At 50.8% G+C, this 142,975-nt stretch overlaps 5 long non-coding RNA genes across 18 annotated transcripts; 2 read left to right on the top strand and 3 right to left on the bottom strand.

Moving 5' to 3' along the window:
• Nucleotides 1-7,471: 7,471 nt before the first annotated feature.
• Nucleotides 7,472-13,461, bottom strand: LOC123380748. The gene is made up of 3 exons (XR_006586887.1): nucleotides 12,915-13,461; nucleotides 12,114-12,245; nucleotides 7,472-9,277 (listed from the first exon to the last, which is right to left on the bottom strand). It is a non-coding gene; the product is annotated as an uncharacterized LOC123380748 (long non-coding RNA).
• A 10,797-nt stretch (nucleotides 13,462-24,258) lies between these two features.
• On the top strand, nucleotides 24,259-25,333 carry LOC109492987. The gene is made up of 2 exons (XR_002147025.3): nucleotides 24,259-24,936; nucleotides 25,078-25,333. It is a non-coding gene; the product is annotated as an uncharacterized LOC109492987 (long non-coding RNA).
• A 7,776-nt stretch (nucleotides 25,334-33,109) lies between these two features.
• LOC102902371 lies at nucleotides 33,110-37,059 on the bottom strand. Of its 3 annotated transcripts, none has more exons than XR_002736738.2 (3): nucleotides 36,442-37,059; nucleotides 35,721-36,299; nucleotides 33,110-34,151 (listed from the first exon to the last, which is right to left on the bottom strand). It is a non-coding gene; the product is annotated as an uncharacterized LOC102902371 (long non-coding RNA). The 3 variants fall into 3 exon arrangements; XR_006586883.1 differs by having other exon boundaries at nucleotides 36,535-37,056; XR_002147022.3 differs by having other exon boundaries at nucleotides 35,721-35,868; nucleotides 36,326-37,045.
• Nucleotides 37,060-85,149: 48,090 nt separating this feature from the next.
• LOC102902342 lies at nucleotides 85,150-142,770 on the bottom strand. 12 transcript variants are annotated; one of them, XR_006586875.1, is made up of 9 exons: nucleotides 140,327-142,770; nucleotides 139,033-139,122; nucleotides 138,372-138,409; nucleotides 119,378-120,003; nucleotides 111,784-111,861; nucleotides 108,907-110,479; nucleotides 101,169-101,286; nucleotides 100,671-100,856; nucleotides 85,150-89,829 (listed from the first exon to the last, which is right to left on the bottom strand). It is a non-coding gene; the product is annotated as an uncharacterized LOC102902342 (long non-coding RNA). The 12 variants fall into 12 exon arrangements; XR_006586879.1 differs by lacking the exon at nucleotides 119,378-120,003 and having other exon boundaries at nucleotides 85,150-86,738; nucleotides 88,400-89,829; XR_006586877.1 differs by lacking the exon at nucleotides 108,907-110,479.
• On the top strand, nucleotides 89,758-92,121 carry LOC123380747. Its single transcript, XR_006586886.1, has 2 exons — nucleotides 89,758-90,493; nucleotides 90,819-92,121. It is a non-coding gene; the product is annotated as an uncharacterized LOC123380747 (long non-coding RNA).
• Nucleotides 142,771-142,975: the final 205 nt, after the last annotated feature.

Below are 142,975 nucleotides of genomic sequence, written 5' to 3'. Positions count from 1 at the left end.
TGGCCGGTCAGCTCTTTCTCTTTGGTTCCTGGTTATTCGAGATTCACCTGAGGCAAAAGGACAACATAGGGGAACCCCTCGGGGCCATCCCCTATGGAAGCTCTCTTTGTTCCCAGCACAATGCACAGCCTGCCCTGTCTGCCTGTCCAGAACCCGGCTCAGGCTGACAGCTTACCACCACAGGAGCAGGAAGAAGCTTCCAGCTATGGGGAGCGAGTAGGCAGAGGGGAGGCCGTGTGGAGGGACGGTCCACGGTCCCGTGGAGTCCCAGGGCTGCAGATCCTGCACCTTTGCAAAACGTCTTAGGGTCCCTTCCGGTTCTGACTGTGGCCCTGAGGATCAGAGGACATATGGCTACATGGGCAGAAGGCCTGGTGACCCCCATCTTCAACCCTCCATTGCTACAGATGAAACATTTGATTTACCCGTGTTCATAGGAAGACCTCTGCATCGGCCTTGTTCTGAACCCCTCTGAGATCGCCTGGGACCGGATGAGGAGGGCTTGAGGCCAACTGCTTTGGTTTGGCGACCGCAGCCTTCTAGGCATTTCTATCCAGTAGAATCCTTCCTCCTTATTCTCCAATAACTGGTTATAGAAGTGCATTCAAGGGATGCAGATGTGAGTCCTGGCTAGTCATCTGGAGTTCCTTTGGAAAGGTTCTTAACTCTCTGGAGTCTTGGAGTTTTTTTTCCCCCCCTGAAAATTCTGGAATAATAGTGGTAATAATACCACCAATAATAGGAAAACACCTGACTTGCTGAGCTGTCAGGATTATAGTGAGGGTCTGGTGACATAAGGAGTATGAAAAGGCTTGAAAAATAGAAAGTCCTCAAAGGGTCATGTAGTGTCATTGACAATATTAATGTCGCTGCATTGCAAACTCTTAGAAACAAACAACCAAACTCTGTTTCTATGACTTGCATGTAAAAAGGCTTCCTCTGACCTTTACACTCTGGGATGTTTGCACTCACATACCTTTATCACCTGCTGTGCATAAAGACCACAGTTATCAGAAATTCGGGCTGAGTCCTGACTCTGACATTCACCTTTGGTGTGACTTAGCTAAATAACTTACCCCTCTCAGCTTTAGTTCTTTTCCCGTATCGTTGATGTAATAATTCAGAGATGGTGGGGTTTTGCCCTTCAGAAGGTGTCATCACATAAGCGTGCGATAGGCTTGTCATGTGTATTTGACTTGCTCGTGGGTTTCTTGGCTTGGCATTCAAGGCCCTCTGTGGTCTGAGGCTGTCTTGTCCTCCCAGCCCCTGGTCACTGCCTCCATTTCTCACGCTGTGCTCACACCCACCAACCAGCTGCTTCTGCTCACGTCCAGTGCTATTCTGTGACTTCCCTTCCTTCTGCCGCTGGGAATGCCTTCCCCTCTGTCCCTGTCTTTCCAGCTCTGTCTCTGTGGAACCCGAGACTGCTGGTCCATAGTCTGCCTGCCTTCTGAGGCTTGTGCATTTGCCCCTCCTTGAAGATTTTCCTGAGCATCTCCACAAAAGGCACCACTTTGCTCTCAGGGTTTCTGTGGATCCTCTTCTGAATTTCTTTCACATCATCCTTTACTTTCTGCCCTATGTTTTAGATATTCATTGACATGTCTTCTCTCTTCCCTAAAATAAATACTTACTTGCTGAATGAATAGATAAATGTGTTGCCTTGGAATAATTGATTTATGTTTGTAGCTGCCTCCATAATTAGATTATAAGGTTTTAACAGGCAGGGACCACATCTTAGCAACAAATATAATTCAATTAACCAACCCATTTGAGAATCCAAACCAGCATGGCCTCTGGATAAGGTGCTTCAGGGTGGGGACAGAGTATGGGAGACACATCCCTGCCCTTAAGCTCACAATCTGGTTGGAAAGGCAAGACCAAAAATATGCATGGAGAAAACAATACGGACATCCCTTAGTAGGGGAAGAGTTGGAAAAAAAAAATACTGTATGCAATATACCCACTCCTCAGCAATAAAAATTTAAAAAAAAAATTTTTTTTAACGTTTATTTATTTTTTGAGAGACAGAGAGCAAGCACAAGCAGGGGAGGGCAGAGAGAGAGGGAGACATAAAATCTGAAGCAGGCTCCAGGCTCTGAGCTGTCAGCACAAAGCCAACGCTGGGCTGGAACTCACAAACGGCAAGATCACGACCTGAGCCAAACTCGGACGCTTAACCGACTGAGCCGCCCAAGGGCCCCTCCTCACAATAAAAATTAACAACCTACTGATACACTCAGCGTTGATAAATCTCCAAACAAAAAAACAACCAAAACTACGTGGAGCAAAAGACTCCAGGCACAAAAGACTATCTAACCATCTGATTTCGCTCGTATGACTTTCTGGAAGAGGAAAAACCGAGCTATGATGATACAAGTCGGAGCAGCGGTGGCCTGGGCTGTCTGGGTGGGTGGCAGAGTGGTCGGTGGTGAAGGAAAAGGGGACACAGGAGCTTTGTGGCGTGAAAGGGAGGTTTTGCTAGGTCGGGATGGTGATTCTGTTTCTGTGGCATCAGACTGCATATATTCCAATTCTGTGCATTTTATTGTATGTAAATTACACTCTGGTTGATTTAAAAATGGCTAGAGAACTAAACAGTACTTTAAAATGTAAATAACAGTTCCAGATGACAGTGGAAGGGATGTAGTGAGTCCCGAGCCCCCGAGCAATGCTGAAGTTTGATTACATAGACAATCACCGTGTTGAGGGTCAGTGAGGACAGCACTGTCCCTCAGGCCACAGTGGTCCGCCCAGCGGAGCTCGCTGGAGAAGAATGTTGAAAACATGGAGGGAAGGAGGTGTGGGTGCCAGTGCGGGCGTCTTAGTATTGACCACAGCACCCCTCACAGACCTAGAGCCCCAGAAAGCGCTGAGAAGATATTTTTTTTAAATAAATAGATGAGCTCCAAAGAATGACTTCTTTCACCCTCTGTTCAGGAAGTAGACATGAGCCACGCAAAGGCCGCGTGCGCACGGAGTTTGGTGGGCACTTCGCGTCTCTGCCCCTTTGCCCGGGCGGTTCCTCTGCCTGGGATTCCCTCCCTCCCACTCCCGTTTCTGGAGAAATTCTGTTCCTTTCTCGAGACTCCCCTCCTCTCCCTTGGAGGATTTAAGGAGCCCCCCCCCCCCCGCTGCCCCTCCGGGCGGGGTTCTCTCTCCCCAGGCTCTGCTGCCCCAGCAACTGCTTCATTGGCTTTCTCTGTCCTCTCCCTTCGCACCATGGTGGGTCTGAAGCGGTTCCCACCTCAGTGCCTGACAAGTAACCAGAGTCATGTTTTTCAAATGTGTGCGAGAGGCAACACCACGTATTCCAGGCTGGCTAAGGGCCAGTCTGGTTTCCTTTTTCATTCCAACCTCTGTTGCTTGGTGAGATCGTCAGCCCCTCCCCCATCCACCTTTGCAGGGTGGTGGCTGCGTCCTATGTATTCCTGACCCTCAGCTGGCCCAATGACCTGCCGGAGCAGTTCTCTGGAAGGGTCCTTGAGCGCCCAGCATCACGAATTCAGAGGGCCGTGAACCACCGGTTGGCATGCAAATTTGCAAGTGGTCCATTGCACGAGGTGAATTTCCACAGGGCACTTCCTCCTGCCTATCAGCCCCAGCAGCCTCAGGGCAGGAGACCAGAAAAGGGGTTACGGCTCACAGAATCATTGGATGTTTAAAATGGTAGAAGAATCTAAAAGGATCGTGTAGGCCCACAGATGGGGAGACTGAGTTAAAAAAAAAAAAAGTCTTACTACGGGGACCTTAAAGAACGAACAGAGAAACTAAAGAAAGCTTTTTGTCGTCCTCTAAACACAGAGGGTGGCGAGGAAAAAAAACGAAATCAATCATAGTCACCTGAAACAGGACCCATCAGTAAGGAAAGACATGCTATTTTCAGGTTTCTAAAAGGATATTAGTAACAGTCAGGGGGTGGGGGGAGCCCACAGGAGAACTGCACTTGATAGAGGCCCTTTGAAAGCAGATAAAGGTGCATTTTGCTGCCTTGTGGCCTTGAGCCTTTCTGCTCTGCTTTGTCCAACTGGGTTTGAAGATTGAGGTCTGCGAGTATGATTGTATATTTGTTCCAACTGATACTGGAAGTTGTTTGCTTTGAACAATGTGACTTTGCTCCTTTGTCGGATGTGAGCAGCGGCATAGCGGTTGCTTAGGGAAGAAACAAACACATTAGGAACTTGCTAAAAGTAAGACAATGTTTTATAGGCGGTAGATTGGCACCAGTGCTGGGGTGCTGGCCAAGGCAGCTTAGAGTGGCTATCATGACAGATTCACCACCCCCCCCCCAACCCCCCGCCCCCCCACCCGTGGCAGGGAGGGAGAGGCCTCCGATGATTCCCTTTCCCATAGCAGCCTGAGGCACACGCACTGGCCCAGGGTAGAGCCTCGTGTTATTCAAAAATCATTTGCAATTCGCTTCCCCCAGAAGGCGATCCATTAGCCGCATTCGGAAGGGCTTAGAGGGCAGGCAAGCTGAGAACCTTGGCTGGCGTGAGCCACAACCACAATAAATACACCTGCTGTGTGTTGGGCACTAGGCTGAACGTGGCTAAACACTGTCCGTGCGTTACCTAGTCAAAGCACCCCGTAACTTCCGGGGTGGACTGGAGCCGGCTCACAAAGTTCTCCTCTCCCCAACCGCACCTTCAGTGGCATCAGGGCGCTAGCTTGCCACTGGCCAGGAGGGAAGTTTGTACACCGTGGGCACTGGCAAATGCTGTACAGCCAGAAGTTTCTTTTTATTTGTTTGTTTGGAGAGCTAGGGGTCCCACATTTGCGAGCACACCCCGGGGAGATACAAGAATATCCCCGCTTTGCCGACGAGACACTGAGGTCTTAAGTGACTTACCAGAGGGATCACACCGGTTTCAAATCCAAGTCATCTGACGACCCTGCTGTCTGCGGGGGACTCCCGCAGCGTGTATTTGGTTCCTAGGAGCACAATTCGAAGGGGCTGAGAAGGCCGGAGAGGAGGGGTAGGAAGAGGAATGTTTGCAGCGAAGTTCTTAGGAAGAGTGAGGGGAAGTGATTCTGTTGGGTAGATCACCTGCCCCTGCCATGCAGGACTTAAACAATGGGATTTTGCTCAGAGACTTCCTGGAGGGCTCAGGAGCTGGGGGAACCAGACAAATGAGACCTTCCTGAGAGGAGGGAGAGAGGGGGGCAGGGCAGGAAGCTCAGGGGGTTCCTGGTGAGCAGACCCATGGAGCTTGTTCTGAAGCGCCCCCCTGGGAGGCTGTGCCCAGGGCTCCCCCACCCCCTTCCCCCGGAGAAGTGACAGTGGCCTGGCTTCCGCAGACAGCCCTCACTACACTGCCCCAGGACCCGCCTTCCTCACCTTCTGGCTTTTTTCGTTTCCTCTTTGGGACAAGAAATGGATACTCCATTCCAAGAACATTCGAGGTGCCCTGGCCATTCCTCAGGTCACCGACCGCTCAGAAGTGAGGAGGTTAACGCGTGGTATGTTAGGAACGCCCACCGCTCTGGTTCATAACCCTCAGACCTTTGTGATGGGCCCCGGGCAGGGCTGGGGACAGGCAGGTGGTCGGGAAAGTGTGCCGCAGATGGTCAAGAGTCTCCTGTGACTTCCGGGTCGCCCATGTGGGCTTGTCACATTTGTCTGGGGAATAGGGAGTGCCATTGGGGAAAACGAGCGACGTTAAAAGAGTCTTTTTGGGGGGGGACCCGGGTGGCTCAGTCGGTTAAGCGTCTGACTCTTGATTTCAGCTCAGGTCGCGATCCCATGGTTTGCGAGTTCAAGCCCTGTGCCAGGCTCTGTGCTGATGGTGCGGAGCCTGCTTGGGATTCTCTCTCCCTCGCTCCCTGCCTTTCCCTTGCCCACGCTCACACAATCTCTCTCTCTCTCTCTCAAAAATAAACAAACAAATAAATAAACGGTTTAAAAAAGAGAGAGAAGAGCCTGTGTGTTCTGGGGGGTGGGGCTGGAGGGGACAGGCAGGGATTCTGCAACATTGCTGACCAGGTAAAGACGAGGAGCTGCCTCACCCGCCTCTGTCTCCTTCATCTCCTTCCTCCTGCTGGAAACACGGTCCCTGATCTCCTCCTTTTCTGGCCTCGTCACAACCCGAGGATGGAGAGTGGCTGCCGAAGGGAACCGGCAAGTTTCTAGTACTTTTCCGCTGCTCCCCCCTCCCAGTCACCTCTGGGGGCCCCTTGGACCTCCACGGGCCACGGCTATGATATGTGCTTTGCATTCAGAAGTGGGCTGTAGGAAACCCAGATTTGGGTCACAAAGAGAAATGACTACATTTCCAATAAAGCCTGTGACAAATACAGAATGCTATAGAAACGCTGTTTAGCACCATTTTGCCCTTCCTTGTATAAATCAGAACAGTCACGAGTGCCGTTATAAATTGTCTCTTGTTGTGCATCAATAAACTTTACAAGATAATGGAGATAGAGTAGTGATGTGGTTGGAGTGTTTCCCCCTCCTTTCTTAACTTTCTAAATCTTCCTTGGCTTTGTGGGATTGCTGCCTCGCGCAGTAGTAAATGGTGTATGAAATAAAGTATTGCTTCCCCCCAGCTACGCAATGGTGGCCCCATCTTTGCTCCAATATTTATTATTTGGAGTCGTGTTTGGGTTGGCAATAGCCAAAAAAGCCCATCGACGTGTTGTTGTTATTGTTGTTGTTGTTTTAAGTAGACCAAGAAGGAAGGTGAGGAAGAAGGAGAAAAAGCCAAGAGAGATTTGTGGGATAAGAAACATCAATAAAAAAAAAAGATACCAAAAAAATTGGGTTGTAATATCAAAAAAATTGGGTTGAACTGACTTTGCCCTAATGTTTTGGGATTTGTCCAGGGATAGAGGGAGACGTCTTCTCCACCACCATTCTGCATTCCCACCTCCTGCTGGTCATATTGGTGAGATCCGATGGCTTGCCGCATTTGGGACAAAGATATGGAGACCCGGTTGTATTCGTGGTTGAGCAAAATATCACAAAGACGTGTAACTATTTGTCAAGATGCAGGAAGAAAATGCCATTTTTCTGTGGGGCTCCCCCAACAGTAGTTATTCCCAGGGAGAGTCCTGCCTCCTTTTAATCGTTCCATGCTTCCTGGATTTATTGTCCGGGATCACGTCATTAGCCTCTAATTTGTTCATTGTCTAATTATCTCTATACAGAATTTAGTCCGTTTTCATTTCAGCATATAACACCATCATCTCTTCTTCCCTAATTATTACTGAGAAGGGATCTACAATCTGAGTTCCCAGATCTACTGGGATCTACGATCTGAGTTCCGATCTCAGCTTGGCTTCTTACTAGACATGTAGCCTGAAAAAACTTGATTCAGTTCTCTGTGCCTGAGTTTCCTATGTGTGGAAGGAAATTGTAGCATATAGTATATTTGCAAATGACATTTATTTATTTTTTCAGGATTTATTTTTATTTTTGAGAGAGAGAGAGCACTGGAGAGAGAGAGAGAGAGAGAGAGAGAGAGAGAGAGAGAGCAAATAGGGGAAGGGCAGAGAGATGGAGACAGAGAATCAACCCAAAGCGAGCTCCACGCTGACAGCAGCAAGTTTGACGCGGGGCTCGAACCCATGAACCGTGAGATCATGCCTTCTCCCGCGCTATCCCTTGTAGGCTAGGAACTTCATGAAGTCGAGAATCATTCTGCCAATTTCCTGCATCAGCAGTAGAATCAAGCACAGTGTTGGATGTTTGTTGGTTGACAAGCTGCTTCTTCATGGAAATAGAGAAAACTGCTGCCAAAACTCTCTCTCTCTCTCTCTCTCTCTCTCTCTCTTTTTCCATCAGCTTGGGTTTTAGCCAGCACATTCTTATAAGCCAAACGATTACCAGAGTTACTAGAAGCAACACAAAATATGCTCCCAAGTTCAATAAGCAAAAGCAATAGATCTCGCCGACAAGCTCCATGGACCCAAAGAGGCTATGCATTCATCTTTCTGGGTGATCAATTTGGGGGCAGATGTGATATCACTTTTCTTGTAAAACAAGCAGTGATTTTGTGTTCCATATAATGGATGTATTCTATTTCTACGTTTTGAATCAACATAAGTTTTCCCTGAGTTTGCTAATAATAGCTACATTTATTGAGTGTCTACTATGCAGTAGTGTGCGGACAAATAAGGTCTTGGGGAGAGAAAACAAAACAAAACAAAAAAGCCCTACTTTGCAGCATTTGCTAATTCCTACGGAGGAAATACTCTTGCCGTGGCCAATTTCGAGCCTCCAACATGGCATCGCTGAACACACGGTCAGCTCTTGTCCGTCAGTAGGAGGCTCCTCTCCGGCCACCTGCTCTCCTGTGGCTGGTGCTACGTACACATTAACAATAATTTTCACAAACAACTTCACAGGGAAGATATTACTGGTCCCATCCTGCCAATGGGCTTGGAAAATACTTTGCCCCAAATCACATAGCTAGCAAGAAGTGAGTTAGGGTTTAATTTTTAAGTTTATTTTTATCTATTTTTGAGAGAGAGAGAGAGAGAGAGAGAGAGAGACAGCGCAAGTGAGGAAGGGCTAGAGAGAGGGAGACAGAGAATCCCAAGCAGGCTCCGCCCAGCGTGGGTCCCGAACCCACGAAACTGTGAGATCATGACCTGAGCCGAAACCAAGAGTCTGATGCTTAACTGACTGAGCCCCCCCGGGCGCCCCAGAAGTGAGTTCAGGGTTTGGAACCAAGGTTTACATGACTCCCAACCCAGAGCCTGGGCAGCACATCACGTTTCCTTATCATACCGCTACGTATGAATGGATGGATGTGGGGGTCTGCTCGTCACACATTCTGCCAGGACTGGGGAGGGGGAATGGTGTCCACACGAAGATGCAAGATTGCCCAAGAACTCCAAACCCAACCATGAGAGGCACGCGCTTTCTCACAACCTACAAGACGGGCATCTGTTGAGTTCATTGGGACCGTTGTTATCTTGTTTAGTTCTGGCATGTTTCCATGTGATATAATCAGCCTGGCCACATGGGACCATCTGAGCGACCAGGGACACCACGTGTTGCCACTGTGTGGAGGGGGGTGAAGAAGGAGGTCTTTCTCACGGAAGGGGTCGGAAGGGACACGGTCGTTCCTGCTGTTCCTACAGCTGCTGGTCGGCAAAGGGTGTCGGCTTTCAGGGGTCCTCTTGTGCCTCCAGAAAGGATATTTCCAGCACATCCCAAAGGTTTCAGATAGTCCTGCAGAGTAGGGATCTTGCTTCTGGTAACTCCAAGGTTGGCCAATGTCCCCCTGTCTTTGAAACCGGGAACAGCAGTGTTCATGTCTTTCTGACCCTGGGGAATTAATGAATTAATGCATGTGAAGGCTACAGATGGCAGGAGGCATACTAACACGGAGTATTCTTTACTCCGTGACTTGGTTTTTTAGACCTCACACCTTGCTGTCACAAGACCCAGATAGAGCCAAAGCAAACAAAATAATTGCTTTCCACACTTATTGCCGGTTTAGGAGCCCTGTGTTAATAAATAATGATAATGGCAAAAATAATAATACCTTGTGTTTCGATAACACCTTTCTTCTCAGGAGCTCACAGCGTTTTATAGACACACAAAGAGTTGTCAACCGACAATTTATAGGGAAAAAAAAAATGACTCGTGTCTTAAGAAGTTCCTCTGTGGGAGATAATGGTTCTGTGATTTTCACAAATCAACTGGCAAACACAATCTCTATTTCTGGTCTGAACCGGGAATAAAAATGCCAAGCAGAGGGAAGCAGAGGGACTTGGGGAGAGCGAGGAGATCAGGGGGTCTCCGGTCATTTACCTGAGCACAGTCTGGACACAGTCTGGGACGATTCTTACCCCAAGCGACCCTGTGACCAAAGGCTGCTCAGGGGTCCGGACATTAATATGAAAGAACAGCTGCCTGCTTTCTAGACCCTTCTCAGGGCTTCCCTCTGGGGTCCAGATCAAGCCCGTTGGGATGACACTGGCCAGGCTGGACGCCCACCCCAGACAGTGTCTCCTAAACGACCCCTAGGCCCCACCCTGCCTTTGAAATACTACCCCTCCTCCGCCCTTGTCACTTCCTATGCCTTCTGAGGACACAATCCTGACAGCGTTCACCCCAGATCCTCAAGCTTGCACCACCAGCTGCAGACCTCAGAGGTGACTTTGAGTTGTGAGAAATCGTCAGGCAAAGGCACTTCCGGAGAGGCCACTCTGCAAAGCGCAGCAGAGGGGGAAAGCCTCGATGCAGTAATCTAGTCAGCGCGGTCTGTGACATGTAATACCCCATCTGATCCGCATCAAACACAGGGTGCTAGAGACACGTTATCCCCATTTTTAGATGAGGCAATCGAGGCCCGGAGAGGTTCAGTAACCTGGCAAAGGTCACACAGCTGCGGAGAGGCAGAACCAGGATGAACATCCAGGGCAGTCCATTCAGAAGTTTGGCGGGGGGGGAGCGGATGGTAAGCTGGGGTTGCTGGCGAGGGCGGGTCCTGCCGCAAACATCACAGTCAGGGTCAGAGGCTGAGAAATTGCCACAACCCTGGGCGCCCGAGGACCAATGTTCTGGCAGCCTCACGAAGAACAGACTGTGGGTGAGAGAGAGAGAGAGAGGCTGGGAGCAGGGGAGTAGCACGATGCCTCCCGGTAAGAGATGGGGGGAGCCAGCATCGCTTAGACAAGCAGGGAGGGAGGCTGGGTCCGGGGGGGGGGGCCTGCAGAGAAAGAACTTTGGGGGTGAACCGTCCATGTGGCTAAAAGACAGGGATCACAGATGCCCCAGGGCAGTGGCGCTTATTCTCCGTCGCGTCAAGAACCCCTCTGACATTCACAAGAAAGCAGTGGACCCCTCCCTGGCAAATGCACGCGGCCAACTCACAGACACTGACGTCATTTCAAAGGGATGCTGGTTCCAGGTTAGGGATCCTGCTTCTGGGAAGGAGCCTGATGGCGTGGGAACATCAGCACTGTGTATTTTCGGCTTGGAGGGTTTTCAAGACAATTGTACATTTATTTTCAGAGAAGAGAGGGAAGCTCTCTTAAATAGAAGTTTAAAATCTTATTTATTTTTAATAGAAGGGAGGAGTCGTCCCCCTTTATCTGCTTAACTTCTGCAAATCTGATGGCAGGACAGTCACGGACACTGCTCAGAGTCACTTCACAAATCTACGCGTTCTTTTGGCTTTGAGATGCCTCTTGGCAAAAAGGATAGGCACCCCAGTTGCTGGAGGTAGGACATTTGAGGACGAGGGTCAGAAAAGGAAGGGTGGGTCTAAAGACGCTCCGGAAAAGCTGACGTCTCAAACCCTCCAGGAGTCACGGAGCCTTAATATAGCCCCGTGTGTGTCCAGGGTACCCAGAGCGTTTGCGGATCGGGGCACTTACGTAAGAAAACGCCACTGCAGCACGTGAGTGAGCTACAGAATGGGGCAGAGCTTGGTTAGGAAGAGGGTGAGCTTGGATGTCCCCGGCAAGTCCCCTCCTAATCTTCCCGCCAAGACCAAGGAAAATGACACAAGCGAAGGTGCCGGGAGAAGAAGGCAAGAAAGAGGTGCAGTAGCAGCTTCTATCTGAGCGGAGGAGAGACAAAAAGCCCTCAGGTCCACCTTGGAACCCACTTTGCTTCCCCCGCTGCCATGTTGTGAGAGCAGCCCAGACCCCGCTACCCACCCAGGGGACTAAACCCCAGGGATGGAGAAGGGCCACCACGCCCAGGAGGGGGGCTCCCTGGAGCCTCACCTCGCCATCCATGCCTCAGTTTCTGCTGGACGCCCTCCTTTCCCAGTGCTTCCCGTGACACTGGCTGCCTAAACTATGGCTGACCCATCAGCTTCCTTCTCAAGCATGTGATCCGGGTAGATGGGGCTTCATGAGGGACAGCTGGGTGGGGACCCGCAGGGGAGTCTGGGCATCGGTTCTCTACACCTGTCCCTGGTCGATGCTCCATGCAGTTGTGTGTGTGTGTGTGTAAGAGAGAGAGAGAGAGAACAGGGTGTGCGAGCACGCACGTGTGCGAGGGGCAGGGGCTTCCATCACCGAAACCAAGAGCTCCCATTTAGAAACCTGGGCTCGCTGTTTACAGCCTGGGCGGGGGGTTAGGTGTAAACATGGCGGGCCCTCCATTTCCCATCCTTCCGACCATGCACACTTTCTCCCTCTACCTGAAAGCCACCGGGTAGGGACTGATTTCTCGGCATCTGAACCAGAGCGAGGAGCCACCGAGGAGGCTGCTGTGCACGGACTGAGGGCCGCAGAGGCGCTGGAGACCCATCACTGACCAACTCCAGGGAAAGCTGCCAAAAGTGCAGTTGCTCCTATGAATCAGCTTGTCTCGCTCACCACACTCTCTCAACCTCTTCCCGCCCGCACCCCCTACCCCCGCCCCAGGACCGGTGAAATGTTCCAGAGGACCGGCACCCCCCGCCCCCTGCCCCGCAATATGTCAGCTATCTGATGCAAGGGACAATGGCTTAAGGGATTACTCCTCCCAGACCCTTTGGAAGCCCCCCAAAGACTTTGAGACTCCGAACAAATGTATCTCGATGGAATCTGAGGCACCATCTCGGGCCCGAAGGTAAAACCCTCTCTTGTATGAAAAGTAGAGTTCCGAGAGCGGTCGTCTAAAATCTAACCGCGCCCCGGTATTTTCACATGGTGCCACTTAAGTAACTGTTTCCTCTTGGATCCCGCCTTCCTGGTTCCCCCAAACGAGTCCTTCCCCTACCACCACCCCCATAAATTTTACATGGAGACTGGCCAAGGACAGGGCACACATCTGACAAAAAAAAAAAAAAAAAAAAAAAAGCCCACAAACCGGAGCTGCTTTTCTAGAAACTTCTATCGATGTGACGCATCTTAGATCATGGCTGTTTAACTGGGACATACTAAAAATAATAAAAGCCAATGGACACTGAGCATCTAATATATGCCAGATTTGGTGCTAAGTGTTTTACATACATTACCTCATTTTGTCCTTAAAACAGCCCTGTGAGGGTGATACTGTTATTATCCCCACGTCATGGTTGAGGAAACTGAAGCTAGGAGTTCAGTAACTTGCCCAAAGTCACACACAGTCAGCAGCAGAGCCAGGACCTCACTGAGTCTGTCTGATTGGAGAGCTTCTGCCGGTACCCTCTCCATTGCACACAACCTCATTTTCTGGAAGGTTCCGAATCTTTCTTGCATTCAGTCCCAGACGCCAGTAGCAGAAAAGCCTGGAGGACGTCAGTGAAGGCTCAAAAACCTCAAAACCCCTCACACTCGGCCGTTCACAGGTAGCCCGGCCGCGAGCAGGTGTCCCCACGCAACCTTCCTTTCTAGAAGGGCTGTGGATTTGAGGACTGCCCTCAGACTCGAGCACAACTGCCCCTCTGAAATGTTTCCAGCGGAAGCTTCCGGCCACCTTCTCTCCCTTCCGCTGTTCCTGTCGGCCTCTTCACGCCCCTCCCCTTCGCCACTACTGAAGGACGCGGCCAGCTCAGCTGTGTGACCTTGACAAACCCTACAGGCTGCATTTGTTTCTTCATTCAGTTCGTACGATGAGCAGAACGATTCCTACACTGCCGAGTGGTTGTATGAATTAAATATAGTACAGGGGCGCCTGGGTGGCTCAGTCGGTTAAGCGTCCGACTTCGGCTCAGGTCATGATCTCGCGGTTCATGGGTTCGGGTCCTGCGTCGGGCTCTTTGCTGACAGCTCGGAGCCTGAAGCCTGCTTCGGATTCTGTGTCCCCCTCTCTCTCCGCCCCTCCTCTGCTCGTGCTCTCCCACTATCTCAAAAACAGGTAAACAACATTTAAAAAAAAATTTTTTAAATAAAAATAAAAAATAAATAGAGTACAAAAAAATTAAGTGCTTCTCCCTCATCCCAGCCGCATCCCCAGGAGGCGAGCGGGCCCTCGGCGCCTCTCCCCCTGTCACCTCGCAGCCTCCTCACGGGGTGGCAGGCAGTTCTGCGTCCCAAAGACGGGCCACGCGGTGCTTGGCTGTCTTCTGGAAGACAAGTGGACCCCGGAGAAGGGGACTTGTCACATCAACCACCAGGAGCAGAAGGAGCTCAGCAGGGGACTTTTGGGTGCCCAAGTTGGGGGGATTCTGGCTGGCGGGAAGGTAGCCCGGGGAGAAGGGCTCTGAATGTGGGGTGCGGGTTTTGTTTGGTTTTTCAGAATTCTAGGAATTTCTGGAATTGTAGGTTGATTCTTGCTGGGGATAGACAGAGTTTGCAGGCCTATTCCCCCGGCGTGGGGGAGCTCCCAACAGCAGGCTCTGAGTGTTGTTTTGCAAACCATATTCCACGGAGCCCTGGGGTTCCACGGGGCTACTTGGGGAGCCCATGGAGGGTGTGGGGTCCCCCTCCACCTCTGAGAACCCTCCCCCGTCTTTCATCCGCTTTAGGTATTGGGGTTCCTCATGGGGTTTCATGGTAGGAAGAGCTCTGTAGCCAGGAAAAGCCTGAAAGCCTCTGGCCCCAGTCAGAAGGGGACCCGGGGCACCCTTGCTCGCCCTGGGAACACAGTCAGCCCCGGGGAAGCGCCCGGGGGTTACGTGGCCCAGAGAAGCCAACTTCCCAGCATGGAGAGGCGGGATGGCCGCTCCCCAGCCCATTAGAGCTGAAAGCTACGATTTTCATTTTTAAAAGCTTAGGGGAAAATGCGCAAGGGCCAAATGTACGGCAACCTCTGAGAAGGACCCCCTATGTCAACTGCCTACTGTCTTCTCTTGAGCCCTGAAAACGGATCCGGGGTGTGGGGGGGAGGTGAGAAAACCCTCGCACGTCTAACCATGAGTCTGGGTTCTAGAGTGTCCCCTGTGCCCCTTCCGATTTTGCCTGGATGGCAGATGGCTTAGGAGGCAGGCTGTGGGATGGGGGCGCTGGGTGACCCACCTTTGGTTCTGATTTACCGAGGGTGAGGTATAGAAGGTCACCTAGGACAAAGCCAGAGCTAAGAGAAGAAGGTGGTCGAGGCTCAGATTAGGGATCCCAGACCCAGGGAGGGACAGTCCAGGACGCTATGACCGGAGACGGTATTCCAGGGTCATGAGGTCTCTGGGTCCCCCCTTCCTGAGATTCCACCCTGAGTCCAGTGGAGACCTGGAGGCGTTAGTATAAACAGAAGCGCAGTCATGGCCCAGCTCTTTGCCCAGGGCTAGACAGAGCAGTGTAGACAGGCCGCTGCCCTTAAGAAGTTTATAAAAAGCACAACCACCCCCGCAAGCAAACTCCCTCTTCCTCCCTGGGGCTCAGCGGCTTCTGACACGTGGACCTCAGTCGCCCACTACCTCACCTGACAGTTACCGCCAACTTGGGGACATTTCTCATCTTCCCCCCTTACTTCTGGTGGCAAATGTGTGTGTATTTATTGTACACGTGTGTGCTCCCAGGTGCACGTCGGGGAGGGTCTGTGTCCCCTCACAGCCAAAACCTATCCTCTGGAGCAAAAGCAAATAAAATTAAAAACCAGCATTAATTATGTTTTGGATTGACTTCACAGAGACCTGGGAGCGTAATTTAAATAAAAACTATACTCATGACTCCAATGCCATGCTTCTTATTTGAATTTTAACCGAATTTTCCAACCTTTCAGCCAAGCCAACACTCAGGCAGATTTACGGTTTTCAAAAGCTCAAATCATTCTAGGTTTCTACCTGCTTGAAGAGGCTGGGGACTCTGGAACTCAGGCTCGATTGTGTCCCTGCCTGTGCGCCCCTCCCCATTTCCTGTGGCTTCCTGACTCACAGTTGGCCTGCCAGGTGGACGAGAGACGCGTCAATGGATCCGCCTTCGGGTCAATGCGCACTGGGGTGCTGCTTGCTCCCTTCGGCGTGTCCCCGGTCCTCTGACCCCATGCGACTAGAGCCCTAGTCTGTTCTGTTATTCCACTCTCCCTGCTCACCTGACCTCCCCAGAGCAGGCAGAGGGCTGTTGCCTGGGGCGGTCGGTGAGAACGAGTCCCTGTCACCCTCACTCGTCAGCCCCTTCCTGACACCAGGGACAGATCAGACTGTCCCTGGAAACCATACGGGGATAAGGACATGGGAAGCCCTGCTTGTCAATGGATTGAACGGAGAATCCCACGTTCATCGACTCCTGTCACCACCAAGCCATCGGGTTTCCCTTGACTTCTTCACGGTCGTGGGATAAAATCTGTAATACAGACATCATACAGATCTCCTAATCTAGACCCATGGAAAATATATGTGTATATGTTATGTAGCTCACACACATACATATATATACAATACATGTATACAAAACATAGAGCATATGTGTTATGTAAGTATTAAACTAACAGAGACCCCCACTCCCACACCCACACCCCACAACTAACATCCTGTGAAGGGCTCCATAGCCGCCCATGTGCCAATCAACCACAGGCTCTCTGGTGGCCCCTTTGTGTCCATAAGTCAGCTCTGTGCATTTTTTTTTTAATTTTTTTATTTCAACGTTTCTTTATTTTTGAGACAGAGAGAGACAGAGCATGAACACGGGAGGGTCAGAGAGAGAGGAAGACACAGAATCTGAAACAGGCTCCAGGCTCTGAGCCATCAGCACAGAGCCCGACGCGGGGCTCGAACTCACGGACCGCGAGATCGTGACCTGAGCCGAAGTCGGACGCTTGACCGACTGAGCCACCCAGGCGCCCCAACTCTGTGCATTTCTAATTGGTATTTGCGGCAATGCTAGGTGTATTCCTGACAGGAGAGAACTTTCCTTTTGACTAGGTGTCAGTGAAAACAGAATTTTCTCTGCATGATTGTATACATCTGTCAGCTGAAGGAACTCTCCACGGTCCAGATGCTGGCCCCACACGTTGCAAATTCTGCTTCTGCGTTCCTGTTGATCTGGTTCTGGTTGCTGGTGTCTCAGGATCTATGTATTCTGTGATACACACCCAGGCGGTGCCACACGAGCCAGCACGGGGGATGGAGGGGTATCCGTGGGAGCCACTTCTACACCAGAACAGTGAGTAATACCTTAACGTATGCTGAGGAGACAGCAAACGGCATAAATATCCTACTAAATCCAAATTGCATGTCTCCCCAACTCAATTTCCCCTTAGCCAGATCCCCAAAATGCTCAAAACCACTTCAACACCATAACAAACTGGTGAAACACATGCAGGCAAAGGTAGGGTGGAAAAATACAAACATCTTAACCTACCCACCTTGCTTTTGCAAATTGTATAAAACACACTGATTGCCATGGAGCCTCCAGGTCCACGGTAGGGGCTGATGCACGTTAGGGATCCTGACGCTTCAACTTTGTTAACCTTATGGTAAACCCATCTCTGCAAATAGGACTTGGTAACGGTTGATACAGGGGATGAGGGAAATCAAGTATTCCCGCTGCAAGGCGGAGCTCGGGCAAAGACTTGGAAAGCTCAGGACTGTGTGTCGAGCAGGGAAAAGCTCGTTTGGCAGAACAGCTGTGGGCAAGAAATGAGGCAGAGGAGGCAGATCTCAAAGGCAGGCCAAGTGCAAATCACAGAGGTGGCAAATGTGGGGGTAAGACATCTTCACGTCAACTGTTCAGCAAGAGGTTTCGCAGACTTGCACACCCAAGCCAGGGACTGTCCCTCTCAGAGCCTGGGTCTGGGATGGGTGGACGGGAGGCAGGGAGGCCGGCTTGGAAGCATCAGCTGCTATGTGCTGCATTTTAGAATTCTTTGGGACAAGAACAGCGGGACATTCAACAGAGACACACACTGACTGGCCAGCCCTGAGGTGATGCTGACTCCTCTTCCAGCCCTGACCTTGTTCGCCATTAGATGTGACATTAGCCCTTCTCGCCGCACGAATCTGTCCTCACCCCAGCTTTACCTGTGTGGAAAGAACCAAATCCCAAAAGATCTGTCTTGATCTCTGGAACTGCGTTCCATACCCCCTCCCGGTCCTCCCGGGGTGCTGACTCTCGGGAAGCTCGATCCTGCCCTGCCCTCACTTCCTCTGAGTGCCATTTCTGCCAGCCTTCTTAGTCTAGGAGGCGAGAGGAGGCTGTGACTTCTTTTGGGCAAGAAGTAAAAAGCCTCTGGAGGACAGAAGACTTGGGAACAGCATGGAGGAAACCCAGTGGAGAGAAACTGTGTGCAGCAGCTACGTGCGTTGGCAATTAAATGTGCAGAGCGCAAGGCGGAAGGATGGTTCAAAGAGGGCATGGATGGACGCAGGGGGAAGGAAGAATGTTCGTGCATTTAGCTGAAGGAGCAGCACACGGTGTGGAAATCAATGCACTTCGTCGTGGGTGCGTTCCTTTGGAGGAGAGTAGCAAGTCCAATTTGGCATCCAGAGCTTTAGAGCTTCCTGTTCTTGAGCGTTGGTCATGGAGAGGTTGGAAGGTCTCCCTTACCTTTTGCCCACCCCCCCCCCCCGGCCCCAGGTGGGATCTGACCAGGGCCCTGGTTTTAATACCACGTTGGCCCAGGGGCCTGGGCTTTCTCATTCAACAATATACGCCTGAACCAGGGCTCGTGTTGGCGGGACACCGCTACAGATGGGCCTCTTCTACACCCATTCTGACTGGCGGGGACGCCTGTCCACAGAGAATTCTTTTTTATTGTGTAAAATGTACAGAACATAAAATTTACCATTTTAGCCATGGTTAACTGTACATTGGGTGCCATTATGTATATTCACACTCGTGGGCACACCCCCACTACCGTGTTTCTCTGGAACTTTTCCACCTTCCCAAACTGAGACTCTATCCATGAAACACTAACTCCCCATTCCTCTCTTCCCCAGGCCCTGGTGGCCACCATTGTACTCTCTGTCTCTGTGTATTTGCCTCTTCTAGGTCCCTCATATAAGTGGACTCACACAATATTTGTCCTCTTGAGATTGGCTTATTTCACTTAGCATAATGTCTTCAAGATTCTGCCATGTTGTAGCCCGTATTGGAAGCTCCTTCCTTCTTAAGACTGAATAATATCCCATTACATATATTTACCACATTTTGTTGATCCGTTCATGTCGATGGGCACTTGGGTTTTTTCCGCCCCGTGGCATTTGTGAGTCGTGCTGCTATGAATATGGCTGTACAAACATCTGTTTGAGTCCCTGTTTTCAATTTTTTGAGGGTATAGGCCCAGAAGCAGAATGGTTGGATCATATGGTAATTCTATGTTTAACTTTTTGAGGAACCGTCAAATATTTTTAATATCACACAACCGATACTCAAAAATATATACAACTGCTACTCAACATCTCCACTTGGGTGTCTAGTTAGCATCTCAAAGTCAAGATACCCAAAACCAAAGTCTTGATTTTCCCCAATGTTCCCTACTTCCACAGATGGACTCACCACACAGCCAAAGCTAAAACCCTTGACATCACCAGTGGTTCCCTCTTTCTCTCACTCTCCACATCTAACCCATCAGCAAATCCTATAAGTTCTACCTTTGAAATACAGCCAAAACCAAATGCCTTCTCGCCACCCCCACTGCCATCACTGCACCCCACGCACCATTACCTTTTACTCTGACCGTTGCAAGAATCTTCTAAAATGTCTCCATTTTTGTCCTTCTATCACCTAGTTTTTTTTTAAGTTTATTTATTTATTTTGAGAGAGAGAGAGAGAGAGAGAGCATGCACCAGTGAGGGAGGGGCAGAAAGAGAGAGAGAGAATCCCAAGCAGGCTCCGCACTGTTAGCACGGAGCCCGACATAGGGCTTGTTCTTGTGAACCTGGAGATCATGACCTGAGCTGAAATCAAGAGTTGGACACTTAACTGGCTGAGCCACCCAGGAATCCCTACCACCTAGTTCTCATACGGCGGCTAAAGGCAATCATTCAAAACGTCAATCATAGGACTTCACTCCTCCAATCAAAACTTCCAATGGCTTCTGGTCATAATTAGAGACCACAAAAACCCTAAGTCATTACCATGATGAGACAACCCATCCCATGGCCTCCCATCCTAATCCTTTTGCACATCTGGCCCCACTGGCCTTGACTCTTCCTCAAACAGCCATTGGGTCCTGCCTTGGGGCCATTACCCTGCAAGGTGCTTCTCACAATTCATCACATTAAATGCCAGCAAATTCCAGATGCCACCCCATCTAGAAGGCTCATCCAATGACCCTAAGACAGAAGCTCATCCCCATTTGCTGATTCTTCTTCACTTCTGCTCACACACTCAGTTCTACCTGGCCTTACAGGATCTGACTGTTTACCTGCTGGTTGTCTATCCCTCCTTCTAGAGCACAAGCTCCATGAGGGCAGGGAGGGCTTGGCTGGCTGCTGTATCCCTAGGGCATGGAAGAGTGCAGGTCACTGAACTTACAACCCAGAGCGACAAAAGCCCTTCCCATCGGGACGTACATTGGCACATATTTGTCTCCAGGCCAGTTCAGGTCTGTGGACACAAGGAAAGGAGAAAGTACCAAAATCCACTGCTGAGACACAGGGGCGGGTTCAGTCAGTGCTTTGGGATTCCAGGGGTCTGTGCCTTGTAGCCCTTAACTTGTGGGGTCAGAGCCAGCCAGGCCTGTCAGCAGAGTGGTGAGGGCACCCTTAGGTGACTAAGTGCTTTAGGAAGGCCTCAGGACCACAGACAGCTTCACCACTAACTAACCTATTATATCTAACTAACCTAACATATCTTAAGTTTTACCCTTAGTAATTCTTTTCTTTGTTTTGTCCTCTCACTAACTTTATACCCATTTGACTCATGAGAAACCCATCCATGAGCAGGTGGAGCGGGGGCTGGAACTCTGGGGACCATGTCTTCTCCACCAGGTCCGACCACCTCTCAAGGGCCCCCCTGGCCTCTTGAGTGTGATTATCCTGGGACAGCTCTGTACAGAACTCTCTTAATAAAAGGCATTCTTCACATTTACAGCGTTAAGTTTTCAAGATACGGAATGGAGAGAATGAATGCTTAAGGAGGGGTGAGGGGTCTAGACCCCTGTGATAGAATCAAACACAGCCTCCAAAGTGCTACCTGGTTGTTTGGGGTGTAAAAAAATCTTTGTCCTGAGGGCCATAACTTTAATGTAAACCTGGCATTGGGAAGGGGTAAGACCCTGAGGACAAATAGTCCTTACTGAGAAACACCTGGATCATCTTGGAAAGAGATAGTTGCATTGAAAGGGGCCAGTGCTTGGTCATGAAGTGAAATTTGGGTGTCATTCTTCCAGAACCACATCTGCCCTATTTGAGTCACTTGAGCTTTCCAAATGATCATCTGGTTCAGCTCGCCAAGGGTGATCGTATAACGCATTGTTCAAACAAGTGTGCTCTTGAGAATGGAAGGGGGGGGGTGGTACGCCCAGTGACACCAGCACAAGAGTAGGGCTGGGACTCTCCAGGCTAATGGGAGGCCAAGTCCCCTAAGCATCTATCTCTTCTTCTAACCATGAGGAATTGAGTCATGATCTAGTATTTTAATGCACCAAATAAGGAAGCAAGAGTCCCCAGCCTCACCATCATCACTGGCCTCCCTGCCTCCCCTGCTCCTGTCTCCTGCCCCCGGGTCTAATCTGTGCCTTTTCCCTAAAGGGCTACGTCCTCCTCTGGCTCTCTTGCATCAGATACCGTCACTGGAAAGTGTATTTCACCTGCACTTTCCTGATCACCACCAGCTTTCCCGGGCAATCCCCTTTGTAAGGGGCTCTTCTGGGCACTACGTGCACTCTTTAGCCCTCAGCAGCACCCTGATGGTCTGGTGGGGGAGCCTGTCCTTCCGGGGTTGCCCCAAGTCGCTGGCCACAGGCTTTGGAAAAATCTCTTCAACAGGGTGCTGCTTACACTCATCTGTTTGAAAGCTGGTTCCCACTCCCTCAGGAGGAGCTAAGCACACCAGAACTACTGAATGCAACTTTGCTAAGATCAAAGTCAGAACTTGCTGAGGCTTCGTGTCTGCAACTACCTAGAAATCCCTCTGCGCTCCCCCGGGGAGCAGAAGAGATGGCGAACAAGTGTGCAGGGGGCAGCGAGAACTCAGCCCCAAAGAACACTTTCTGGAGCTTGTTTCCTACAGCCTCTGTCAATGGACTGAGCTCAGCACGTAGTAGCTGTTCGCTAAATATCAGCAGAGCGATTGCACGATCAGCTCCACTGTTGAGTCAAGGCAGGGGGCCTGGGGCTTCATAGCAAATTCTGGAACTCTTAGAGAGAGCTCTCAGGAAGAGATCGTAGAAGTGGTCACATCCAGTCCCCCTCATCGGTTTCAGATTAAGACACCCAGCGGAGGGCCCCGAGAGGTGAGGTGACCTGTCCAGTTTTGCGAATGTCAGAGGCAACGCCAGGCTCAGGCCTCCCGACCTCCCCTCGGTCCATACCACGTGGCCGTAGGTCAGCCGGCCCTCTGACCACAACCGCCGGCCTGATGTCTTAGAGCCATGACCCAGAGGCTCAACTTCAGCACCAGACACCCTCGCTCTGGCCTGTGACCATAGTGCTGTGACTGACCACACACCCCAGCGGCCCCCTGCCCAGCAAAGTCACTCTCTCCTCTTGGTGTTATTCCCCCCTGGCATGCTGCCACCCTGCCCCTCTCCCTGCTGTATTCCTGTTGGTTCAAGAGGTCCCTGCCTTCTGGCCCATTTTACCAGGAGTGATATTTTTCCGTTTTCCTCTCTCTAACATTGCAATGCTACCTACCACTCATATATGATATGAAAGGACGACTTGCTGTGTGACCAGGGGCCAATCGATCACCATCTCTGGGCCCCCTCTGGGATCTGTGAAATAAATAACGATGCTGCCAACCTGTCACACAGCACGGCTGTGTCCGAATACGTACGCCATCACGTAAATACCTTGGAAATACATAGTCCAACAACAGCGCTCAACGGTAAATGCCTTCTGCTGAGAGCATTTCTTGGAGAACTTGAAAGAGGACTTTTCTCTCTGAGATGAAAGACACAGGATGGCTCTGAGCAGCTCTAAGCTGTGTGTGCTCTGTCTGAGCACCCAGCCCGGAGCCCAGCATCGGCTTTGGGTAGGGGCGGGGGGAGGAAGGAACTAGAAGTCTAGGGGTGAGACTCTCTTCTTCGAGGAGCCCCAAGTGCTCCTTCTCAGGGTCTGTCCAGGCCACCTGCCCCCAGCAACGGCCGGTGAGGGGAGCGGCCATCCCTGCTCAGCTGGGTCCCCGGTGCTGAGATAGCGCTGGGAGCCGCTTTTAATTAGAGGCCCTCCTTCCCTGTGTTCCACGGGCGACTGGTTTCCGAGTTTCCCACACCCCTCCTGCCTCCCAAGAGCAATGTTTTAAAGACTCCAAACCGTCTGGAATAAGAAAGGGGAAAGCTGTCATTCTGCGAGCTGCGTGATGGCTTCTGCTGGCTTCCCAGTCATTTGGAGGTGGTCAGAAACACGACTTCTGCCATCCAGGCATGGCCTAGGGAGCCTGGTACGACCTTCTCCTTCCCAAGCCACCAGCTCTGCTTACCCATATCGAGCACCTGCCAGGCCCACAGATTATCAGACATGGTCTCAGCCAGAAGCAGCTCTTAGGGACGGAAGCTTGACTTGTGCTATGACGGAGATGTAGACAGTGTACCCCTAGACATAGAACAAGGCCAAGGAGGAAGTAACGATGGAAAATCTGGCCCGGTTGGTTTTATTCACTAGGGGTTCACGTGGAAAACGCAGCCCTCCCCCTACTCTGCCGTCAGGCTCTGATCCGGATTAGAATCTGCTCCCTCACATAGCTGACGGAGCCCACGTTCGTTTAGAACACACGGAGCTCTGGACCAGCTACCAGATTCGGCAAACAAAAATACGGGGTGCCCCGTTAAACGTGAACTTCGGACAAACAACACATAATTTTTGAGTGTAAGCGTGGCCTAAATATTTCATGGGACATACTTTTCTTAACCTGGTATTTAGGGCATATTTGCACTAAAAATGATTCACTGTTGATCTGAAATTCACATTGAACTGGGCGTCCTGTATTTTATCTGGCAACTCTCTTCTGAGGTCATCGGAGAGTCCCAGACCATAAACCAAAAAGTCCACTCTACCCAACAGTGGGTTACGTGGGGATGCTTCACAGTTGGGGGAGATCAGGAAAACCAGGAGGAAGAAAGTGGCTGTGTGTCACCAGGATGGAAGAAGACAGGGCTCTAATCACAGAAGCATCCACGTCATACATACCTAAGCTTGTGCTGTTGTTTTTTTAAAAAATTTTTAATGTTTATTTAGCTATTTTTGGGAGAGAGAGAGACAGAGACAGAGCACAAGCAGGGGAGGAGCCGAGAGAGAGGGAGACACAGAATCTGAAACAGGCTCCAGGCTCCGAGCTGTCAGCACAGAGCCCGACGCGGGGCTCAAACCCACAAACCGTGAGATCATGACGTGAGCTGAAGCCGGAAGCTCAACTGACTGAGCCATCCAGGAGCCCCTAGGCTTGTTTTAAACTATCAGCATCCAAAGGGAGAATGAAATGACAGAGACGGTCCCAGGCAGGGCCTGCTGGGTGAACCTGGTCTGCTCAGAGGCCAGAGGCCTGACCGTAAAAGGAGGAAGGACAGTGGCCACCTCTAAGAACTCGCACTTTAGCCCAGTAATTCCCAGCCCTTTTGCTATTGCTGTCCCAGTCATGGTCTGCTTTGATGCCTACTCTAGCCCCATGCCAAATATGTGTCATGTGGCAGACATCGTGAATTTTCCCTGAGCTCAAACCTGATTCTGCTCGAGAATGGTTTCTGAACATAGAGAACTCTCAGACGTCAAACGAACAGGGTCAAGAATCGTGGCCGTGGCAACCAGAAAGTTCTAGAAGATCACCAAAGGAGAGACGGGAATAGGAGCTCAGATGAGGAGGGCAAAGCCTCCACCACCCAGGGGTCCCTTTCTGGGGGAAGTGACCGAGTGGAGTCTGGAAGAAGAGGAGGAGCCTGAAAACCAGCCCCTGGCTGGGACCGGTGGCCTTCTCCGAGAGGCCCCAGGCTGGGCCCGAGCCCCAGGGGGACAGGGCAGGCACATCCCGTTTCTCAGGAGCAAGAAGGTGACGCCTGCTGCTTCCTAGAACATTGCGGCTCGGACGGTGAGCAGCTCTCCCGGGGTTCCTCTTATGTAAATGATCATCAACAATGCACTGGGCCCACGCGTTGCATAAACCAGGCCTGATATTTTAAACCCTCTCCGTTCACGGAGCATTTTGCGTTTCCTTTGTTCTCCTCTCCAGTTTCCCACTTTGCCGACCGAGCTCTGAAGAGCTGCACGTGGTCGATAGGGAAGTGCTGTTTGGGCGGCGGGGAGAGGCCATCCCCTCTCTCTGCACGGCTCTAGTTTCGGCTTGGATATCAATTATAGGCTTTTACATAAGAAGGCTAATGCGCTTTCAAAGCAGGCAGATCACCCCCTTCCCCCCCATGTTTTGACAGTTTGGCTTGAGTTGAAATATAATTAAACTTTTCGAAAACAAGGGCTTTGAAACTCAATCTCCACACTGTTTACACGTCTTTTTTTTTTTCTTTCTTTCTTTCTTTCTTTCTTCCTTAAGAGTCGGGTTTTTACTTGCTGCAGTGCAATTAATTCGCCCTTCACTTTCTGCGCCCAACACAAACGCTGGTTTGCAGCATTCGGCCTTTACAGGCTGCAGAGCCGAGAGTGGAAAAATGAAGATCTGGAACAGGATGAGCTTTTGATGACACCTCCTCATGACAGACACATTTGAAAACCACCACTGGTGACTCACTCACATTCTGCGCATACCCTCTCCGAAGCGCAGGAAGTGTGGGTATTTTAAACCCTCGGGCCATGAGAAGTTTTCGGAGGCGTCTTCAGGCTTGGCCGGCGCCCCTCCCGCCCAGGGAGCTTGCCGTGGCCTCGCGAAGTGGGGCCTCGCTTTCTGCCAGCCTCTCCCGCTTTGTTCTCCTTGCCCTGGTTTTGCTTTCATGCTGGCAAGCCCAGTCTAGAAAGTACAGAGCTAGCGAATTTCTAAAACCAACAAAAACTTACAAAAAAAAAAAAAAAAATCAGCAATGACAACAGAGCCCGGCGGTTGGTAAAGGGGGGGGGGGAGCAGATACGGTGCCACAAGGTGTCCTCGGGCGGCTCGCTGGGGACCCAGCCTTGTGGCTCTGCGGCCAAAAAAGAAAGAAAGAGGGTCCCAGCCAGCACTTTCACTTCTAAACCCGAGTCGTCAGCTGTGGGTAGTGAGTCCTCACGCCTCGGCTTCGCTATCTCCAAAGGCCAAACGAACAAGAAGGGGTGGGGGGTGGGGGGAGCGGGCGCGAGATGCAACTGAACTGAAATCAAATGACCTTAGACGAAGGATTAAAAAAAGAAAAAGAAAACAAGAACTTGATGGAAATGAGCCAGATGTTGCCCTGAAAGAAGTTATAAATCCTAACCTTGTTTGGGAAAGGAAGGAGGCCCGGGGAGGGGTGGCGAGCCCGCGAAGGGAGGCATCAGCGTCCCCTATATATGGAGGGAAGTCTTTCCAGAACATCACCAGTGGGTGACGCGGAGGACAGTGGATTCATGGGAGAATCCACTCTGTGCTGATGTTTTTACTGGATTTGACGGTTTCCTAAAAGAGAAGGACTCGTGTGAGGGGCTGAAGCCCAGGCTGGAACATCTATAGTCCCTTTCATGTAGGGAAGAACCCTCAACTGGTTGGTCAGTTAGTTGGTCGCCCTTATAAGCCACAGGAGCCTCCCAAATATTACAGGCTACAAATGCCAGCCGCCTCCCCATCTTAAGAGAATCTAAAGCCTTCGTGTTGGAAAAAAGTCCTGGAGTCTTTTTTTTTTTTTTTTTTTTTTTTTTTTTTTTTTTTTTTTTACATTTCATTTATTTTTGAGACAGAGTGCAAGTAGGGGAGGGGCAGGGAGAGAGGGAGATACAGAACCCAAAGCAGGCTCCGGGCTCTGAGCTGCCAGCACAGAGCCCGAAGCGGGCCTCGAACTCACGAGCCGTGAGATCATGACCTGAGCCGATGTCAGTTGCTCAACCGACCGAGCCACCCAGGCGCCCCCAGTCCTGGAGTCTTACTAAGCTGTGGTGGGGGGGTGTCCAAGCACAGGGATCAGTCACCGAGGCAACACGCGGGACACACAGGGATAGCCCTGGGTGATCCTCTCCCTACTGCGACTGAAACAAATCACCACAGATCCGGCTGCTTAAACGACATGCCTCCATGGTTCTGGATAGAAGTCGGCCTCGGGTCTCATTGGGCTAACGCTGGAGGACGACAGGCCTGGGCTCCTCCCGAAAGCTCTAGGGACACTCTCTGTCCTTGCCCCCCAGCTCTGAGAGGCCACCTGCACTCCTTGCCTGGTGGCCTCCTTACTCCACTCCACCAGGGTGCCTCCCTCTGTATCTTTCTTCTATGACCGTGTCTCCTCTGACCTTCGTCCTCTGCCCCCTCTTCCACCTGTAAGGACCCTTGTGATTACACTGGGTCCACTTGGAGAATCCTGGATCATCTCCCTAGCTTAAAGTCAGCTGGGGGTGCCTGGGTGGCTCCGTCAGTTAAGGGCCCCACTTTGGCTCAGGTCACGATCTCGCGGTTCGTGGGTTCGAGCCCCACGTCGGGCTCTGTGCCGACAGCTCGAAGCCTGGAGCCTGCTTCGAACTCTGTGTCTCCCTGTCTCTCTGCTCCTCCCCCTGCTCACAGTCTCTGTCTCTGTCTTTCCATCTCTCTCTCCAAAGTAAACCTAAAAATAATAATAAAAGAATAATAAAGTCCGTTGATCCACAGCCTTAATTCCTCCCGTGACCTTCATTCCCCTTTGCCATGTACCCTAACACATTCCCAGGTCCTGGGGAAGGACATTCACATTATTCTGTGAGGAGCCATGGTCTCCTTTATCGGGGATTCTCACTGAGCGCAAGATCATTTCTCGTTTGGAATCATGTAATACAAATAATATACATTTACTATCTGCCTGGCATCATTGTAAGCACTTCGCATGCATTTAATCTTCACGACAGTCTCGTGAGGCAGGTGCTGGTATTCTCCCCACCATATAAATGACAAGAAAGTGCAAGTCCATGGCTGGTAAAGGGTCCAGCACCCAGCCTTCTGGCCCAGACTCCAGGTTCGTTACTACGAGGAGATAAATAGAGGGGCTTTGCCTTCCAAATACCGAGGACAAGAAGGCTTCCTGGCTCCCTGTTCCCTGTAAGTCCTCCTGCACAGAAGAGGGCTCCCTCTGTTACGTCAAAGGCAAGGGAAGGTGAGTTATAAAGTTACGATCATCGTGCTGGCCTTGACCCTGTCCAAGTCCTGGCCACATGGATCTGAGTTCCTAGCTAAGTATGTGGAGGAACCAGAGACACGCTCAGCCTTGTGCACTCTGCTTACACCGTGACAATAGGGGCCCAGGAGCTGCTGAGGCATGGAAGTGCCTTCACTGCTACGTTCCATGGGTGGAGACGGCCTCCGCCTGGGAGAGGAAGCAGAGTGTCGTAAAATGAAGTGTGGGCCACCTTCAGGAGACCCCGGAGTCCGTTTGGTTGAAAGGGAGAGAGTGAAGTGTCACAAGGGGAAGTTGAATGCTCATCTGTGTGTCCCTGGGTGGTGGAACCCTGTGGGAACAACAGAGACGTCCTCTGTGGAGGGGACCACCCAGCCACCCACTGCCTGCATGACTTTCCCACAGTGACAGAGGGAAGGCGGGGCCAACAACCCGGACCGGAGGTCGTCTCCCGGAGCCCCTTGATTGTTTCAGAACCCACTGCCTTCTTGGTCCAAGACGCAATGGCTGGGCCCCAGTTGGCACGATCAGCTGTCAACCAGAGAGAACAGAGAGCCAGCTCGAAGCTCCTCGGGGCCCCGGGAAGCAAGACTCAGGGAGCCTCAACCGCCAAGTTCCGCAAATTTCACAAGTTTGTTACAAACCCCAGAAGCGTTGTTTGATTGCTTAAAAACGATTTAATTTTTGCAATCTCCCAGAGAGAGGGTGCCTCAAATTAAAACTGGTGTCAAAAAAGAGTGGCTATGGGGGATAAAAGATGGTTTTCTTCCAAGGAGGGGAGCAAGCAGGGGTGGAGAAGCACCCCAGTGCCAGAGCCGTGGGAAGCCCTGAGGTCTGACTTCTGGGGCGTTAAGATGCCTGTTCCCACGGTGGAGCCAACCCTCCCATTAGGTCACCTTCTCGAGGCTCACCTAGGGAGCTGTCTGACTCTCGTCCGAACTTTGTGCACCGTGAGAGAAGAGGAGGCCTCTTGTCCCAGTGGAGGAAGGGATGAGCTGGGACATCAGACAGGCCTGGGGCTGAATCACGGCCCGGCCGCTTCCTCCCTTTGTAGCCCCAACAGGTAATTTAGCGGAGCCTTGGGTACCTGAGCTGCCGAGTGAAGGGGAACGGTACCAACGGTGCCACCCTGTCGGGGTGCCGAGGCGGGCCAGCACAGGAGCTGGTTGTCTGTGGGGCCTGGACAGCGGTCACCGCTACCTGCTTTGCACATCACCATCAGGATGGCCTTCCTACCGTAGAGGCCATCGACGGGCCGTTTGTGACCGTGCATGCTGCCCGTACAATTGTGACGAGTCCAGGGGTCACAGAGACTGGCTGCGTGAGGCACTGTGCAGGAAGCTCTGCGCAGCCTAGGAGGGGAGCCCAAGGTGGCCCGGGCTCCGGGACTCCGTCCCCAGGCGCGCAGGGGTAGGCAGACCGCGTCTACAGCAGGTGTCCCCGGGTGCCCAGGGAAGAGGCGCCCACTCTGCGCTAGGAAGGTGGGTGTTTGCAAGTGTGACCCGGGGGACGTGTGCCAGGAACATTCCTTTCCGGCTACTTCACTTGAATGAAATGCTTCTGGCACAGAACCTGGCCCCACATTTTACGATTTCGCACCAGCTAGCTGGGTTGACCAAGTTGCTCTCGACATATTTCCATTGCTTTGGCTGCCTAACGTCATTGCAGTCACGGGCGCACCCCCGTGTTCTCCGGCACCAGCCAAACACACACGCAGCTCTGGCTGGTTTCAAAAGGACCGCCCTCCCGGGGCCCCCAGAGCCACGGGGTCCCGAGCCGCCGGCTGTGCGCACGGATTCAGCAGCGCTGGCCGGCACTCGGGGACTGCAGGTGGGGAAGCCAGTGAGCTCCGGGTCTCCCACGGGGAACCAAGTCACTTCCTACTTGGGGGCGCTTGGCCCCCTGACCTCTCACCCTGGCAGCGGGCGGGATGGCTAAAGGGCAGCGTGGTCTGGGCCTGCAATCACTCACAAGCGACAACACGACACCCACTCCCGTGAGCCAACTGCAAACCACACGTGACTGCGTGGTTTCTGTCGGCTACACGCCTCTCTACCGGGAGCAGTTTCGATACTATGTTCGCCCCGGAGGTGGGCAAACTTGGGGGATGTTGCCCGGCGCCAGAGCGGGGGGGGGGGGGGGGGAAAGGCACAGGGCACGGTATCGCAGGACAATCAGCCAGCCCGGCTCCCAGGACCTGGACGAGCTCAAAGGTCAGCCCGCGATTGTCAAAGTAGTCCCTACGGAAAGAAGCCAAGAGACGGCGGCAATAGCAAAATGGGGCCGGGCAGGGTTTCAGCGGCTTTCCGGGGATCAACTCATCCCATCCTCTCACAGCAAGCCTGTTTCACAATGGGGAAACCGAGGCAGGTCAAAGAACAAAGTTGCCAAGTGACAAAGCTCGTAAGTGCCGACGCTGGGATTTGAGCCCTCGGTCTGGCTTCTGACTCCAGCGTCCGCGTGCGTCACCTTGAGTTGGACAAATACGGGGCATCTCGCGAGGCAAACGCAGGGGAATCTGAAGATGCCCAAAGGCCCCCTTTGGCAGAGAGAAAGGGACGCGGGGTCAGCGGCACAGGGTGAGGGAGGACGGGCAGGTTGGTAAAGGAGCTTCCCTCCCAGGGGACACCTTCTTCTCTCCAAGCCCGGAAGGGCCTGGGGAGACCGTATCACTTCACCAAAATGCATCTCACAAATGATGGAGAAGCACAGCCACCCCCTCCTGTTACCCCAAACACTGTCCCCAACGCCATTATGCAAGGGCCGATTACAGCGGCCCGTGGAAGTCACTTTCGTGGTCATGGTTTTCAACTGAAACAAAAGAGGAAACCGCTTCAGGAAGAAGCACGTTTTACCAACCCCACGATCAGGGGTGCGGGAGACCCCGCTGCCGATGAGTCTCAGAAGGACTTACCGTGGGCAGGGGACAGCCGGGGATGGCCTGGTCAGGAACAAGGAGGGGGAGCCAGTGCTCGGCGACTGGATCTGGAAGTTGAACCTCACTCTGAAGAGCGGGGCGCTTCCTGGGAGCCGGCCTCTGACCCCTGACCCCTGACCCCCGGGGCAGTTCTGAGGAAACACCGAGGGGCGTATCCCAGGCCCTCTTGGCGGGTTTCCTTTAGCACGTACCAGGGCTTCAGCCTCAGCAAGTGACGTTCTGTCCCAGCCCTGACCATGTGGGCCGGTGTTTACCCACACGGGACATTCCGGGAGCACCCCCTGTGATTCCTGCCACCCCCAGGCCGGTTCACAGCCACTCCAATCTGCTCTGCATCCTGACCACGGCAAGGACACCTCAGGGGCGGGACTGGCAATGATGCACCTGGGTCCTTATGGCCCCACGACTCTCCAAGCTGACACCTACCTGGGCAGGCGGGGCAAGCCGAGGGGAGCTGACCCCAGGAGTCTGGCCGTGAGGTGGGGGTTCTCATGACTCATCCTCAGGGTATGAGGGTGCGAATACCTACCCTGCAGGGTGTAAGATGAGATACTTGCTCGTCGATTCGTCGAATATTCGAGCACCCACTGTATGTGGAGCCCTGGAAACGGCAGGATTTTGAAATCATTGGCTGGAAAGAGGAGGAGGGCTCGTTTCAAGGAGCAGAGCTCGTGGGGTGAAGGGTAGGCAGGGGGGAGGCCTGGAGGGGCTGCTGTCCTCAGGGGCATCTGCCCACACAGTACGCGGTGCAGGAATCGGGGGTGTCCCACATCTTTGGGGTGCCGGGTAGCTTCTGCCACTGCTTCCCTGGCCTTCAGGTACGTTCCTCTGGTCAGCCCCTGAGGTGGCGGGCCGCACCCTGTCCCTCACACCGGCCTCTGAACCAGGGCAGGGCCAGCGGGCCAGAAGGAGACAAATCCGGCCCCATCCAGCGCGAAGCCTAATTCAGCTCCTGTCCCGGGATCCACAGCCACATCCATGTGCCTTATGTTCCTCGGATGGCGCTCCAGGTAGCCCACGGCGGTAGTCCCAATACGGCCTCAGCAGAAAACAATCAGACCCGGGGAAGCCCCCTGTCACCCAAACACCACCTCAGAGACCGCCAGCTTCTCGGGCTGCCACTGGGAGGGGGGACGGAGCGCACTGGTCGTTCAGAAGCTGATGGAGACCGTCGCTTACCCCAGGCGCCGTGTCCCCCTTCCCCACCTCCGTCAGCTCCCATCGGGGGGAGGCCAACAGAGCCCCTTCAGGTGACCTGGCCTGTGGCTCACTAGAAGCCACCTCTTCTCTAGAGGTCGTGCCCGCGCCTGACGTAGACGCAGTGCCTGCCTAGGATGGCCACGCGGATGCAAAAGAGCATCAAACTCAACTCTGAAGCACCAGGTCTTAGGCCAAGGCCAACTAACCACGCTCCTCAAAGGTCGCATTAGCCCTTTGCCCTTTTAGGGAGAACATTCCAGATCTGATGCACAGAGTGCCGGGCATGAAATCAGCGGACGTGAGCCTCTCCTCTCCTGGACTTACTGAGCCCGTGACCTTGGGCAAAGCCATTCACCTCCTGGTGTCTCCAATGTCTCATCTTTAAAATGGGCACAGTAGTGCTTGCGGGTCAAAACTAAGTCCTGTCTGTAAAAGTGCTTTGCGACTGTACGGAGACCTGGGAGCATAAAATAGTAACAGCATCAGGCATAGCCCTCCCGGGGAAGGAGGGAGCAGGTGAAAGGTACTCATGCTTATTTATGTTTCTGAATTGCCAGGATCTTGGCTTGTTTTTGCATTCTCCAGCCAGCCCACGACAAGCCCTTCACTTGTGAACATATAATCTGAAAACTAATTCCTGTCTGAAATACAAGGCCATGGCTGACCTTGACCCTGGGTCCCTGACACACTTCCAGGGTGGAGGCTGCAAGACACGGAAGGAACAGCCATGTCAGGACGGCCACATTAAACACCCCTGGTCTCTATATCTAGAGACCAAATAGATTTTTTAAAATTTTTTTAATGTTTATTTATTTTTGAGAGAGAAACAGAGCATGAGCACAGGAGGGGCAGAGAGAGAGGGAGACACAGAATCTAAAGCAGGCTCCATGCTCCGAGCTGTCAGCAGAGCCCGATGCGGGGTTGGAACCCACGGACTGTGGAGATCACGACCAGAGCTGAAGTCAGACGCTCAACCGACTGAGCCACCCAGGCGCCTGAGGCCGAATAAATTTAGCTGGAACCCAAAATGAACTGGACCTTGGCCAGCAGATGCTTCAACATAAATTGAAACTCTAATCTACATCACTAATGCTGTGCTTCTTCACGCCCGTGCTCCCCGCCAGGATGCCGATGCATCACTGTTCCCTGAGAAGTGTGGGGCATTTAATGGGCTGGTGACCTTGGGTAGGCTGGTGAAATTCTGGAATCTGTGGTTCGGGTCTCCGTTAGGGGAATCCTACACTGACTGACTGGCTCTTCTACGTAAAGGGTTTAAGAAAGCAAAGGTCTTCTTGGTAGGAATCGAAGAGAACTGACATCTGGTTGTATTGGGAGGACCTGTCCTTCAGAGTCAGACAGATCTTGATTTAGTGGGGACTCCAGGGTGTCTGTGCAGAGGGGCTTGGGGCAGCCATCTCTGTGAAAGGGAGGAGGCAAGGGAACCCCGAAAGTGTCATCGTGTCCCTGCATATTCTTCTTACTCAGACTGTGTATTTATTTGGGGGAGGGGGATGTCATGGGGAAGGACGTTGCTGCCGGAGATGCGGCCGCAATGAAAACCTCCCAAACTGCCCCTTGACAATGTCATCATCTTGGTTCAAACTCAGGAACTGCTATTTCCCACCTGTGTGACCTTGGGTAGGTCACTCAGCCTCTCTGAGCCTGTTTCCTCACTCATAAAATGGAAATGATAATTCCACTCTGGCAGGTTTTCTTTTCTTTCTTTCTTTCTTTCTTTCTTTCTTTCTTTCTTTTCTTTTTTTTTTTTTTTTGGTGGGGGACTATCCGAGATACCATATTGGAAAGGGCTCAGCACAGTGCGGGCGTATGATGCCCGACACAAGCACGTTTCTTCCATCGCTGGTCCCCAGATGTCTTAGGACCCTAATGAAGTATCCAGATGGGTACTGAGATCTGGAAAGTCAAAAAGAAAAAGAAGTTAGCCAGGTTTCGTGGGGGTTCGCCTTTCGACTTTGCTGCCCACCAACAAGTGTGTTCCGAGAGGATGTCACATCTGCCCTCCACATGGTGAGCCCAGAACGCCAAGCAGCTGTCCTACTTGAAAGGGAACCTTCACAGACCCAACTACACAAGCAGTGCCGGGCCTACGGACGAAAAAGTCGCCATAGTGAATGAATTAGACCAGCGGTTTGCCCAATGTCTGGAAGCGTTGTTGCTCTTCCCCCTCTCTCCCAGAACCCCTAGGGTCTGGACAAGACGGCGTGATGGAGGGCTACACGGTACGTGTGTCCTCAGGACCAGGTTCCCTGTAAGGAGCCCCCAGAGGCTCCTTGGAGAAGTCCTTGGGTGGGCAGGGAGCTACAGAATTTGCCAACGGCAGACACCATAAGCCCATTCATTCATTCATTCATTCAAGGGAAGCCCCACACCTTTCTTAGAGAAGTGAAGATAATACATGACGTGTTCCTAGTCCCCACGCTCGAATGACTTGTCCCAAGTACAAACAATGCTGGCTGGGTTAGGAATTGAAAGTTGCAAAATTATCTGCCTGGAGACCTAAGCCAGGGGACTGAGGAGCCACACACCTGCCCTCTGTGTTCCCTTGCAGGCGCCCCCCTCCACCCCCTCCTAGGAATGCAGGCCCTTGACTCCTGTGCGGCCTCAGCCCCGGGTTCTGGCTCACGGCAGAATGGATCCTGGAGATCCTGGAGATCACGGCGAATGGATCCTGGAGAGTCCCTTTCCTGCCTGCGCGTGGCAGCTTCCCACAGATTGGGAGTAGGGGGGATAAGCCATTTAAACAAAATTGCTTTTGAAACACAGATGAGTTCGAAATCTAGAAGAAAGGGTGCTTGGCAAGAGCTGTTTGGGATTTGGCAGATTCTGCAGCTCACGTTGTCTGACGCTTCCATAAACCAGCTGCTTCCACGGTTCCCGAAACATCAGCTCCCGAGGGAGCGAGGCAGCCCTGGGCTCTCTGGGCAACAACAGTTGCCTGCATAACATGAAACCTCTTCTGGGCGGGCTGTCCAATCAGCACCCAGCAGGCGGACCCAGGGGAGTGCAGCACCCATCCAAAGCGTTTTGTTTCCTTCCTCTCCATGGTTTCCCTAACAACAGGACCCCCGCTCCCCCCCCTCCCCCCCACATGCCAGGGCAATAGAGAGTCTGTTCAACTAACCATGTTTCCCAGCAATTGACATAATAGACTCCTCCCCAGGGAGCAGAGCTGTCTCCTTACCTGGGACCTCCAGAAGCCCCAGCCTCTAGGCATCACTGGAGGATCTGATCCAAGCCGCCAGTCCTGTGGACCCCTCCCTCTTCTCTCACCAAGGGAAATTCTTCACCAATCTCATCCCCAGCCTGTTCTTTCCATGCACCTGATCCTTGGCCTAATCGGAGAAGCCCCCAGCCAGAAGGATACGTGCCCGTATCTTCCCTGATTCCAGGGTCCCTTCCGGCCCCTCCCCAGCACACCCCCAGTTCCTAAGCAGCTCGCAGGAAAACGCAGCCAAGACCTACCTTTGACTGGCTGTGCTATAGCAGCCAGATGAGCGAACCCACTGGGGTTTTGACTTCATTCATCAAAATGGGATCAGAGGGTTCCGGGTAAAAGTTTGTCAAGCTGAGTGAGCCCTGCCCAAGGCGTCATCAGGAAGGCTTCAGAGGTCTGGGTCAGGGTGAGAAAAGTAAGTCTTCCCTTTGTGGTTTGCTGACCCATGCTGTGTGGTCTTAAAGCCTGAGGATCAGGGAGGAGGCCTCAGGCCAAAATTCTGGGCTCAGATCTACGGGGCCCAAATGGATAGGCTTTCATTACGGTGAAAAATGTATAAAGATTAGCGGGTGTTTTTGTTTCCTTTTGTTCTCAGAACGTAGCTAGGGTTTAATACAGTTATCTTGAGGGTTTGGGATGGAAAAACATACCTAGCATAATTCTTGGCACGTAGTAGGAGGTCAATGTATGGTAGCCATTGACGTCTCCTCACCTCTGCACAGGCATAGCTCCCGCCCTGCCCAGCAAGGCCGGACTGCCCGGGAGTCTTCTGTGTCTTGCAGAGGAAGCTTCTGGGGATGCTGGTCTGGGGATACAGGTCCCTCCACCTGTAAATAGGTCGTGTCTTACTTACCCGTCTTCTACTCAGCAGAAGAAATCAAATGCGAGTGTTCATTGAGGACTGGGTTAGTCCAAATGACTGCTCTTTTCTGGTGTGCTTTATTGGAGTGTAAGGCAATCCCCGCTTACCGTGGGGGTTTCAATGTAACCGAAAGTTCCAGCGCTTTGTGGCCGGGCTGCATTCATTGCAGACAAAGCATAATGAGCCGCGTCTCACATTACCTAATCACATGGTGGCCGGCCCGGCCCCGGGCAGGGCTGTGCGCCTCCATCTGAAGCTCAAAGGGCTTAAAGAAAACCCTTTCTTTCTTCTGGAAGTAGTATTATCTGGGTTTTGCAGAGAAAGATAGGGAGAGGTGAAGTGACCTGCTTTAAGACCACACAGTAAGAAGGGGCTGGGCCAGGAAGGGGGGCCCAGGCAGCTGACTGATGGAGCTCCTTGGCAGGAAGAGCACAAACAGGAAGCTGCTCTCCAGGGAGGAGACCGGACTTGGTAACAAAGGCCAGTGCAGAGGAAACTGAAAAGCCTTGGCCTGAGGAAAGGTGTGCAAAGAACACCTTTATCCTTGAGGAAGCGGAATGCAGGATGGGAGGGACATCAAGACGCAGGGAGAGAACATCAAGGCGGCCGGAAGTCTGGGTTAGCAGAGATTTCTCCAGCACCTGGCAGGTGCCCATAGCCTACCTCGTGGAGTGACCTCCAGGGAGGAGACTTATTACCCCTGCTTCTGTAGGACGTTACTGTTTAAAAAAATTTTTTTTTGTTTACTTTTGAGAGAGAGAGACAGAGAGACAGAGACAGAGCATGAACAGGGGAGGGGCAGAGAGAGAGAGGGAGACCCAGAATCCGAAGCAGGCTCCAGGCTCCAAGCTGTCAGCACAGAGCCCGACGCGGGGCTCGAACCCACGGACCGCGAGATCGTGACCTGAGCCGAAGTTGACGCTCAACCGACTGAGCCACCCAGGCGCCCCCATGTAGGACATTATTTTTAGCAATAATGATAAATGCAGCAATATTAATAATGGGTCAAAAAGAAAAGCAGGTAGTGAATTTTTTTCTTTTTCTAACCCTTTTGTACATGGTTTTGCATGTCAAACGAAAAAAGAAAAAATACAATAAATAGTACAGTACTGTAACATATTTGATAGATTTGAACTTTTGAATGACATTAATTACATTTTACTTACATTAGTGTATGTTTTGGAGAAATACTGATACTTATATAGTAGCGTATGGCAATAATGACTAATACTATAGTTTCCGATTTTGATAATTAATTTCTTTCCTGTGTCCGTGACTTTGTAAAATTGATCCTCATATTTTCATGCTCAGTGGCCAGCGTGGCCAGATTTGTCTACCTACCTTTGCTCCTGGTTAATCGGAGAACACGGCTTAGTAATTTTGATTTTGAAATGTGTTTTTCATGCAAAGCAATATAGAATGATGAATAATCTTAAGCAAGAGAATATGTATGGCAAAGAGTCATAAAAATCTAATTTCACAATAAATTCTAGAAATTACAGCACTCCTCAGAATCCTTGTTTCTCCGGGACCCATTCTGCTGTCTTTCAAATGTCTCCAGAGTTGAAAATTTTTACATAAATAAACTCCAAGTGGCTACACAGATTGACAAAATTGAAGTAACTCCAGCTTCACGGAAGGTCACAGAGACTTTCATGGTAAGATATATAACTTGGTAAAATATATGAAATTAACAAAAATTCTGAGCTAAGGAGAAGAGAAACAAGCGGAAGAAGTCTAGCCAGGGAGGAAAAGTCACATCCAGTCTCTATACGCAGACCTCGTCGCTAGAGGTGACCTGTAAATTTAGCTCCACACTCTGGGCTTCCCGGCAGCCAAAGGGAAAAGGGTGATATGACCAGTCAGGGCATTCACACTGACAGCAAGGAAGCCCCTGTGGGAGAGCCTTAGGAACTGTTCCTTCTAAACCCCTGCAGAGGGTTCCCTTCAAGCGCCAGCCGCGTCTACCAGGGGAGATAAAGAATTATAGGACAATTGGCTTCGGCTTCTGTATCCCCTACACTTTGCTTTTGGTTTCAGACCTGGAAAGGATGAACTTGGGAAAGAGGCAGCAGGGGTCCCAGAGGCCCTGTGAAGAACTATCAGAAAGGGACCCCAAGAAGATTAATTTTACTAAGAAATTAATGAGAAAATTTGTGTTTCGCACATTTTAGAACTGAGGCTCTATAAATGGCCATGCTTAATCCGAAGGACTAGATCAAGAATTCCGAGGAAGGTTAAGCCGGGAGCCGAGCAGCAGGATGACTTAACATTCCCTTTGAGCTTCCAGGAGTCTTATGGGGCTGGGTGACAAAAAGGGAACTCAGGAGGAAGGGCCAGGTTAGGCACCTCAGGCCTTCAGGTGAGACTCCCCCGGAAGGGGTGATCCAGAAAGAGAGCTGGCTGCAGAAATCCTGAATCACTTTTAAAGAGCTCAGGGCTTGACCGGATTAATGTGATGTCAAATGAAGCAGTACATTCTTAAACAACCCATGAGTCAATGTAGAAATCACAATGGAAATTAGAAAATATTTTAATGAAAGATAATAAAACTGAAACATATCGAAACATATGGGATGCAGCCAAAGCATGCTTAAGAGAAATTTATAGCCTTAAATGCATCATTAGTAAAGAAGAAAGGATCCAGAAACAACGCACCGAGTTTCCATCTTAAGATTTTAGTAAAAGAATTGCAAATTAAACTTTGAGATGCTACAAGGAAGGCAATAATAAACAGCAGGAATTAATGAAGGGGGGAAATAATAATACAACAAAGAAAACCAACAAAGCCAAAAACTATCTCTTCAAAAAGACTGAAAAAATTGAGAAGCTCCTGACAAGACTGATTTCTTTTAAAAAGGGTGAGGCACAAATAATTGATATCAGGAAGAAAGAGAAAAGACTTATCAATATAGCCTATAGCCATTAAATAAGATAAGAGGCTGTTCTGAACCAATTTATGGTCTTTTTTCTATTAAATAAATTAAATCCATAATGAGAGATCTCTCCACAAGGGAAACTCCAGAACCAGATGGCTTCATCAGTAAATTCTTCCAAATACTTAAGGATGAGATGTAATTAATCATACACAAACTATTTCAAAGAATAGAACATAAGTGACCTGTCAACTCAGTTTTGAGAGCTGTATTACCTCATTATCGAAACCTGACCGGGAGAGAAAAGTACGGGCTATTTCTTTCTCCTAAACATGGAGGCCAATTCTGAACCAAACATTATCATACTGGATCCAACAAACAAAATGGGTCTTGTTGGAAGACTCAGTATTCCAAAATCAGTCAGTGTAATTTACCATAGTAGTGGAATAAAGATGAAAACCATCGATCAACTCAAGGGATTCAGAAAAATAATTTCATAAAACTAACCCCCTAGTGATAATAAAAAGAACTCTCTTAGGAAACTAGGACTAGATGGGAAATACTTTAACATGAGGGAATATCTATAAAAATACCTCCAGTAAATATCATACTTAATGTTCAAATAGTGATACTTTCCACCCAATATTGAGACCGAAAGATGCTCCCTGTCTCTACTTCTGTTTATCATTATACTTAAGGCCCGAGACTTTGCAATAAAGTTAAAAAAAGAAATAAAATGTTAAGAATTGGAATGAAAGCATAATTGCGTATATAGAAAGTACAAAATATTTTACAGAAAACTATCAGAATTAAGAAGTGAATCAGACAAGTTCGGCGGATAAAAAATGTCAGTGCACAAGAGTCAATTACATATAACAGGAAGAAAAAGCAGAATCCCAAAAGAAAACATTGATAAATTGGACTACATTAAAATTTGAATCTTTTTTCCATCAAAAGAAATCATTAAGAGTGAAAAGGGAAATCCACAGAGAAGAAGATATTTGTGATCCATGTAAATGACAAAGGATTCCTACCCAGAAAATGTTAAGAACTCGTATATGTCACCAAGAAAAACAGACAACCCAAGTGAAAAATGGGCAAAAACCCGAAACAGGCCAATACATACCCAAATGACCAATAACATTTGAAAAAGTGTCACCAGGGAAATGCAAACTAAGATACATTGACCAGCGTGGTAAAAATTAAAAGAGCCCAACAATATCAAGTGCTGATGAGGATATGGATTCCCCAGACCCTTGTAACTATTTGTTAGGAGTACGAACTGGTGCAGCCACTTTGCAAAATCACGTAACGGTATCTACTAACACCAAAGTATGCACGCCCCTATGATCCAGCCGTTCTCTTCCTCAGTATATAACCCACAGAAGTGTATACATCACAAAACATTTACAAGAATGTTCCAAGCAGCATTATTTGCAAGAGGCTCAAATGAAAAGCTACCCAAATGACCAGCAGTCCTTGAATACATAAATAAATTGTGGTAAATTCAAACTATGGACATTTTTACAGCATTAAAAATGAGAAAACTATCTGTACGCGTAACAATATTAGATCCACTTTACAGACATAATATCGAGTGGAGAAAAAGCCGGATAAGAAGAATGCACAGTATACGATTCCATTTCTATAAACTTCGCCATCAATCTACTCTTTGGTGACAAAAACACTTCCTGCGGGGAAGAGGTGATTATTGGAGAGGACGTGGGGAGATTTCTCTCACGCTGGTAATAGTCTAGCTCTTGATTTGGCCGATGTGTTCACACTCGTGTTCACCCACAAAGCAGCACACTACGCGTTTCTTTATGCATGTTATGTTTCAAGGTTAAAAAGCTTGTTTACTAGCTAACTGTGCCAGTGGCGACTCACTTAACTACATTGAGGTTTCGTCCTCATCTGTAGAATCAGCGTAATAGTAACTACCCCCAAGAGGTTGCTCTAAGACACAGTGTGTGAAATGGACAGCAGAGGCACGACTGAATAAACGGTAGCTGCTCTGTTATCACTCTCAAGGATTTCAGCCATTTCACTGTCTGCTTCTGGGATTCTCTGGCCTGGGTTGCCTGGAACAGCAGCCAGCTCCCTGCACGGGCACGCCCGTCAGCAGCAAACCCAGGATTTTCGAGGCCTCTTAGGATATCAGCCCCAAAGTATTCGCAGACCTCAGGTCCTCACACCCACTGTGGGATCAGCTGCTTGGAGGTGTGATGGGGATGGCAGAGGAAATTAAACTGCTGGCAGGCCAGGCGACAGTGCCAGGACTTCAGGAGGCCCCAGGACAGGGAAACGTGGTCATTTGATCCAGAGGAACAGCCTCCGAGAAGGGAGAAGGGAGATGATCCAAGGAAAATCATCCTGGGACTTTGGGTGACAGGGGAGTTCAGAAGGAATGGCTCACTGGAGCCCCGCGGTCATAATGTGCGCGTCGTGATGACATTTCGAAGAGCACACAGACTCCATTCATCCTGCATGTGAACAGGGGTCTGCAGACTCAGCTGTTTTCTGGAAGCCGTGGGAAATCATTCAATGCGGGCTACAGCTGCTTTTTTGCCAGCTCACTTTTTTTTTTTTTTTTTTGAAGTTCGTGTTGTTTTTCTTCCTGCCTTTTTGACCCAGAGCCCCTCTCTTGGACGTGGCTTGTCAAGCTATTTCTTCACTCTGAAAGGCAGCATCCTCAAACCCAGAACTTGCCCACTTCTCCTGATATAATCTTTCCTCATTGTAAAAATCAGCGTAGGGTGGGGCAGGGGCGGGGGTGGGGGGTGGGGGGAGGCCAAATGTAAATACAGATTCCTGGGCCTCAACCCAGACCCGCCTAATAGACTCTCTAAGAAGGGGGTGCTTAGGAAGATAGAGTTTTATAAAGAACTCCAGGTGATTCTGATACTAATTCAAATTAGGAGAATCGCCCTCCAGAAGGAACTGGTGTTTCCTTTAAATTGCCAGGAACTTTCTCGGGCAACTCCTCTCATTTGGGATCCCTTCCTCCTCCTCCTCCTCCTCCTCCTCCTCCTCCTCCTCCTCCTTCTTTCTTCTTCTTCTTCTTCTTCTGCTTCTTCTTCTTCTTCTTTAAACCAAGTCTCTCTTTTTGTAAATAACCTCTCCTAATGGTACTTCCAAGCTCTGTCCACCGAGTTACATAGCTCTTCCCTTCCTTGTAAGCCCAGAGCCTCAAAAGTCGGAACTGTGGCCCCCACTTGCTTTCCCATGATGCTGAGATAGTGCCCTCCACCTCAGTCCCACACTCCTACCACGGGGACATCCGGCTCAATGACATATCGTAACCCAAACTACAGTTGATTTCTGTTGAGGGTTTTGGGATGGTTGGCAAAACCGTGAGGTAACTCAAAGCCATCCTGAAGTCATCCTAAACTCCCGAAACGGTATTTTGGGAGTTACAAAGACTGCTACTAATCTCGCCCTAACACATCACGATGCACCAGGTAAGGGCACTTTTCCTAGTCGGTATTTCTCAGGAAGCATCAGTCCAGGGGTGACTGCTCAGATTTAAGAGTTAAAATATCGGAGTCTTTTTTTTATTTAAAAAAAATTTTTTTTCAACGTTTATTTATTTTTGGGACAGAGAGAGACAGAGCATGAACGGGCGAGGGGCAGAGAGAGAGAGGGAGACACAGAACCGGAAACAGGCTCCAAGCTCTGAGCCATCAGCCCAGAGCCCGACGCGGGGCTCGAACTTACGGACCATGAGATCGCGACCTGGCTGAAGTTGGACACTTCACCAACTGCGCCACCCAGGCGCCCCTAAAATATCAGAGTCTTAATCTAAGTCTGGATATCAGTGAGCTGTGGGAGATGGCTTTACCACACTGGGTTTCTTCATCTTGAACATACGCAAGTGGGAATGGGTTACCGTTTCAAGAGTTTTTTATCATCAAATGGGGCCAAAGGTCTCAGCCCACAGACAACAAAGATTTCATTGAATAAATGGGTGTGTGAATGAATGAGTGATTGAATGGTGCTACTTTAAGAAAGTTTTATTAGGAATAGTAAAAGAACAATAAGAACAAATGTTGGATTTAAAAAAAAAAAAAAAAAAACCAAGTTCCATAAGGTATGAGGCTGAGATCTTCTGAAATGGTGCCTGATTTAGAGATGGAGTCCTGCCAGGGGAATGTTCTCTGCCTGTGTCTGTGCTGACCCTCTGCACAATCTGCTGGTTGCCCAAAAAGACACGTTGGCGATCTTCACTTGGGTTTCTCCTTTTGTCTCTCAGCACATTGTTGAACTGGGACTGTCAGGGAGCAGAATTTGTGACAGCTTTCGGGTTTGATTTGCCAATGAGGACGTTTGGCTGGGTGTGGGCCTCCCGTGGTGTAGCTGGCCCATGGCCTTGAATTTCTTCCGGTTTCCGTGGGCCCACTGCATTACCCAAAAGGCCTCTTGCAAGTGATGCCTCGCGAATGAGAAAATGTGTGTGCCTCTAGGCACACGTAGGAAAGATGGTCCCCAGAACACCCAGCCGCTTAGATGCCTGGCCTTTAAAGCCAATCAGCCTCGTCACCATCCGCGAACACGCCTTGAGCACGGATTATTTGCAAAGCACCATTCCAGGTGTTACGAGGAATGCAACAAGATATGGGACCTTCCGTGGCCTTCAGAAGTTTACCGTCTAAGTGAGGAAGATAAAACATACATACTTGGTTAATCAACCCTATGCCATTTACATCAGTCAGGCCTCTCAGCTGCACGCCTTAGAAACCAACTGATAATTTGAGCAAGAGACGGAATCATTGGGGAAGGCTACCGCACCGGGCTTAAGTAAACGGAGCGTAAGCAAAGGGAGACAGGAGGTAGGAGCAACCTGATGCCACCGACGGACACAGTGTCGACGGCTGGGTTGCGTGCCCACGACTGGCCACTATCCATCTGAGTCTCGTCATCTCTGCATCATCCGTGCATTCACTGAGTAAATAATTTAGTAGCAGGCTGGCAGTGTTCTAGACCCGGGGATTCAAGCGTGAACCAAAAGTGACAAAACTCTGCCCACATGGAGCTTGCATCCTGGTAGAATCATCTCTTACTCAGGTTTGGCCAAGGTCTGTCGTACACTGTTGCCCCGGCTTCTCTGTACTCCACAGTGAATCCCTTCAACCTAGGAAGAGGGCGTAGATACTGGGCAGCTAAAAACAACCATTTTCTGCTATACCATAAACTCCAATCCAAGTCTAGACATGAATCATCTCGATAATGAATAATAGAGGCGTTCAGAAGAGGTCAAGCTCTCCTCCAAGTGGGATGGCACACTGTGGCCATGCATCTAGAAGGGGCCTTGGGAGACTTAGTCATTTTGGGGGGGAGGGAGTGGGTCGAAGGGCCCAAATGGGAAAGTGTACTCCAACCTCCCCGTATTGGGAGAATTTCACAGAACGGCACTGCAAAAAAGATCTAGAACAAAGCGCCTATCCCTGAAGGACGGAGTGTTTCGACAACAGCCGCTTGAGGTCATGGAGTTCACAGAGCAGTTTTAAGTAGATGTGAAGAAACCATTTATGTGCAAACCCCTCCCCACCCAGAAGTGGCTGATGTGAACCCCCATCAGAGGCAGAGGGCATGTTGGAGCCAAACCACCATCATGGCAGTGACAATGACAGTGGAGATTCTGGACTCGGAGAGCAGAAATTATCCTGCAAAAGAATGCCTTGCCCTTCAGCAAGGAATGGACGTAATACCCTCAGAAAGAGGAGAGTTTCCAAAAGGCAGGAGCCAAAAAGTTTAATTACATCTTTGTGTCAATTTGTTCTTCTGTAACATGGAGATACTAGACCCTTCCCTGCCAAAAGCAAATGGATGAGGATGATAAACTGAGATAAGAGAAGTATAATGAAAAGGGCACAGGATATGAAAAGACTTTGGAGCTGGTATTGCATCCGTGATTTACTGGCTGTGCAACCTTGGGCAAGTCACTTAATTTTTCTGAGCCTGTTTGCTCATCAATAAAATGAAGATAGTAATTCTTGACAGGTGTGTGAAGAACCAATGAGATAATGTATGTGAAAGTCCTATACGAATTATAAAGTGTGTTGCCAGTAGAAGGAAGTGTACGTATTATCCCTTAATAAATGCGTACGGCTATTATTTGTACACTACAATGAAGAGTTTTGAAGACGTCCGTTAGCTGCTTCCCTGCCCCCTCCACTACACTGCACTTAAGCCGCTGGCCTGCCCTGCCAAAGGCCTGCTGAGACCCTACGTGTCTCCAAAGTAACCCAGGGGCCAGAATGCCCTGGAAACCTTTGAGCCACACACTTCCCGGGCCAGCATGGTAGTGATAAATCTTGCGTATTGACCCAGGAAAAAGCCCGACAACAGAGCCCAATTTATTATCTTAATAAATCACAAATGGTTCCTGCAGCAAACTCCTAAGACCGTGCAAAGCATCACCGTCCCTAGAACGAAGAAAGGAGGGCCTCGCTGGACCAAAGCGGAACTGTGCCCATCAGGCCCAGACACATTAAGCGTGCGCCCAGCAGACTACATGAAACGGTCCTGTGAAATGCAGGTGTTTGGTAGGACTGAGCTTGTTTTCCCCCAAAACGAAAAGCCTTCCATGCCTACTAACATGCAGACTCCTTCTTCACCAGACTGGCTCAGTGGGTTAGAGAGGCTGTTTCAGGGCGCTTGGGGAACAGTGCGTGCATCATGGTGGCTGCATCTTTTTTTAATTTTTTTTTCAGCGTTTATTTTTATTTTTGGGACAGAGAGAGACAGAGCATGAACGGGGGAGGGGCAGAGAGAGAGGGAGACACAGAATCGGAAACAGGCTCCAGGCTCTGAGCCATCAGCCCAGAGCCCGACGCGGGGCTCGAACTCATGGACCGAGAGATCGTGACCTGGCTGAAGTCGGACGCTTAACCGACTGCGCCACCCAGGCGCCCCTGCATCTTTTAACATCAGCCACTCTTCTCCGCTCCTGAAAAGCACTGCCTGCATAGCCCATATTTAATGTTTAAATTAAAGTGAGTTAAAATTAATTTTGTTTGGGGAATTCCACAGCTCCCTCTTGAGATAAATGGAAACACCCTGGGGTGATATAAAATTGAGGCTGGGAAGTGCTGTGTTGGAGTGCTGTGCTAATGAGGTGAAGGTCAGGGGTTCAATCCCCATGTGAAGGGAGCAGTTAATTTCACCCTGCCTCATGGCCTCAGCTTCTACCCTTAACCCTGGCCATCTGCCTCAAAGATGAGCCACTGGTCACCAGCAGGACAAAGTGAGATAGAGGGCCATATCCATGCAAATCCATCAATGCTGTAGAAAGACAACCCAAAGCATGACCTGTGGGTAATGTGCCAGGATTTTTAATTTTGCAGATGAGAGCACTATTCATTATTACTTTATGTTAGAGTAAACACATAAAAATATGGATGGGTCCAATGAATCAGATGTCGTGTGGTCCATGATCTCTCCCGTATTACTCTTGGCTCCCAAGCCAATTTAATAAATATGATGTGTACACAGTCACACAGCCGATTTTTGTTTATCCTGAAGAGGGAGAGAAGTGGTGTGGATATCTACAAACAAAATATAAATATCACTCCCATTTCGTTTGGAATAAATGATATAACTTAGGGACAGCACATTGCCCTTCTTAATTATGTTTTTCTTCAGCTAATAGTAATACTAGTTTGCATTCCCTGAGCATGCGGACTGATGGCAGAAAAGACAGCCCAAAGGCTCAACTGTATGAAGAAAGGGAGGAAGTCCAGGATTAAGCATTTGTCAAGGATAATCCACAAAACAGAGATAATCCATCTCCATAAATCTAAAGCTAGCTGTAGCCTGCAAATTACTGACTTACCATCATCCTTGTTGGAAAACAGAATTTCGGGTCATTGAGATTTCCTTAATTCTCTGTTTTACTTTCTCTCTCAGGATCTGCTCATTCCCAGAGGTCAGTCGAAGTACCACCTCTGGCCAGGCCATTACTAGCATTTTCTATCTTGGGTCTTCTGCAGACTTACAGGATGTGCTCAATAATAAAATGGAAATCATGTTTCCTTAATGCTTGAGGGCAAGTGTCAAATTTCAAGCTCCTACAGGTCTCACGGGGCTTAGCATAACATACAGTAGGTGCTCAATCAATAACGTGCCCACTGACGGACTGATTTCACTAAGGAATTTTTAAATTTTTTTTTCAGCGTTTATTTTTATTTTTGGGACAGAGAGAGACAGAGCATGAACGGGGGAGGGGCAGAGAGAGAGGGAGACACAGAATCAGAAGTAGGCTCCAGGTTCTGAGCCATCAGCCCAGAGCCCGACGCGGGGCTCGAACTCCCGGACCGCGAGATCGTGACCTGGCTGAAGTCAGACGCTTAACTGACTGTGCCACCCAGGCGCCCCAGGAATTTTTAATAATGAAAGAATTACTACCCTCTCCCAAATTTTCCCATTCATTAGAAAAACTCTCAGAAAAATAGAAATAGAGGGAGAACTTCAGCTTGCTAAAAAGGATCCATAAAACCCTACAGCTAACATTATTTTAACAGTAAAAGACTACTTTCCCCCTAAGTACAACAAAAGGAAAGAATGTCCATTCTCACCACTCCAATTCAACTTTATATTGGAAGTTCCAGCCAGCAAAAAAAATAAAAGCACACAATTTGGAAAGAAAGAAATAAAACTTCCCGTATTTGCAGATGACACGATGACAGTCAATCCCAAAGAATAAAAAAAACAAATCACCTGGAATTAATAACTGAACCCAGTGAGGTTGCAAGAAAAAAGATAGATACACAAACTAAATTGTATTTAATGTGCCAGAAATGAACATGGGGACACAACATTTTATTTTATTTTTTTTTCAACGTTTATTTATTTTTGGGACAGAGAGAGACAGAGCATGAACGGGGGAGGGGCAGAGAGAGAGGGAGACACAGAATCAGAAGTAGGCTCCAGGTTCTGAGCCATCAGCCCAGAGCCCGACGCGGGGCTCGAACTCCCGGACCGCGAGATCGTGACCTGGCTGAAGTCGGACGCTTAACCGACTGCGCCACCCAGGCGCCCCAGGGGACACAACATTTTAAATGCAATACTATTTACACTTTAAAAAATCACTTGAAAAAAAAATTAAATACGCAGGTGTAAATCTAACAAAATGTGTACAGTACTTATATGCTTAAAATGTGATGAAAGAAACCTAAGAAGATCTGCATAAATGAAGGGACATACCATATTCATGGACTGGAAGATTCTGCATAGTAAAACTACCAATTCCTCCAAACTGGTATATAGGTTAACACAGTTCCTATCAAAATCTCAGCAACATGTTTTTTAGATATAGACAAGATTGTTATAAAATTTCTATGAAATGGCAAATAAACTAGAATAGCTAAAGCAATTTTGAAAAAGAATGAAGTGGAAGGAACCCCTCTACTCAATTTCAAAATTGATTATATAGCTATAGTAGTCAAGGCTGTGTGGATGGCGTTAGTGAAGGAAGAGGTACATAGACCAGTAGAAGAGAACAGAGAATTCAGGACTATGTTCACACAAATATGTCCAGCTGATTTTAGTTAAAGTTGCAAAAACAATTCAGTGGAGGAAAGACAGCTTTTTCTAACAGAGAGTACAGAGCCATTGACATCCGTGGGCCAAAACAAAACAAAACAAAAGAACCTTAGTGTGAACTCTGACACCTTATACAAAAATTAACTCAAAATGGGTCATAGATTTGTGTGCAAAACAATAAAACTTACAGGGGAAAAAAGGATAGCATATTTGAGATTTAGGGCTAGGCAAAGAGTTCTTAGACTTGATACCAAAAGTACAATGTACAAAAGGAAAAACCAATAAATTGGACTTCATTAAATTACAAACTTTTGCTCTGGGAAATAACCTGTTAAGAGGATGAAAAGATAAACTACAGACTTGGAAAAAATCTTTGCAATCCATCTCTCTGATCAAGGACTAATATCTAGGATTTATAAAGAACTCTAAAAACTGAACAGTAAAAAACCAATCCAATTAGCTCATGTTTTTCAAAAGCACGAAAAACATTTAACTGAAGAGAATGTACAGATGGCAAATAAGCTCACGAAAAGATTTTCAAAATCATTAGCCGTTAGGAAAATACAAATTAAAATCACAACGAGATACCACTACAAATCTATCAGAAAGGCTAAGACAGCAAATGGTGACAACATCAAAGCTAGTGAGGATGTAGAGAAACAGAATCACTCATACTTTGCTAATGGGAATTTAAAATGGTACAGTCACTCTGGGAAACAGTTGGATGGTTTTTTATAAAACGAAACATGTAACTACCATACAACCCAACAATGTACTCTTGGGCACTTATCCCAGAGAAATAAAAATTTATGTTCACACAAAAATCTGTACACGAATGTTCGTAGCAGCTTTATTTGTAATAACCCCAAAGTGGAAACAACCCAGATGCCCTTCAACAGGTGGGTGCTTAAACAAATCATGGTATATCCATATCGCGGAATACCACACAACAAAAGGAAACAAACTACTGATACATGCGACAATCCAGGTGAATCTCCAGATAGTTATATTAAGTGGGAAAAAAAGCCAAGGTAACATGCTGTTCAATTCCATTTAGATCAAACTGTTGAAGTGACAAAATTATAGAAATGGAGAGCAGGTTAGCAGTCATCAGGAGTTCAGGATGGGGGATTGGTGTGTGTGGCTATAAAATACCAACATGAGAGACCTTTGTAGCAATGGAAATGTTCCATATTTTGGCCGTATCAGTCAATATTCTGGTTGTGATATACGATAGCTTGAGAGATACTATCATTGGGGGAAACTGAGTGAAAAGGACACATATATCTCTGAATTGTTTCCTAGGATGGCATGTGAATCTGCAGTTATCTCAGAATGAAAAATTCAATAAAAAATAATCACCCCTCATCTGCGGGGATGCTGAAGATGTTACACACACAGAGATTCTGATCTATTTGGAGCACCATGATCTGGGCTTACACGAACCCTCATAACATGCTCCCTGTTGGACTCTTCAGATAGAAATAGCGCATACCTAGGAGTAGGGAGGCTGTGGCAGGAATCACACCAAAATGGCAATATGCCCCATGGTGGGATTTGCTACCACAGGGACTCTGAGTAGCTACAATATGGTGCTAAGGATAGGCAGGGAGATCAGAGGACTGGGTAAGGAGACAAATTCACAAACAAGGAAATAGCCAGGAATATAAAAGTATTGGTGAAAGGTATTTTTCACCAAGAATGAGAGCTGGGAACCTCACTGGAGGCTCAAGGCCATGGCTTGACCAAGCAACGAGGATAAAGTTAGGCCATGCTGGGCAAGAAAAGCCATTCAGTCATTCATCTCCTTCGTTGGACACATATTTAATGAGAAACTCCCAGGTACCAGACATCAAGTTAAGTGGCCAGATCTGTGTCCTGGTCACTTGGAGTTCATGGTCTAGTGGAGAAAAAAGAATAGCGAAAGTACTTGGGAACACACTGGAGGAACAGCCATTCCAGTCTTGAAGAGTCAGATAATGCGAGGAAGCGACATGGAAGCTGAGACCCAATGGATAAGTGGGGGATGGAGAGGAAGCAGGATTTATGTAGAGGAGAGAGGACCGCATAGCCCTGAGATGAGAGGTTACAGGACTATCACCATAGACTGGGTTAGTCTGTAGACGCTGGAAAGTTAACTCATGGCCTCGTTCATTCAGGAATCAGGGTATTTGGTGTTTATGGGCTACCCTAGTCTGGAGGAAAGTCTCAAGGCAGGAAGACACCTCAGAGCAGGCAACTGGTGAGCACTCTCATTCAGTGGATCAAAAAGAACGACAAGCCCAAATAGGCCAGAACTCTGGATCATTGTTGCCCTGGAGACTCATAGCTCTGAAAAATCTATAAGGCCCTAGTCTGGTCTTTTATCCTCAAAGCTCCAGGTCTATCTGAAGAACCTCCTGCCTCTGCTGGCACTCTGACTATCAAAGGGGCTTCACGTGTGGATGAAGCATCATCTCCATAGAGCTGGGAAGTCATGTGACTCCTTTAGATAACTTTCTGTTTATTCAACCGGTAGGAAGATTACATTGTCGAGCCTGATTTGAGGCTCACACTCCCAAAGGGTCCTTCAGCTGGACAGGGACTCTCTCTTTCTGACTTTTCATTTCCTTAGGACATTCCATACTTGGCCCATGACAGAGACCATAGTAGTCCAAGTGAACAATAGATCAAGAGCCACCTGCTCTTCGAAAGCAGAGGTCAAGATGCCAGAGTGACACAGTAGCTTATTCATACTTTCAACAAATATTTATTGAGTATATACTATGCGTCTGGCTCTCTGTAGAGAGAGCTCGCCCGGTGGTGAGCGAGCCATGTTCTCCATCTCATATAACCTACAATCCACTAAGTCAAAAAGCCTAAGAATGTATTTGCTAGAATATAGGTTCATCAGTTCTAATAGACCTCCAAATAGTGGGATTTAAGTAAGATAAAACTTTCTTTCTCTCTCATATATCAGTTTAAGTGTAAAGACTCCAGAGCTCTCATGTCAAGACCCAGATGCCCTCCATCTTGTTACTCGGCCATCTTGAATATGTTGGCCTCATCCATTTAGTCCAAGATGGTTCACCACTGGACCCACATTCCAACAGTAGGAAGGAGGAGAAAATAAAAGAATGATAGGCACACACCTCTCTCCTTAAAGGCTCAGAAATTGCACACACCTCTTTAGCACAAACTCTAGTTAAGAAATCAGTCACATGATCCTGCCATGCTGCAAGGGATGCTGGGAAACAGTCTCTGACGGTCACATGCCTCGTCACACTTTGCATTATCGTGAAGGAAGGCAAGAGTGGATATAGGGACAAGCAGTCATCTCTAATTAAGCAAAGGAGGTAAGTAGTAAGAGGAAACACCTCTCCAAGAACAAAGCAAATGAATGAGTGGTCCAAAACTGAGCAGAAAAGGAAAAACCTACAAATGCATAGGACCCAAAGGGCAGGGAGAAAGGAGGGGTGATAGCAAAAGACAAAGGGAACACTGACTCTTAGTCAACAGCTAAGAACTTGATCTGTATTGCCTTCTGAGTGAGGCATCACCCACGCACTAGAACAGGAGGGAAAGGGATGAAGGGGTGGTGGCCAGAGGCAGGTCTGAGGAAGTGAGCTCCTCAAGGGCGGACGCTTCTAGTTCCACAACGGCCCGTTACGAGAAATCACTCAGAAAACTAATGGTGCTGACCATTAGCGGTGCCAACCTGATGCCTCGCCAGCAGTCCTAACGGTCACCATGATGTCAATGATGATGGCAGTGTTGACACCAGATGGACTCTTTGTCTCCCTGGAATAGCGGCCAATTCCCTTAGCATCCTTGGTGGGAAGGTTCAGTGAGGTAGAAACCTTATTTGGAGCGGCGCTGGTAGGCACGGGGGAAGTTCACAATTGTGATTTACCTGAGATCATGTAGCCAATCCACAGCCAAGCCTGGCCAAATCCCCTCCTCTCCCTCTGCCACCTCCACCGAACCAGCCTCTTGTTCGGACCAGTTTAGTTTTGGATTTCTTCTCCAGTACCGTTTGGTACGCTATGCAGTGATTTTCCAATATAGGTCAAATCCCAGACAGGTATATGCCACTCATTATCTACAAGCCCTAATTTATAAAACAGAAAGTAGAGGGTGACACTTCTCTTAAAAAGAGGGTGGTTTGCAAGACAGCAATTACACTATCATATACTCTAGAATGCTTCCTTTTCCATTCTGCTCTCAGGAATGCACCTGCTGCGGGGAGGGAGCACACCAGTTGGAGAACTTGAAGGCGGCCCTACGGTGCTTGGGTTGCATTGAGTGGTTCAGCGAAGTCAAATGCTCAGTACACTGTGGTTTGGGGCTTAGGATTTTTTCTGTTAACAGTTTTCGGCATCTGTCATCAGTCAAATACTAAGGGAGTGAACAGAGCACAGCAGTTTGGGGCTACGTGGGGCTGGGCTGAATCTCAGTTCTCATTTTATGGGACCTGCAGGCAGCATTTGATGCAGCTGATTTCTCCATCCCCCTCCCCCTCGTTCCCCTCATCCTCTTTCCCCTCCACCTCCTTCCCCTCCCGCACTCACACCTGCCCTCCTGCCTTTTTGTTTTACTCCTGCCTTCCTGTTTTCTCTTTTCCACCTCCTTTGCCGGTTCCTCCCCTTCCCCGCAAGTGCCTCTCAGAGCTCGGTGTTCAGGTCTCTTCTTTTCTCTGTGTGCGCTCCCTGTCTCCATCAACGAGCTCCAGTGTGAGGATTTCAAATGCCTTTGACCTACGCGACGATGCCAGTGTCTCATCTCCAGTCTCCATCCCTCTCCACGGCTCCGGACTCAGAGAGCCGACCATCTGCTCGGCGTCTCCACTTGAATGTCTGACCGGCGTCTCCGATGTCACATGTCCAAAACAGAGCTCTCGCATTTCTCTCCCAAATGTTCTCTCCCCTAGTCTCCATTTCAAGGAACGGAGATTTCATTTTCCCAGTCGCTCAGCACAGCTCCTTCTCTAACGCCCCACATCCAATCTTTCGGCAAATCGCATTGGCTCTATTTTCACCCGGTACCCAGATCCTGGCCCTGCTACAACCCTGATCTGAGCCACCACGGATAGAGCCTCCCTGCTCTATCCATGTCCCCTCAATCTGTTCTCAGCCCGGCCGCCAGAAGGATGATGTTGAAACCCCAACTGGATCATGTCACTGCTTTGCTCAAAACCTTCCATGGCTCCGATCTCCGTGGGAGTACAGTAAGATCCTCGGGACAGGCTGTGGAGTCCTCTGTGGTCTGCCTGTCCCTTCACACACCCTCACTCTGACTGCACTTCATCTGGCATTGCTGTTTCTAGAACATGCTGGACGCACTTGTGCCTCTGGCCCTCGGAATTCACTGCTCCCTCTGCCTGGGACCCTCCGCCCAGATCTCTCTGCTGCTTCTCCCACGTCCTTCAGGTTTGTGGTCACATGTGACCTTCTGGGTGAGGGCTTCCTTGCCCCTCCCCCCAAGTTACAGCAGCCCCTCCCAGTCCCCCCAGCCCTCCCCTCCCCGTTCTCCATCTTATTTTTCCCCTTACACTCACCAACCCCCAACACACCATATATTTTGTTAATGATCTGGATTACCATTTTGTTTCCCTCCACCAGGACTGAAGATCTGGGAGAGCAAGAATTTCTGTCTGTCTTCGCTGCAATTCTCCCAGCACCCAGAGTGGTGCTTGGGGCTGACCTACTCAGGGAGTAGGCGCACAATAGATGTTGGCCGCATAAGTGAATGGAGTGAACGGCTGTGCTGCCTTCTTAGCCTTAAGCAGGATCCCTGATCGGGCTGGGTGGTAATTTCCGCATCTGCGAAATGAAGATGATAACGCCAACCCTACAGCGTCCTTATAAAGATTAGATACAGTGCGTGCAAGAAACCCGCACGGTGCCCGGCACGCCGTAATTCACCGCTATTGCCGTTAACTGTTTTAGCAGAACGTGGCGCTGCTTGAAACCCATAACCCTACATAACCCAGCAGATGAACATTTTCTAGTGGAGCCCAAAGCCTCCTTGACCTAGTTGACCCCCAGATCGGTTAGGGAGAGGGGCCCCAGCCAGTATGGCGCCCCCGTGGCCACGTGCGGTGCATCCGTCAGGCCACCAACAGTATGTGCTGAAATTTACAGTATCTCAGAAGCTGTGAATCCAAAGAGAAACAAGATTTTGCCCCTCTCCTCATGGAGCTCATCATCCTTCACAGGGATGGCCAGACAGGCAACTGTTGTAAGACAGTGCGGTAAGGTCCAGGCAGCGCTGGGGCCAGTCTGTTGCCGGCCCAACGTCTCCACCCCATCCCCATCTCACTCCCTCACACGCACCGAATATGCCCAAGGTTCCAGACCGTCCTAAATAAGGCCAAACAAAAGACGAACACACACTGGCCTGTCCCGATGGCAGATATGTTAGCCCTGCAGCAGCAGCAGCATGAACTCTTGAAGATTCCTCTCGGTGCCGAGAGCTGAGTGTCTCCTCCACCTCAGGGCTTCATCTCCGTGGCCACAGTCTTGCACTGAGGGAAGCTAGTCTAGAACAGAATGATGGTCCACGAGGAGAGAGGTCGTATGTGCCCTTCTGGGCCAACCCAAAACCCTAAGGGAGCTTAAACAAAGGCCGGGGAAGGTCCTGGCTGGCCTTGCTCCCTGGTCGAATGGGAAGAACGCCATGCGTTCTGGCCTCCTTCCTGGACACAACCTCCTTCCCCTCGGCCCCCTCACGGAACTTCCCACCTAGCTCCAGAGCAGGTTGTTGGGACGATGGAGAAGGTAAAGGCTGGGGGTGGGTATCCACCCCCACGTTCCTTGGCTCTGCTCCAAAGCGTGCCTCCGCCCGTTACTTCACTTCACTTCACTTCACTTCACTTCGCTTCGCTTCGCTTCACTTCGCAGCTGCCATTTTGCCTGTGGGGCCAAGGTCTTTCCTCACATGGGCACCCAAGGTGGGGGGGGGGGGGGGAGTGGAGATGATTCGCCCGAAGGATGCGGAAGGGCCTTCAGTAGGAGGGCATTTGGCTCCCCTGTAAATGCTTGAGCATGAGGTGCTGTCAGGAGGCCATAGCCGGGGGCTAACACTTCTCTCTCCAGGACAGTCTTTGTTTGACGAGGGTGTTTCCCCCACGGTTGCCAAGGTGCCAGCAGTTCCTACAAGATTCCACTTGATAAGGCAGGGCTAGGAGTGGGGGCGGGAAGGGGCGCCCGGGGATTCGGCTTGGCAGCTGGCAAGTGGAAGCCTGCAGAAGATTTTGGCGCCCCAGGCCCTCCCGCTGCCGTGAGCCAGTGACTGTCCTCCCGGAGCAGAGCTTCAACGAGCACATCCGGAGAGCGTGCGTCTGGCCCCATGACAAACCGTCCTCCTCAGTAGTGGAAGGGGGAAAGCTCCGCGTGGTCAGCAGGGCCCCACGGAACCGCAGAAGGGTCCCCGGTGCCCCCCCGAGGCGGCTGGCCATCCCGAGATGCGCAACCTCTGTGGCCACCAGATCGCACCCGGGGCCTGTTCTGAGCTCACCAGGGCTCAGCCCCCTCCCGCGCCAGGAACTGCACATGTCAGGTGTGCCTACGCTGGCCGGGGACCGGGGGACGAAACCATGCCTACGGCTTGTCCCCCAGACCCACCGTCCACGTGGCAAAAGAGTCCAGGTGTGGGCCGTAAGTCGACAGCACCCAGAGCTAAGTGGCTGGTGGAGATTGGATGGGTGATTGCACTTCCCGGACGCTCATCTGAAAGGACAAGGTGCGGACGGTGACGTGACGGTGGGAATGGAGACGGGCCGTGTCCCGCTGCTAACACGGTCCCGGGCGCTCGTTGGGAAAGCACTCAAGAAACGGTGGCCGCTGCCCCTTGGGGGTGTGAGGACACAAGGGAGGAGGCGAGAAGCTGGGTCCCCAACCACTCAGAGCCCTGATGTGTGGAGAACCTTGGCTCTGGTTGTGCCCGGAACATGCTTCCCCAACTTCACTTACCGCACTCTGGGGTCCTGCAAGGTCTCCCCCACGTCCCCCCGGGCTCCGCAGGCAGACCTTGTGGGGCCTCCCTCTATACTTCGAGCACAGCCCTCTATGTTCTGGATGCTGAGTGTCTGCATTTGCCCCTCCCCCATGCCCCCACCACTTGGGTGTGGGGGTTCAGCCTCATTCAGTCCTGCCCCTTCCCTGGCGCAGAGGTGCCCATAAAGGTGACTCTCCTCTGGGCCCCAGCTCCGCTTCAGAAAATGCCAGCAGCCCCAGGAGCAAGGATGAGGCGGGCCCTGTAGAAATAGGGCGGCGGTGATCCTTCCTCCCACCTGCCCTCCATTCCCGCGCGGTGCCGGTGAGATCATCGTTCATCAGCTGGAGGGCACCTGGCGTGCAGAGAGGGCAGGAGAGTCATGGAAGGGCATTTATGACTACATTAATGGCACATCAAAGACGAAGATCCGGCTCAGGGCCAGGCTGAACCTACACCCCATTTTTTTCCATGACCAAATGACAACCTCAGACCATTCCCAAAAACGTGGGCACCTTGCGAGCTCAGATCAGGTGACCGCCTTGTGCACAGAACATTCCTCTCTTTGAAACCGAAGCCAAGAGAAGGTACGTCCCATCCTCATGTCAGCTGTGGGTCTCCTGGCGGCTCTGCCTGACCCCGGAGTCTGAGCTGGGTCCCCTGGCTCTCATCTGTCATCCCTCCCTGGAGTTTTCTGCTACACAGAACTCACCACATAATCCAGGTATGCTCTAAGGTGCAAGAGCGTTTGTTTAATATCCAGTTCCCCTCCATACCCATAGATACCAGGGCGGCGATGTATCCAAAGAGGCTAGGGCTGCGTGACAGAATTAGTTCCCGGTTGCCGCTGTGACGAATGTCCACAAACTTAGTGGCTTCAAACAAAATTAAACGTATTCATCAGAAGTGAAAACTCAGTCTCACTGGGGGTAGGATCAAGATGTCAGGGGCACCTGGGTGGCGCAGTCGGTTAAGCGTCCGACTTCAGCCAGGTCACGATCTCGCGGTCCGTGAGTTCGAGCCCCGCGTCAGGCTCTGGGCTGATGGCTCGGAGCCATCAAGATGTCAGCAAGGGCTGGTTCCTTCTGGAGGCTCCAAGGAAAGAGCCCACTTCTTGCATTTTCCACTTTTGGAAGGCTGCCCACATTCCTGGCTCCTGGTCCCTCACTCCGTCTTCCAAATCCCTCCATCTTGAAATCCCTCTGGATTTCTCTGACCTCTGCACCTGTGGCCATGTCTCCTTCTTGGACCCTGACCCCACCCCCCACCCCCACCCCGGCTCTCTCCCTCTTATAAAGACCCTCATGTTGACATTGGACCCACTCAGATAATCCAGGATAATCTCCTCATTTCAAAACCCTTAACTTCATCGCATCGGCAAAGTCCCCTTTACCTCGTAAAGTGACATATTCATAGGTCCCAGGGATTAAGACGTAGACATCTTTGAGGGGCCATTAGTCAGCCTGCCACAGTGACCTGTGTGACATGTATTTGGAAATCTTAGAAGAAAGGAGGCTTCCTAAATTCCAGCAGGCTCGCCCTCCAGACCTCAAGATGTTTTTGTAAATCTGTGCGTCCCATACGTGGAAGCCACACCTTACTCAACTTGGAGGTGATGTTTTCTCGTCAGCTCTGCGTGTTTGTGAAGCATGCAAGTGATGCGACGACCTGCGTAGAAGCAAGGGGACCCCCTCCTGCGTGGGTTGAATTGTGTCCCCCAGAAAAATATGCCCTGGCCCCGCGACCTGTGAATGTGACCTTATTGGGATATGGGGTCTTTGCAGATGTAATCGAGTTAAGATGAGGTCCTGCTGACGTAGGGTGGGCCCTAACCCCAGTGACTGGGGTCCTTATGAGGAGAGCCAGATTTGGACACAGAGACAAGGACAGGGGGACGAATGCCGCGTGAGGATGAAGGTGGAGATTGGGCTGATGGAGCCACAAGGCAAGGAATGCCGAGGATTTCCAGCCACCCCCGGAAGCTGAAAGAGGCAAGGAAGGACCCCCGCCCCCCAAGCTTATGCAGGGAGCACAGCTCTGTGGCACCTTGATTTCAGATAGCTAGGCTCCAGAACCGTCAGAGAATATGATTCCATTGTGTCAAGCCACATGGTTTGCGGTCATTTGTAATGGCGGCCACGGAAACTGACGCACCCCTTCCCTCCCGCCTCCCCCTGGGATCCCATAAACACGCCCTGAAGACCCTGCTAGAGGAACTGCATCGCATGTCTATCTCCCAAGCTCCGGCGCCTGCCTTCAGGGCCCACGTTCTGGGCCACAGCGAAAGGCTCTGCCGTCGGGAACGAACCACTGACGGCCCCTCGGCGGACTCAAAGTCCCTGCTGCGAGTTCAGTTTTTAACTTGTTTCTTGGAAAGCACCTCTCAGGACCATTTCAAGAAAAACAAACTGCGAGGTTTGCTTCGGATCTACTTCATGTGAATCATCAGCGCTCGCTCCAACAGCAGACCAGGGGCCCGTCAGAGCTTTAGGACAAGACTGGGGCGTCTGCGAGGGTACGTGGCTTGAGCAGGGCTCCTGCACTCCCGTCGCCCCACACACCCCCTCGTTCGCTGGCCCCCTGCCCAGGCCTCTGCCCAGATGGACGCAGAACTGCACAGTCAGCAGACAAGAACTTTCAAGGCGTATTGTTGTAAGGCTTACCACGTTGGCAAATTCAACAGGAACATTTTGAACTCAGACGGTTCCTTTCACCCAGAAATCCCACACCGTTTGGTTCCCCACCAACGCTGCGTGCAAAGCCTCTCGCTAGCCCTCCGGGGCTCCATCAGGTGAGCGGGAACCCTCCTTCTAAGAAGGGTGCACTCAAGCTAAGACCTAAAGGAAATGAAGGAGCCATGGGATGACTCAGGGGACCGTAGTCCGGGCAGTACGTGCAAAGGTCCTGAGGCAGCAAACAGTTGGCCAGTGTTCAAGAAACTGCAAGAAGGCCGATGGGGCAGGAGCGATGTGCATGTTCAGGAACATGGAGCAAGGGGCTGGAGAGGGGGGCAGGGGCCAGGTCATGCGGAGTGTTGCTCTATTTTAAGTACAGTGGGAAATTACCGGAGGGTTTTGATGAAGTCCAGGGAGGGCTGACATAATAAATTCTCGTCCTCCTTTTTTCCCCTCCTTCTTTTCTTCCTCATTCTCTTCTTCCTCTTTTTCCCTCCCCCTCCCTGTTCCCTCCTTCTCCTTTCCCTCTCCTCCTCCTCGTCTTCTCTCCCTTCTCCTTCTCCTTCTTCCTCTTCCTCTTCTCCTCCTCCGCCTCCCCCTTCTTCTCCTCCTCCTTCCCCCATCACTTTTGCTCCGTGTTGAGAATAGACTAGACGTGAGCAAGAATGCAGGAAGCGGGCATCTCAGGAAAGATGGCCCAGGGCTCCACACTCGGGTAGTGACGGCGGCGAGGGGCAGAGGGCATAATCAGGAGTGTACCGGAGGCAGAATGATAGCATTTGCTGACGTGCTGGGGGCGGGGGGCGGCGGTGACGGACTGCCTGCCCTTCACTGGGTCTCTGCCCCGACACAGAGTGGCACCCCCGGCCCACCAGCTCATAGGTGACCCTGGGGAAGCTGTCCCAAGGTGACCAGAGTCCCACCCAGGCCTCACTGTCATTAATCAAGTTGGATGGCTCCTCTCCGTCTGGTGCGAGATTCGTCAGGGACACTTTCCTCCCACAGGACAGGGAGTAGTTTTTCCAAATTGTGATGGTCTCCTTTGCACACAGTAGGGCCACGTTTCATTTTTTAATTGGCAGGAAATATCGTGCCTGGGAGTAGCCCCCTGCCCCAAGCAGGGTCCTACCCCCAAACCAGCGGTGACCTGGTCAACCGGGCGAGAGCAAAGGAAACCCTGATGCGCAGCCTTTACCAGTGTCTGCGCTGTAAATACTCTCCCCAGGGCCACTTTCACGCTGTCAACAGTTAAGTGACTCACAGAATTCCTGAATAGTTGACATTTGGTTCTGGCCTGACGGATCTGACCTCTGGTTCCAGCCTGCAGCAGCCGGCCGTGGAACGATGCTGCACGACTCCTAGTCCGGAACTCTCCACCAGGTGACCCTCTGCTTCTAAGCAAGCATGCTTGCCCAGGCCGGGAGCACAGTCCCCAGGAAACATGGGGACAGGCAGAGTCCATAGACCAGGGGACATACTCGGTGACTTGCCTTGTGCTCAATCTGTATAAGTTAGCTGCAAAACCACAGCTGTTACTCAGGCGGCTTCTCTCCACTGGAGGTGAAGAGAACGGCCCGGCAGAACATTCCCCATGGGCAAGTGTGGGGAAGCATACAGAGTCAGAAAACCTGGGCTGGGCTTTGACTCCACCGCCAACTGGCCAAATGACCCTAGACAAGTCACTTAACCTCGATGAGCCTCGGCCTCCCGTGTCTGCAAAATGACGGACACATCGCCAGGTTTCCTGGAGAGTCTGCTTCTGACCCGGGCACCTGTGGGCTGAGAGGCCGGACGAGATCGCTGGGCTCGGACTCCTGGGCCAGCCGCCACGCGTGTTGAGCTAAGAGCCGGCTCCAACCGGCCGTCCCGCGTCCCCCTCCACCCTGTCCTCCGGGACCCCGGGAAGAGTCAGGGGGACGGAAAGGGAGAGAAGATGGAGACGAGTCAGGGAGGCGTGCTGAGGTTTGATGGCCGGGCGGGTCTCGGAAGTGTAGACAAGGTAGAACTCCAAGATGGCCGCCAAGGTTGAGCCGATGCTACCGGTTCCCACGCCACGTGGCAGACCGTGTGAGCCTCTGGGCACGCCCAACATCGCCTCTTCTGCTAGCTGTGTTCTCTCCCTTCAAAACCGCAGAAGGGAGAGTCGTTGAGGGAGGTCAGAAGAGGGGACTGGAGGTGTTTAAACACCCAGAGAGCAAGGACTGAGTCCTTTCCTTCCCCTCTTGTTCTCAGCTCTCCTGCGCATCCTGGGAACACTGGCTGTTGACACACGAAATACTGAGGCAACCTTGTTGATGCTCTTGGCCCTCTACTTGGGTGAATGTGCCTTTTCAAAATCAAGATGTGCTGGGGGGGGGGGCGGTTCTTAATAAAAAAATATATGAAAATATCCCCACACAGAAAGGAATAGTGAGAGTGACCATATAAAAACAATTTCAGCTGAAAAAAATAACACGGTTTCCCACCAAGTCCCAAAGAGAACCTAGGTTTCCGTGGGATGTTCAGGAGGTGTAGAACTTCTAGCCGTGGGTGGGATGGGACGCTTGCTGCCCGTCCAAATAAGCAAACATCCTCCCTGAACCCATATCCGTGCCCCACATGCGGTGGTTCCCATTTGCTTCCTGTTTTCGGCCCTCCCAAAAATACAGCTCACAGGCGTTTTTATTTTCATCTCCTCACCTTGAAAAGCACAGATCTGCCAGAGTGTGTCTGTCTTCGCAGGGAAACAAACCCAGCAGGCATTCAAGACACTCAGGCGAGAAGAAATGCATCCCATCGGAAAATTTCCATCGCCAGCATTTTTTTTTTTTTTAATTTCCAAGATAAATGGGGTTTTACTTATAAGAAGACCAAGGGCTCCATTATCTTTCAAATACTTTGCGGCTTCCAAGGAGCCGAGAAAATTGGTCATGCACCTGGCCAGCTGATCCAGCCTCAAAAAATCTTCCGACCTTAATGAAAAGGGCCTCATTTTTCCTCCCCTTTAATAAATGTTTCTTTGCCTCTTCCCAGCGATGTTCAGCATGTGGGGCGGGCAGGCAGAATGCCCAGTTCGTGCAAATGGGCAGGCACACCTGATTCACCAGGATTCTTCCCACTGCCTCTAATCCAGGGGACCCTGCTCCAGAGGGCTTGGGAAGGGGAGCAGATAACTCCGCCCCCAATCTCCAGAGGGCCAAAGAACCAGTACATTCCGACGTGGATTTGAAGGTGTACGTGTACGTGTGCGCACGGGTGTGTTAGCAGACCAAATTCTTAGAGGCCGCTTGAAGGTGTCATAAAAGATAATTCCGGTGGAAAACTCCCTGGAAAAAAAAATTCCCCTGCTCTCCAGATGCCTGCGTCCTGACCTCCAGAACCTGGGAGAGAGGAGCAAGGATTTGGATTGTGGCCTACGGGCAGAATTTGCAGGTCTGTTTCCCAAAGAATAAATCGCAGCCCCTCAGGCTGGAACAGGCAGGTGCTGTGAAATCTGGCTGACGGGTCAACTTCAAGGTGATCTGCCTGCCACGTCTTCTCTCTGTTCAGCTAATCTCCCGGCACCCCCTTGGTGCCTGGTAAAGGTAAATCATTCTGACTACGTGTATGAAACGGGAGGCTCTTTGCACACCTGTAATTACTACCTGACAAGTCTCTGCGGAACCTGGGAGTTTCCCAGAGGGCCAGAGGGGCCACTTCTGGAGGGGGTAAGTCAAGGTGGGTCCTCCAGGCAACATCTGGCGAGAGGAACCAGAATTCAAGCTTACAGAACTGGGTTTTTACAGTTCTTTACAGGTCCTTACAGAACTTATGTTTTATTGCATGGCCGAGAGACTCAGACTCAAAGTCCCCAGGCTCCTAAGCCGTGATAAACCCAGCCGAGATGGTCACCTATACCTGTAAACGTCTCAAAATAAATAATGCATAATTCCCTTAAAGCAGCTCCGTCCCACAGAAATATAACGTAAGCCACGTTAAGTCATTTAAATTTTCCAGAATGGACGTTAAAAAAAAAAAAAAAAAAAGGACCACGTAAGATTAATTTTATTTTTTTTATTTATTTATTTTTTCTTTTTTTTTTTCAACGTTTTTTATTTATTTTTGGGACAGAGAGAGACAGAGCATGAACGGGGGAGGGGCAGAGAGAGAAGGAGACACAGAATCGGAAACAGGCTCCAGGCTCCGAGCCATCAGCCCAGAGCCCGACGCGGGGCTCGAACCCCCGGACCGCGAGATCGTGACCTGGCTGAAGTCGGCCGCTTAACCGACTGCGCCACCCAGGCGCCCCTAATTTTAAATGATGTAGCTCAATTGACAAAAAATCTTATCGTTCTTATCAATAAATATAAAAAACTATTTGCTATAAATATCAAAACTGGGGCGCCTGGGTGGCTCAGTCGGGTAAGCGTCCGACTCTTGGTTTCGGCTCAGGTCATGATCTTGCAGTTGGTGAGTTTGAGCCCCGTATCAGGCTCCACGCTGAGAGTGTGGAGCCTGCTTGGGATTCTCTTTCCCTCTCTCTGCCCCTCCCCTGCTTATGCTCTCTCTCTCTCTGTCAAAAATAAATAAATCAACTTTAAAAAATATATAAAAATCATCAGTGAGATATTTCACATTCTTTTGTCCCACGTTCCAGGCTTGGAAATCTGAGAACATGTTATATTTATGTCACATCCGAGTTTGGACTAGCCACATTTCAAGTCCCAATAGCCACAAGGGACACAGGTACTGCGTCAGACAGTAGTCTCAGAAGGTGACGTTTCTACCTCGCATTTCGACTTCCCATAAACACTTCATATAGAACAAAAGAAACCGTGATACACGACATTCTATTTGACTTAGAGTCCTAGCGCTCTTAATAACATGAGAATTTCTGAAAGTTTCTTTTGACTAGCACTAAGTGGGTCTGAAGCCCAGACTTGGCCGGCACTTGTCTTTCAAATATTGATAACTGCAAGCAAGTGCACATGACTTAGACTCATCGTTTGGGGCCTCTGGCAATAGAGAAAGAAAGAAAACCAGGTTCCCACCGCTCTACCCCTTCGGGCCGTTCACCCACGTTCAGCCGAGCACATAGGTGCTGTCTGCCTGGGGACGTTGGGCACAAAGGCTGCTCTCAAGGAAGGCACCGCTCGAGTGACATCCAAGCAGTGGGAGAACGCCTAAGGGTGCATGCGCCCGAGCGGTGATGGCCAGCAGGTGCTTCCCCTGGGAGTCTGCCGGATGGGAGACTCTCGGCCTGGGTCCTGGAAAATGGCTAGAGGAAGGAGGAAGGAGGAAGGAGAAGGACAGGAAGGTAGCCGGAGACACAGAACGTGCAGGACCGTCGGTAAGCACTGACAGGACTGCTCGTAGCAGGGACCGTCCGGAGCCACTGCCCGCGATGCAGCCACACCTGTGACCAGTGCTCGTAGCCGCGTCAAAAAGCAAAAAGAAACAGGCCACGTTGATTTCGATAACCTTTTTTTAGTTCGGCCCCTTTCTCCCAACTATGGTCATTTCAACGTGTGTGATAGTCTACCTTCTTTTTTTAGGTTAGCCTTGAACTCCGTGGCGTCGTTTACATTCACCACACGTCCCCACGTGGACCAGCCCCGTTCCCAGTGCCCCGGAGCCACCGGGGCCTGGTGGCTACCATTTATGGCTGCGCAAATCCGGACGCGAGCTCCTGTATAAAGAGTAACAGCTCCTGCTCGGAATTTTGAGTCCGAGTGGGAAGGCAGACCAGCTTCAAGGGAGGCGGCTAGGGAGGAAGAGGGAGGTGGGGTCATCCGACATGTCCCAGGAGCCGGCGCCCCTCGCTGCGCGTCACCCTCGGTGCCGGGCAGGCGACACCAAGCTCCTCCCGCGTGGTCCCGAGAGCGGCTGGGTGAACAGCGGAAAGGGAAACCGAGCGCTGAGGAACGTTTGCTAAATTTTGCCAAGTGCCTGGACACCAGATCACGAGGGTGACCCAGAAAACAGCCAGTGCACCTGTGGGGGAGGCTTGGCTGTCAGCCCGGCCGCGGAGGTCACCCGAGGTCACTGCCAGGGGCGCGGAGCACTGGGAGGCCGCCTAATGTGGAAATGTTTGGACGCCGAGCGGCGCAGGCGCAGCGGGCAGCCGCCGGCCGGGACCTGGCCGGGCCAGCAGGGCCGTGAGCGCAGCGCCTGACGGTAACCAGACGCGCGGGGACGCTGGGAGCCGCTGCGCCGGCGCTTGCCAAGACCCCACCACATCTTTCCTAATAAGTCTGGCGGTGCCTGCGTCCTCTCGCTGCAGATCGGCCTCTCCCCTCCGCCCGGTCTTATTTAAGAAAAGGGGGTGGGGTGCTGCAGGAGAGAGAGAGCGAGCCAGCCCAGCGAGAACTTGGCCTGCTGCCCTGCTGTCCCCTGGCCTCCCCTCTCGGCCACAGATCCGCTTTGTGAATGGAGGGGGCGTTTTCTCCAAGGTGGCTCTCTAACCCTTTGGGCGCACGGGTCGAGCTCCAGACGTTGAGCTCGTGTCAGCCGCTTCAACCCTTGTCCTGGCGTGGGGAGGGGGCGCCCCCGATCTCCCCTGCGCCCTTTCTTTCCTCCTCCTCTCCTCCTCTCCCTCCCTGGAAGGGCGCCACCCACCTAACTCCAGAAGGAGGTCACCCTCCCCGCCACTGGGTCTGGCTGGGATCCTGGGCCCCGGAGCTGCAGCAGGGAGACGCTTCCTAGCGGCTGTCCCAGCCCCACTCCAGGGAGGGCAGGGTTACAACACGTGTGTGTTTGGGTCAGGAGCACTTTTGAACTATGGCTCCAAGAAAGAACAGCCTGTACAGCCACTCTGAGTCTCCCAGCAACAAAGAATGTGCAACAGATTAGCCCTGGCTTGCAAAATAATTTTTTTTAAAAAAAGAGGTGCAGGCTGGTCTCTTTATAGGGTTCTGGAGCAAGGGTGGCTGGATTGAAAGTCGCCCTCACTGCCTGGGCCGCAGAGCACCAGCCCCGCGCCCGCTGACGGTTTATGACCTTGGCTGACTAGTAAGCCCTTGTAACACCATTACTGTCGGGGTCTCGCCAGCTTCTCGACCCAGATGCGGTTGAAGGTCAGCCGCCAGGGGACGGGGGCTCTCCTGCCATTGGAACAAGGTTACAAAGAATAATTTTTCCTGCCCAAGGGTTTGTAGATGATTAACATGTTTCTGTTAACTGGAGAGTTAATAGTTATTCAAAGCACTCTTTGATAACGGGGGCGGAGGAGAGAAAATGAATGTGTTAACCATTAATCGAAGGGAAAGGCCATAAAAGTTAGGGTGGAAAACGGGAAGCCTGGGAGAGGAATTCACGGGCAACCTCGTGGGGAGGAGGACAGGGCGCAGAATGAGGCCATAAAGTTCATGCATACTTACAGCCGGGTTTTGGGTTTTTTTTTTTTTTTTTTTTTTTTTAATTCTTTTCCTTGTTTCGTTGTTCTGAGGAAACAGGACCGGGGATAACAAAATAACAGGCGAGGGAACATGACAAACAAAGCCGGTTTTATTGGCTTTTTTGCTGCAGACTCCCACAGCTGAGTCTGCCCACCGTGTGATTCCTTCTTCCAGCCCCTTCGGGAAGAAGAGGAACCCAGGCCCTCGTGCTGGAACAAAGCGAGGGTGTCCAGGAGGCCCGCCCTGGCCGGCGCCCTGGTCCCTGACCCAAATCACCCCCACTCGCCTGGAGGGGAGGCTGCCTATTCCCCCCCCCGGAAGACAAACAGCATTAGCCTCAGTTTCCCCACCAGGTTCCAGCATCTCACAGCGGGCTGGCCCAGGGATCGGGAGGACGTAGGGCGCAAAACTGCTTCGCACGGACAGCTTCCAGGCCCCCTAACGGTGGGGCAGGGCCACGAGGAGCCTTAGACAGATAGTGTCACCCCTCGACCGTCATGCAGACGGGAGCCTTCTCTCTGTGCAAGGCTCGTATGGAGTGCTGGCAGGGTATTAAGGCCAGATCCTGCCCTCAAAGGGCTTACAGTCCATTCAGGGGGTAAGATGATCTGTGGCAAATGCCAGAAGAACGGTGCAAACAAACCGCCAAACTGCAGAGCAGATTCGAAGGAAGGAGGCGCCCCCCCGCCCCCTTCAGTGCTGGGCCGGTGGCGGAGCGCACAGAACCGCCCTGAGCCGGACTCTGAGGCTGGGCGAGGCTTTGATGGGGGGGGGGGGGGGAGAAACGGGCGCGAGACAGGAATGGCAGGAAATGTTCAAGGAAGAAATCTAGCTGGAGCAGAGAGGAGGGAAAAGGAGATGGTGTTTTAAAATTTTTTTTTTTAACATTTATTTATTTTTGGGACAGAGAGAGACAGAGCATGAACGGGGAGGGGCAGAGAGAGAGGGAGACACAGAATCGGAAACAGGCTCCAGGCTCCGAGCCATCAGCCCAGAGCCTGACGCGGGGCTCGAACTCACGGACCGCAAGATCGTGACCTGGCTGAAGTCGGAGGCTCAACCGACTGCACCACCCAGGCGCCCCATGGAGATGGTGTTTTAAAGAGAGCCTCGGGCCTCATCCGAGAGGAAGTCAGCAGGCTCCACTGTGTTGACTGTATTCCCTGGGACTTTGGAGGGGGCAGGGGAATTACCAGAGTGCACTTGGTGGGGCGAGGCGGCGGTGGCGGGGGGAGGGGGGGCAGGCGTGAAAGACGAGAACAAGCCGATCAGCTGTTGGGCCACCAGGGTGGCCCGGGCAGTGAGCGTGGGGCACGGAAGACAGATGAATTCGTGTGGGGCAATGGTTAGGAAGTCAGAAGGGAGAGCACGAGAAGGTTCCAAAGACAGCAAGTGAGGGGGGCGGGGGATGCCAGCTGGGGATTGGGGCTCTGTCATCCCTGGAGCTCAGGCTGGGGAGGGCAGCCCGAGGCAGAAGGAAGGCCCTGCCTCCTCTGTGCCCTGAAAGGAAAAGGATCAAAGTGTGAAGATACAGCTCCTTTGGGGGCCCCAGGAGGGAGGCCAGACAAGAGACCTTGCTTCGATGGTCCTGTTCTCATGAGCCTGGGGTGTGGGGGCCAGGGCATCTGCCGAGAGCATGGCAGGGAAGGGGGAGGGCTCACAGACCGTGGAGAGACTTCCACGAGTCCGGGGAAGGAGTCGAGCCATGAGGGGGACCAAGGACAGCAACCGTGAACTTATGGGCCCAGTGGGCCAGGTTATCTGGTTCTTTCTAGCATCCCAGGAGTCCAGAAAGCCCAGAGTAAAAGCAGTGTATTTACCCCTTCAACACATCTTGAAGGTTGACTGTGGGCCGGGCGCCGTTCTAGGCACTGCGGGGAAACGGCGAGTCAGAGATACCTTCCCCGCCCTCACCAAGCTCGCGGCAGACCGAAGACATCAAAACAGACGGCTACGATGCAGCATAATGGGTCTTGGTCCTACACATCACATTCGCCTTTGGAGATCTTTAGGATCCCAGAGTCCCGCCATTATCACTACCACCAAAAAAAAAAAAAAAAAAAAAAATCTCTTAACACAGGGCACGAGCAAGTGTGTTTTCTAAAGACCGAGTCTAACACAGAGCAAGCAGGACACTGCCTCTCGCCCTCGCTTCCTCATCCGGAAAAGGAGATCATAACGGCATCTTCTTCATCGGGCTATAGTGACAGCCGGACACGATCCGTCCTGCAAAGCCTTGAGAAACAGCCTAACACGCAACGATCGCTTAACACTCGCTGGCTGTCAGCCGAAAGGCACGGCTGGGGCGCTGACGGCATGGTAACGCGGTGCTGTGCGAACCCGCGTGGGGAATCTGTGCCAGGTCTGAGGGTCAGGAAAGGCTTCCCGGGGAAGGTGACTTCTGGGCCGAGACACGCAGAGAGCGTGGGGTTAGCCAAGCCAGAGTGGATGGGGGTGAGATGGGGAAGGGGGTCACATTTCAGGCGGAGGGAACAACGTGTACAAAGTTCCCAGGCCACAGGGCCAAAAGCACAGAAGGGACAGGAAGTGGTTTGCTGAGGCTGGAGTGCAGAGAGAGAGAGAGAGAGCAGGAAGACAGGGACCTGGCAACATGTGAATTTTATCCCGAGGCCACCAGGGAGCCCCTGCACGGTTTTAGGGGGAGAATGATCAGATCTGTGTTTTAGAAGCATCTCTCTCGCTGCAGTTTGGACGTGAAGTTGGAGGGGGACAAGCCTAGAGGGCAGGGCGAGCTGTGGGAAGGTTGACATGATCCCACCAGGGGAGACCCGTGGCCCGAACCACTGAACAACCGCAGAAGGCGGTGGGGAGACAGAAATGGGCAAAGTGAGATGCCCCTGGGTGGCCAGTCGAAGGTGGGGCCGAGGGAGATGAGCTGTCCAAGGACGACTCCCTCTCTTGGGTTTGAACAACCTCCCGGGTGGGTGGTGGCACCACCTTGGTGAGAAAGGGACCGTGGAAGAAGCGCAAGTTTGGGGAGAGAACGACGAATCGGTTTCAATGTGTGGCGTTTTCGGTGCTTCTGAGATGTCCCGGTGGGGCCGTGTGTCCAATGGGCAGTTGGGAATCAGGGCTTGAAGCTCTGGAAATGTGAATGGTCGCAGGTAGGTTTTGAGTGATTAGAACCAAGGCTGGGATGCTGTTCGGCGAAGAATCAAGGGGATATGGGAAGGGGTTCCATTTGCTCGAGGAGCAGTATTAAAATGGAGTAAATAAATATGGTCTAGAGTGGAGAGGGAGGTGGACAAGGTCCAAAAGAGTTCCCGGCAAGTGGCAGCAGCAGTGAAAGTGTGTAGTCAGAGAGGGAGTCCTCTGAGTCCAGAATTTTTTTTTCATGTTTATTTATTTTTGAGAGAGAGAGAGAAACAGAGTGCGAACAGGGAAGGAGCAGAGAGAGAGGGAGACACAGAATCCGAAGCAGGCTCCGGGCTCTGAGCCGTCAGCACGGAGCCCGACACGGGGCTTGAACTCACAAACCGCGAGATCATGACCTGAGCTGAAGTCGGACGCTCAACCGACTGAGCCACCCAGGTGCCCCCTGAGTCCAGAATTTTTGAGGTGACATACTTCTGAGGGACCCTTCAGGTGGAGGCACAGCCATCTGTATGACCAAGAAAAGGTAAAAAGGAAAGTGAATGGTTGAACTATTGAACTGGCAATGAGACTGCCCAGGTGATGTGGAGGGGACGAGTGACCTAGATGCAACCCTCACTGGGGCTGTGACTTGGTGGCCCCAAAAGGTGACAGCATGGACAAAGAGTTGTGATACTCATGGATGGTCAAGAGGCTCTGGACAGTGGTGGCACAATGCTGCGGAGCCCGCACTGAAGGGAGAGTCACCCTCCTTCCCTCCCAGACGCTTAGAAAGACATGGGCAAAGATATGAATGCCTTTGGACCCACTCCCTTCATGCGGCTCCTGCAGGGGCGCTGACCAGGGATAGCTGACTATATCCCAAGAGCGTGGGACTGCAGACAAGCATATGGTAACTCACCTACTTACGCGGGCATAGAGAGACGGCTTCTCTCCTGAGCTCTGTTCCTGACGTGCTCCATGAGTGAGAGCCTTAGATTTTCCATCTGTCAAATGGGATAGTAATTCTTGATGTCTGCTTGCCTTACTTGGACGCTCTGGATATAGATATTTCCCCCGAGTGTTTTGGGTTCACATTAAAAGGAACTACGTACACACGAGTGCACTCACTGCTGCATTTTCTTGAACAGCTACTGGCTAAAGTGGATCATCATTCCTCTGCCTGTCTTTACTGAGAGATTAAAAGAGAGAATCCCACAAGACCTTAGCTCTAGAATTCTCTGCTCTGTAAAATCTCTGAAGAAAAACGTCTAAGGGCATACCCAGGGCTGACGGATGGCGAGAGCTATCTCTAGAATTGTTTGGTTTTCCAAACCCCTTTCCCTGAACATTCTAGACTAAAGCATTCAGCACGGAGGAATGAGAAGGAATATGAGTAATACTTTGAGACCATGTACAGACATGGTTTGGATTCCAGGTTCATGCTGTCATTCACTTATTCATTTATTCCACTAAAATGTACAGAGCATTTATCGTGGGCTCCCTACGAAGCATCCAACCACCAAGCCCAGGGTTTGGTCGCCACTGTCTGACTCCAGAACCGGCTGGCCCTGGCTTGGATCTCCCTCAGAATCAGATTGTTTGCCTCGCACCCCCTACCTGCTCACATTTTGCTCTTCTCCATGGTCCGTGGGGTAAGGTGGCTGCCAGGTAAAAGGAAGTTGTTTTCTGGTGTGTGTGTGTGTGCGTAAGAGAGAGAGAGAGAGAGAGAGAGGCCAATAGAAGGAGGTAGACTAGAAGTCCCAAAGACCACTGTTCTCCACTATCCTACAGTGGGATTTCCTGGGGGTGAGGTGTGCAGTTAACCTGTCCAGGTAAAATGTCCCATATCCTTAAGGAGTATATAAGTTTCTCAAGCACAAGGATCTGAATCCCTTGGTCCTGGGAAGGGCTGTTTACACAGTAGAGGGTTATTGAATGGTAGTTGAATAAATGATTCACTCGATGAATTTGAGGAAAAGATCATTCACTTAAACTCCTGCTGACGTAGACAGACACTGAAGAGACTTCTCTGTTCTTGCACAATGTGGTAGGCCTGCTGTTCCCTACCTGGACCCCAAGTGGAAGGCACAGGAGAAGAGCGACAAAAACACTGTCCCTGAAGAGTCAGTCCCTATAAATTCACCCTAAGCTTTGACTCATCTAAATGGACCGCCACTTGCGGCCACGTCTGTAGAGCTGAGTAGAGGAAGGACCCGAACAGAAATAACCCTTAGATCCTACGTCTTTCCTCTTTCTGCTCAGGGGCTTAACGAGGCCCAGGACCACGAGAGCCTTCTCAGCCTTTCCAGCTGCCCGCTTCCGTGGCCAGCCTGGGAAAACAGTGCTCCCCGGAGCTCACCTGAGCACGGCCAACACGTCTGTTCACCTTCAGGAAGAACACTTTACAGCCAGGTCCACCCAACAATAGAACGGGACGCCTTCCAAAGCAGGGAGGGTGGGCCCCGTGTTTGCCCGTGAAGGCTGTACCTGGAGCACTGTGAAAGGGACTCCCACCCCGGGTCAGCTACAGCAGCTTGAAACTTCTTTTCGCCCTATGGTTTGGGGTCACGGGGCTTTGCAAAGAATGTGGTGAGCCATAGACTGACCCCACGAGAAAGAAGGGTGGGCTGAGAAACGCAAATTGAGCTGGTGTTCGGGGCCATCCTCACTAACAGATCCAACGCGTGCCAGCTGATCCAATTCGCGTCCACCTGCACGGCTAGAAAACTTGACCGCGGAACAGTTTCAGGGACAGCGTGCAGTAAAGGCCTCCACGTGGCAGAAACTGCTGGCGTTCGTGTTCTGCTTGTCTCCACCCTCACCCTCCTGAGCTCTTTAGGCACTGATTGACATGTGCTGTGGGTACATGATGTGTGTGAAAGGCGCTGGCATAAAAGTGCTTTTATGGCTCTGGCTTGGGTTTGTAAGCCAAGCAAACAAAAATCTCAGGAATAAAAGGGGCAATAAAATAATCGCATAACGCTTTGAACTCACACTAAATACCACCTTTATTTCAAGCCTCTCAACGGGTTTTGCAAACAAGTTTAGAGCTGCCGTCGTGTCCCCCTTTTATCGGGGGGGAAACCGAGTCACGGCGCAGTGAAGGTTTGAGAGCTTGCGGGATTTGTTTCAAGGGAGGGGTCTGGGAGACGCCTCTGTGTTGGGCCGTCGGGAGGGCGCCCCCCGACCACACCTTTGCCCTGAGCTTGAATGTATAGATCCTTATCCATCCGTGTGAATTTTACCCACACAGCCCAACACAGCTGAACTCCAGTGGGTGGCTCATGGACCCTGGAGTTAACAATAGTAGTTGTCATGTTTATTGTACATCAGACACACCCGATGCTCTCCTATCTCTCCCCTGCATCCCCTCACGGTGCTGAGGGGTGGTTACTGCTATCCTCATGTGTAAATTAGAATGATGAGACATGAGCCCATTAATATACTTGCAAAGGACCCACGACTGGAGGGGGGGAGTGCCGGGGTGGGGGGGCGGTCTAAGCCCAGAGCCTCCACTTTAAGGACCAGGGACACTGACTTTCAAAAAGGGGGTTCAAGCCAACGTTTTTGTCCAGAACCAGAAATTTTAATGCATTCTTCGTCTTTATTTCAGAATATGGGGAAGGCTAGGACAGATTTGGGTAGGTTTCCCTTAGAGTCCAAGGGAACAGTTTGGGAGACAAACAGCTAATGAACAAAACCACGAGGTGAGCCGGACAAGCATTTCTAAAATTATATATATATATACACACACATATATATGTATATATATTGTATATACATACATATATATGTGTGTGTATATATACATATATATGTATACATATATTCTATATAATATATATATGTATATAGAATATATACATAAAGAACTCCAAAAAATGTCACAAGAGATTCTTAAAATGATGGAAAAAACTCTATTCATTGTTCTTGGTTTGTTTGGTTGGTTGGTTGGTTTCAGGTTTTTTACTATTTGAAATTTGAAAATTGTCGCACTGAACGCATTTTAGTTGCCCAATACGGGAATTATCCGGCAGTTACAAAACCAGGTACCACTGGCCCAAGCACCGCCCTCTCTGGATTGTGTGGGCCTCACTCGCTCCTTCTGAGCACACCTACAGCCCCTCGTGGCTCGCAAGGGGACTCTGGTAGCTGTTCACCAAACCCATCTCCCTTTGCTCCCAGGCAAGCCAGGCCCCATTTCCTCCTTTGCTGTTAATTAAGGCCATGTGACTGGTTCTGGCCAATGGAATGTGACTTCCAACCAATGATCGCTAAACTTTCCTGGGCAAGTCTCCACTGTCTTTCAGTACGATCAACCTCCTGGACTGAACACCCAAGGTGCCTGATCTTGGAACCCACATATCGAGGACGGCAGAGACGTCACCAGCCTGGAACCTTAAGGAATGGATGGAAGAGAGCCCCTTCCCCATTGTCCTGCTGCTGATCAAGCATAACTGAGTCAGTGTTTAGAGCCATCCTAACAAATAGATCCTGTGTACGTAAACTAATCCAGTTCACGGGGTAGAAGCTGGTCATTTGGATGACTCAAAAAAAAAAAGAAAAAAAGCTCAAATTCGGAACCGTTTCAGTGACAGTTGTAATAGTTCACAAAATGTCATAAAATGTTAAAATAGCCAGCATAATCTTAAACTAATAGAGCAATTTAGAGATAAGAATCCACCCTCTCCAGGCCAAAAATGAGAAGTTCTATAACATCTCCCCACGACAGAGCAGAAAGAAACCCGGGGCACAGAAATATCTCATTATTTTCCTTCTTTGGTGAGTTAGCAGCCGGTGATAAAACTCAGCCCCTTCACTTCCCCTCCTGGATACCGTAGGCTGAAGATGACAAATTGATTTTGTCTTGAAGCCACCTGCTAGTGATTGATAGTCACTACCCGCATCGGGAAGGATTCTGAGGCCAAGTCAGGAAGGAGTACAGCGATCAATAGGTATTCTCCGTCAAGCACACCGAAAGGGGAGTGGCCACATAAGCCCCGGGTCAACCAGTGGTTGTCCAATACCCACCCATGGACAGATCCCGTCAGAATCCCTTGGGAGGCGTGGTAGCAGTTCCCTCTCTAAGCCCCAACCCTCACCCTCCCCAGATTTGAGGAATTAAAATCTCCGGCTGTGGGCCCTGAAAGTCTATGTTTTTGTCATCTTTCCTTGGAGTTGTGATAAAGAGTTAGCTTTGGAAGCCACCCTGTAGCCTGTGGACATCTACCCAATGCCTGGTAGTAAAGAGCCCCGGGCAAGTCACTTCACCTCTCTGTGCCTCAGTTGCCCCACATGTAATTTAGGGATAATAATAGCACCTCCCTCTTAGGGATATTAGGAAGACTAAATGAGGTTTTACATAAAAAGCACTCAACAAACATTACCTTTTATTCTGTTCTCTTCTTCTGTGAGTCTGTAAGAGGCATTTTGCCCACTGCCACCGGCGTAGGGAAAAACGCTGTTTTCTAAGATTTCCAGGTGCCCCAGACAGCACCGTCGCCACCCCCCCACCCCAAGGAGCGGGAAAGACGAAAGCATTCACTCCCCATGTGCAGCCCTTCCTCAACTCCACATCCGAGCTGCCTAAGGACCCTGGATGGCGCGCCTGGGGGAGAGGCGAATGGGTACACGGTGCGGATCTAAGTCACAACCATTACGGTGAGAGTGTCAGGGACAGCAATGCTGGTGAGATGCTGGTCATGGTGATGACGTAAGAGTCGTCACCACGTGATGTGATGGCCATGTGCCAACCAATGTTTCCGATGTGGGTTCAACCAATGTCGCTGATGAGCTAGATCACCCTCAAACATCAACTCCGGACCTTTCGAGGCTTTCCGTATCATGGCGTGTTGACTGTCTCTGCAATACCGATGGTCTCATCTGAGTCTGAGAACCCATCTCTCAATAACGCGAGGGGGAAAGGAAAAGGGAAAACTCTCTCATTCTGCAACTTGTTCCCAGCCAGATGCAAACAAACAAAACTCCTGACTCTGGTGTACCTCAGGAAGGCATCTTATTGGAAGGAGAACCGCTAACTCACAAACAATCCAGAAGTTTCCAGAAATGAGTGGGAAGCAAAGAGCACCCCGGGGCCAACAGTTTTAACCACAGCCAAGGTCAACACAGCAGCAATCTGGTGGTAAAGCTGCCTCCCCGGGACCCCGACCAACCTGCTGGCCCCACGGCCCTAACACTAACAGGCGGGGGGTGGGGGGGTGGGGTGGGGATCACCACCCACCACTGGACCAAGTCCACTCTTCCTACCATTCACTTGAGTCCCCCACAGCGCTGCCAGCTGGCCAAGCCTGGGTCCTGTGCCCACACCCCAGGGCCAGGGATCTCGGAGAGCAAGTAGCTGGCACTTTCTTTTCTCCCTGGGGGACGGTGGAACCTACATATAAGAAGTGGGTTTAAATTCAGGGCAGCCCGAAAGCAGGAAATGTTTACTACACCCCGCTAACCCTGGCTATTTTCAGCTTTTCAAGAAAAGCAGAAAACCGACGTCTTACTACTCTCTCTTACTACTGACTCTCCCTTACTACTCTCTGCTGCTCTGTGGCCCGATTTACAAGCAGGCATTGGGAAAGGTGAGGCCAGAACCTACGGTGGGTTTTGGACACATGTTTTGATGGCCTTTTCAAAGCAAAGCCTTTGCTCCTGGACAGTGGCAGCTCAGGAGCCAGGGGACCTCTGTCAGTCCCAGACAATGGGTTAACAGAAGGCCGGGGCACCGAGGGACCCTGAAAGGTCAAGAGCCTGGACGTGCCCCACCTCCAGCACGTTCTGTGGAACCACTCACCAGGTGAGGAGCCGGGATGTCTGAGCTCTGGCCCTGCCCCGTCTTTGCTCCTGGCAGAGCTTCGAGCAGATCTTTCAACTTCTGTGACTCAGTTTACTCAACTGCCAAATGGAGATAATCATGTGGAGCTCAAAGGACTTTTGTAATACTCTAATGAGTGTTTATAAACCACTTTGTAGGAGTTTATGGTTATTTGAGCTGGGAAAGGAATTACAAATTATTCGGGAGTAAACAGTATTTAGAATCTGGCTTTTCAACAGTCAACAGGTTTTCCGGGATGTCTATGAGACCGTCATAATAGGACACCCTGAGGTCCCGTGGTGCAAACTGGTTTCATTCAAAGTATCTCTCCTCCCCGGGAAGCATATTACATGTTTCGGGAGGGCCATTCATCTGCATCGCGTGCCTTTCACTCCACACCAGCTAACAGAACAGCTGGCTTCAGAATGGAAGCCAGACGCCCAAGTTTTGCTTTTTGGTTGTTTTTTGTTTTGTTTTGTTTTGTTTTGTTTCTTAGGGATCAGAGATGAAGAGGCAATGGAGAATTCTCCCCAACTACATCCAAAGTGCCACACACTTCCAAGAAAATTTGTACCGCACATGATATTAATAGATAATCCTTCACAGAGAAATATAAAAGTCTGTCCCAACAAAGTTTGGAATAGAAAAGATAGAGCCCAGGGGCGCCTGGGTAGCTCAGTTGGTTAAGCATCCGACTCTTTTCTTTCCAATTTTTTTTTCCATTTATTTTTGAGAGACAGAGTGAGACGGAGCATGAGCGGGAGAGGGGCAGAGAGAGAACGAGACACAGAATCTGAAGCGGGCTCCAGGCTCCGAGCCTCAGCACAGAGCCCGACGCGGGGCTCGAACCCACAAACCGTGAGATCACGGCCTGAGCTGAAGTCGGACGCTCAACCGACTGAGCCACCCAGGCGCCCCAAGCATCCAACCCCTGATCTCGGCACGGGTCACGATCTCATGGTTCATGGAATTGATCCCGTGCTCACAGCGAAGAGCCTGTTTGGGATTCTCTCTCTCCCTCTCTCTCTCTCTGCCCCTCCCCCACTTGTGCATGCTCTCTCCCTCTTTTTCTCTCTGTCAAAATAAATAAACATCAAAAAAGAAAAAAAGAGAAGATAGAGTACTGACGTGTAGGGAGGCAAAGAATAAAATACGGCGTGGCCCTGCACCAAGCTATGTGTTTCCGTCTGCCCGTTCTCCCCTGTGTTTGCACAACTTTGTGAGTGTAGATATCACTGCCTCCACTTTACCGATGGAAGAGAAAGCTAAGAAAGGTAAGCTGCCTCATGGCGAAGTCACACATGCAGTCAGTGCTCGTGGAGCTCATGTTCACGCCCACATAAATCGTCTCTTCTGCCGTTTCGTTATTGTGGTTGTTGCGCACCACCATCATCGACGCCCCCTCACTACATACGCACGCGCTGCACAGATGTCCCAAACCTGGTCACGTTCCCTTGCTCAACAATCAATGCCTTCAAGCTACCAAGTCACATAGGCAGGATGTGGAGGGATAGATAGGGTGAACGTTGGCACTTCCTGGCTTTTCTTGGGTTGGCCAGAGGAGAAGGGGCTCAGGACTTTGAATATTGGTAGAAAAGCCAACCTGAGTTCTTGTTTTGCCCTCCGTTTCAAAGGCCAGCCTGATTCTTGGCCAAACAATTTGCAACCTCTTTCCCTGGGCAGCCTGAGTCAGGGCCTCCTACCCCTGACCCACATGCAGAAGAAGGAAGACATGGGAAAATGGGACCCGTCTTCTTGGGAGATAGCGTCCCTGTCCAAAAAGCATTTTCATATCGGTGATTCCATTTAGGTCTAAAAGAGCAAGAAGTCTCTGAAAGGAGTTGGGGGCGGGAAATGACCAGAAGGAGACAGGTCCAGAGTATTTCCCACAAACCACTCAGCCCGGCCCCCAAGACCCACCACGATCTGACAACAAATTTCCGCTCCCATCGTAGGGTTATCTATTCAGATTCACTCGACAAACTTTTACTGGGAATCCCTGCCCTATTCGAAGCATAAGGTCTACAGCAGGGTGTGAAGGACTGGTCCTTGGCCTCAAGGAGGCTATCATCTAGAAGGGAAAAGGAAAAATGATATCCATTCAAGAAAAATTAATTTAAAGAAGAGATGAACAAAGTACCTTTGGAAGAACATTCCATTCTTCTCAGCTGAACCAGACTCTTCATGGCTCAAAAAAATTCCTGTAAGTTCTCAGCTCCAAGCCTTGGGTCTGGCCACCCTCTCTGCCTGGGGTGTCTTCCAGGCTCCCGCTCCCTTTGGTTTAAGGTGCTCCCCACCCCCGGCTTATCCTGGCCACTGCCTCCTCCAACAAGCCTTTCGGCATGACCCACACTCTCTCCTTTGAACTCTTATGGCTCTTAGCTAGTATCTCCTTTATGACACCTCCTATTTTCCACACAGTTAGCTTGTCTTAAGGCCCACATAGCACTGTCCCCCCCCCCCCCCGCCCCACTTAAGGGCAGGGACTATATCTTACCCAGGGTAGAAACTCAATACATACTTATGGAATTTAATTAGATCCCACTGAAAATCCTAACAAGTAGAATAATGCGGAAACTTAATTGTATCTGCTGCCATTAAAAGATTCCTACTACAGAGTATTGTTGACTTTAAAAGCGGGTAACCAGGGGCACCTGGGTGGCTCAGTTGGTTGAGCATCTGGCTCTTGATTTCAGCTCAGGTCATGATCCCAGGGTCGTGGGATCGGGCCCTGCATCGGGCTCTGAGCTGAGCGTGGAGCCTGCTTAGGAGTCTCTCTCTCTCTCTCTCTCTCTCTCTCTCTCTCTCTCTCTGTCTCTCTCTCTGCCCCTCCCCCTTGCTCATGCTCGCTCTCTGTTTCTCTAAAAAAGGTAATTTTAAAAAGCAGGTAACCAGATAGAATGCATAGCCCAACACCATTTATGTAAATACAGGTGCGTATTGTTTTAATCAGGCCAGAAACACAGCCCATCCCATGTGGCTCCTATAAGGGGGCTTCAGTGAAGGGACCAATTTAAGAGCTGTGGACAGTTCAGTGAACACACGGGTTGGTGACACCCAGACCGGGGGGGGAAGCAATGGGGGGGGAGAGGCAATGACCCCATGAGCAAGAAGAACAAGGAGGGGATAGTGTATCCTGGGCCTGCTTAGGATAGGAGCTGTGCCGGCGAGGCCAGAGGCAGGAACTGAAGTCAGGACGGACAGATGACCACTGGGAAGTCGTTGGGGAGGAGTGTACTGATTTCTCTTCCTTCCACGGGCTTCATTCCGGCCGGTGCCTCACGTTGGTGGCACATAACAGGAAGCTGGGCTAGGGTGCACAGAGGACCCTGGCATCTGCCATGATGGGTCAGCCTCCTGCGCAGAGCAGGGCAGAGAAACGGCCCGGGGGCTCCCTGAAACTCTACAGACACACACAGGGGAGAGTCAGAAAAGATGTGTGCTGGGAAACACACGGAGGTAGCTTATGAAGCTTTTCCTTATCTCCTTAATTTATTTTTTCTACGAGGGGCATATGTTGTTCCTATAATCAAGGGGGAGAAGTAGGGTTTTTCATTTAACACTCTGACCTTCTATGATTCCACGCAGGCAATTAAAGAAAATTGACTTGGAGCGCCTGGGTGGCCGGTTGAGGGTCTGACTCTTGATTTCAGCTCAGGTCATGATTTTTTTTTTTTAACGTTTATTTATTTTGGGGACAGAGAGAGACAGAGCATGAACAGGGGAGGGGCAGAGAGAGAGGGAGACACAGAATCGGAAGCAGGCTCCAGGCTCTGAGCCATCAGCCCAGAGCCCGATGCGGGGCTCGAACTCACGAACCGTGAGATCGTGACCTGAGCTGAAGTCGGACGCTCAACCAACTGAGCCACCCAGGCGCCCCTCAGGTCATGATCTTAAAGTTCATGAGTTCGAGCCCCTGGTGGGGATCTATGCTAATAGTAAGGAGCCTGCTTGGGATTCTCCCTCCCTCTCTGCCCCTCCCCCAGTCATGAACACCCATGCTCTCTCTCTCTCTCAAAATAAATAAATAAACCTAAAAAAATTAAATGGACTGAGTAGGCGTATTTAATAAATAGTGATCTGGGCTTAAAAATCTCCTTAAAACTTTTTCAATCTCTAACTTATAAAGTCAAAATCATACTTAACACTGCGTATATTCATTCACTGACTGATTTATTCATTCAACAAATATTTTTTTTTCAACGTTTATTTATTTTTGGGACAGAGAGAGACAGAGCATGAACGGGGGAGGGGCAGAGAGAGAGGGAGACACAGAATCGGAAACAGGCTCCAGGCTCTGAGCCATCAGCCCAGAGCCCGACGCGGGGCTCGAACCCACGGACCACGAGATCGTGACCTGGCTGAAGTCGGACGCTTAACTGACTGCGCCACCCAGGCGCCCCTCAACAAATATTTTTGAACATGTCCTATGTTGGACCCAGGAAATAAGGCCAGGCGGATACAGCCTGCATGCACAAAGCCTAAAATCTGGCAGAGCAAATAGGCGTGGAACACGAAACTATCTGACACAAGGGAAGGGTCCCAGGTGACAGGTGAAAGGGTGCTTGGAGGGGACCCACCTCCCCAGGAGACACACAGTGGTGCCTGGATACTCCATTTGGTGGCCTCTTTCCTTGTCCTAAGAAAGGGCATGGGGAACTGCTTCCTACCATCACGTTAGGTAATATCATTTTTTTCCCCTCTGAAGGGTCAGAGGGACAAAACCCATCAGTGCCTCCATTTCTACTGGGCTGGCTGTCCAAACAGACTGGGTCTAGGCAGCGTGAAAATGAACTTAGATAAAAGCTCATTTTATTTTTTTTTAAGTTTATTTATTTTGAGGGACAGAAAGAGAGAGGGAGAGAGAGAGAGAATCCCAAGCACACTCCACGCTATCAGCACAGAGCCTGACGCGGGGCTTGAATGCCTGAACCTCGAGATCGTGTCCTGAGCTGAAATCGAGAGTCAGACACTTAACTGACCGAACCACCCAGGCGCCCTACTAAAAGCTCATTTTAAAAATCAACAAACTACGGGCCTGTGGGCAGTTCATCGGGTTAAGCTTCTGGAATGGATTTTGGCTCAGGTCGTGATCCATGTTCTTGGGTTCGAGCCCAGGCTGAGCACAGAGCCTGCCTGTGATTCTTTGTCCCTTTCCTGATCTCTCTCTCTCTTTCTCGCTCTTAAAATAAACATTTTTAAATTTTTTTTAATGTTTATTTATTATTGAAAGACAGAGACAGAGCATGAGCAGGGCAGGCGCAGAGAGAGAGGGAGACACAGAATCTAAAGCAGGCTCCAGGCTCTGAGCCATCAGCACAGAGCCCGACGCGGGGCTTGAACTCACAAACTGCAAGATCGTGACCTGAGCTGAAGTCGGACGCTCAACCAACTGAGCCACCCAGGCTCCCCTAAATAAACATTTTTTTAAAAAATCAACAAATGAAGCAGGTATTTCATAAACATGATGCCAAACCACAGAGCTCGTAGATGAGTGAGCTGTCCCCAGGCCTCGTTACACAGAACCCCGTCCTCATTCCTACGATCCTCTTGCTGGTGACCCCACCCGGGATGCAGGCCTCTGCCCCGCTGGGCCTGGCGTTTCAAGGGTTTGTCACTGTATGCGCCTTGGCTCTCCTCTGTATTAGCAGCTCCCATATTCTCAAATAGGGGACCCCTTTTCAGACCCCCCAAAATATGGCAGACTCACATGTGATAATGGTTGTATGTTTACCATTTCTTGATCAGGAAAATACAGCATGACAAAAGCCCGTAAAGAATTTAGGTATTCCGGGGCGCCTGGGCGGCTCAGTCGGTTAAGCGTTCCGACTCCCATTCAGGTCATGATCTCGCGGTTCACGAGTTCGAGCCCCGCGTCGGGCTCTGTGCTGACCGCTCGGAGCCTGGAACCTGCTTCGGATTCTGTGTCTCCCTCCTTCTCTGCCCCTCCCCCACTCTCATTCTCTCTCTCTCTCTCAAAAATAAACATTAAAAAAAAAAAAGTATGGGTGTAGCGGCCTCACCAAATCATGGGATTAAGGGTCATTTTGGTTTCTCCTTCTTTAATTTTGTTACTTTCCCCATTCCCAACTACTATATTGCTGCTCTTATCCTAAAAATATATATACGCTTTATTCAAATGCTTTGTAAACTGTAAACGCTTTCTGTGAGGCTGTCTCCTCATCTGTGGGGTGGGGACGAAAACGGCACAGAGCTTCTAGGGCTGCTATGGGAACGTACAAGTCATCACGTTCTTGCAGAGGGACTGCTATGCAGTCAGGATGGAGAGCACTCAACACGGCGTCTGGCATCTAGAAAACATCCGTGACTTCATTTCTTGGTTTGTCGACTGACTGACGGATTGTTCCTGCTATAGAGGCAGGAGAATCACAGAGAGACTGCCCTGCCCTGGGGATCACAGCCCAGTCTCTCAACTTTGTTTGGACAGCTCCCCGCGGGCGCATTGGGGACAGTCCGGTCCGTCCCCCCGCCAACAAGAAAACGAAATCACAGGCCAGGACCCCAACCCCAACACGGTCAGGATGCTGGCTGCTCGGAAGCTGAAAAGCAGCCAGCACCATCCGGGGCGGCACCTTTAGGTCTGGATAATCCTCTTTAGGGACAGGTGCTGTTTTAGCGCTGGCAGTCTCCACCCGAACCCAGTTTGCCCCGTGGGCTTGCGCAAGGGGACTTGGCTTTTAAGGCAGGTCTCCGTGCCTTTGCAAGTGGAGGGGAAACGAACCGATGTTGACTGAGAATATTCCAGTACTCTGGCAATACGCCAGACTGTGCAAGGGGCTTTTTCCTACTTTATTTCATTTCAGGTGACAGCAACTCTATGAGACAGACATGGTCATGTCCTATTTTTCAGATGAGGAACCTGACGGTCAGCAAATATAAGAAATGTGCCCAGAGTCAAAGAGCTTGTAAGAGGCCAGGCTGGAATTTTAACTTTGGTCCAGTTAATTCAGAATCCTACCCGCCGCTGTCCTAATCGCACAGACTTGGAGAGGTCACTCTGAACGCTGATCCTAATCTGCAAAGCCCTTTCCTGTCTTCAAAGGGGAGCGTCCACAAAACCTGAGGCATTGGGCACTTTTCTTCTTCCTTCTTCAGCACCTTTACCCCCACCCCCTACTGGCAAAGACAAATGACCTGCCCAAACAGGAAGGTTCATCTGGGGGCAGAGAGACCCTTGATCGGTATGAGACATTCTTTGATCAAAATTTAATGTGCATGAGAAGCACCACTGACTGATCTCATTGGTTAAGGGACTCAATTCCAATAGCAAATTGAAGGAAGCATGTGTGCCAAAGAAAATCCTTTTCAAAAAGAGGGATGTAGGGCGCCTGGGTGGCTCGGTCAGTTGAGCATCCGACTCTTGATTTCAGCTCAGGTCACGATCTCAGGGTTCTGGGATCGAATTCTGCTCAGCATGGAGCTCTTAAGATTCTGTCTCTCTCCCCCCCTCTGCCCCCTCTCTTCTTGCTCACTCTCTCTCTCTCTAAAATAGAATTTAAAAAATAAGGATGTATGGTGGTGATCTGTCTCAAATAAATGAAAACCAATTGTGAGCTTTAAAAAATCTTTTAAGGCTAAGTGATAGGAATCAAGCCTATCACTCAGTATTTATAGATCCACGATTGAACTCTGCCATCACCGCCCCCTCCCTCCTAACTGGGATCTACTGAGGTCAACTATAATTCTCAAGACAGCATGTGCTGGAAAAATAATAAACCCCTTTATCAGCAGAGATTGGAAATTTCCTAACTCCGCCGAACCACAAAATATTAGCTCATTAAGTGTCATCATTTAGAGATGATGAAAAAGAGGCCAGGGAGTCGAGTGCCTTCCCAGAGTCTTTTTTGCAGGGACTTCAGGGATGTCGGTGTGTAGGGGGAATCAAGGTCACAGAATACGTAACTGTCGGGCCCCCCAATAATTTAATTCAGTACGAATGAAAATGACTTCACTTCTTGGTGGGGAGCCCGCATTTCCTTAGGTGGCAATGCAATAATCCAGGCCATAGAAGTGGGCTTGGAAGCCACAAGGAAGAAATGGGGAGAACGGTGGAGTCCACCTGCCTTGTCTACACTCTCCCTGAAGAGAGCAGACTGGACTGTCCACAGACCACAACACTCTCGGACGGCAGCTTCCAATCCCAAAGCCAGCGAGACTCACTACTGATGTGCTTTGTCAAATCCGTCAGCTTGGAGACGTTCTAAAAGATCAAGTGAACTGTAAGACAGCTGGGGGTTGGCCCTTTTGAGGGACGGCCCAGGACGTATTTGGGCAACGTGAGTCCTTAATTCCGAAAGTTAAAATTATTCTAAGTCCCGGGGATGTCAGGTACAGCATGGTGACTACAGTTAATAACACTGTACTGCATATTTGAAAGTTGTTAAGGGAATAAGTCTTAAAAGTTCCCATCATCCCAAGAAAAAAGAAAAAAAAAGAAACCTCTGTAATTATGTGTGGTGAAAGATGTGAGTTAGGTTTATTGCGGTGATCGTTTCGCAATACATACAAATATCGAATCATTATGCGTACCTGAAGCTAAAACCATGTCGTATGTCAGTGCCTGAACATAAAATAAGGTAACTCTGTGATTTCCATGATGGACAGGCACTCGAATAACCCAAAGGGCAGATAATAATATAGTAAAAGTTGTCAGACCTGAAAATGAGGCTATGATGTTTTATATAGAAGCTTTGGCTTTCAAATTATACGTTTAACTAGATCAACACATAAATTGTCTCCTGGTTGAAAGCATCCGACACGGAACGGATGTGACCATGTGCATCCTGGGTGACAGCAAGTCCCTCCGTGTGACGGAGGAAACACTGGTGCCCTGGATGAAGCACCGAGCTGGACAAATCCGGCTGTCTGATTGATGAGCCCCGATCGGTGCTTTCTGTGAGGCTGTCTCCTCATCTGTGAGGTGGGGACGAAAACAGTACAGAGCTTCTAGGGCTGCTATGGGAACGTGTAAGTCACCACGTTCTTGCACAGGGGCTGCTATGGAGTCAGGATGGAACGCACTTAACACGGCGTCTGGCGTCTTAGAAAACATCCATGACATCATTTCTTGGTTTGTTGACTGACTGATCGATTGTAACTCACCGGAAAACAGACAGATGTTTGTTTGGAGTACGAACAGGGGTGAAGTTTTGTCCTTCATCACTCCCTATGGTTCTCTGCACCAGTCGGTTGAGTAAGTGCCCCGCCTGACTCAGCAGCAATTCTGTGTCAGTGCCATCTGTGGCTTCCCTCGGTGTGGACGGACAGCACCTTGCACGGTTGTGCGTGCAAACTCACGCCGCCGTTTATATTAGAACACAATGCTAGGGGCGCCTGGGTGGCTCAGTCAGTTAAGCATCCGACTCTTGGTTTCGGCTCAAGTCACGATCTCATGGCTCGTGGGTTCGAGCCCCGCATCGGGCTCTGCGCTGACAGTGTGGAGCCTGCTTGGGATTCTCTCTCCTCCCCCCCTGCCGCCTCTGCCCCTCCCCTGCTCGCTCGCTCTCAAATAAACTTTAAAAGAAAAAGAACACAGTGCTAACCCCCCGACCCGCTGCCAGCGTTTGGTCACACGGAGGAGACTGGTCCCAGAATTCCAAAGAGTAAATTGAGAGCCTTTTAAGGAAAAGTCTGTGGGATATAAAATAAAAATGCCTTCGGGGATCGACCTACAGCGATACCTCCAGGTGTGGCGGGGAGGAGAAGACTCACTTGGGGCAGACTGCTGGACGAATGGAGCTCGTGAGCGTGTTAATCGGTGGGGGAAGTGCTTCTAAACGTCATTCAGTAATGCGGCCCTTGCCTGGTCCACCGAGACGCTAGGTGCCAACATCTCCGTGTAACTGAACGCAGAACCGCCGAGATTCCAGACCCTCAACACGCCCGCCAGAGGTGCCGTGTATGCATCCAAGCGCATCAGTGAATCCTTCTAGGATAGTCTCTCCTCTGGTGTCCAAGCCAAAGAGAAAACCTGTTCCCAGACCGAGCAGGGCTTTCAGAAACTAGGTGACTATTCACCAAGGAGACATTGAGGACATTTGCCTGCAAATAATTGTGATAGAAAAGAATCAATTAGGGCCCCATCTGCAGTTCGTTAATACGATCCGTTGGAAAAGGAGGCCAGATTCACCAAGTCAGTCCGAAAGGCTAAAAATAGGACTAATGTGAGCCTGGCCCAGTGCACTGAAGGCAATAAAAAGATCTCTACATCTGCTAGAGCAGGAGTCCCTGGACACTCCCTGACTCTTTACTACTTATCCTCAGTGGTAATTGGGAAGGGAGGCATTTATCTGCTTTCCAGAAAAAGCAAAAAACATTCCATGAGGATCACTGTGGCCAAAAATATCATCCTGTGCTGATGCAGGAGAATCAACAGAGGTTGTTTTCTTATAGCACAAATCTCCTTCTAAATTGTCCGAAGGAATACATCTCCCTCGAAAAGATTTACGAGTCACTTGGGCAGCAATTGCCAAGGTGCGGTGGGGCAACGATCACGCCTTTTTTTTTTTAAAGGAGTTTATTTATTGTGACGTGTTTATTCCAAAGAATATAAACACACCCAACCTGTGACTCCAAGGCTTTGCCGTCTGCAGAGATGGAAACAAGGAAATCAGAGGTGGCACACGAACGTTTGAAAACTGGAAAATACTCTCCTAGGGCCGAAGCCGGTTGGGTTCCCATGGCTTGGACAAGTGATGTGTGCACAGAATCATTTTCACAGCCTCGCTGAACACAGAACCCGCGAGATCTCCAAACGCCCAGTGAAAACCCGTGAAGTTGCAAGGACCACTTGGTTTTCTCCCTACATTAAGAAGTCTTCATCCAAATGACCTGAGCGACAGTATAGGATTCCTTTTCGGATCGCCAATCTCTGGGCCCAGATCTCTGAAGTTGAACCAAGCGTACCCCATGCCCCGGAGGGGACAAGAAAGAGCGTTTTACCTTTTTGAACCAGCTAGAGGCTACGGGCACAAGGAAGGAGTTCCTGAAGACTTTTGACAACTTACTCCACCCCCAGGCCCTTATCCTCGTTTTCTGAACCACAGCCATTCACATCCTGGGATGTTGAGGGGATGCCCCGGTAGGAGGCACGCGGACCCTGGGTGCACCCGGATGGGACTGCGATTTCACAGGACACCTGAAATCTGGTGGGGAGGTCAGCTTGGGGAGTTAGCCATCAACTCACACGGAGAAAAGAGGGGTTTGGTGCCTTTTTACTTCGCACTAAACCTCTCATCTCTGGTTAAAGAAACTGTGGCTCATTCCACGATGGAATACTATTGAGTTAGAGCAGATGCGAAAGCAGAGAAAAAGAAAAAGGAGTTGTGGAATAACACGTTAGCATGATTCGCTTTTGTGCAAAAGGAGAGGACTTAAATATGCTTGTGTATAAACGTAGAGTGTTTCTGGAAAGATTTACCGAAAGCGTTAACGATAGTTGCTTATCCAACAACGGTAAGAGAGGGGGCACCGAGTGTGGGGAGAAGGCTTTTAAGTTCCACTTTAGAGCCATCTGTGTGTTGGCAATTTTTGCAATGATCTCTACCGCTTTGATAACAAAGGCCTTTTCAAAGATAGCAAACAATGGGAAAATAGTCCAAAGCTTGGGTCGATGCCCCCGGAATTTTAGTCCATGGGACGTTTGGTAGAGTGAGCGGTTCACTTGCATTTACAACATAATCACAGTACGTAATGCACGTTACCTAATAATCATCATGACGGAGACCAGCATTCCCATATTAACCACAATCCAGCACGCACGTTGCATAACAGTCTCACGTAAGAAACCTCTTTCTGCAGAAGCACAGGATGGACACGTGGGCGTGAGCTTCGATCGCCCCGGCTCCAGCTGATGAGACAGCCCCTGTCCCTCTGGCTGTAATCACAGCCCCCGATCCACGTCAGGCACTGGCTGAGTCGCATCGCAGACATCAGCTCTCGTCTTCCTGGTAACTCTCGGCTGTTGGTTCCACGTCTCTGTTTACAGACGAGGAAATCGAAGCTTTGAAAGTTTACCCCATTATTGTGACAGCGACACTGGCCCCCTCCCGGCCACAGCACGAAGTTCTCCCTCGGATTACGTTTCCCCATCCTCCCGACAATGAAACGTGAGTAGAAGTGAGGTGCGTCGTTTGAGGCTCATGTAACCTGCGCTTTCGCTCACCCTCCCCGCGGAGATCTCCGAGGCCCTAGGGGTCGGCGAGCCTGGGCTCCTGAATCGCCACCTGAGGACGGTCACCCACTGTCCTGAACTGGACGTAAATATCAGTGCTAAGGCTGCGACATCGGAGGGGTTCTTTGTTACTGCTGCCCGTGTTACCCTAAGTAATGCAAAGTGCCAGAATGCAGTTGGATTTCAAAGGAGAGAGGGCTGGGCCAGGACGCTGGGGCCATTCGCCTGCAAAGCACGCTCCCTTCCCGCCATGCTGAAATGCTCCCAAGCCATACCGTGTAGCTACTCAGCTCATCTGTGGCCTTAGCCAGCCGCCGGCCCATCGTGGGGCCTGGGACCCAAGCCAAGAGGCGAAACGATAGGGGCCAGGGCAGACGGCACCCCAGCCATGCAACAGCTCCCCGGCTACCTTTCTCTGCACAGAAGAGGAGGGGGCGGGGGGCCCGGGGCGGGGGGCTCCCAGACAGGCTGCGGTTCATCAGCAGTGTCTTCGGGAATCGCTCCGCCAGAGAAGGCTCTGATGCCAGCTTCACCTCCCGTCTTCCTCCATCGCCTGCCTCGGCCCCTGCTCTGCGACGGCTGACACGCAAAGCGCTGTGCTTCCAACCGCTTTCCCTCTGGGAAGCCGTGGGCCTGGTCGGCGACGGCCTTCTTGTCTACTCGTTCCCCCCCCCCCCCGCCCGTTTCTGGTCACAGACGGAGGGATGTGATGAGCCACCGAGAATCCGAGGAGGAGGCGGTCTAGTGGGAGTCGGGATCAGAGCTCCAAAAATATTCTGTATTTCAGAAGCTGTCTTATCCCCTGCGTGGCTGGGTGGCCCAGAGAGATCCGTTGTCCGGTGAGGGGCCCTCGTAATCAGCTGCAGGGAACAGAAAAGCCATCATCTTTGGAGAACACGGGATGTGGCTTCGATTTTGGGTGTATCTTTGGCTCCTTTGTTTAGGCGTGGTCCCGGCAAGCTAAAAAGAGATATATACCACACAAATAAGGAGAGAGAAGCAAGGAGAAAAAACATTCGAGGGGGTCTTTGCTGACCTTCCGGGGGGTGGGGGTACCTTAGAGGAAGGCTCAGTTCTTGGGCTATCCGTTAGCCACTGCTCTGCCCGCCCGCACAGCTTCCCGGCACCCTCCGTGAGAGAGCGGCGTGCTGGTGATAGACCTCACATCTGTGCAAGGCCCCGGGGGAGTCAGCTCAGACCACGTCAGCTCTCCGTGCATGACTTCCATGAGGACAGCATGGCTGGCCGGTGGTCAAAAACCAGAAGCGAGGCCCAAACCCTGGAGACAAAGGCGGAACTGTCCGGTCCAAACCAACCATAGCCACTGGGGAATGAGAACAACGTGCTTATGTGGTAAGCCCTGCCGAGAGATACTTTTCTAATATTTTCCAAGACCTCAGCTTTCTTTTCTTTTTTTTCTAATAAAATCCTACGCAAGACAATGTTACGCGGCAGTTGCTTCACCAACGTTGCATCACATTCTCACTGGCAGTATTAGCGTTTAACCATCCTAGAAAACCAGGATATTTGTATCCTGAAAACGCAAGTCATTAATTTCCTCTTTCAGTTCTAAGTGTTTCACTGGTACCTCCAGAAGCTTCTGTGAAATCCGGTAAGAAGAAAGGTAATCGATAATGTTATTTTCGGGGGCACCTGGGTGGCCCAGTTGGTTGGGCATCCGGCTTCGGCTCAGGGCACGATCTCACGGTTCATGAGTTTGAGCCCCGCTTCAGGCTCCGGGCTGACAGCTCAGAGCCTGGAGCCCGCTTCGGATTCTGTGTCTCCCTCTCTCTCTCTCTGCCCCTCCTTCACACTCTGTCTCTCTCCCCTTCTCTCAAAAATAAATAAACATTTAAAAAACTTTTTTTTAAAATAATGTTATTTTAGGACAAAACACTGTATTAAAAATTTTTTTTTAAAGAAAAGCATTTTTTTTGTCTCCATTCTAGTTGTTTAAAGAACTGCAATCATTGGGAATATTTCTTGGTTAAGTAGCACGAGCGCATATATCAGCGGTATCCTTTTCCTGTTTCTGACAACGTAACTTTCCGTACGTTGGCGCACTCCCTAGCCTGACAACAGATACCTCCTCCAGTTTGTAGGACACAGTCACACTTTGTTCCAGACTCCCTGGAAGGCACTGACGAGCCGGCGGTGATCAGCTCAGCCCTCGTGGACCTTATGCTCTGCTGGAATGAAGAGATGAACCCCAAGAAGCCGAGCTGCCGTATCGACTCGTACTCGGCAGACCACCCTTGCTGCCTAAGGTACAGCATTTCAGCTGCATATCCACGTGCCCCAGAAACACAGTGGGAAACCTGAGCCAGCCTTCCTCGTGACTTCAGGCCTTGCCCCGACTCCAGTGGAGACAAGCCAAAATGTTTCAGCTCCCAACCCAGGGCAGATCTCAAATATGACACGTGACTCAAAAGCAGTCGGTGAGATATGGCCCCTTCGGCGAGGGTCTGATTGGTTCCAGAGGAAAGAGTTTAGACAGCCCGGCTCAGAGCACACGTCTGGAGGGGAGTCCTCGGGGCCTGGGTTTCTGGCAGGCCTCCGGGCTCAGGGACTAGCAGGGCTCGCTACGTGCTCACCCGTGAAGCGCTGTGAGACACGCAGCCCGTGGAAGCCAGCGGGGCTGGTCCCACCTGCAAGCTGCTCACCTCACTCCACCACCCCCTGAGGGGGGGAGGCTGGAACATGTTTCCAGGGAGTGGCAGCCTCTTAAGGCTATAATAATGTCGATCAACTCGAATGGACTAAAATCACAACACTGTGATGGGGTCTTCAAGAAAAGATACTAAAATGGTCGCGTTATCGGAGAGCCGAGCACGCTAAAGTTGACCGTCTTTACTCTGGGCCAAGCCAAGTGGTGAGTCAGTCAGGGACAAGGCTGACATTTTCTTTTCAGCAAGTCATATTTCCTTCCATTAAAAAAAGTAATGGAGAAGCCAGACCCCAAACGACAAACGCTGTAAGATTCCACTTCTACGAGCTCCTGAGAGGAGTCAAATTCATCGAGACAGAAAGGAGACTGGTGGCCGCCAGAGGCTGGTGGGTGAGGGGTGGAAATGGGGAGTTTAGCGTTTCATGGGGACAGACTTTCAGTTGGGAAGATAAGAAAGTTCTGGAGATGGACGGTAGCTGATGGTTGCCCACGGTGGGAGCGTCCTTAATGCCACTTAAAAAATGGTTAAAGTGGTAAATTTGCGTTCTGTATATTTTATCGCAATAAAAAAAGTTATGGAAATATTCGCTCTGATTCTTTAATTAGATCCTTTGAAGATGAATTGTGTTCTGTTTAGCATTTTCTTTCTGTATGTGGGCTGGCCTTTCCACAAGGCATCAGACAGAGACTCTTGAGGACAGAGACTATTATTTATCCTTTGAGCCCCTCAGCACCAGTACAAATCCCTAATATATAATGTGGGACAAATGTTATTTGAAAGAAAAAAAAAAAAGAATGAACAAATGGACCCAGCATTGCCTCATCAGCAAAGGTCATGTCACGGCACCGTGTTTTTTCTAAAAACACGTTCACAGAACAGTAACAACAACAACAAAGACAAAGGACATTATTGAGTGTTTTGCATTCAGAGTAATTAAGATTCTCAATCCAAAAAAAAAAAAAAATTGTTAAATACACATATGTAGTCATAGTGAAAGTTTCCTGCCTACATTTCCCATAAAGCTCTTACTTCACTCTAATAAGAGGTAGGAGTGATGAACGAATGAATGGCTTATCCTTCCTGGTCCACGGAGTTAGATTTTCCCCATCTGGATATCAGAGCATTCCATGCAGAGAAAGAGAGTGTCCTGCTGGTCCCTGAGGAAATAAAGGAAGCACCTAAAGTTGGTCCAGCATCAACGTCCCTTTCCGGGGCAGCTCCCTCCTCTGGGTGAGACAGGAAGTGATCACTGGCCGCCCTCCCACTGACTCAGCCGTGAAACCTTTACAGTAATTCGACTTCACTACACTGATGCTTCCTTGGGCGAAGACTTTCTCGTTTTCTGGTAAAGCAGATCTCTGAGGCGCGAGAAACCCAACAGCGAGAGAAAGGAACAACAGAAAGCAATGCTTGCCTTACTCAAAGCCAGAGAGCATGGATGGCGGAGAGAACTGAGACGCCTTTCTCCCTCCGCTTTCTTTTCAGTGCTGAGCAACCCTCCCAGTGTCCTCAAATTCCTAAGGGTTTTTTTTTTTAAATCTCACATTTTGGTACTAAATAAATCCAACCATTTGTGCACTCTAGTCCTTTTTAGCAAAGAGTGCGTTAGCTGTTTTCTCTGCAGAACAAAACCAAAACCCCATCCAAATGAAAAACGGCACACAAAAACAAGGGATGTCTTCTGATCAGTGCAGTAGAATTGCCATGAATTCGGTCAGGGTTCCTGGCCTGCTTCACCATTTTTTTTTTTTTTTTTTTTTGGTGGCATTAAGTACATTCACGATGCTGTGCAGCCATCACCGCCATCCGTCTCTAACGTTTGGGGAGATCTCAAAACATGTAATCATGGTGAGAAAGCTTTTTCTGGGCTCAGAAATTCGGAATGACAGAAACTATCATTTGTGGCATTATCATGGAGGAGAATCTGAAAAACCTCCGGCCACAAAATACCTAGATATGCTGTACAAAAATAACACACACGGTTTTAAAAGCACAGCTGAGATCAGTAAAGGAAATCCCTGAGGCCAAAGCGGGCCGAACACCGGAGCAGGTGCGGACACTTTGGCTGCCTGTGCAGAGGGAGGCCCTGGCAGGGAACAAAGTCACCTTGAGCTTCAGAACCACAGGCCATGCTTCACGCAGCCTTGGGGTTTAAACTGACACACCTGTATGTTCTAGAAAGTCCATGCTGATTAGATAGCATCAAAAGAGTCCCAATCTAGTAATATCACAGGGGCACTTGCTGAAGCAAATGAGAAACTTCTCTATGGAAACAGATCCCCAGCCTCGGCCACACAAGATTCCCATAGTGCACGTTCTTTGAAACGGAAGTTCACAATCAAAAACTACAAAATGCTTCAAGGGACGTGAGCACGAAGAGCCAGAGCCAACAAACACGGCAGGCAGTAATGAACCTCAGGAACCCCCGAGAACATCAGATAATGAAGCTCTCAGAAGAGGCTATAAATTATGCCTAAATGAATTTAAAAATATAAAAGGGAGGATCAAAATTATAAGCAAATAATCAGACTCTATTTAAAATTAAAAAAAAAAAACAAAAGACCCAGGGGCACCTGGGCAGCTCAGTCGGTTAAATGTCTGGCTCAGGTCATGGTCTCACGGTTCACGGGTTCGAGCCCCAAATCAGGCTCTGCACTGACAACTCAGAGCCTGGAGCCTGCTTTGGATTCTGTGTCTCCCTCTCTCTCTCTGTCCCTCCCCCGCTCACGTGCACGCTTTCTCTCTCTCTCTCAAAAAACGAATAAACATGAAAACATTTTAAAAACCAAATTTGAAAAATGACCAAATATAACTTCTAGAAATGAAATGTGCATCATTAAAAACAAAAACGTAACGAGTGGGTTTTAAAGATCAGCTTAGACAGCTAAAGAGAGCATTGTGACCCAGGAAATGGTTTGGCAGGGGATCACCTGGAGTACAGCGCACAGAGACAAAGAGATTTTCAAAATGAAAGAGAAGTTGAAGACATGGAAGATGAACAAGAAGCTCTAGCAGGTATCACACTGGAGTTCCAGGAAGACAGGAGCAAGAGGCGATATTTGAAAGACAGGGGCTGAGAGTTTTCTAGGGCAGGATGGAAATCAGATTTCAGGAAGCAAAACTGGTTCAAAGCCAGATAGACAAAACTAGACACAGTTCAAGGAAAAATTGCCAAAGGGAAAATCCAAGAGCAGAGAGTTGGGGGGGTGGGGGGATGGGGGTGGGGGTAGCTTGACATAGACTTTTCTATAGCGACGATGGAAGCCAGAAGTCAGTGGAACATTTTCAAAGCACTGAGAGATACAGGATGAGCTTACTCGGTTTACAAGCTAAACATAACAAAGGAACAAACTCAGGCGGTCACAGATCCTGCTCAGGGTTAGTTGTAAAAAGGTACTTCTGTAGGAATGACAGACTTCATGGGGATGTGATCTGCACAGGGTCACTGCTCTTGGCCCAACACTCGGCGGTCACCAACCTGGAATTCTTGATCATATTGAACAAGGAGGCCTGCCCTCCCGTTTTTCACTGGAGCCTACGAATTATGCAGCTGGTCTTGTTGGCAGGCCCCGAGGGCCTTGTACCACTCAGGAGCAAGCAAGCAACATCCTACACAATGTGTGGTCAAGTTCTTTAAAACAAAGCAAGCATTCTGCAGAAAAATCGAAGTCTTGTAGCTTGAAAGACAAAAAAGGACTCATGCAAATATATCTGACGGAGTTTCTCAACTACAAGCGCTCGTGTCCCTTGTACATGGGGAGAGAAGGGGAAACCAAGCTCTGTCAGGGAAATTACCAGAAAGGAGTGAGAAAGTCACCAAAAAGCAAACACCTGTTAAGCCAGGTGACTTGTATGCATGCACCAAGGAGCCGTGCAAAATCCAGTGGCTAGAGAGAGCTGATGTTGGTGGAAAGAAAACTCTTTCTCTTAAATCTTCAATAGGAACACTCCACGGCATCACTGGTGAAGTCTAGATAGTGGTCCAAATCAGACAGCTGGAAACACACTAACGCCCATCAATACAACCTAGAGGAAGTCCCTCCTCTGCTCCTTCGAATTAGACAAGGACCTTATAACAGGTAACGACGAGGAAAGGCTGCTGTAAAAAGTGTCACGGTGCATCCCGTTTAGTTCTCTCATTATCAGAAGATTCTGGTAATATAAGAAGGTGCCTTTAAAGGCAGTACTGGTATGAACCTATCTGATTCATTATTTTTTCAAAGGCTCAAGTTTATGACTTTAAATGATAGGGGGCTCTACCCATTAAAATAGCTTTTCACAGTTTCCCTGACTTTTGAAGAAATGCAGAGTTAATTAAACCCTGTGTATCGTATTTGCAGCCATCTTGGTCCATTAGGCGAAAGAAAAAAAAAAGTATCAGACGTCTAATAGAAAGTACCATGTCTCGGTCTAAAAATTCAGAGTTGCAAAATACATAGGCTCGTAATATCAGAATTAAAATGGAAACTTTTCAACTGCAGTTTCTGAGGTTATGTGGGTGGGAGAGAGTAAGACGGTGAGCCACAGTGAAGTGGCAGACGAGAGAGAGAGACAGAGACACAGACAGAGACACAGAGACAGAAAGAGAGGATGATGGATGCAAGTCTATACTGGGTTCTGGGGTCCTGGGGGCCATGTCTGTAGTTTTTCACTGGGGATAGTTTTTTGGGGAATGGCCTGTGACTGTCCTCATTGAGGTAGCAAGTGAAAGTTTCCTAGGATATGAAACTAACAAGCATTAGTAAATTACCCAATTGGGTATAAATGCTGAGCTCCTTTCAGTGAGCCATCCTCATGCTGGAAGGGGGGAGTGTGGAGAGTCCTTTGGAAGCCTGGCACCATAATGTAACTCTTCGGTAGTCCCAGACACTCCCTCCCAGATGGGACCTCTATCCTGCACAGCATGGCATAAGGAGTAGAAATTGGGGAGTGGGCGGGATGAGTTCAGAAAGGGGGCTCCAAATTGGCTGCACCTAAGCATCCCCAGCGCCCACACACGCCTGATTCTCACTCATTCCCTCCTTCCCCCAGAGAACTCTCTGAAATTGGCTCTCTTGGCCGGTTTCTTTCCCTCCCGAGACAAGCTATGGTAGGAGGTGGGGTCACTGGCACATCGGAGGGATAAACAAGGATGTCTGAGCTCAGGACTTGCTAAAGACACCAATAATGGCCTTCTCATCGCGGCCTCCGCCTCCATGCTTAGCCTCTTCCTCCTTCGAAGATTCCTCCCGTTTGGCTTTGATGGCCCAACGTCCACTCCTTCCTCTTTCGGCTTTTGTACAGCATCTTGAGTAAACGATGATGCTACGATCCAGTGTGGGCTTCTCTGCGTGCTTTGGGGATGTACGTTTTGTGGAAATAACAAAAAGAACCTGTTTCTGCTGGTTTCCCATGCAAAGAAGACTAAGGTTTGGCAGTGGTTTGCTTATTGGTCTCTAGCCGGTTGGCCTAAGATGTGTGCCTCCATCAGAAGGAGCACCCCACCTCTCCCAGGCCAATGAATCTGACCTAATTGAAATACGGGATAAGCACACTGCAAATATACTAAGGAGAAGAGAAGAGGACAAGGTAACAAGTCCTTAGGACAATGGAGATAAAGGGAAGAAAGGATGGTGACTTCACTGGTGGTGCATTCTAGAAGAGTCCCTGGCTAACACCCTTCTCCCATGCAGGGTCCCCTTGTGAGGATGGCAACCCAGGGACTAACAGCCAAAGTTTCCAAGTCAAGATCTTTTAAAGAGCTGGTGCACAGTGGGCCAAAAAGGACATTTTTTCAAAACGCGGTACAGGTACACAGGAGACGTCTAAACACTTCCAGAACATTCCAGGTAGCACCGATCAGAAAGCAAGTTCACCCTCCTGCTTACTGCTTATTTATATTTAGTATATTTACTGAATGTGCCTCTTGCACTACAGCCCCTGGGCATGTAGGAGGAATGATAATTTTTTTTTTTTTTTTTTTTTTGAAAAGGGCAGTCCCTGCTCTTAGGACTTAGGGCCCATCATCTGCAAATGCATGCCAACGCAAGCCAATTCCGGGGATCATTTTGTATGCCTGCGTGCCTTTTTTCCTACCAAAGTTTCTGGGAATGGCTGCATGAATGTGATCTGAAAGAGGGCTTCTGCAGTCAAGGCTTCCACAACCTAACATAAGAGGGAAAATTCTGGGCAGACCGGCTAAACTAATCCTATTTAGGCAGAGACTTATAGAGATAGAGGAGATGTGTCTACACAGTCACAAACACAGCCTGCCAAGGGACAAGTGGGTTGTTAAATATCATTTTTAAGCTAAAGAAAATCTCTTTAAAATGCACATTGTGAGGAGCTTAGTACAAAGATCCAAAGCCATAGGAATTGCATCTTGAAAAATGCACAGGAGGGGTGCCTGGGGGGCTCAATCAGTTAAGCGTCCAGTTTTTGATTTCAGCTCAGGTCATGATCTCACGGTTCGCGGGATCGAGCCCCAAATCGGGGTCCGTGCTGGGCGTGGAGCCTGCCTGAGATTCTCTTGCTCTCTCCTTCTGCCCCTCCCCTGCTCGCTCTCTCTCGAAAAAATAAAGAAATAAACATAAATAAAAATAAAAATGCACAGATGGCAAAGCAGAGAACTACATAGATTTGATATTTTGGTAGAAAACTTTGAGGACTGCGCCAGCGAAGGGAAGGCTGAATTAGCACATCGACGCTGTTCCAGCCTGGCCCCTGCGAGTTCCCGGGTGGCCCACCCAGACCAGAATAGTTGTCTGCAGGAAAGGTAGATCACGGCGTTCCCAGCAGCTGGCACACTGCCAACCTCCACTTCCCAGTCTTTCACTCTCCCTCCTACCCATGACCTGAAGCAGGAGGAACAGAGAAGGAAAGGTGGGGCTGGAGGACACGGGGGCTCACGGCAGAACCGAGGCCACCCTGTGACCTCTCAAAGGAAGAGTGATTAAGAACCGTGGCCCTGCGTTTGAATCCTGCCATCCCTTCGGGACGCTTCCAGTTCCAACAGCCACTACCTGCGGCTGTTTTCCAGAGCACTGCCCGCAGGCCATTAGACAGCTTTGCCTGCCTACAGAAGGAACCAGGAAAACGTGGGAGCGGTTAAGGAGCAGCCCTTACCCAATGACCGATGGCTGATGACAGGATTAAAGCCCGCATCCCCAGGCCTCCAGTGGGAGCAGCCCCGAGGGGCCCGCACTTCGGAAATCCCGTGGGCAGAGTCTGCAGGGCGCAGTGCAAGATGAAAATGCAAGTCCCTTGTTCCAAAGTTGTTAAGAATTTCAAGACAGCAACAGCAGAGCGTCAGCCCAAGCACAGGGCCCTCCTGAGCACGGGGCCCCGCACGAGCACAGGGTGCACACCCACGAACCCAGCCCAGCCCGTGGGATTAGGTGGAACCCATCAGCCCAGGGACTTCTCGGAGATGGCCCCTGCTTGGCTCGCTTCCCGGTCCAGCTGCTCTCTCAGCAGATTTCTCCAGGAATCACTTCCCTAACACATCCCCTGCCTGTGAGTCCTCATCTCGGGGTCTGCTTCTGGGAGCCTGACCTGAGACAGGACCTCAGGTGTGCTCCCTGAACTTCTTGAAACCTCAGTTTCCTTCATCGGTAAAGATGGGAGGAAAACAGAGTCTCTTGTTGAGGTGCTGGGAGAATCCCGTGAGATAATGCGTGGAAAGTGTTCAGCACCGTGTCGGGCCATGAATGCTAGCTAACATCATTTTTGTTATAATGACCAACAAAATTGAGTGCCCTTGCCTTCACAAAGGGACTCTGGGTACGTAGAATCCCGCCTGTTCCCTCTGTCCCCTGTGCTTGGAAGACCACACCTGAGCCTATGGCCCAAGTTTTGTCACTAAGGTTTGACAAAGATAGAGGCATCTGAGAGGGGAAGCAAAGAAGTCCCTTTGACAAGATAATTAGAACAGAGTGACTCTGATGTAAGGGTGTTGATCGCCCTAGCTAGCTTGGCCAAAATGAATTACATGTACGATGAGATTACTTGACAAGATCCTTCTAGAAGTGCTAGGTGTCATCAGCCCCGGAAGTTCTTCTGAGACAAGAGAGATGAATGCGAGGCCACCGTGGATAGCAGAAGTTGTTGGAAGAGGACAAGAGTGAGTAGCCTTCTCTTTATTGTCACCCGCATGCCTGAACTGTCAACACCACAGCCTAAGCAGACATCTTGTTGGAAATCCTACCTTTTCTCACACAGGGGGTTGGTGCTGACCTTAAGAATTTCCCAAAGGCCATAATTGGCCTCCCTCTCCAGCCTCTCAGACTTGTCTAGGCCAAGGTGGGGTACAGGGATCGAGCCCCTCCCATAGGAATCACTTGTGCTTTGGAAAGCATCTCCATCCATTGGAACGCATATCCCTCAAACACACAATCACAAGACCCCAGTGACAGGCAAGACTCTATCCAAGCCAAGACTTTCTTAACCACTTAGAACCCAACAAAAGAAAGGCCTTTGGGACAGCCGAAGTTGGTTTCACTGTATCAGGCGTGTATTGACTGACCTGGTCGGCCCTCCCTCTGTGGGAGGCATCTGAGGATACCAAAATACCTGAGACACAGCCCTGCCCTCAAAGTGGCTCACAGGTTCATCCAACTGGGTCAGGGAAACCCAACTTTTCTCTGACGTGGGAAGACGTGGGTTTTGGATGACCAGCCCACATCACATGGCACGCAGATGAGGAATCGCCCCTGCCCTTAGCCCTTTGCTTCTTGATTCCTGATATGACATATGGAAATGGATGGCTGGGGCAGGCTCCTCCCCTACCCCGCACCCAGGCATTCCACACTGTTGCTGTTCATATCAAAAGAACAGCCATGGCATCCCTGGTTACTTCCCGGCGTAGGGCAGGCAGTGACTGACCGAATGAATGAATGAATCCATCAATTAATCGGCCAGTCAACCCACTAACCAACAAAGATACTTGGGAGTGCATTTCCTCAAAGAAACAACACTGTGGGTGGCGAGTGGCCCCAAGGCAGCCCCACACCCTGACTCTAGCACCAACACAGCTGAGATGCAGCTGGGAACAACTGGTCCATTTCAACTCTACTCAGCATACTCCTCTCCACGAACTCCGGGAGCCCAGCTGCAGTCTCACGTGGTAGGCTTGCTTCACGAACGGGTCCCTACCTGACTTTTCCTGGCCAAGGCTTGCCCAGAACAGAAGGCGGTGCTTTGAATCAGCAGGGCTTCGAGTTAAGGTGCTTCTGAGGCTTGGCGAGGGGCCCGGAGAGACAGCCAGACTCACTGAGGGGCAGCTCTATTTCACGGAGCAGCCTTGTCCAGAGGACGTTTGGGTTTCATTGGACTTCTCACCTAGAATAAGGTCCAAGTGCTTCTCACTGTAATGCGGCACTATGAGACATCTGTCACCATTCTGGAAAGGCTATTTTTTCCCCCTTTGATTTGCTTCACAGCATGGGCTGTTGTTGCAGCTAATTGGGGTGGGTAAATCATGGCCAGTGCCACGTGCAATCTTCCCTCCCGGGACTCTCTCAGACACCAGCAGAGTCCCTCAGAGGCACTCTTGTCCCCGGGAGTACTCTCGGCCATTCCCTTGTATCCCTGCTTGTCAACCGGTCTCCACACCAGCCCCCCCGCAAGCAGCGCTTTCTGTGTCTTGCTCACCTGATCAGAGCCCCGGGATTGGATGCGCCTCACCATCCCCGCAGGTGGGGACACCGTCGCTGCTCCTGAAAGTGGGTAACTGCCAACTCCTGGCCGTGACACGTCAGAAAACGGTTCCCTGTAAATAGCGAATTGGAAGCACTATACCCACCATTCAGAGCCGTCGCCAGAACCGTCACGCGCATCCAGCCCAGATCCTGGCATGAGGTAGATGTTTTCTGTCGTACCTTCGAAGCAGTGGCACACGGTAGGATGGATAAGCCTCCTGCTGGAAGGAGGTGCCTCGTGCTTGGAGATGTGGTTTTCCTTTCCGACCTACCAACCACCAGTATGTAGAGATCCGAGCTCAGGACCAGGATCAGAATTTCGGAATTCTCAGATTCAAGTCATTACTCGCACGCCATAAGGATCATAGAAGAGGTACCTGCATTGCAGAAATTCTGCAGAGGGGGCTCTTGGGTGGCTCAGTCGGTTAAGCGTATGACTTTGGCTCAGGTCGTGATCTCACGGTTCACGAGCTCCAAGCCCCGTGTCGGGCTCTGTGCTGACAGCTCAGGGCCTGGAGTCTGTTTCGGATTCTGTCTCCCAATCTCTCTGCCCCTCCCCCACTTGTACTGTCTCTCTCTTTCTCTCTTTCTCAAAAATAAATTAAAACCTTAAAAAAAAATTCTGCAGAGGATTCTATAGTTCTCGGACACCTTCACTTGCATTCTGGCCCCCTATTTAACAGAAGCCATTTGCCGCCGAAGAAGTTCATTACTGAAGCTCATAAATACAATTTTTCCCTTGTATAAGTCAGGGTTCTCCAGAGGAACAGACCAACAGGGTGTGTGGAGAGAGAGAGAAAAGGATTTATTTTAAGGGAACTGGCTCACATGATTGCTGGCAGGTCTGAAATCTGCAGGGCAGACTGGCAAACTGAAGGCCCAGTGAAGAGTTACTTTTGCAGTCTCAAGTCTTGAGGTAGAAATCCTTCTTCCTTGGGAACCTCAGGGCTTTCTCTCTTAAGGCCTTCAACTGATTAGATGAGGCCCACCCACGTTACGAAGGGCCATCTGCCTTCTTCAAACTCTACTGATTTAAATGTTATTTGTACCTAAAAAATACCATCACAGTGACATCTAAACTAGTATTGGGGTACCATAGCCTATCCTGGTTCATACGTAAAATTAACCATCACATCCCTTTAGTATTTGTAATCCTTGTCACTGAGCCAGGTTGACGTACAGAGGAATGAAGCGTCAGAGATGGGGCAGAGAAACTTATAGGGCAAAGCTTCTTTCAAAATGTAAGCTCCTCACTGACTCTAAGCTACCAGAAGGAAGGGGCATGTCAGATTGGATTCTGATCTCCACCTCCAGGCCCAGGGCGCCTGAGAGATGCTTCACGAACAGTGAGTGCATGTTAGCCTCGGGATCTGAACGAGCCCGGACCCCCATTCCAGCCCTGCGGCAGATGGGCTGTGTGGCCTCGTTCTGATTACTGAACTCCGTGCCTCGTTTTCTCGTATGGAAACAGGAATAATAAAGTGAGAACCCTAATCCATATGAAGATTAGGTAAACGAGTGTTTGTAAAATGCTTACACCGATATCTAGGTGTTTGTTAATAGAATACACCTCTTCCCCCAGCTCTGGGCCACAGATGATATTGCATTGGCCATTTAGTGGCACCACTGCCCCCAGAAGTTTGAGCTTGTTCTCATCAAGCCTGATGGAAGGTCCTTGCATCCCCTGGTCCACGACAAGAGTACAGGGTGCCAGGCGAGGACCCCTGGTCCTGAGCGCACCTGCCTGCCCACACACAGCCCAGGTGCTGATCACGAAATACAGCCATCCTGCCAGGGAATTCTGCCCAGGACACACGGTCCTCACAAGCCGTAACCACTCGCAACCACCGGGAAGAGTAGAACACCGCAGAACAAAGATTTGCCTTTCTCTTTGCGAGAAATGTAGAATGAATGACCTCCTCTCTCTAGATGGCCATTTTCCCTGTCTCACTACTTTGAGTTTGCTCAAGGATGGTGTTGGACCTAGGCTGATCATTTAATTCCGTATAATTTTTATTAGTAACGGTGATCAGAATAATGGTCCTGGCTTCATCCATCAACCTTGCATTCAACTCAATTTTATTTTTTTTCTAAATTTTTTTTTAATCTTTACTTATTTTTGAGAGAGAGAGAGAGAGAGAGTGGGCTGGGACCCCTCAGTTCCACTAGCAGAGGCGGCAGCAGTAGCAGGGGTGGGGTGGGGGCAGGGCTAGGGGTGGGGAGGTGCCGCTAATTCAAAATGGCGGGAGATGAGAAACAACAGAATGGACCTGTCTGGAGAACACAGGCTCTTTCACGGTAGAATTCATCCTTCAAACCAAAATCTAATGGGAGCCAAGTAGGTGAAGGCCGAGCTGTTTTTATTTAAGCAAAGGTGGAGGGGGTGGGGGCAGGAGGTAGGGCTCTGCTTCTGTCTGCTCCCTAGACCCTGCATCGACCACTTGCCTGCTGAATGGCCTTAGGCAAGGTAACTGCCCCTCTGGGCCTTCATTCTTTCGCCCTCGAAGCAGAGAGAATGCTTCAGAGGACTATGTAGGAGAGTGAATAAAATGGCATACAGACAGCACCAAGCATAATGCACAGGACTTACTAACAGTTCCTACCCCTCCTCTTACCTGGGGTGAGTGAGGTGAAGAGGAAGCTAAACTTTGTTCCCTAAAAGGCTCCCGAACTCCAAGTCCTTGTCTGGATAAACTATATGGGAGACCCCAAAGGCATCAGGGTGTCGGGGCTGGGTCTGCCTTAGACCCCAACCGAGACAGAACAGAGAGTGGTAGTGTCCCTCACGGGGTCATAGGTCACCTGTTAATTCCATCTGCCTTCCGTCTCCAAGGGAGCAGAGGAGTGCTATTCCCTCCTCTGTGTTCTGAGATCCCTCCACCGATGGGCTCTGGTGGGTGTCCCCGAGAGCTAAGGACCCACGACCCTAGGTGGCCAGTGTCCCCGCAGTTCTCTGGGTTTGGGAGCCAGCAAGAACCTTGCTCCTCACTGCCGTCGGTCTTGGGCATTTTCCTTCTGTGCTCTGGGGCTCGAAGGAACACAACCACATGCAAGTTCAGCACAGATTTTTCTCCACGGAACTGGCTCAGCTGTTACACCTTCTAAATCTCGGTCCAAAATGAAGCTTCCGAAATTGGATTCCGCCCCCCAGTTCCACTTTACTGAAGGCAGTTCAGTAAATCTCAGGAGGTACACTCTTCAGCCCTCCCACCCCAACCATGAACTTCCCCAAACCCCCTGGTGGCTGCCTTCTTGTCATTGCTGAAATATCCATTTGGGATAATTCCCCAAACCACATTGTTATTCTTTAAATTAAAGTCTTCCTGGAGCACCTGGGTGGCTCAGTCGGTGAAGCGTCCGACCCTTGATTTCAGCTCCGGTCATGATCTCACAGTTTATGGGATTGAGCCCCGGGTCAGGCTCTGCACTGACAGCATGGAACCTGTCTGGGATTCTCTCTCTGCCTTCCCTGCTCGTGAGGGCTTTGTCTCTCAAAATAAATAAATAACCATTTAATTAATTAATTAATTAATTAAAGGCTTTCTGGCAAAAACAACTACAAACAACGAGTTCATTAACATAGCCCGGTACACAACTAACATACTGGATGACAGCAATACTTAGATATACAAATAGCAATCAGGTGGAGAGGAAAACGGCATATCCTTCAAGAGATTTTTTTTTCAATAGCAACACAACAAAATATCTGCAAAAAACTTAAGATTCAGGCAAAATGTCTCAGAGAAAAACCTTTAAGAAATTAAAAGAAGGGGCATATGGCTGACTCAGTCGGTTAAGCATCCGACTCTCGATTTTGGCTCAAGTCACGATCCCGAGGTCATGAGATCAAGCCTCACATCAGTCTCCTCCCTGGGCATGGAAACTGCTGGAGATTCTCAATCTCCCTCTCTCTCTGCCCCTCTTCAACTCACGAGCTCGCTCTGTCTCTCTCTCTCTCTCTTGCTCTCTCAAATAAAAAAGAAAAGAAAGAAAGGTAAAGAAATGCAAAAGAAGAGTAGAACCAACGCAACACATGCCATGTTCTAACAGAGAGAAATTCACAATCATGTCAATATCCCCGTGACAATTAACACCATCATATCAGTTATGTTAATTAATAAACAATGTGATTTCGATATAAATATCAACTTTTTTTAGACTAAATAAGCAGATTCTAAAATTCATATGGCAAATGAAGCAAACAAGAAGGGCCAGGAAAAGAAAAAGGAAAAGAAAACAGAGCAAAGGGGGAAAAGGGAAGGAATGAGAAGAAACAACCATCCCATGTATCAAAGTGCATCACAGAGGCTCAATAATGACAACAGCACTGTACCTGCTAATGGACAGCCCAGTCAATGGAGTAAACTATAAATAGACCCAGTTCTGGTCCGAAATTCGGTAAATTACGAAGTCGACACGTCTAATCATTGGGGAATAGGCCAATAGATGACGTCAAGATGATTGAAAAAGAGTTAAGGATACCAGATCATACCTCATATTTTGCCGCAGCATCAACTCTAAAGGGATCAAAGAGGGCTGCCTGGGCGGCTCAGTCAATTAAGTGTCCGATATCAACTCAGGTCATGATCATGTGGTTCGTGAGTTCCAGGCCCACATCGGGCTTTGTGCTGACAGCTTGGAGCCTGGAGCCTGCTTCAGATTCTGTGTCTCCCTCTCCCTAAACCTCCCCTGCTTGTGCTCTCTCTCTCTCTCTCTCTCTCTCTCTCAATAAGAAATAACAAACATTAAAAAAACTTTAAAAAGGGATCAAAGATATAAAGTACTTAGATATAAAAGTACAAAGATATATAAGTACTTAGAAGAAAACACGTCAAATTCCTCTAGAACCTTGGAGTATGGTTCTCTTTTATCAGAATCCGTTAAAAAAGAAAAAGACATTGCAGTATTCTACCACCTAATTTTTAAAAAACGTATACCTACACACACAACATAAGCAAAATCAAAAGACAAGAACACGGGGTAAATATTTGCAAGCCCTGTCACAGAGAGCTAATCTTTCCTTAACATAAAAGGAGCTCCTAGAAAGTAGTTAAGGAAAAGGATCAAGCCAACAATGCAATTTTTTTTTAAATTTTTTTTCAATGTTTATTTATTTTTGGGACAGAGAGAGACAGAGCATGAACGGGGGAGGGGCAGAGAGAGAGGGAGACACAGAATCGGAAACAGGCTCCAGGCTCTGAGCCATCAGCCCAGAGCCCGACGCGGGGCTCGAACTCACGGACTGCGAGATCGTGACCTGGCTGAAGTCGGACGCTTAACCGACTGCGCCACCCAGGCGCCCCCAACAATGCAATTTTTGCTTAGATGGGCAAAGGCTACGGGTGCAGAGGCAGCTCCTAGAAAAGGAAAGGCAACGGCTCCTCGGAGAACGGAATGAGGCTCAGGCCCACTTTAATGAGAGAAAATGCAAATTAAAACTGCATTGGGATGTCTCTGCAGCGAGGCTGCGGGGAAGAGGTCTCTCCTCGATTCCCAGGGGCTGCGTATATCGCACAACCCCATTCAGAGTATCCGGAAAGCCTTGTAAATATCATAAACACACTCACTTGTGACCCAACAGTCCTACTTGCCGGAATTCATCCCACAGACGTACCTGCACATACAGGAAATGTCCTGGGTGGCACTGTTTGTAGTAGCCAAACCTTGGAAGCAACCCAAGGGTCCATCAGTGGGAAACTAGTTAAACAAATTTATGGTGTGTCCATAAATAGGACACTATAAAAGCTGTAAAAATGAATGGAGACACTCTTTAGGCACTGATTTGAAAGATCTCCAAGATATACAATTAAGTGAGGAGAACAAAGTCCAAACCCATTTGCGTAGAATGCTTTTGTCAGCCTTGTCACAAGGGTATTCTGCTGTCGCTTCAATTTGCACTTTTCCTAACCTAAGTGAGATGGTGGGTCCTTCCCGTTCTTTTATGACCATTTGTATTTCCTTTTCTTTAAAAAAAATTTTTTTTAATGTTTATTTATTTTTGAGAGAGAGAGAGAGAGAGACAGTGTGAGAGGGGGAGGGGCAGAGAGAGAGGGAGACACAGAATCCGAAGTAGCCTCCAGGCTCCGAGCTGTCGGCACAGAGCCCAAAGTGGGGCTCGAACTCACGAGCCGTGAGATCATGACCTGAGCCGAAGTAGGACGCTTAACCGACTGAGCCACCCTGGCACCCCTGAACTTCCCTATCTGTGAAAGGAGGAAAGAAAAAGAAAATGCTCGTGTGCATGCACACACACACACACACACACACACACACAGAGGCATGATAAAAATGCCCAAGAAACTACTTGGGTTGGGTTGAAGGGAGCAAGGGTAGAAGTCTAGCTTTTTTGAGTGTTGATTTTTGAACCAAGAAAATGAACGATCCATTCCAACGTAAAAGCAAACTAAATTCGGTCTTTCCCTACCGATTCCTCAGGCTCCTGCTAAGCCTATCGTTTTCACGTCTGTCGAGTATTTTTCCCACCTCTAATTGTGACTTTGGAGGAAGGGGCAAGGTCAAGGGTGAACGGGCAGCCACAGAGGGGTGCCCACAAGACAGAAAGATCGCCTCATGTGAATGGACTCCTGCCCAGTGAAGTCAGAAGAGGGGCTATTTTCACAACAAGGGGAGCCAGTGCCCACTGTGGAAAGAAACTGGCCACTGAGTGGGGGGGCATCTAGACAGAGCAACTTCAGCCACGGACCGCAGGTTCCTGCCACCAGCCGGGGAAAGAGCAGGCTCCCAATTCCAGAATAGTTCCTCTCCAGCCTTCAGCGCGGCGGCGGGACCCAGCTCCGACCTGATTTCACCGTTGTGTTCAGAGCTTTGCCTGGATGACGGATGTGCACCTGCTCTCACGTTTGGCTCAGTAACCCGCATCTCTCTTGGAGCGCCCGGGACAGCAGCCTGTCCCCGCCGCCCCCAGCTTTAAATATTTTCCCAGCCTGAGGGGACCCCCGGCCACCGCTTTAAGGTTCTACCTTCCTTTACGGAAGAGCCAGGGCTGGCCAAGGCTCTGCAAGATGAGCCGGCTCATCCGACGCACACGGAAAGGAAAAAAGCAAACCAGGGGTCCCCAGAGCTTCGGGTCCCCGCAGGCCTGACGCCTGCATTTTCCTCACTTTGCTCGGATTTTATGAGCTCAGAGCACGTGCTAGAAGTTAGCAGAGCGGCTGCCCCAGGAAAGAATGTGCTTGTGCCCCCATTTGGGACTTCAAGGGAAAGCACGGAGCGGCGTGGGAGCGCAGGGAGAGGGGGAGATGCCAGCTTCTCCGGTTCCCACCAGCCTGGACGTTGTCCACATGAATGAGCTGGTTGGGTTTGGGGAGGCTTTGGTCCCTGAGAGTGAGCAGCAGGCTGGAGAGAGCGCATTTGTTCTGTTGCTGATGGGGGGGGGGGGGGAACAGAGTTATCACTAGGATCCTGGCTCAAAGGGGGCAGGAGACGGGGACACTGGCCACCCAGGAGGGGTCCTGGAGACAGAGGGCTGGAGGCTGGGCATCGAGCAGGAGCCACGGCCCTCCGGCCCCTCCGCAACCCCGCTGCCCGAGGCATCCCCTCCGTGGGTCCCCACCATCAAGGGCTGCTCTGTTTCCCTAATTAAAAACAGCAGAGGAAGGGAGACCCTGGGCCTGGTTCACAGACTCAGTGACAGAGAGAATATGCCACGTTCCCTGGGGCTGGTGACTCACCCACTCTTCCGCGCGGACATGTGTGTTCCCTGCTGTCTGCAAAAGCACTGAAGAACCAGGGACCGTCGGTCAAGGCCAACACGCCATTGGTATCAGGCATAGGCAGGCCACACACCAGGAGGCCCTGGGCAGGACATCCGAGGGCAGGACTTCCCTGCACCCAGCCCATCGATGTTCCTCATGGGGGACACTCAAGACTGCAGCCTCCAAAGGACTTCGTGGAGTGTGGTCCACCGACCGGACTAGTCCACCGACTGGTCTTCCTACCCTCATCCCTCCCATCTGGCCGGGACCGGGCGACTCCTGGACCAGGCAGCTCATCTCCTCCCGAGGGCCGTGGTTGTGCCTCAGCATCGATGACACATCTTTCTTCATGACAGGTGTCTCACAAAGACCCTCCCGCCCTTCGCAGACCTTAGATCCTGAGTGGGCACAAGAGGGCCCGTGGACGATTTCCAGACTACGACGTGCGTGCGGGCCTCCCCTGCAGAGTGAGAGCCCTCACGTGTCACCAGCCTCACCATTCACGCCCATGCCTGCTCCAACGTTCCCATGTCCCTCTGGAAGTGTGAGCCCCACGGTGCCATCCCCTCCCCGAGGTTCTCTGAACAGGGCAGAGGGTGTCAGAGCGCGGCCCCTCAGTTACTCGTTGGCTGGATATGTGCCAAGCACTGTGTGCTCCAAGCTCTTCGAGTAGGGTTTCTAGTATAGGGTGGCTCTGCTGAGTCGGGGCCAAACGTGGCAGCCCCGGACTTCTCTGGTTTGAAATTCAGAGTTCTCGGTCTCTCGTATGTGCCTGTGGGACCAGGTTCTGTGTGCATCGGAGGTGGCCTCCATGCGGAATCACCATGGGAGGTGAAGCTTCAGGAGGAGGCGGCTGGGAGCGCGGCAAGCCGGGGCTCTGGAAGCCGGCCCGCTGACGTGTGCCCTCCTGCCAGCCTGCTGCCTGACTCAGCATCGCCCTTCGTGTCTATTCACAGTCCGAGGGCCGTCGTGAGGGAGTATTCCAGCTTCCACACCGCGCCAGTGTGAAGTGAAGCTCCGAGCCTGGACTCCCGCCATGAAGCAAGTCGCAGGCACGTAAGGGACCAAGTGCCCCCGTTAGAGCCTGCACGTCAACAGAGGCAGCACGGGGAGAAACAGGCAGATAGGCAGCAGTGTTGGATGAAAACTCTGGGAAGTGTGACCTGTACCTGAGTCCGGACTGACTCCCAAGTCCCTGTGACCTATGGTGGATGTATTAGGCATCTGCTGCTGTGTAACAAATTAGCCTACGCTTAGCCGCTTAAAACAGCAATGGCATTTCTTATGTTGCAGTTTCTGTGGGTCAGGAATCCAAGAGTGAATTAGCTGGATGGTTCCAGTTTAGTGTCTCTCCTGAGATTGTCGTTAAAATGTCAGCAGAGGCTACAGTCCTCTGAATGCTTCACTGGGGTGGGAGGGTCTCCTTCTAAGATGGCTCTGCTGTCACACACGGGTGGGTCGTTGCCAACAGTAGAACTTGTTCCTCACACTCGTCTGTAGATCTGTCCACCAATGGCCTCAGCAGTTGACAGCTGGCTTCCCAGAGGGACTTATCCAAGAGAACAATGCGGAAGAAGCCTCAATGTCTTCCAAGACCCAGCTTCAGAGGTCACGCTCGGTCATTCCCATAATATTCTTTCGGTCACACAGGTCAGCCCCATTCATCGTGGGAGGAAACTACACAGAGGCATGACTACCAGGAGGTGGGACTCTCTGGGGGCCATTCAGGGGCTGCCTGCCACATCGGGTGAGTCTGACTGACAGCCGACATTTGTTTCACCAGATGCCTCTCTACACCTCTACTCCCATGTCCCTTGGGGTTTGTTTCTGTAATGGCATTCCTGGTATCAAATATGTGTCAAAGGACACCCAAGCCTGTTCAGCAGAGGATGGAGGAACTCCAACTCATCCAGAAATAATGGGACGCATGCTCATCCAGGAATAATGGGACGCATGCTCATCCAGGAATAATGGGACGCATGCTCATCCAGAAATAATGGGACGCATGCTCATCCAGGAATAATGGGACGCATGCTCATCCAGGAATAATGGGACGCATGCTCATCCAGAAATAATGGGACGCATGCTCATCCAGGAATAATGGGACGCATGCTCATCCAGGAATAATGGGATGCATGCTCATCCAGGAATAATGGGATGCATGCTCATCCAGGAATAATGGGGCACATGTTCAATTCTGCCATAGAGAAACCACCACCGCAAAGAGACGGCAGAGGCCACATCCAACCAGCCCTCACCCCCATTCTCCACCGAGGCCCTGGTGGAGTGCTTGAGCTTAATGTAGAGATGGGGGCCAATTGTCAGGGTACAGGGACAATTTAGGGGGCAATGCTGGGTGCTTCCATACATGTTGTCTTTCCACATATCCCCTGGACTTTGTTCTAAAGTCTTGAGGCACAGGGGACATTGAAAGAAAGGGAGTAAGTGAAACGTGGGCTTGTAATCCTGAGGAAAGAGTAAGAATTACCTACGTTTGGTCGCTGAGTATAAGCCGTTACTCTTGGGGGAGGGGACTGCCCCCTCTTCCCATCAGGTGGCATGGGACCGTGGAGGAAGACAGCAAGAGAGACATCAGCGTGGCAGTGGTGAATCTCGAGGTCCCTTCACCAGCAGGACAGGAGCAAAGGACTCCAGAGCGGCAGCTGTGTGCAAAACTATCTCCCACCAAGGGGACCCTTTGAACCCTCCTGGGACCTTTACCTTCCAGGGAAAGGGAGGGCTTGGGTTCCAGAAGTTATGCAGGTAGGACTTTAAGCCAGAGCCTGATGTTAGTAGGACACATCATCACTCGCTGAACATAAACCCCTGGAGAGCTGGGGAAACACAAGTTACCATGGCCACCGTCCAAGCTGGTATCAGATCCCGAAGCAGCAGCAGAAAGCTGATTTGGAGCCACCTCAGTTTCTCCATCTGCAAATGGGGGGGAAAAGGTAAAAAACAGCTGTTCCCACGCTGGCGAAGCCAATGTCCCCATGACCAGCAGGGTCTCCCAGCTCAAATGTGGCCACACCAAATTTGTTAAATACCTCAAGGAGGACACAACACTGTCCATGCCACTGAAATTAAAACTTTTACTTTACTCTGGGGCATTTGGGTGGCTCAGTCGGTTAAGCATGCAACTTCAACTCGGGTCACGATCTCATGGTTCGTGGGTTCAACCCCCACGTCGGGCTCGGTGCTGACAGCTCAGCCCCTGGAGCCTGCTTCGGATTCTGTGTCTCCCTCTCTCTCTGTCCCTCCCCCACTTGCTCTCTGTCTCTGTCTCTGTCTCTGTCTCTCTCTCTCTCAAAAATAAATAAACCTTAAAAGCATTTTTTTACTTTACTCCGCTTAAATGTTAAAATAGCATGTGGTGATGGAAAGAGCTTTGAGCTGAGGGTACCGGTGTCTGGGTCTGGATCCAGCTCTGCCATGAACTCGGTCAAGTTTCTGAACCTCGAATTTCTTGACTGCACAAACAGGATGGTAACGGCAAGCTCACGTGGTAACATTTGCATAAGTAGCCGGCAGTCTATATGCTTTCATGTCACCCGTTAGTTCTTCTCGCCACCCCGGGCTCGCGGGAGGGCGGGAGTGACACGGCCCACACACGCGGCGCAGGGCCACCGCTGTCCTCAGAATGACTTAGTGATGGCTCATGGGCCGAGGGGGCAGAGAGGGACCCCAGGCACCATCACTACAAAGGCCCCTCGCTCCGTTCCCCCCCCCATCACAGGTGGGCAATCCAGAGCCGGTCTGCTCAAAATTACATAGACCTGGTCTGGGCTCCGGAAGGCAGCCCAGGGAGCCGAGGCACAGGGCTCCGTGACTACCAGCTGTGTTGTCGATATTTCCTTTGAGGAAGACAAGATCTTCTCATTTCTGGCACTTTGCAGAAATTCGTAAGACTGCTGAGTCGCCCGACACCTTGAGGCCTCCCTTCCTGCCGGTGCCCTGTTTTCCCTCGCAGCTCCCCGGGGCTGCCCCTGCACCTGCCCAGGGGATGATCCCGCCCTCCTCCCTGCTCTTGGCCTTCCTCATGATTTCCTCGTCCCTTATCAGCTTCAGACCCTGTGAAAGCTGCCCTACACCTGGACGGCATCCTCTCTGCTTCCCTCTCTCTCTCTCCTCACCCCTGTCTCTGCAGACAGCTCCCAGAACCACATCCCCAGCCCTGACATCGCTCCGGGCGGCCACGCGGTTCTGGTATCGGAACGCCAAACGCCCTCTGCCCTGCAGACCAGCTCCCCCCCCCCCCCCCGCGCTGGTGAGGACACTCTCCTGTTAGTCACCTCCCCCGGCACCTCAAAGTCCTTCTCCTCCACCCCGCATCCAGTTACGGCAAGCTCCTGGGGAGGCTTCCTTCCTAATGGCTCTCATATATATTTCTCTCTTTCCATCCCCACTGTCAGCACAGATCTTCCAGAAACACCCCTTCCCTATCGCCTTCCCTCCCGGGAAGCCCTCCACTCGCCGGTGTATCATTCAGGATGGGGTTTAATTCCGATGCCTCGCCAGCCAGCCCCAATCTGCGGTTCCACACCTACCTGCTCCCGCCTGAAGCCCTTGCCTTAGCCTGACCACCCGTTGTGTTCCATTGTGGCTTCGGACGCGCGTTCTGTAAATGGCTGCTGCTTCTGTCCCTTTCTCGAAAAAGCTGATTACGGGAGCCCATACTTGCACGGGAATTTCCCCTGTTTCAGGCACTGCGCTAGCCGTTTTCCACCCAGCCAATCCTGGAATCCTTACACCAACACGAGGAAGCACAGAGAGGTTAAGTAAGTTGCCCGAGGCCACACAGCCAGCGGGTGGTAGGGTCAACCTTCAACCCTCTGCCATCCCTGGCTCCAGGGTCCCCGAACCAAGAACCCCACACTGCCAAACAAACCCGCTGGTGCAGGGGGGTTCCCTTACAATTCAGGATCTTAGCATTAACCAAGCCTGGCGTGGCCTTACGGCGATTTCAAAGGGTTCATTCCTGGAGGAGAGAAAGTTTTCCCATTGACCTTCAGGCCTGGGAGGGGATGATGAAAACATAAGTCATCCTGCCATTAAAATTAAGTTCAATCACCCCTAATGGAATGTCACCTCCAAGATAGCCATTAAAGCCACCCGCCTGAGGCACTCACGGGGGTCTACGTATATCACCATTACCTTGTCCGAGGACAGGGGAGACCGGGGGAGACACTCGGTGGCACGGAGAGCGCCCTGCAGAGGAGTCCACTGCTCGGCCCCGTGACGGGGAAGCCTGGTTTCCAGGTGGTGGAGACTGGAAGGTCTCCCGGGAAACGCAGGCTTGACCCCACACGCAGGGCTCGCCCTGCCTTTAAGCTGAAGTCAAGCTCCAGGAAGGGGTGGCCTTGCCTGGTCCCTGGGCACACACAGCTACACCGCCACAGCATCCTGGAGGTTCTAGCTCCCTCCGAGGTCCCCGGGCCCTCAAGGAGCACTCCCATGTCTCGAACATTTGTGGCACCAAGAGCCTTCATTCACAGGCACAAGGAGAGGAAGTTGTCGTTTTTACTCCATTTTGCAGGTGAGACCAACAAGATTCAGGGAGGTGGGGTAATTCGGCAGAAATCATTGGAGTGCAGCGAGAGGGCCGGGGTAGGGCCTCTCTCCCACCTGGACCCCCTTCCTCACCCACCAGAGCTGGAAAGACCCACCACTCCCGAGCCAGCCTCCTCTGCCGTAGGCCAGAAGTCCCCTCCTGTTGTCCAGCCCTGCCCTTGTCTGCTCCCCCTTGGCTTGGCTGGCCTTCAAAGGCCTTCTCCCTGGTGGGTCCTCTCTGACCCCTTGCAAGGTGGCCCAGCAGATCCTCCTACGTGAACAGTGGCCCTCACTTCCCCGCCCGGACCCACTCCCACCTTAGTGACAGGCCACCACCCCGGTCCTGTCTGCCTGCCCTGTGGACGAGCCAGACCCGGCGTCTTGCTCTGTCCTCCCTGGTCAGCACGGCCTCCTCCACTCCCCGGCAGGCAATGACACCCTGGCCACTGATTCCCGGGGAACTCAGCTTCTGACCCGAGCCTTGTTCTGCACCCTCTGGGGTTGGTTTTGACCGGCCTCGGCAGGCGGACGTTTGCCCCTGTTCTGATTCCCCTGAAATCACCTGCAGGGACATCGCGCATCGCTGAATTCACAGAGGCTTCCAGCTTTTAGTTATTTTCAGGAGCCTTGGTCTCCAAAGCCACGTGCTTTTCCGTGCCTCATCCCTCGGATGGATCCAGGGTGGCGGAAACAGCCCGCAACCTCGGGGCCTCCCGGACCCCCGCGTACCAGCCAGCTCTCCAGGGCTCTGCCGGGAGGAAGCCCAGTCCCGAATGGCCCACCGCTTCCCTAACTGTTCAGCCCTCAAAGACGCACCAACACCCTGTCCTCTTCCCAAGCAAGACGAGCCCAGGCGAAAGGTAACCTTGATTTCAAGCAAAGGTCCCCACACGAGTCGTTAACATTCATGAGGTGCTTATCGGCACCAAGCACCATCTAGAGGATTTTACCTGGATTGACCCCTCGCATCCTTCCTATGAGGAAGGCACCATTATTTCTCCATTTACAACCAGGGAGGTCGAGGAAAAGGGGCCAAGTAACTTGTCCCGAGTGAGTCATTACTGGAGTCTGGTTCAAACCCAGAGAGTCAGACCCGAGAGCTGCGTCTTGGGCGCCTCCGCTCATGTGTGAAATGTAATCATGGCGCTGAGGGAAGAGGAGACTTCGGGGTCAGAATTGTCGTCTCGCTCCTTACTCTGTGAAACCGGCGAGTTACTGAACCTGTCAGAATATTGGTCCCCTCCCCTGTAAAAACTGGGCAAACAATGACTGCATCTGGTAGGGTGCGTGATCCAAACTTAAACAGCACTGCGTGTGAAGTGTCTAGAACACTGTCTAATACGTGGTGGGTGCTGGGTCATTGTTGTTTCCCCTGAGGAGGTCTTCAAAGCGCCCGTTGCCATGGTGATCACTTCAGAGCCGAGTACTTAGGGGTCAAGGGGATTTTCAAAAGCTCCTTGAACTATTCTAGAGGAACACTTCTAAGTTTCTAGAGGTTTTTTAAAAATCATCTGACGTGAAGAGAAGAAAAGTCTTGGTCTTCCTGAAGATCGTGGCTGGATTAACTGCATTCACTAACACTTCATGTATACATAATAAAACACAATGGTTTTCACGGAATACATAAACCATCAAATAATCCTATTTGGTCAGTAGTCTGGTATTTGCAGCTTGTCAGAAAGCCAGCATAACACAGTCTGCGTCTGCTTCAAGAAGAGAAACTTTTCCACTCTCTGAGATAAGGCTTGTTGCCCTTGGTTCCTGGTCCCCAGGAGCACCGCGGGCATGTTGGGAAGAGGCCGTAGGCAATTCTGCTCTGCAATTCTGTTCCGGAACGCAACCACTGCGTGCCCCCTCACCGGGGCCCGGCCCTTCTATGACTGGCACGAGTGAAAATTTCAGAGGGACTTCACGGAGGGATGGGTGTTAACGTGGGCACCGAATAGAGTCAGGATGCTGCCCTGCTTCTCAGAGAAATCTGTGGGCCTAATTCTAATTCCTCTTCCTCCCCTTGGACAAATCATTTGACATCCTCAAGGCCTAATTTTTTAATCTTTAAAAATATTTATTGGGGCGCCTGGGTGGCTCAGTCGGTTAAACATTTGACTTTGGCTCAGGTCATGATCGCATGGCTTGTGAGTTCAAGCCTCATGCTGACAGCTCAGAGCCTGGAGCCTGCTTCAGATTCTGTGTGTGTGTGTGTGTGTGTGTGTGTGTGTGTGTGTCTGCCCCTCATTTGCTCGCATTCTGTCTCTCTCTTTCTGTCAAAAATAAATAAACATAAAATAAAAAATAAAATTTTTTTAATGTTTATTTATTTTGAGAGAGAGAGAGAGAGAGAGAGAGTGCACAAATGGGGGAGGGGCAGAGAGAGAAGGAGAGACAGAGAATCCCAAGCAGACTCTGTGCTGTCAGCACAGAGCCCGATGTGGGGCTTGAACCCACGAACCACGAGATCGCGACCTGAGTCGAAACCAAGAGTTGGACGCTTAACCGACTGAGCCACCTGGGTACCCCAAGGCATATTTTCTTTAAATCATTTCAGAAGTGTGAATGATATTACAAGCATCTCTGAAAATATAGGGTAAAAAAGAGAGAGAGAGAAAACGAAAATACAGGGTAAATATAATTTCCCTTTCCACATGTTATTCCACACCCTTGAAATATATCTGGAATGTTCTTCCCTCTTCCCCTTCCCCTTTTTCCAGTAAATTCCGATGTGTCCTTTGAGACTCATTGGAGAAACTGCCTCCTCCAGGAAGCCCTCCCATACTCCAGCAGTCTAACATGGCTGCCCTTCTCTGTCTTCTATAATGTCCAGGCTTCCTTCTACCTTGGCACTAATGATCTATTTCATTAACCAGCGAACTCCTAGCTGGTAAAGTGGGCCTTGTTTACCTTTGGACTCCCAGAACCCAGGCAGGCAAGGCCTGGCCCATGGTAGGTTTGCAAAAGAAGCTTGTCAAACAAATGAATCACGAAGCTGAATTCCATAATCCAAGCCATATTTTCTCATCCGCTCTCAATACGGCATACAGATTATACCTCTAGAAACAACCAAGTCTGAGGTTGTGAGATCAGAGAATTGGGTCAGAAAGCAAGGTGAGGAGCAGGAAGCCCCACCCCCCGAACGTTCCAGGCCCTCAGCTCCACACAAGCTCACTAAAGACACAGCAACACGGGGAGGGAAGGATAACCTTTCTGTCCCTTGCCAAGCTGTAAAAAGGGATGGCAAGAAATCATGCCCTAATTTTCCTCCTCAGATCACGCCAGCTTGTGGAATTTAACCACGAGAAGACTGATAAATCCCAGGACAAAGCCAGAGGACGAAGTCGATGTCTGGCATCAGCCAGATTCTGGAACCCAAAGTCGCAGAGTCGTGCTGAGTCGTAAAGGTAATCTGGTCTGTCCTCTGCTCTGCATATGAACCTCACTGGACCCGGCGGTCACTCCCGGTCATGGGCTGGCGGGGGGGGGGGGGGGGTTCAAAAATCTTAAGACTCTAAGTTGTAAGTGGCAAAGAGAAAAGTCGCTCAGATACGGTGACATTTTTGAGAGTCAACGGAACACTTATTATGCACAAAGCCTCACGTTGGGAGGCATGAGGGGCCCGGAGATGAAGAGAATACATCACGCCTGCCCTCAAAAAGCTCGCGCTGTGGAGGGGACTCGGGGCCAGGACAGCAGTGGCCCAATCGAGGGCACCTATAATAAGGGCTGTAAGACAAGCATAAATGGAAAGTTGGGGGTAGAAGCCATGTGTGGGAGTTCTGCAGAACAGCTAGCCCCGTTCCTTCAGAAACTCAACCAAATCACATGGTAGGCGTGATTCAAAAGAATCACCTGTGAGGGGGGGAAAAAATTGGGACAATCGGAATCTCCGTGTGGATTGGGTATTGGATGACAGCAAGGAATCACTGGCCCTTTTTAGGCCCCGAACCAGAATATCACTATGTCTGAAAATGCCGGTACTTTTTAGAGATGCAAAGTCTAGTATGCAGAAGTGAAATGACATGATGCTATAAAAAAATTCAGAGAGAGGGAGAGATGAAGCGGGTGCGGTAGAATCTTGATTCTGGATGACACATGGGTGACGCGCGTCGTCCTCTGCTCCCTAGCTTGCGGAATGTTTGAAATGCTCATAACGCAGAAAGGTTGAAACAGAAGATAAGGCGGCAGGCAGTGAAGAGAGACTTTCGGCTGAGCCTTGAAAGGCAAGCAGCATCTCACGGATGGAAACAGACAGAACCGTCATTGGTGGAGAGACCAGCCCAGCAGAGGTCCCTGGGGCGGGAGGGCTGGGGGGTGGCTCTGTTTGCCTCTGTGTGGATCAGAGCTCCCAACCTCGGCCCCAGGGGTGAACATGGCCAGCCACCTGCATTGACCTGTTTCTCAAGGATGTGGTAAGCGCTGATCAACAAATAAGGCGAAAGACTCGGAAAATACTGGGCCCTGAACGCGGGCCGAGGGGAAGGGTGCCAGACAAGTTTCCAAAACAACCTGTTTGTTCTTACTGGGCTGACCCCTGCCTCAAGGACAGCCCCCTGCACCCTTCAGTGCTTGCACAATTTCCCCTCCTGCTGGATCCAGACTCTCTACAGAGACCACCAGCCCCACGTGAGGGGCGTCCCTCTTTGCAAGACTGTCTTCTTGGGAACACAGCCCTCATTCCAGCATCTCTGGAGGCAGCAGATCAGAGGTGGCCATGCAAGAATACACCTGCATCTGCCTGCCTCTCCCCCCACCCAGCTCTCCCCACCCCCCGATCTGGATCCCTCTGCTGGGGAGGGTGGGCTTTTAGGACCTGCGACCATGTCCTCCCCTCATCTCGGAACCTGATCTGTTTCTGGTTTATACAGTTCTGCTGAGATCATGGAAAAACGAAGCCCAGTCGTACCTACGGTGTGGCCTCAGTGTTCGCCTCGTGGGGTCACTGCATTTGACAGCCCGGGAGCCACTCGGAAATTGCCCGTGGTTCACTAGGGCCAGATGGGAGGTTCCTCTCTTGCGACCTTATCTTCCCTTTGCAGCCCTGGTAACTAATTGCCGAGGGTTGCAAAATCAAAGAGAAAACATTTACAATGAGAGTTGACCTAAAAAAGACTTAGATGGGGGTCAGCATACTTTCAGCACGGCTTGACCTCTGCCAGACAAAGCCCCGGGGGGAGGGGGTGCCATGTGCTACCAAGAGTGTGGGTTTCAGAGTCAGCCTGAGAACCGGGTTTGAAGCCTGCCTCCCCACCTACTCGTTTGGACAACAGAGCTGACCTCGGATCACATTTCCTGTCTCAGAGGGGTTTACGGATTAACCGAGGCTCCCGCAAGCGAGATGCAAACACGCGTCGCCTCCTTCTCCATGTCGCAGATGAGGCCGTCGGAGGACGTGAACGTCAGGCCACTTTCAGCTCCAACTTCCTGCCATTCCACAAAACTCCAGGGGCAGTGGGCCACTATCCTTGGTGGGCTCGGTAGTTTGGTGCATCCCGCATCCAGCCTGTCCCCACGCCCTGGGCGCAGCTGGTCCTATAAAACCACAAAGACACAGACCTGGGTGGAAGCTTAGCCCCACAGGCACCCAGGCTACCAAGTTCCACTTCTCCACGTGGAGAGGCTTCTCTGTTCTGTGGCCCCGTGGGTTTCTCCTTCCTGATTCCTGCCCTGCCTTGAAGGTCACCAGTCGGGTAGAAACGCATTGGAAGAAACTCAGACCTTAGCCATCTTCCTGGTAGGTAGCGTCGTGGATGGAACATTCCCTCCGCCAGATGCTGGGAAATGAATTCACTCCCCGCAGGCTGAGGGCTTCGGGCCCATCTGTTCCTCAAAGTTCCTCACCTCTCAAGTGATAATCTGCCCTATCCACTCCTGGACGGTTGGGTGGGCTTTTCTGGCTATATCGTGGATCCCATGAGTGTGTTCTGGAAAGTATCAAACCCTGGAAGAATGGGCCGCATGATGACGACTGCAGCTTGGGTCTCCACACCAGACCTCCAGAAAGGGCCCCTTCACCTGTAGAGGGACATTCCTTTGTCCCTTTCTCAAGACCACGCCTGCTGGCCAACCCCTCTTCGGGCATAAATGCTGGGGCTCTTTCTCCCTGTGCACTAAACCCTTGTGAAGCGGCCTAGCCAACCCTCCCTGGGAAACCCCACGGGGTAAGCTCTTCCATCAGCCTCCCGTGGCCTCCAAGAGGGTGACCATATGTCTCCTGTACCCAGACTGTCCTAGTCTTCTCCTGATGCCTGGTGTCATTACCAATAGCGCCTCCTTTCATTTCCAAACAAGCGTCCCCCCTTGTGTAAGAAAGTGTATGGTCACCCTACCTCTAGGCCAAGGGTCACCTCTACCGGCCTGCCATCTTGCCAAACTGTCATCCTCAGCACTGAGGTCACTTCACGGTGGCTCACCCCCTTCAGATGTCATCTAACGCAGACGTTATCCCCTATTTCACTGCTGCCAGAGGGGACACAGTTGTCATTATATAGAAGGAAGATGAGAGGGCGCCAGGCCCCCGTGTGTCCGTGAGGGAAACAACTCTGTTCTGCACCCCCGGCGGGGGAGCACTTTTCCTCTTCTCCACAATTCTCCTCTTGCCCAACTCTTTATGTGAAGGCGTACCTCCACCAATATCAGCCCCCCCTCAGCCAGGGTCCCAAGGCCTCGAAGGGGCTTCCGTCTGAGGAGAGGCCCACGGTTGCCAAGGACGTCGTGGGCCAGACAGACGGAAGCTCCTCATTCCCGGGCTGACTGTTCTCTGCCGTCGCCACACCGCGTCAAAGGCAACTTGCACGAAGTTTGAGGATGCCACGGATGGTTGAACTGCTCATGTTTGGACGTTTTTTCCCCTCCTCAGCCAGCAACGCTGTGGCTTTTTTCTTACCGGATTGGAGAGGGGACAAATGCCTTCTAGATCACCTCATGTCTGCCACGGTTTATAGTTATGTGACTTCTGCCGCCGTGTGCCTTAGAGGGACAGCAAGGACACAGGCACTGCTCCCATTTTCCAGCTGGGGAAACTAAGTTCAGATAAGGAAAGAAGTTCTGGTCGTCAAGTTGACCGAGCCAATCAGGCTTCCTTCTAGAAATAATCAAGCCTTTGACCAAATGGTTCACGCGCAAACATATTCTCTCTCTCTCTCTCTCTCTCTCTCTCTCTGTCTCAGACACACATACTCACACATTCACACAAACGCTGCTGTTCCCCAGGGGACTTCGTATGGTTTCCCTGGTCTGGCTTTACTCATGATACTTTCCTACTTCCTGGCTATAAATATACCAAGGTCAAACCTGTCTCTTAGTTTCACTCTACCAGCCAAATGAGCAGTTACTCCGAAATGAGACAGCAGGGAGCCACCAGCAAAGGGAGAGGCAACAGATTTGCTCCGTCCTGGACAAAGCCAGCATTTTCTTTGTGTTTGGCCTTTTGGATGCCGCCGCGAGAGCGCTGTCCAGTGAAGCCAAGTCCCATCACCCACTCTTGGTCCCTCCAAGGCGTGGGCTGGGCAAGCACTTCAGATACCACCTACCACAGACGGGCGGAGGCCGGGCCCCCTCATGGCCAGCCACGAGCCCAGCTGAGAAAACCCACCTTCTGCCTTTTCAGCGGGGGCTTCAACCCTACCCCAGACAAGCCACCTCTTCTAACTCCCCGTCTCCCTCGTAACGCACATACAGAACAAATTCTTCCTCCCTTCCTCGTAGACTTCAAGTCAATGTTTCTTTCATTACCGTTGTTGTTTTGAATTAAAATACAGCCGTACAGTACTGTTGTTACATAGCCGTGATATTAGCGAGCACTACCCAGTGCCCTGCACCCATGTTTGCATATAATCTTCTCAACAGACCTAGACAAGTTAAGTTTCAGCAATACTCTGTAGCCACAGTCCTCAAACTGTTTGGTCTCGGGAACCCTTTACCACCCTTGAAAATGTCTATTATGGAAACCTCCGGAGGGCTTCCGCTCACGTGGGTTCCGTCTTTCAAATGCCCTGTCTTAGAAAGGAAACCGAAGCAGTTTTAAAACCTGTTCGTTCACTTAAAAATAGCAATAATAAACTTCCTGCATGCTGACATAAATACCACGTTTTCACGACAGAGGACACAGCGGTGGCGAGAGTGGTCCTGTTTCACGGGTTTGTGCATCCCCTCGGTGCCTGGCTTCGGGACCGAGTTCTCATTTCTGCTTCTGAAATCGTGGTGCAGCTCTCTGGTGAAGCCCGTGGGAATCCACCACACACCCGTGAGACAGCACCGGGGAAAGAGGCAAATAATGCCCGAGTGTCGTTTTCCAAGAGCCTCGACTTCCCAGAGGCCACCCTAAAAGGTGGAGGTTTCTCCCCTCGGCGCAATGGGAAGCCGCAGAAGGGGTGAAGTAGGGAGTGACGTGCCCCGAGCTACGGGTTGGGATGGGTGCTGTGTCAAGAAGAAACAGAGGGGCGACAAGGGTGGGAGCAGAGGGACCAATTGGGAGGCTCTCAGAATAGTCAGGGCAAAGAGGAGGGGGGCCCGAGCCAGGAGGCTGGCAGAGACGCGGCTGGGTTCCGGAGAATGCTGAGTGCGTGGCTCCATGGGCCCAAAGGGGAGATGTGCGGGAAGGGAAGGAAGCCTCTAGCGCCACACTCAGAGGGGCCCAACACTGCCAAAGGACTTGGGGGAAGTGCCTCCCTGGATGCATTGCTGTCTGCACCTGCCATGTCCTGGGCTATGCTCAGAGCTTAGACATCAGACGGTGGGCTAGCCTAGGCCAGAGAGAGGGGCCTGCCCTTCCGGGAGCAAGAACAGGACAAGCAGAGCCTCAGTGCTCCCCTCCATGTAGCATACCAAGGCCCCGGAGAATGTGGCCAAACTCGTGCCCATGCACTCTCCAGATCCTGGAGTTGGCATAGCCATGGGCACACAGAGGCCACAAAGCCAGGAACCAGCACCTTCACAGGCCCTGCTTGGAACACCTGCTTTCTCCAGCCCAGAAAACTAACTCAGTTCACGGCTGTACTGACCTGTGCCCACCCACCCCGCCCCCTCCCCCACCGCCCTGTTTTAGTACCCCAACCACTGCCAGCCCCCAGTGGTCAGTGCCTAAGGGAGCTGCCCATGGTGTGGTGGATTGCATTATCAGCCCCATTCTTCCCTTCCATACATGTAGCCTCGCCATTCGGGAATGCTCTTCCCCGCCCCTTGGCTTCAGGCTTAGCGGTGTGGCTTTGTGTTGGCCACGGGCATATGGACAGAGGAGCCATTGTGCCAACTCCAGGCCTGGGTCTTGAGAGTTTTGCATGTTTCCACTTGCTCTTTCGTAGCCCTGTCATTATCGATAGAAGAATCTAGTGCCAGGTCATTGTGGCCCCTTAGCCTGGGACCTGGGATGGGCCACCTTGGAATAAAATCAGCTCAACCAATGCTCACAGACCTACAGCCTGAAACTGAACCATCCCAGTTAACCCACAAATCTATGAAAATAGATGTTTATTCTTATACGCTCCTGATAGTTTTGCAGGGTTTTTTGTTACACAGTGATAGCTAGCTAATACACCTGTTTCCTCACCTACAGTCTCTTTAAGACTGAGTTATATGAAGGCTGGGACCACATTTATTTTCCATCTTGTTTCCCAAGAGCCTAGCACACTGCAATTATTTAGTAAGTGTTTTTTGAACATATGAAGGAATGTACAGATGCCCACCTAGACTATTCCAGGAAACCTCTGACCTGACGATGGTCACAGAAAAGTCTAAATAAAGAATACCTACTAGGTACCCCCAAGGGCATGCCCATCCACCCAGGGTTGGGCCAGCATTATGCCAGCCCTCAAAAACAGTCAACGGGCCAAGCAACAGCCGTTGGGATTGTATTTAGCTGTCCCTTGACCAAATTGGTATCCTTGGCTACCTTCCCATGGCTCAGAGCAAACAGCCTCTGTTAGAGGCAATCCCTAATGATTACTGGCCATTCGGTGCCCCACATCACCCTCTCTGAAGTAGAGAGTATATTCCTATATACTGAATGTTTGTGCTCCCAACAAAGTTCATATATTGAAACCCTAATCCCCAGTGTGGTGGTGTTAGGAGATGCAGCCTTTGGTAGGTGATTACATCATGAGGGTGGGGCCCCCACGCATAGGATTAGTGCCCTGAGACACAAGAGTTTGCTCCCTCTCTCTCTGCCATATGAGGACACAGCAAGAAGTTGGCCAACTATGAACCAGGAAGCCCGTCCTCACCAGACACTGAACCTGCTGGTGCCTTGACCTCGGACTCCCCAACCGTAAGAAATAAATCTCTGCCGTTTAACCTCCCCAGTCTACCATAGTTTGTTTTAGAAGCCCAAACCGAACGAGACACATGGAACAGCAAGCATCCCGAGAGGATCCCATTGGTCGTCAACGGAAGGAGATGGAAGGAGACCAAGTGAGGCCCTACTGAGAAGCAGAGGGAGGCTGGGGTGGCTGGTTAAACATCCTGAATTCTCCCAGAGTGACATCTCTGGATATGGGGCCATGTCCCAAGGATGTGGGATGTGGGGCCCCTGAAAGGGACAGACTGAGTGGGGTATAAGAACGACAGTGGACCCTGCTATGACCAACCACCCTCACCAGCTCCATGGCATGGGGACCCAAGGCCACACCCCAGTGAATGCATGGAGCCCTCTGCTGAGGGTCAGCAGCCTAGACGGGGGCAGGGTAGGTGGACCCCGACTCAACTTAGGGCTCCTTTCTCTTTCCTGCTGCCTGTGACCTCTTGGATGTCCAGGAGCACAGAGGAGATGGACAGCCCAGCTTCACCTGGAATGTTCGATGTCATTACTGTTCCTGGAGACGAGGCCCCTTCCAGTCCAGGGAGGGGACCTCAGAGAGCCAGAGAAGTTGTTAGCTCGTTCCTCTGTGGGGGAAAGCGCCACACCTGAACCGTGACCATGAAAACGCTCCACTGTTTCTGGAAACAAGTTTAGGGGGAACGCTTATAAATTACCTCACTATCTGAAGGGCAACCCCAGATCGTTTAAAGGAGGCTGTGAAATAGCCCTTGGCTGTTTCCTCCGGGTTCGGGATTGTGTCTCTATTTTAAGCAAACGAACACTACCGTGTCGAACCCGGATCTATGAAGACAGAGTTAACTGGGCTCAAATTATGAACGAACCTGGCCATTTGGTGCCTTGCAGCTGCAGGCAGAGCTGGGAAGCGGGTCCCAAAACACCACCGTCCTGTCCAACGCCAAGAGCTGTCGGGCTAAGCTGATCAGCTCGCACAGAAGCAGCTGAGCAGTGCAGACACAACCCCACGCTGGAAACAGAAAGGGGTCCCCCAGAATTCAGTCTTCCGGAAAGAGGATGTCACCCACAGCCCTACCTCCTCCACAGAAATGCTGTTGGCTTCGGCTTCAGCCAACGACCCAGCGCCATGAGGCCCCTGGGCCTCCGTGTGTTCACCAAGAGCCTGGAGGTCATGCTGAACTCAGAAAAACTCCCCTCACGTTGGGTTTATGTCTCGGTTCTGCGTTTCAGAAGCTGGGAACCAAATGACATAATGGAAGGGTGAGATCCGAGCGCTTATTATCCGCGAGCCCGTTGTCCGTGCAGCAGCTGCCACACGGGAGAAGTCACCCACAGAAGACGTATGAGGAAGGATGTCACCCCCTGTTAAAGCAGCACATTGTGTCCTGCGAGGGCCGGTGCAGTAAGTGGGAATGGAGAGAGGGTTGACATTTCGATTTAAAGCTCCAGTAACTTGCAGGTAACGTTTCAAGGATGTTCGGAGCGCAAGAGGCAAAGGGAGAAGACTGAGGGACAGAGATTAACCCCTTCGCCTCCACCGCACATTGGCCGTGACCATCTCAGCTACAAATAAGGGCAGAAGGCACCGCCAGGAAAGAGGGGGTGGGTGTTAAGAGGTTTCCATACCTTGGGACCAAGGCTAGGCGTAGTCACAAATAATTCTCAGGCAAGAACACGCTGCACGATGTATCTATTCCTTCAGACTTCCATTAACTGAAACAAATATTTATTAACTGTCCAATCTGACCAAAGATAAACATTGAGTACCTGTGTGAGGCTTAGCCCGGGTCCTCAAAGAGCCGAAGCCAAAGCCAACCCACTTAAACGAGTTAGAGCGGTCAGAGGCAGCAGACTGAAAGAGCTAATGCAAAGGCGAATCAGAGGCCCGCGGTCCAGGGGCCTGGGGCAGGCGATTCAGCCTCTCTGGGCTGCTCTCACGGAAGCAATCTAAGTCCTTACCTAGCTATAATACACCACGCTTCTAAATATCCCAAGCCAGCTGGTAGCAATAAAAGCTCACGTGTACAGGGGAAGAAGAGCAGAGATAAGAAAAGGCAGAAAGGTCGGGAGAAGAACTGAAGGAACCCTCTGAAGGCCCTGGGCTCTGATCGAACAAGGACACAAAAACCAGTCAGTCTACCCAGCTGAACCCTGGACCAAACCCAAGGTGTACTGGCCTACACCTAAGACTCACTGGAACGATGCCTTTTCTCCGGGCTGTGTATCTATTGTCTCCGGGCTGTGTTTATCAGATGCTGACAACAATCCTGCAAGATAAAACAAGGAGTGTTCGCCCATTTCACAGATGGGAAGCTGAGCCCGGCAGCCCAGGAGCTGGCCCGCCGCTGATGGTTGAATCCCCCTTAGACAGCCTCACCGGGGAACCCGAGAGCCCCATTTTGAACTGAATCCCAAAATACAGATTCTTTTTTGGAGCCTAAAGACCTTCTAAGACTGCTGAACCAAGACATCAAAATACTCTCCGAACAGAACTGTCCTTTCATCCATTTCTGGAAACTTCTATAGATAGGACCACCACATAGCCCTTTGCCTGAGGGTAGGGGCAAGCCCCCGAGGTCAGCTGGGAGAAAAAAAAGCCCCTCATCAATCAGTACAAGGAGGCCAGCCGTCCACCGGGCTAGAATCCCTGCTGTTGGGATGGCTTTTTTCAAACCCAGGGTATAAAATGAATTAGGTCTGCAGGAATATTGAACTGCAAGATGGGGCACACACACACACACACACACACACATGCGTGTTCCGTTGAAGCTTCACTTGGGAACCACATACCCACAGAAGATGTATGGACGAACCCATGTAGGGAAGATTCAGAATCATGCACTCTGGATTCTTGGATCACGGACTAAGGAACTTAACTGTTGTTTAGGTTTATTTATTTATTTATTTATTTATTTTCTCAACGTTTATTTATTTTTGGGACAGAGAGAGACAGAGCATGAACGGGGGAGGGGCAGAGAGAGAGGGAGACACAGAATCGGAAACAGGCTCCAGGCTCTGAGCCATCAGCCCAGAGCCCGACGCGGGGCTCGAACTCACGGACCGCGAGATCGTGACCTGGCTGAAGTTGGACGCTTAACCGACTGCGCCACCCAGGCGCCCCTATTTATTTATTTTTGAGAGAGAGGTGGGGGGGAGAGAGAGAGCATGAGATAGAGAAAGAGAATCCCAAGCAGGCTCTGCACTGTCAGCACAGAGCCCAACCCGGGGCTCAATCCCACGAACTATGAGATCACGACCTGAGCCGAAACCAAGAGTCAGAGGCTTAACCGACTGAGCCACCCAGGCACCCCCCGCAAGGAGCTTCAAAGAGCCTCTAACGCCTCCTTCATTTTGGGAAAGAGGAAACTAAGGCCCAGAAAGGTCGAACGACTTTCTCAAGGTCAAAGAGCTCGTGTTCAAGTTCATCGCCAGCCTGCCTCTCCAAACCGCAGGCCACAGCCTTCCCCTTTACGGAGCTAAGAAGAGCCGACTCCCCCTGCCCTTGCAGCCCCGCTCAGCAGGGGGTCACCATCAGCAGCGCATCAACGCTGAGCTCTCCCGGGGGTCACGGCACACCTTCCACCATGGAGGTGAGCAAGGACTGGGGGCGGTGGGGGATGAAGAGCAGGGCTGGGGGGGGGGTGCCAGAAAACAGACTCCCTGGGAAGGGAGTTGAGACGGGGGTGGAGCAGAGGCGTGCACCCCAGAGGAGGCTCAACGAAGTGAGGGGCTGGGATACACCAGCTGGGCACAAACGAGGTGACAAATGATCCCAGTTACGCAGATTTCAAAAACAGGCAAAACTAATCTAAGGTGGTCAGAGGCAGAGAAGTAATGGCCCTCGGGTGGGTAGTGGGGTTGCTTCCTGGAAAGGAGTATGAAGAAGCTGGCTGGCTTGGTGAAAATACTCTCCATCTTGATCTGGGAGGTGGTTCTGTGGGTGGATGCGAACAGGACTGTTTACTGAGCCGTGCATTCACGGAGCTGTGCGTATGTGCACGTTTTATCGTGCGTAAGTTGTGCCTCGAACAGAATCCAGTGGAAAAACAAAGAATGGATCCAATAGGGCTATCCTGTCCCTAGGAGTACCAGACACGGGGTCTCTGACTATTCATTTGGGCCATTTTAAAGGGGGGGCCTGAGCATCAGAAGGGGGAGTGAGCTCCACAGGTTTCAAGGACCCTATAACCACATCCTCACACTCCGGCTGACATCTGCCCAAACGGGTTCTCTCCCAACCGTCTCCTGGGGACTGTGGGTCCTGCTACTGTCCTGAGTACAAGGCTCCCTTCCTCCCTCCCTGCCCCTACCCCCCCCAATCACACACACACACACACACACACACACACACACACACACACAGTGGCCCCAGCTAATGCCTCCAGAACCCTCTCAGCCAGTTGCCAAGCTCTTTCCCATAGCTTCCTTAGGTCCACAGTCAGCCCCAAGCCTCCTCTTGGTGTTTCAGAATTTTCCTTGCGCCATGGCCTTCCCTTGCCCAGGAGAGGGACCCACAGCCCAGGCCGGCCCACCTTTACCCAGACGGCGGCCCCTCTCCCCTGGGTACCCAGGACTCCTAGGCCCCAGCCTCGTGCCTTCTGAGACGAGATCACTCCAGGCTGGCCCGACGCTTCTGCACAGCGACCCTCAGGTATGTCATGAAACCAGTATCTACAGGACAAAAGTCTCTGTGTAAACATGCTTACTTAAACACAGAATTACATGCCGCTCACCCACCCCAGATTCCACATCCAAACCACTTGGTCAAATGTCCTTGTCCCAATGCTATACACCCATGGCTCAGTGTGGTGACGTAAGTAAACATGGGCTCAAAGAACTCAGCCCCAAGGTTGCTGGGTTTGAGCACGTGACTGTGATCAAGGAGTTTCGTGATAAAGCCCAGGTGAAAAGGGCTTGCAAAGATTACACACCCGACGACGGCAACAAATCAGGAAGCCGAGAGGTAACATCTAACACGATGATGTCCTTGCCCCTGGGAGGCTGCCTCCATGGACCAAAGAGGGAGGACATCCTGGAGGAAGCGGCATTTGAAGCGGATGACTGCAGTGAGAATATCATGGGAGCCCTTCGCCCAGGACGCGTGTTGAGTCCTCTCAATAATGCTGTGGGGCCCTCGCTGCCCACCCTCCCTCACGACGCTTCCCCGCTCGTGGTGTCATTCGTCCTGGCCAGCTTGGGCAATGAGAACACCTGCGGGAGGCACGTACAGCCAGAGGGCCGAGGGGCTCGGCACCCCCAACCCACACCCCACTCCCCGAAAGGCCCGCCACACCTCGCCTGGAAAGCGCTTTATGACTTTCCAATCACTTTCACGTATGTTTTCTCCTCTGAGTCTTAAAACCGGGATGGGTGTTATGATCCCCATTTTATTGGTGGGAAAAACAATACAAAACCAAACATGAAATGACTCAGCAGGGCACATGGTGAGTCAGCATCCAGGCTAGGTGAGCAGGTCCGTGACATGGTGCCCAGGGCTCCAAGAGGCCAAGTCGCACGCCACAACTTTTATTTTTATTTATTTATTCTTGAGAGGCAGGGAGAGCATGAGCAGGGGAGGGGCACAGAGAGAGGGCGACACAGAATCCGAAGCGGGCTCCAGGCTCTGAGCTGTCAGCACAGAGCCCGACGCGGGGCTTGAACTCATGAACTATGAGATCGTGACCTGAGCCGAAGTCAGACGCTCAACCGACTGAGCCACCCAGGTGCCCCCGTCACATATTTAAAAAGAAAAGAAAACCAATGATATGCAGGGCTGGGTGGGGGGACGGGGAGGGGTCCGTCAGCTTCTCTTAGATGCCCCAGATTCCTCCTACCTTCCTACTGTGGGGGTTTTCCGCCGAAATCCACGTTAGCCACCACACCCCCTGGGATTCTGAGAAAGCCTTGCCAACCTTCCCAACAATGGAAAAGCTGGCTTTTCCTCAAGACCCCGAACGCCTGCACACAGAGAGGCCAACGATCGTGGAAGAGACGGTGACATAGCCTAGAAAGCTGTGACTCCCCGCCAGTGGAGGCGATCACAGATTCAGGATGCACACCAGACTTTTCCACAGCTGCGTCAACAATAGCTATAGGGGAGAAATCAAGACGGTGCGGGAGGCTTTGGCCGCAGATCCCAGGTACCTAAACCAGCCAAGCTTTGGAAGGAAGCCACTTCAAATGTTCACGTTGAAACAATGCTTCGATATTTCTTTGGTTTCCACTGAGATTTCCACTGAATAACAGCTGTCAACAACTCAGGAAGACGGTGGTCCGTTCCAAGTCTTTCTTCTTCGCAAGTGTTCTTTTATAAACAGCATACTGCTCTTTTCAGCAAGAGCAAAGCAAAAGGCATCCACGGTTGTTCCGAGGGGGGCAAAACATTTCCACGAACGTTCAAGCCTTTGTTTTGTGCCTGCGTCTGAGGGATCAGAGTTCCTATGTTAAGAAGACAGAGTTCGGGGCACCTGGGTGGCTCAGTCGGTTACACCGCCGACTTCGGCTCCGGTCGTGATCTCGTGATCCGTGAATTCGAGCCCCGCGTCGGGCTCTGTGCTGACAGCTCGGAGCCTGGAGCCTGCTTCAGATTCCGTGTCTCCCTCGCTCTCTGCCCCTCCCCCACTCGTGCTCTGTCTCTCTCTCCTTTAAATATAAACATTTAAAAAATTTTTTAAAAAAAGGACTCTTATTATTATTATTTTTTAATGTTTATTTATTTTTGAGAGCGAGAGAGACAGAGCATGAGTGGGGGAGGGGCAGAGAGCGAGGGAGACACAGAATTCGAAGCAGGCTCCAGGTTCCGCAGGGTTCGAAAAGATCCGCAAGATCATGACCAGAGCCGAAGTCGGACGCTTCACCAACTGAGCCACCCAGATGCCCCAAGAAGACAGAGTTCTTAAATATACTATTGAAGGAAGTGGATATTTGAAGCACCTTCTATTATCTTCTAGAAGCTTCCTTTGGTTTCTACAAAAGTTTCAGTGGAGTAAATGGTGCTTACCAGGAGTTGGGAGGAGGCAGGCGGGGGGTTAGTAGTTCATGGGGGCAGAGTTTTCAGTTTGGGAAGATGAGAAAGTTCTGGAGATGGAGTGGGTAATAGCAGCACAGCAATATGAATGCCCCTGAGGCCACTGAACTGCACGCTTCAAAATGGTTCAAATAAGGGGCTCCCGGGAAGCCTAGTTGGTTAAGCGTCTGACTTCGGCTCAAGTCACGATCTCACAGTGTGTGGGTTCCAGCCCCATGTCGGGCTCTGTGCTGACAGCTCGGAGCCTGGAGCCTGCTGCGGATTCTGTGTCTCCCTCCCTGTCTGCCCCTCCCCGCTTGCTCTCTGTCTCTCAAAAATAAATGTTAAAAAAAAAAGCTTTTTAAAAAATGGTTCAAATGGTACATCTGATGTAAAGTGTATTTTACCACAATAAAAATCATGCACAGAAAGTGTCCACGAAAGGTTTAAAAACTGTCCGCATGCTGAAAAGAATCCAAAAGGTTTTACACGTGTTTGCTCATGTTCTGCTTCCTAGTTAAAACCAGCCTGTCTGGATGAGTTTACTGATTACTAACTCTGCATTCAAAACACCTGATTCACTGAGCACCCCAGGGAATAACCCAGCGCCCACCCCGCCCCAGGCCAGTCCTGTGTGGGAGCCCCCAGCCCCCGCAGCGCAGCTCTGTTCCGGCACCTTCCTCCTGCATAGAACTCTCTAGACATTGTCTCACCTGTCCTTTCCTCTGGAGAGCTCTGTCCTCCCCACAGGGCTCAGGCGACCTGACTATGAGGTCGCAGTGAAAAGTCAAGAACCAGTTCCTCGAACCCTCTGCTCCGCTAGCCAGTCAAGTGGTTCCAGACAAATGCCAAGCGCGCCAGCGTCCTGAGTCAGCCCCATGGGTCGGCTGACAGGCTGGACCACGGCTCAAGGGCCCCGTTCTGGGCACACGTCCCTCAGCCGGTGTCCAGAAGGAGCACCCTAGGGGACTCACCAGAGGAGCACATAGTGAAGGACAATGAAACAGGAAGCCCAGACATTCCTGGAAGGACCTCTGCTTTCTACTTCCGCAAGCCTTCTTTCTTCCTTCCGCTCAGATTTTGAAACAGTGCCTTCCAAGTCACGTCGCCATAGGATGAGATGGATCGCCTTTTCCAAGGCACCTTCCCTAGAGATCTCTTGCCTATCCCCAACAACCCTGCAAGGGTTCTGACCGACTGGAGAGATAAGGGCACTGAGGCTCAGAGATGCTAAGTAACTTTCCCCAGGTCACACAGCTAGTGAGTGGCAGGGCCAGTTTCGAACCCGGATCCGCCTCACCGCAAGGCCACACCACGTCTGCAAAGAGAAGTGAAACGTGGAGCGCTCACACTGGGGCCGCGTCCATTTATGACACCGAAGATCCGGGGCCTTGAAGGGCTCTGCGCAGCTGTCGGCAACGCTCTGTTCTCAGAACCGAAGCCGTCCCGGACGCCAAACGCTTCGTGGCCCCTTGCGCAGTCCCCGGCACCTCGGAGGCCCCCAGGAACCATGGCGGATCGTGGAACGGAGTCAAGGGCTATTTGCGTTAGTTGCTTGGATGTGGCCCCATTCAATAATTCGGTGAGCGGGCGAAGAAACCACATGAAAGAAATGAGCACATCCTTTGGAAGACTGCTTGACAGAATACGACAACACCAAGGCATCAGGCTTCCCCTAAAATTAGAGCCGCCATACGGTACTAATAACACCGTCTGGGCTCAGGCAAAGCGCTGGTCGGGCCGCGTTGGCAGCGTCCCTTCAAGAAGTACCTTGCCACCGCATACCTGGGTAATCACGGGCGTAGCTGTCCGCAAGGCCCTGGCCAGCCCTTGCCCTGCAAGGAGGAAGTACCTTCGCGTGGGCTGGAGCACAGCTCAGCACGGGGTCTGCACTGCACCCTTCTGCTCCCAGGGAAGAAAGAACGGCCCTCCTGGTCGCGGGAGGGGGTGGCCGTAAGCCAGGTCGGGAACACTGATCAAAGGCCCTTGTCGGAGCGGGAGGAGGCCCAGCTCAAGGGTTCTGGAGCCTTCTCTTGCATTCAGGCAGGCCGTTTACGCAGCCCCAGGCCACAGGTATCTGCACCAGCCTCCGTGGCCCTTGAGTTTGGAAACCCTCCCAAATCACATCCGGGAACAAGCAAAAGAATTGACCTTGAGCGGTGAGGTTTTGAAAAATATTTCCAATTCAGAGGTTCTCCAGCTCCGTGGTGCATTGGGAATCCCCTGGAGGCTGTGTGAAAACAGATTGTGGAGGCTGCCCCCAGGGCTTCTGAATCAGTAGTCCTGGGTGGGGCCCGGGATCCACGTCTCCTAAGCCCCAGAGGAGCTGCTGAGGCCGCTGTCCCAGGAGCCACACTTTGGGAACCGCTGTTCTCATTATTTAAAGAGAATGATTTAAGGGCATGAGAACGTTGCTCTGAATAACAAGGATATTATTATCAAATGCCTCCCGTGTGCCAGATACTTCGCTGCCTTTGATATTTACAACACTCCTGCCAAGAAGGAATTAATATCCTGCTTTGCAGACTAGGATTCTGGGACTCGGGAGTTCAGGGACATGCCTAACGTTGCACAGCTAACCACCAGCAGAGTGGAGATTTTAACCGAGGTCAGGGAGACTGGAAACTCTCTTTCTCTCCACCTTCTTTCACTGCCTGTCTGGTGAACCGGGGGCAGGCACTGGAGGGGGGCGGGGGCGGGAGGAAGTTACACGCCAAGCAGGGGCGTCGGGCGTGATGATGGGCACCTGACAAAGCCGTGTGCCAGGCAAGCCTAGAGACCACCCAGCTCGGCCACCTGCAAACGAGTCAGCCCCCCGTGGAGGGTGTGAGGGTCACGGGCACCAACAGAGGACGTGGACTCTCAGCTGGCCCAGTAGAGAGAGAACACCTATCCTTGGAGAGACACGGTGCCTTCCGTCTGAATTACACTATCTCTGAAGATCCTCTCCTGCTGGGATGGGAAGGACGCTTGGGTCCGTGGTTGAGTGCACTTGAGAGAAGAAGGGACCCTGATGCCCATGTGCCTTTGCCAACTCAGAGAAGGAGAGGGAGGGAGCACAACCACCATTTACTGAGCATCTACTGTGAACCAGACGACTTCTCGTACCAACTGTCCGTTTTAGGACTAAGGAGACGGAGGTGCAGAGAGGTTAAGTGACTTGCCCCAGGCCGCACAGCAAGCGAAAAAACTGGCAGATGGGGCTTAAACTCAGGTGTCCAAGAAGACAGAGCTTGCACTCACCCCCTGACTGACACGCAGGATCTCAGGTGCAAAGTGGGTCCTAAAAACCCCTGGAGTCTGGCTCCTTCGTTAGATAACCGCATTAAACTCATCAGACTTCGGCCAGGTTCTTTGGTTCCCAGGGATAACCAGCCTAAACGTGAGGCTCCGCCCATTAAGGAATTCCAGAAAAGCTCTCTATGGAGTCTCTAGCCTGAAGTTCCAACGTCACCTTCTCCCCCAAAAGGTTCTCCCCTAACATGCGAGAACATCCCGACACCTTCCTGCCAGTGGGAGTTTAGTGAGATGGGAGCTCTTACCGAATCCGTGTGGATTTCAGGTCGGTGAGGCCAGGCCACAGGCAAAGGGACTCCCTCTTTATGTCCTCTCCCTGTCTGTCTTCCAGCTGAGAGAGGGGGCTTTCCTCTCTCTCCCCTGGGCCTCGGTGGAATCTGAGCTGACCTCGGTGGAATCAGCTCTGCACAACTTTTAACAGGAGAGAGCCCCCCCACAGTCACAAAACACTGATCCAGGCGGAGCAACAATGCAGAACCACGCCTGCGCCCCAACCGCCAACACAACTGTGCATTGTGTTGTCAGGTTCCCACTGGGTGGCGGCCCACCCCCCACCCGACCCCCCGAAAGGAGCCGGCCAGGCCCTGCACAGACACCCCCTGGGCTCCAAGTCAGCTTCCGCTGCACTGTCTCAGCCGCATATTTTCACAGATGGGTCTCGAGGCGGCCCCCCTCCAGGACTGCGTCTTTGGAAGGCCCTTAACCAGAAAAGCCCTTGAGGGTACACCGGGGTAGGCCTGAGGACATCAACCAGCTCCTGGAGGAAGCATCGAGCCAGGCAGCAGAAATGCAAATACCTCCGTGCTTCGGAGTGTAGGGAGAGCCTCCCTACGTCCGTCCATCGGCGCCCAACACAGACATTGTCACATTTCCCTACACTGACCTGATCAGGATTTCTGCCAGCTTAAACGCCCAGGCAACAGCAGGTGGGGGGAGCAGACTCTGAGGCTCACTGTGGCTGCGGTCTCCTACCGCTGAGTATTGTGTCTTGCCTTGTTTGATAACAAGCTGTTGTATGTCTCAATGTAAATACAATCTAAGGCGGCATATGGCTCGCAAGGCATCATTGACGGCTCTCCCCGTGCGCCAGCTTTCTGCTCTGCGAGGCTCGCTGCCCCCACAGTGCAGCCGTCGGGGTCCACCTTCCCTTGGCCTCAATCTGTCTGCCGAGGCTCCCGCTGACGCTAACGGAAGGGAAGCGTGCGGGGCCTGGGGAGACCGGGCTCCGGCACGGGGTGCTAAACGAAGTCAAGCAACTGTCCAAAGTGAAATACTGAAGTGAGCCGGCTGTTCTGCAAGAAGATGTTTTTGGCTAAGGCCGCTTAAAGATGAGACCCAACCAAAACATCTGCGACACCACAGAAACGGGGTATCCTTGCAAAGGACCGCACGACCGTTCGACTTAATCTATTCTCAGTGTGGCGTTAGACGCACCTAATGTCACCAGGCACAGAGCTCAGTTTACGGAGGAGACACATGAATCGCAGGAGTTGTTACGGTCACGCGTTTTCATCGTGAGAGCCTTGGGACCTTCTCAAAGTGTGAGGCTGCCAGGTGATCGGAGGGACTGGGGCCAGCAGGGCCCGGCAAGGCTGGTCATGGCATCCTGACCTGAGAGCATCATGGCTCTCCCTGGTAAGCCTCTGTTACACGGACACCCACCAGAAATGTTGTGTGGGCCTTGCCATCTACTCCCGCCTTCGTTATTTCTTTCTTTTCTTTTCTTTTTTTTTACTTTAGAGACAGAGAGAGAGAGAGAGAGAGAGGAAGAGAAAGAGCAGGAAAGGAGCAGAGAGAGAAAGAATCTCAAACAGACTCCATGCTGTCGGTGCAGAGGCCGACACAGGGCTCGATCCCACAACCCTGGGATCATGACCTGAACTGAAACCAAGAGTTGGACGCTCAACTGACTGAGTCTCCCAGGTGCCCCTGCATTCACCTTTTTTTTTTTTTTTAACTTTGCCCATATGCTCTCTCTCTAGGTGGGAATGTCTGTCTCAACCTGTCAGACCCTCAGGAACGAGAATTTCAAACCCCTTCTCCATATCTTTTGCTTTGTATTCTCGGGGATTGAGGGAGGCAGGGAAGCTCCCAGGACAACCATCATCAGCCAGGAGAAGGAATCCGGAGTCCAGGTGAAGTTATCGGGTGGACAGAGCTCAGGATCTGGGGGGAATGAAGTTAACAGTAAATGGGAAGCCAGGTTAAGGGCACAGAAGGTGAAAGCCAGGTCAGCCGTGCCTCAGACACAGTCTGGATGAAGACCCACGGAGCGGGTTTCTGAGTGTGAAAAGAGGCCCTAATGGTTTAAAAATGCCTGGCCTGTCACCTTCTCACTGTAGTGCCCAGCTGGCTGGTTAACCCTTCGTGTCCAGCCTGTCTGCCCTGCCGGACCTACGGCTACAGTAAAGCACCTGATAAACACCAACAGCCCTGACTGGAGTCCCGCGATTATCTCCCTGTATTTCAGTGGAACGTAATATTGAAATACAATATTTATTTTTTTGCTTGCACACAGAATATTCCGGCTCAGCTTTGCAACCAACAAGTAGAGAGATGACAACACAGAACCGTAACCACACCTGTGAATTCCACCACAGAAGCACCGTCGGGAATCGGCACAGAGCACCCCCCTTCCCACTACTGGCTGGAGCTAGGCTAACCTGGGGATGAGGGTCTAACGTGGGGTGAGAGCAGATGCCCTGCTGCAGTCAGGAAGCCCGCAGGGTGCAGCCCAGCCCTGCGATAGCAGGGTAGAAGCATCCCAGAAAGAAAGCGTGCCTCTGTCCAAGGCCTACCCATCATGCAACTTCATGCAAACCACAAAGGATACTTTTATTCCCGGCCGACTGTACAACCGTGACTTCAACTCTAATGCCGCACTACTCCAGGAAGCAACCAGGATAGAAATGAGCCATGAAGCAGGCCAGGCCTCCAGAAAGTGCCCTGTCCAGAACCTCCCACCCCCCAGAAGTGAGCAGGGCAGAGCCACCAGAGGGTAAGAAGAACCACCAGCCAAGTTGGAAACCCTTTCTGGGATCTTGCTGTGTTTGAGTGCTGTCAACACTCCCGGTAGACTGAGGGGGTTAAGATCCTGTCCTGAGACCCGAGGCTTAGACAGCCCCACACTCACAAGAACAAAAATGTTGCTAATGTTCACACGGCCCCCCCAGCCACTGGGGATCCAGTGCTCAGGGCTGGCAAAGCCTCACTCATCACCCTAATGTCCACTCCTGTGCCCAACACAGCTCGGGCCCCAGGCAACAGCTTCTCCATGGCTTCTCCGTATCTTGTGTCCTATGTCCTTGGGAAAAAAGAAAAACTCACCGCCTGCAAGACATGAAGGTCTGTGGGTCGTACTGTGGCTGCAGATAGAAGGCAAGATGGTATTCCAGAGCGCAGGGAGGATTTGACCGGCAGACGCATGCAGGGGAGAGAAAACACAAGCAAATTAACCGGTCAGCTCTTTCCCCTCCGACCCTCCACTTCCCAGGAGAACTACTCATTCATTTCCTGGCTTCAACTCTTGGTCCTGTAGCTACTGGGGAATTATCACGATATTTGCACCAACGTGGCGGCTGAGAAACGTGACGATGCGCCTCACAATGCCTGTCACCCTCAACCCCGTGTCTGTGTGGGTCTAAACAGTCCGTGTGTGATGCATGATACGGATCCCTTCCGTTAGCCACTGGGTGAGAGTCGGAAGCTAGCAATATGAAGCATGATCGGCATGAATATTTAATCAGATTTCAGTTTTTAGAAAATTAAACTTAAAATTCAGTTTTCTTTAAATAATTTTGTCGTACCATTTTCCACATTTATTAATTATAATCTGTATTTTTCCCTTTCCCGTTTTAATTTTTATATTTTGTAGGAAAAAGTAACTTTCTTTGAAGATACATATGAAAAATTAATTTTGATATTTTTACATGTACTTCACACTTTTTATGAAACACACCCACGTGTTGCATATTTTAAATACACTTACATTTTTTAAATCCTTGAGCTCACTGCCGTCGACAGAACAAACTTATGTGAGCACATTTGCCACAATGACAGAATTCGTGACCATGCTGAGCTGAAGACAAAAATTTAAGGAAATAAACATGAAATAATTACAAATTATGCGCCTTCATTTTGTTAGTCATTCAAACAGAACAAAGGAACGTTTAAGCACGGCAGTAATAGTTAATGCAGCCGCTTTGGGACAGCTGCCAAACTTTGGTCATGTACAAATCATAGCTTTACACGTTTTTCAGTTGTCCTTATGAATGTGTGGTTTTTTTTTTTTAAGTTCATTTATATTTATTTTGAGAGAGAGAGAGAGAGAGAGCACAGGTAAGGGGCAGAGAGGGGGAGAGAGAGAATCCCAAGCCGGTTCCACGCTGTCAGCACAGAGCCCACTTTGAATCCTCTATACCCTCCCCCTGCCCCTCCCCTGCTCACGCGAGTGTGCACTCTCTCTCTCTCTCAAAAATAAATAAACATTAAAAAAAAAAAGTAAGAAGACAGAGCATACTTTATTTAACCGTTAGTAGGCTGATTTATATTCCTAAATACTGGGACACACGATGGTCCCCAATTGTACCTGTCCGGAGCTCTGCTAACGCCCAGAGTCAAGCCCACAAGTCTGGAGAGGATTTGGCCACATGCATTTATAAACACGGAAGACAGACGCCATTATACATTTTCCTTTATTTTTAAAAACAAATTTTATTTTATTTTATTTTATTTTATTTTATTTATTTATTTTTTTTTACGTTTCTATTTATTTTTGAGACAGAGAGAGACAGAGAATGAACAGGGGAGGGGCAGAGAGAGAGGGAGACACAGAATCCGAGACAGGCTCCAGGCTCTGAGCTGTCAGCACAGAGCCCGACGCGGGGCTTGAACTCATGGACCGTGAGATCATGACCTGAGCCGAAGTCGGACACTTAACCGACCAAGCCACCCAGGCGCCCCTAAAAACAAATTTTAATGTTTATTCATTTTTGAGACAGAGAGAGAGAGAGAGCATGATCAGGGGAGGGGCAGAGAGAGAGGGAGACACAGAATGTGAAGCAGGCTCCAGGCCCTGAGCTGTCAGCACAGAGCCTGACTCGAGGCTCAAACCCACAAACCGTGAGATCACGACATCAGCTGAAGTCAGATGCTTAACCGACTGAGCCACCCAGGTACGCCTTATACGTTCTCCTTCAAATAACCACCTTTAAGTAACTTCAAAACACCTCCAGCTTTTGTTCGTAGGAATTTCTTTGGGCCTTTACAATAACTTTTCTCACCATCTTGCCGAGTAAAGCACCCCAGCACACGGCTCAGCGCCCGACACAGAGATCTCCCGTAAATATTTGTTGACCGAACGCACTTTACCGACCACGGATTGTGCTCTGGCTTCGACCCCTCTATGCTGCCCGCACCTCATTCATTACCTGTAGGAAGAGAACACGAAACCTCAGCAGAATGTGAATGAATCCCGGATGGTTCAATCGACAGCTTGTAAATCCCCCCGAAAGGAATGGTGACTTCCATTTCACTCATGTGTCACAATCGGACACCTACTGTAAGCTGTCACCATCACCCTCAGGCACGGGTGGTGCCATCTCCGCAGAAACTGGGGTCCCGACCGTCGTACTGTGACATCTCTTGGACGGCCTGCATCACAGGGCACTGGAGCCACAGAGCCTTCCCCTCATTTCGGGAAGAAAAAGAACGGCCGCGTGTGCAGCTGTGCTATGTCACCGAGCACGTCCCCGAGAGGACGTGAAGAGGCTGTAGGCGGAAGCAGAAAACAACACAACAACCCAAGCTGGGGAAAAATAGCTGAGCTTCACGTCGAGAGACGATGCATTTTCAGCCGGCCACACGCTGTGCACGGGTTGCCGATGGCTCACACTCAGATTGATCTGGAAGCGACAGAACCACCGGGTAATTTCACCAGGCAACGAAACACGCCAAACCACCGTTTTCTTATCTGCACAAAACAGATCCATTTCTCCCAAACGGCCAAGAATGGCACTGTCTTTGCCCCCCAAGCCGTGCTTCCCAAGGTTTTGCACAAAAGGGCACACATACGACATCGTATTTGTGTGGGCCCCCCCACCCCGGGGTAGATGGGAGGCTGTCGCTCAAAACAGAAAGTGATCAGCTGGGGATCTTTGGTTGCACATGCTCCTTCCTGACCCCCGAAGAAGGCCAGCGTGGCGGTGGGGGGGGGGGGGTTGCACTGTATTGGCACAGCCGAAACCCATTTGGCTCATGCCTCAGTCCATCATGAAGTCCCAAAAAGCCAATGGAGAGAGGTCCTTTGTAATTCTAGGATGCAAGGCTCACCAGGGGAGGGGATTAGGAAGGACCCACCAGGAATTACGTGAGGAGGCACTGCCTTCTTGGGCAAGTGCATGGCCAAGTACAGCCCTGTCCTTTGTAGAAAACATATGTCCTGATTAAAAGTCAGGCATGCAGTGGATCAGACACCCAGAGCAAATCGGTTTTTAAAACTCCCCTCTCTATGCGGCCAAGTTATTCATCTAAGAATCACATAATAATCGGTAATAGCCATTACCCTCTTGATGAGTTCGTTAGCTTTAAAATGAACCATTAACAACTGAGAAAGAGAAACGAATGCCACTGTGAAAAACAGCGCTTGGACTCCGTGAAACATTTCATGTATGAACTAACATTTGCACTACCAACTAAAAATGTTACACCTTCCCATTCACCCTCGGCCTCGGCTGGGCTAAATTCTTAACATCCACGAAATCGCCAAGCAGTCACGCGGATGACAGAATTGAGGTAGCTCAAGTATGTGTCTTTGTCTTTAAGATCACTGTACTACCATTCATCTTGTTTTGTTGTTGTTGCTGTTTTGTTTTGTTTTAGGTACGCTCCACACTGGGAGTAGATTCCATGCCCAGCATGGAGCCCAACATGGGGCTTGAACTCAGGACACTGAGATCAAGACCTGAGCTGAGATCAAGAGTCAGGAGCTTAACCGATCGAGCCACCCAGAGGCCCCTACTGTTCTTTCTGAATCTAGCATTTCTTATTTGTCCTTTGAGAGATTCTATTCATGTATAAAACATACATACGTACATACATGTCACTTTTTCAAATATTTTTCAGTGTTCTGTATAGTCTTATTTCGCTGAACGCTGTATATTGGAGGTTATTTTTGTATCGTTATATATAGATCTGCCTTATTCTTGTTGATCATATTCCACTAAATTGATATACTATTTTTAAAAAGAGGAATATGTCACACCTCGGTGGGGGGTGTTGGAGACAGGGACAGCACCCTAAGTGAGCTTGGATACTTCCCGACCATTATGATGAATGTACTCCCGAAATAAACCGTGTGGCTGGGTAAGCATGTGTTCAGTGGGCGGGGTGGGGGGCCCAACTGCCTACTGGGAGTTCTCCAAGTGACCTTTCACAGAGAATACAATGTTTAGGAAAGGATAGGTAATAAAAATATGCCAAAAAGTCTATATATATTTTATTAAAACTCAACAGCCATTATGCCAACTGTTGAGAACTTAGAATAACAACACTATTTTTGCGGGGAGGGATATTTTATCAGACACTGTTTGAAATTGCTCACATGGTGCCTGGGTGGCCCAGTCAGTTATGTGTCTGACTCTTGATTTCGGCTTAGGTCATCATCTCACAGTTCGTGAGATCAAGCCCTGGCTTGGGCTCTGTGCTGACAGCGCGGAGCCTGCTTGGGATTCTCTCTCTCTCTTTTTCCCTCTCTCTCTCTCTCCCCTCCCCCACTCGTGCTCTCTCACACACTCTCTCTCTTTCTCAAAATAAATAAACTTTCAAAATAAAATACAATTGCTCCTATATGGCGACCATAAAAAGTGGACTCACTTTTGGCTTTATTTTATTCTCAGTCTTAAAGTCCCTTCAGATAATGCACCCCGTCTTGC

The sequence above is a fragment of the Felis catus genome, chromosome D2 (assembly GCF_018350175.1).
Source record: "Felis catus isolate Fca126 chromosome D2, F.catus_Fca126_mat1.0, whole genome shotgun sequence".
NCBI lineage: Eukaryota > Metazoa > Chordata > Mammalia > Carnivora > Felidae > Felis > Felis catus.
The sequence above is the reverse complement of the archived record's forward strand: the minus strand, read 5'-3'. Positions and strand labels throughout refer to the sequence as shown.